The 121,896-nt window shown below is 38.1% G+C and overlaps 4 protein-coding genes and 2 long non-coding RNA genes across 12 annotated transcripts in view; 4 read left to right on the forward strand and 2 right to left on the reverse strand.

Annotated features, from left to right (window-relative positions):
• LOC117655010 (uncharacterized) overlaps window positions 1-937 on the forward strand; it is a 2,458-nt gene extending 1,521 nt beyond the window's left edge. The window contains exon 2 of the long non-coding RNA XR_004588487.3: window positions 693-937. This is a non-coding gene — a long non-coding RNA (uncharacterized LOC117655010). The remainder of the gene's footprint in view (window positions 1-692) is intronic.
• Window positions 938-1,079: 142 nt separating this feature from the next.
• LOC132709396 (uncharacterized) lies at window positions 1,080-7,430 on the forward strand. Its single transcript, XR_009620397.2, has 2 exons — window positions 1,080-1,754; window positions 5,803-7,430. It is a non-coding gene; the product is annotated as an uncharacterized LOC132709396 (long non-coding RNA).
• Window positions 7,431-13,669: 6,239 nt separating this feature from the next.
• HYCC1 (hyccin PI4KA lipid kinase complex subunit 1) lies at window positions 13,670-62,001 on the forward strand. Of its 5 annotated transcripts, none has more exons than XM_087892699.1 (12): window positions 13,670-13,962; window positions 28,737-28,813; window positions 29,109-29,210; window positions 29,750-29,929; window positions 31,378-31,458; window positions 33,225-33,340; window positions 33,552-33,647; window positions 37,498-37,614; window positions 40,270-40,357; window positions 46,849-47,008; window positions 57,134-57,427; window positions 58,221-62,001. In XM_087892699.1, exons 2-11 carry the CDS (start codon window positions 28,763-28,765, stop codon window positions 57,397-57,399), a joined length of 1,257 nt encoding a protein of 418 aa, XP_087748825.1. In that variant the 5' UTR covers window positions 13,670-13,962; window positions 28,737-28,762; the 3' UTR covers window positions 57,400-57,427; window positions 58,221-62,001. The 5 variants fall into 5 exon arrangements, with proteins under 5 accessions (XP_087748825.1, XP_087748822.1, XP_087748824.1 ...); XM_087892700.1 differs by lacking the exon at window positions 13,670-13,962 and adding an exon at window positions 15,966-16,032; XM_087892696.1 differs by lacking the exon at window positions 57,134-57,427 and having other exon boundaries at window positions 13,672-13,962.
• Window positions 60,032-95,943, reverse strand: LOC117654971 (uncharacterized). 3 transcript variants are annotated; one of them, XM_087892701.1, is made up of 8 exons: window positions 95,781-95,943; window positions 90,804-90,857; window positions 85,643-86,909; window positions 85,334-85,549; window positions 73,185-74,776; window positions 63,523-63,697; window positions 62,923-62,973; window positions 60,032-62,523 (listed from the first exon to the last, which is right to left on the reverse strand). In XM_087892701.1, the coding sequence occupies exons 5-8, from the start codon at window positions 73,922-73,924 to the stop codon at window positions 62,467-62,469; spliced, it is 1,023 nt and encodes a 340-aa protein (XP_087748827.1). In that variant the 5' UTR covers window positions 73,925-74,776; window positions 85,334-85,549; window positions 85,643-86,909; window positions 90,804-90,857; window positions 95,781-95,943; the 3' UTR covers window positions 60,032-62,466. The 3 variants fall into 3 exon arrangements, 1 of the variants encoding a protein (XP_087748827.1); XR_009620919.2 differs by lacking the exon at window positions 73,185-74,776; XR_004588467.3 differs by lacking the exons at window positions 73,185-74,776; window positions 85,643-86,909 and having other exon boundaries at window positions 95,781-95,929.
• Window positions 95,944-95,998: 55 nt separating this feature from the next.
• On the forward strand, window positions 95,999-103,284 carry TOMM7 (translocase of outer mitochondrial membrane 7). The gene is made up of 3 exons (XM_034401975.3): window positions 95,999-96,139; window positions 101,143-101,191; window positions 103,079-103,284. Exons 1-3 carry the CDS (start codon window positions 96,037-96,039, stop codon window positions 103,092-103,094), a joined length of 168 nt encoding a protein of 55 aa, XP_034257866.1. The 5' UTR covers window positions 95,999-96,036; the 3' UTR covers window positions 103,095-103,284.
• Window positions 103,285-105,202: 1,918 nt separating this feature from the next.
• Window positions 105,203-109,282, reverse strand: IL6 (interleukin 6). The gene is made up of 5 exons (XM_087894538.1): window positions 109,264-109,282; window positions 108,980-109,170; window positions 107,078-107,191; window positions 106,506-106,640; window positions 105,203-105,370 (listed from the first exon to the last, which is right to left on the reverse strand). Exons 1-5 carry the CDS (start codon window positions 109,280-109,282, stop codon window positions 105,203-105,205), a joined length of 627 nt encoding a protein of 208 aa, XP_087750664.1.
• Between the last annotated feature and the right edge of the window lie 12,614 nt (window positions 109,283-121,896).

The following is a 121,896-nucleotide window of genomic DNA, read 5'->3' on the forward strand; positions in this document are numbered from 1 at the left end:
AAGGAAATCACCTCAGACATTGTGGGATGGCATTAATTAATTGGGAGGCATCCCTTTACTGTTGTGCATTGCTAAAAGTGTTTTAGCCCAGAGTTTCATATATCTGGTGAACTTAATTGGGTGTTGTCTCAAGGCAACTGACCATGGTCCAATCACTTGTGTTTACAGATATGAAAAGTTACATATTGTTTTGGGAGAAATTTCATATTTGACATTTGAATATCCATTCAGTGAGAATTATTTAGTTCTGGTCACTTGTTCAATTCAATTAGTAAACATCTAGCATTTATTTAGATCATAGTATGTCAACATTCAGTTCTCTGTTCCAGAAAGGTCAGCAGACATTGTGGAAATATAAATAGCAGCCTGGCAAAAGATGGTCCCAAATAGACAACAGTAGTAGCATACCAGTCAGTGTCACTGGGAGCTGAACAGCATACAGATTTGATAAATAAAGAGCAGATGACCGGAAAGTGGCTAGAGAATGCTCTATTTTCACTTTCACATCAGAATTGAAGATCAATTTATTGCAGGACATAATAATGCAAAGGAGAAAAAATTATAATTCTTGTTTGGATATTCATACTTTTCAGAATGTATAAATAATCCTTCCTAGTTTAATTATATTAAATATAACTTTGCACTCCTTGGTCTTGACTGTTTCTAAAGTTACTTTCTCTCTCTTTATTTAGAGACGCTCTGAAATTGGAATTTTGAGTCATGGATTAAAAGGACCCGTCTTTCATAGTTGGAAGAGCTTAAATAAATGATTTATAATTATATAATGATGCATACCAAAAGAAGAAACAACAGCTAAGATGAATATTATGAGTGGAAGTCAAAATGCTCAGAGGAGAGTAAATTATCTAGCCTGAATTTATTTACTGATTTGTATTAAAAAAATTATTGCCATATTAAAGGTTTAGTTACAAAAATATTCTTTGAGCAATATTTTATTAGGGCAACATGTTTTAAAATAATGAGATTTTGAATTCTCAAAATGTATGAATATATTATATTTCTTTAGAGATTAAAAATCCATGAAAAACATTTTAAAATTATAACTTTCAGAATAGGAAAATCTTTAAAAAGCTACAAACATAATTAATCTGTAATAATTAATTGCGATTAAATGTAGCTGTTTGACATTTTTGAGCAGAGATTAAACAGCTGTTTCTGATCTGCTGGATAGGCATGCTACACATCAAGAGTGTGAATGGTTTCATTTCTGATTGAAGGGAAGTATCAGGTTGATTGCCAACCTTTTGAACCCCTGAGCGCTTCAACATTTTTTTATCAAAGACTTGGTTGATGAAGGTGAGGGACAGTTATAAAGTTTGTAGGTAACACAAAACTGGGAAGGGTGGTTATAGTTGAAAAAAGATTTTTAAAAATGTTAGATAGGTCTAAGCACTGGGCAGAAAGGAATGCGATGAAATTTAACTGGGAAAAATATAAAGTTCTGCAGCCAGGTCGGAAAGCTAAAGCACAAATATAGGATGAGGGCAACCTGTCTTGACAATGGAACATGTGAATAGTTATGGGTGTCATTGTTGATCACATCTTTAACATGACCCAATAGGGCAGATGCTACTAAATGGATCAAAAACTTAAAAGAGTTATCAAAATGATGAAAAGTCTGGTGTATATTCTACCAAAAGGAATGTAAATGAACTATCCCCCGTTTTAACGAGTGAGAGAGAGAAGAATGAACTGCAGTTCAGATCAGTCCTAATCAGGATTCAGAATACTAGGTATGGACATTTATTTCTTCATTTCTTCATTAAATTTACAGGTCTCACTGTTGAAATGACTCTGGTTGGACATGCTGAATTGTTCCACTTTTGTACCATGTATTAAAATGCACAAATGATTCATCCTATCATTATAATCCTCAAAAATCAGTTAGGGAATATTGAAAAAAGTTAATGCACAAGCTTTTAAAACTCTTTGTAATATTTATTGTAAATGTAATGTATGTAACTATAACAATGTACATTTATGAAAATATTACATTTTAGAAATATAAATGAAAATAAAAGAAATCAGTTCTCAATCTGTTTTTATGCAAAACTACATTATTATTATTATTATTATTTATTGGTTAATCTTTAGTGAGATTCACAGCCTCCGAGGCTGGTCAATAGCTCAGCAGCTCGAGTCCCAACCAAGGACCTAGGAACTGTTAAGGTATCGTCGGAGGATGTAAGCTGTTCCGAGTAAGGTGGTTTTTTGTAGAGTCAAAATGTTCAAGTCCGGCAAATTTAGAATTTCTAAATAGCGGGGTAGCCCTTTGGGTATTGCTCCGAGGGCTCCAATTACAATCGGGACAACACACGATTTCTTTTTCCACAGTCGCTCAACTTCAATTTGCAAGTCCCGGTACTTTGTGATTTTTTCTTGCTGCTTATCTTCAATTCGTGCATCACCAGGTATTGCAATGTCAATGAACCATACTTTTTTCTTTTCAACTATTGTTATGTCAGGTGTGTTATGGACCAAGTGCCTGTCAGTCTGAATCCTAAAGTCCCACAAGATCTTGAGTTTCTCATTCTCTAAAACTTTCTCAACCTGATGTTCCCAGTGGTTTTTGCTGTACTCAAATCCAAACTTCTGGCACAATTTCCAGCGAATGATTTTAGCAACACGGTCATGGCGTTGTAGGTAGTCAGTTTGTGAAATTTTGCTGCACCCACTGATCAGGTGGTCGACTGTCTCATCTTTCTCATTGCAGAGGCGGCATTTGCTGTTGGTGGTAACATGTTGAATTTTTGCCTTCACACAGTTTGTGGCTAGGGCTTGTTCTTGAGCTGTCAAAATAAAGCTTTCAGTTTCTTTTTTCAGTACTCCTGATCTTAACCAGTTCCAAGTTAGTTTCTGGTCAGCTTTGCCTTCAATACTTTTCAAGTATTGGCCATGCAGAGCTTTGTGTTTCCAATTTTCAGCTCGCTGCTCAATTACTTCTTTCTTATATTCTGCTTTTGTTTTAGTTGTCTTTAAAAGGCCTCCTTTATTTACTTCCTTAATCATTGGTTCTTCACTTTTCTGGATGTAATCATTCAAGCTGCATTTTTCTTCTTCCACAGTCTGCTTTACTTGTAGGAGTCCTCGACCACCCTCTGCTCTTGGTAAATATAATCGGTCAACATCACTTTTAGGGTGCAAGGCATGATTCATTGTCATAAGCTTCCTTGTTTTTCTGTCCAAATTGTCTAACTCCATCTGGGTCCAGTCAATTATTCCTGCAGAGTATCTAATCACAGGTATAGCCCAGGTATTTATGGCTTTTATGATGTTTCCTCCACTCAATTTGGACATTAATATCTTACAAATTCGCCGAATGTACTTGGCTGAAGTTAATTCCTTGACTTTATTATGCATTAAGTCAGAGGCTTCTAAAATCCCCAAGTACTTGTAGCCTTCTTCTGATTTTACTGCCTTTATCATTTCTTCATTCTCTAGTTCTATTCCATCCTCTTTTATGATCTTGCCTGCTTTGGTTGCTATTGTTGCACATTTGTCAATTCCAAACTGCATACCAATGTCTTGGCTGAATTCTTTTGTGTTTTCAATTAATAAATTCAGTTCAGCTTTTGTTTTACCAAACAGCTTCAAATCATCCATGTACATCAAGTGCGAGATTTTCAGTCCTTTCTTTGCAAGTTCGCATCCACAGTTCATCTTCTTCAAAATGATTGTCAGTGGTAGCATTGAGAGTATAAAAAGTAGGGGTGAAAGGGAATCGCCCTGGAAAATGCCTCGTTTAATTTCAACTTCACCCAGTTCTTCTTCATTAGCCATAAGTTTTGTTTTCCAGAGGTTCATTGAAGATTCCATGAATTTTTGTATGTTGCTGCTGATGCCTAATATTTCCAGGCATTTCTTGATCCAGCTATGGGGAACTGAATCAAATGCTTTCTTATAGTCTATCCAAGCCATGAACAGGTTGGTTCGTCTTTTCTTTGAGTTCTTTAGGATTAGCTTGTCGATCAGCAATTGATCTTTTGTTCCTCTTGAGTTTTTGCAGCATCCTTTCTGTTCTACAGGAAGCAAGTTATTTCTTTCCAGGTATCCATAGATTTGGTTTGCAATGATACCAGTAAGAAGCTTGTATGTTGTTGGCAAGCAGGTGATTGGCCTATAGTTTCCAGGGTCCTTTCTTTTTTCTTTATCTTTTTGGATCAAAAATGTCCTTCCAGTTGTCATCCATCCATCATTTTCAGGTGTTTTTAGGATCTGGTTCATCTGGGTTGCCAATCTTTTGTGCAGACTTGTAAGTGCCTTTAACCAGAAGCCATGCAGCTCATCCGGTCCAGGTGCACTCCAGTTCTTCACTTTTCTTGACTGTCTTTGCACCATTGCTTTTGTTATTTTCACGTCTTCCATTTTATGCACTTTAATAGAGTCCTCAACCTGTTTGATCCATTTTGCATTTCTGTTGTGCTTCTTGTTGTTTTCCCACAAATTCTTCCAGAATTTCAGAGCTTTCTCTTTATCAGGCTTTTCATTTGTTGTTACTCCGTTTCCATTTTCTAAATTCTTATAAAACTGGTGCTGATTTGCTCTGAACTGTGAGTTTTCCTTGAACTGAGTTACTCGGTTTTCATACCTTTTAATCTTTTCAGCGATGGCAGCAACCCTTTGCTTCAGCTCTTCAATTACTACTGCAATCTCCTTATTCCTTAGATCGTATCTTGCTTCCAGGCTGCTTTTGACCTGCTTGTTCTTTAGCTGACCTTGCCTTAGGTTCTTCAAGTTGCTCAAATCTCCACGTACTTTTTTGATCTTCAATTCTAACCGAATTTTCCACTTAGGCTTCCCTTTCTTGCCTCTTTGGTTCTTTTGTATTTTCAACCCCAGTTCTTTGGTGGTTATGACAGCTGCTGCATACATCAGTTGGTTAGTTTCGGCTAATGTAGTGGTTCGAATAGTTTGCACAGCCTCATTGACCTTTTTTAGTACATTTCTCAATTCTTTCCGGTTGACTTGGTTCAGCTTTGGCAAACGTGTTCTTTCATCATCTTCCATTTGGTGCTTTATTTTTCCAGCTAATTGAGCACTATCTGTTGGTGTTTGTTCTTTAGTGCTTCCTTGTTCTTTATCTTCTTTATTATTATTATTATTATTATTATTATTATTATTATTATTATTATTATATATTATATATTATATTATATCTTACTTGAGAACTCAAGTAAGTCCATAGTGGGAGATACAGATGTTTTTTCTTAGTAAACTTAACAATTCTTTTTAAAGAAGTAATTGTATACTGCCAATTGTTAGTAGTTGTGATGTAGAGGATAATTGTTTTTTTTTTTTTTTGTAGAAATCAAGTTCTGTATTCATAATTCTAGAAGTAAATATAATATTATTAACCTGTCAACCTTGATAGAAAAAAATAATATCTGTCAAAATTAAGACTATTAACAATTTGATAAAATTGTTTCAGGTAGTGATTGCATAACAATGTTTTGTCCTTCATGGGTTTTGATTAATTTTAAGTTATTTACTTTAAATTTTGACTTAATTACTAAGCAGATACTGTGGTTATAATTCCCAAAATGAAAGAATGGTTTTTGTAGGAAATGTACCAGTTAGTGATTCCTTTCAGATTTCTATCAGTTTATATGTATTTATATGTACTTAATACAGGTGAAGCTTTACACAGAAGATATGACCTGTTACTTATTTTAAATGATGCCTTGGTACCATGGAAAAACAATTTTGTATTCTGATATGATCATTTTTCAAGGTCTTATTATGAAGCCAAGTAATCCTTCTATTTATTTCCTGTTTCCAAAGCTGGAAGGAGAATTCCATCTCTCTACTTATCTTCTCAACAAGCTGTGTATTCAGACTAACACGTCGATGGAGAGGTCACCTGTTAAACTGAAAATGGATTTTTAAAAAATACTAATTTATAATAATTTTGGTCGTCATGTACATTGATACATCCAAACTAGACTGTGTTGTTTCTCCGTGTCATATAATATATCTGGGTATATGCATATTTATTATTTATTTGTTTGTTTGTTTATTTTTATTTTTATCATGTTTATATAATGTATATTGGAGGTGGTGGTTCTTTGAGAGCTATATGCAACGAAATTTCATTTTCATATATCCCAATCAGTGTATATTTAAAGTGACAATAAATTTGTTCTATTTTAAGTCTAAATCAGGGGTGTCAAACTCAATTTCATTGAGGGCTGCATCAGGATTTTGTTTGACCTTGGGGGGTCAGGGGCGCCTGTGGTGGCCTGAGCGTTCTGCCAGCAAAAACAGGCTCCTAAGTTCCATTTTTGCCTGCGACAGCTTCCTGCAACCCTCTGATCACCAAAACGGAGCTTAGGTGGCCCACCCTCCCGAGCTCCATTTTCGAGTTCTGTTCTAGCTGGCTATAGCACTGCGGGCTGGTCCTTTGCTGTTTTCCAGGGTGGCCCTGCAAGCCAGATCTAAACAGCCTACGGGCCGCATCCGGCCCGCGCGCCTTGACTTTGATACCTGTGGTCTAAGTCATTTTGCTAATACAATAGTCTACCCAATTAGCTGACTTCACATGTCATATGTATTATTTAACCATGGTTTATTGACAGAGCCAATTTGATGTAATAGTTAAGGCATCAGGCTAGAAGCAGGGAGATCATGACTTCGAGTTGGCCTTGGGTACAAACGGAGCTTAGTAATCTTGGGCCAGTCATTTTCTTTCAGTCCTAGAAAGGAGACAATGGCAAACCATTCTGAAAAATCTTGTCAAGAGAATTGCAGAAATTGTCCAGGCAGTCTCCAAGTATTTCCAAGAATGAAAGGAAAAAAACATTGATTAAATAAAAATTATGTTTACTTGTACAACATATAAGCTATAAGGCACGAGCAATAAGCTATAATGTCTGGATTTAGGTGTATGCTAAGTCAAATCAAAGAAACCTCATGGTGTGGCATGATGTAAGAACTTAGCCCTAAACTCATGTGTCAGACTACATTATAGATGTATTTATGTTACATTCCAACACAAAAGTAGAGTAATAGCAATTTAGCAAGCTAGACAAGGCTTAGTAAAAAGGCCTGAGTAATTTTCTATAAATTTAGGATACTTATAAACATAATATGTTATGTGAGTCTAACAAAACCGAAGAAGTGAACCAAGCCAGTGCGTACTGTGACTTAGCATTACACATGAATGCAGACACTTATGATTTATTTACCAAACAGTGGGTTAATGTAATATGTGAGCCTGGTCAATTTCCTTAGGGAGGGGAAATAGTGAAGGATATTGTATTAGTTAAAAATTAGGGGACAACCACAGTGATGATCCAGCAATATATAAGACAAGGCTAGTTAGTATAAAAGATGCATGTGAATTGTAAGTATTACTGAATTGAATCACAATGCGGAGGTATAACAATAAAGAAATGTACTTGGAAAAATCACATAGTGTCATTCTTGGTTTCTTGCCCCCCCACCTCAAAATTATGACCACTGCACTATACCTGCTGTCATATGATTTGCAATTTATGCACTTGGCATTTGAGCTCATATTTATGACCTATTGCAGTGTCCTGCAGTTATGTGATTATGATTTGCGAACTTCCCAGCTGGTTTCTAACAAGAAATCTTAATTAGGAAAGTCAGATTTGCTTAACAACTACATGATTCACTTAACATCCACATGATTCACTTAACAATAATAATAAAATCAAGTCTGGAAAAATTGCATCACTTAGTGACCGAAACTCAGATTCTAACTGTGGTTATAATTTGAGGACTGCTTGTATAACAAGCCTACTTAGAAAGAGCTACAATGATAAAATAAAAATCCTTGCATATCCTTATTGTATATAAAGTACCATATAATTAATTTTATATTAAATATAGAACAGCATACAAAAAAATCAGTTACCATTCTAGAGGAAGAGTACAGTCCAAACTGTATAGTACAGTATAAGTATTTGGAAATCCATTTCAGATAGTTTGACAAAACTTTCTAGGTCGAACAATTCTAATCCTGTACTTTATTTTAATGATATTGGCAGCAATGAATATTATGTTTCTGTTATATGCAGATCTTCTCTAAGATGATCTATCCCCACCAAGGCCTTTTATATATTCCAATGGTGGACACATTGCCACTGTAATTGAGTCTTTCCATGTTGCTGCTAGTGTCCTTTTTGTCCACCTTTCCCAGTTTTACAACATTATGGTCTTCCCATGTGTCCAAAATATGGGGAGAATTCTGGATTGATTTGTTCTATGATTCATTTTATTCTTGTCTATCCATAGTATTGTCAAGAGTCTTCTCCAACAACAATTTTTATATAAATTGTACACACACACACACACACCCAAACACACACACACAAATGTATGTATGTTTGTACTGATATATACTGTGTGTATCTCAATGTACTAGCTACCTAATTAGGTAATACATACCCAATTCCCCTGCTTTCTTCCCCCCCCCCCCCACAACAATTCTGTGAGGGGATGGTTGGGTTAAGGGAGAATGATTGGCTGAAAGTCACCTAACCAACTTTCATGCCTAAGAGGGATGGTGGTGTGTAGAACTCACAATCTTCTAATATCTTGGCTGGGTACCTTAACCATTACACCAAACTGTCTCTTTCTTCTCTTTGAAATCTTGCCTAAATGCTCTTAACTTTTTTTTTATCTTACTTTTGCTAAGACAATAGGGCAAGCTGCATGGGTTGGTTTTTCATAGTGAATGCTTGTAAACATTTTGTGGAGAGTGGGAGAAAAGAAGTGAAGTAGATGAACTCAAGAATGACTTCACCTGACAGCCTCCAAAACAACTGAAAACTACCAATTATTTAGAATGCAAGTATAACCTATTAGTAAATAAATAATAATAATAGTAATAGATTTTTTTTTGCATGAAGTGACATTGGAATAAGATTTGAAAACAAAGACTGAGGTCTGTTCTTTGATCTCAAAAGATTACAAAATAATTTTACAATATAGTCCTCTCCCAAGGCTGCTGCTATCCCTCCAGCAACTTTTGCTTTCCTTGGAAGGGACAAGAATCTCAGAATGAGAGTGCCTTGGGCTTCTTATCTAGGCAATTTAACAATACCGATAGTAATCTCTATTTTTGACCACTTGCCAACTATAAACGACAATATGGATTCTTTAAAAAGTCTCTTGAGGCTTTTACACAACTAACTGCACTTATAGAAGCACAAACTAATGTTTAGAGAGCAACCTGCATTTTAAACACCAGCTCAAACACCATAGAAGAAAGAACTCCCTATTACAATGCAATGAAAAGAGAAGGAGATTAACTATAACTGGATTCTTCCAACAAACCAGATTGTCCTACATATTTACTGTAATAGAGATAATAAAGGTTTCTTTGTCTAATAAAGAGCTATTGCTTTGTCTTTAAGCCAAGTTTTCTACTGTCAACTCCACCTGATACACTTACAGGCAGTCAAATGGCTACCCAGTAAAAGAGGATGTAAAGAGTTTTGCTGACATTCAAATACGGTCAATCTGTGGCATGCTGCTCAAAACGAGGCCTTATCTGGCTACATTTCAAATATTTCAATTATATGTGGGTGATAAAATATATTCACTTTTCACTCCTCCATACAAACCAAAGGTCTCTGTAAGCACTGAGAATAATAGCCTGCCAACTATAAACAACTTCGAGAATTTAGCCTTGACCAAGAGCAATTCAAATAAACTCCTAGAGATAATTAATAACAAAGATTACAGATAAAGCTCTAGAAGTACAGATGATTCATTCTCTTGGGGCACTGCCAAATCATTATCCAGATAAAATATTGAGAAAATTAAGGAAGCAACAGCAGTTATTGTTAACAACATGTATAGCAGCAGAACCTCTGATTTACTTAATGGCAGTTTCTCCTAATATACTTCTCTGGTTGTATTTTGACCTGAGGATTCTCAACAGTAAATTAAACAGAAGAAAGATGATATCTAGCTCTAATAGATGAATTACAGAAGACTATTTTTGATATTTTGGATGAATCAACCACCATGAATAGGTCAGCAACTTCTTTGTTCTGGCCAAATATTAGGGCTTCTGTATCCCTAAGTACCCAGAGCCTAAGATGGATGATCCAAGTCTGTGGAATGAATTGTCAGGTGAAAACTTATATGGATGTTAACAACACAATATTAAACAAAAGGAGGTCAATTTAGTGATATGTTGCATAACCCTGGAAAGCTCCCAAAACCTGTAATGACATCAAGAAGAATCCAAGTGGCTGATCAGGGTGTGTACCTGAATACCTCAAGTTCTTCTTACCTTTCAGAGGTGTCAAACTGGCGGCCCGCAGGCTGGATGCGTCACGCCCAGGCCACGCCCACACCAGCTCTACGAATTGGGAAAAACGTCACGAAACATCACATAACGACAATGTGACACCATGAGTTTGACACCTGTGCCTTACATAAACGAATGACTCAATAAGGTACCTTAGAAGCCATACCTCTTGTTCCACTCCTTCTGGTCTACAGGTTTGCTAAACAATACAACTATTCAAATATTAACTTGGAATCTAGGAAGTAACTAATTATGTCTTATAGGATTTCTGTCCAATTTTATTCTGAATGCAATACAAAAGACCAACAGCTGAAGATGGACAGAGTCAAGGGTGGGCTGCTGGGGGTTCGCAGGGGTTTGGGACAACCTCTAGCTAAGATTCTGTGCAGTTCGGAAAACCCCCAAATCCCACTCCTGGCTGGCCCCACCCACCCCACCCCTCCCAGGAGTCCCCACGCAGCCCATTGTGGATGCAGGTAAGTGCAGGGCGTGCGCAGAGGCTAGGGAAGGGCAATAAATGGCGCTATCGGAGCCTGGGGAGGCCGTTTTCACCCTCCTGGAGGCTCAAGAAAAGTCTCCGGAGCCCGGAGAGGGCAAAAACACCCCCCCATGGTTCAGGAGGCCGACTAGGCCATGCCCACCCAGCAACCGGGCTAGAATTTTTGAAGCCCACCCCTGGACATAATTAAAAGCTTGGATTTAAGTGCTGGCATGGCAATTAGAAGAGAAAGTTTAGGCGAAAGAAGATTGACCCTGTTGATCAGTGAAGTTACCCAGAGAGTACAAAATTGATGCTGGAGGTTTACAGACCTCTTCAAACATCTCACAAAATAACAGAATTGGAAGGGACTTTGGAGGTCTTCTAGTCCAACCCCATGCTCAAAAAGAAAACCCAATACCATCTAATTAATCTTCTAATATAGGGATAAACACAGAACAAATCTTGATAATCACAAAAATTCAATGTGATGCTGAGTCCATTTACATAAGATCATATAAATAACAGCAATATTATTGAAGAATTCCATTCCATACACTCTTCATGGTCATTTAGGGATCATAAAAGAAAGGCTGCTGGTACACAGTTGTTAAACCAGGTATGCAAAGTGTAATCTGCAAATTGTAGGGGGCCATAAAGTGTCCCTTTTTCTTTCTGTTTAAGACAAAATGTTCTACAATTCTAATTTATACTAAGGATATTCCCCGGCTTATCTCAAAGCACAGACTGCTGAAAAGGAAAACAAAAAGCAAAACAAGAATATTGAAGAGAACTGCAACTGTAAAATTTTAAAAGCATGTAAATCAGACTTCCTTGACCTAATATTGTTCAGATGTGCTGGATTACAGTTTACACACCTCCTGAGTAGTACTTTTAATAGCCATATTGAATGGAATTAGTCCATTGGTCAATGATTTTCTAACAGCAATTTAACTCCACCTGAAGAATTAGAAGTTATCAGTTCCTGGACTTTCGGTGGTGACATCAGCGTGTTTGGAGCTAGAGAACGGGGCTCCGTTCTTGAAACTCCAGGATTCCCATCTAGGAAGCCGTTCTCTCTATTGAGAGATCAATAGACTAAGGAGGAATCTCCAAGGACCTTGGGGGGAAGGCAACCATCCTGAAGGTTCAGGGGAAACCCCCTAATTCGGGAGGGGAAAAAAACAGCCATTTTGGCTGGCCTGAAGATCTACCCAAACGCTATGGACAATACCAAAATGAAAACATACAAAGACTTGTTAAACAACCAGGGAGAACTAAGAACGAGATAAGAATTGATGGACATGGGTACAGACATCGACTGGTGGCCATACTTGCAAATAAAATCGAGGTACAAAAAAGATTTGACACAATTCGGATTCCAAAGAGGCCAATACGAATTAGATAAAATTCTACAAGGACCACAAGATAAATTGATTTAAAAAGTTTATAATTTTTTACGAGGATACAAATTAGAAGAAGAAGTGGTTAAAGAAAATATGATAATTTGGGCAAAGAATTTCGGCTACAACATTGAATTAAACAATTGGGAAAAATTATGGACAATAAATTATAAATTAACAATGTCTGTACCCTATAAAGAAAATTTATATAAAATGTTTTATAGGTGGCACCTCCCACCTGCTAGATTGGCAAGAATGTTCCCCAACACTCCCTTAACATGCTGGAAATGTAAACACCACAAAGGGACGTATTGTCACGTGTGGTGGACCTGCCCAATGGCAAAACAATATTGGCTAATAATCAGAAAACAAATAGAAGAAATAACCCAGCAAAGAATAGAGATGAGGCCAGAAACCTTTCTATTAGGTATAATAAATGGACAGTATGAAAAGGAAATCAAATACTTAATTATTCACATAACAACAGCAGCGCGAATAGTTTTTGCACAACAATGGAAAAGCAGCGACATACCAATTGAAGGAAAAGTAATCAATAAAATCATGGAATGTGCAGAAATGGACAGACTCACAAAGGAACTACAAAATAGAGAAGAACACGATTACTATTTAGTATGGGAAAAGTGGTTGGAAGGCAGAGAAAGGAAAAATAGGACAAATCCAAAATAGACATAAGAGATAGATTATTAAATATTAAAGAATCAAAAGTACAAATATGAACATACAGTACAGTTATGATAAATTTGATATATATTTGAATTTCTGTTTATATGTTTACGTTTTGTATGTTTTGTCGTGATTTGTTTTGTTTAGTTTGTATTTTCAAATAAAAAAATTTATATATAAAAAAAGAAGTTATCAGTTCCTGTCTCAAAAACAGTATCTTTCGAGGATTAAAACTCATTTCTAATACGTCTAATTATTGTTTTAGTTAGTAAAGTTTTACACATAGTTAAGAATCTGGAACAGTTATATCTTGGAATATTTCCCATTAAACCCAAAGTAGCATTTATTTCAAAGAGCACACTGCACTGTTTCAAATATTTCGGTATACAATTGATATTTTTGTTTTCAAGAAGACAAAGCGACTTTGGAATTAAAGCTATAGTAATTAATGGAATGTAGTACAGTAATAGGGAACCAGGCCAATAATTGCAAAACTTGAGGCCACGGAGAGGCGACGATGAGTTTCGCCCCAGCATGCCCTGATTCGCAGCGGCAGGACGAGGGGAATGAAACTTTCACCTCTTTTAACCTCCGAACCCAATTGTAGTCTTCTATTGTCAATCAGACGCTGACAGAACAAATAAAATCCCTCCTCTCGAGCATTATTTCCAACGACGCGTCACAATTCATCTCTCTTCATGAAGCGGCGGGATCTACCCACTTTAGGAAACCAAACAAAAAAAGAGAAAGAAAAAGAAAAAGGCGGGCCTCCCTGGAGTTCCCACCTCTCTAACGAATTTCTATTAGTGTCGTAACTCGTTGCGGTATTACTATTGGCTCTCTTTGATGGCCACTCAAATAGCGGCTTTGCTGGGCGGGGCAGGCATTTGTCGTGCCCCGAGTCTCTCCGTCCATCAGCTCTTCTGTCTTCCTCACACTTTTATCGGGAGCTCTAGAGCGAGTCACGCCGAGGTCGGCGACGCCAAAGGGAGAAGCAGCGGGCCTGGAGGGGCGCCGTCTTGACCCAGAGTGAGACAGAGGAACAGGCGTGCGCTCTGAAGGAACTTTTTTTTTTTCCTGAGAAAAGGGTAAAAAAAAAAAAAGGGGAACCTCTTTCTTTGTGTGAACGCTCGTGTGTGTGTACGTGTGTGTGTTGGGATTTGGGATGTTGGCTGGAACAGGCTCTGGAATAGCGGTTCTGTCAGCGGCGGGAGCGGGGATGGAACAGCGGGTTTCTTTTCTCCTCACGGCGAGGTCGCAGCTTTGAACCCTCGTCCCCACCCGGGGAATTGGCTCTTTTCGCCGCGGCCCCTCTCCTTCCCTGCCTTTGTGTTTCCTTCCCCCACTGAGGAGAGAGGCGGGAGGCGGCGAGGAGCCAAGAAGCGGGGTTCAGGGCGTGCCGGTTACTGTCCTCCGGTCCCGATCTGGAGAGGCGACAAGTTATGGTGACGGCCAGCGAGGTGGCCAAGCGAGTGACTGGCGTGGCTTGAGCCCCACGCGCCGAAGTGGGACTCGATGGTGGGCTTGTGAGGGAAGGCGGCGAGGAAAGAGAGTTGCTGCCGGCGGAGGAGGAAAAGGGTCCTGGTGCGAGGCTCGACTCTAGGCTCGTCCACGTCTAAAGGGTCAGGTCGGGATACTTGAAGCTTTTTAGAGCCTCCCGCTCAGGCCTCAGAATCTGAGACGGTCCCATTCCGCTTGAGTCGCTGGTGAGGGAACTCCGGGAATTTAAGTTGGGCCAAGTTCTGAGCCAAACGGGCGGCGTCGAGAGGTGTCAGGTCACCGTGCAAGCCTATGGTCGCTGCTGCTTTTACCTTTGCTCTGCGAGTTGCTCTCCGGCTTAGCCAATTGCAGCAAGAATTAAAAGGGGGTCAGAGGGAAGGAGAGTATTCTCTGGCCCTTCATTATGGAGCATTTTAAAACTTCCACCATAACTCAAACAACACACCTCCCCTTGCTAATTTTGAAGAGTGGGTCGACAAAGCGACCAAAGGAACGTGAAACCAAACAGTTTTCTAGATTTCATATTATATACGTGGGCATAATGCAATGCATGATTTGCAGTCCATCTCTGGGCACTTAACCCTAGTTACTGTTTTTATTTTAGACATTGCTCTATCCTTTGCTATATATAAATGATTAAGGAGCAGTCTTAACATTTGTATAATTTTTATATGGGACCTACATTGAACACTCACAGAAATCACAGACTAAATGCATGATCCATCAGCCTGCAATGAGCTATCTCAAATGAGTCAAAGATTTTTGTGCAAGTGGATTGGATATATAGATAGTCCTTAACTTACGACCACAATCGAGCCCAAGATTTCTGTTAAGTGAGACATTTGTTAAAGGAGTTTTGTCCCATTTTATGACCTTTGTTGCCACAGATGTTAAGTGAATCATTGCAGTTGATGATTAAGCACCATAGTTGTTAAGTTAATCCGTCTTCCCCATTGATTTTGCTTGTGAAAGGTTGCAAAAGGTGATCACATGACCTTGGAACACAGTAATGGTCATAAGTATGAACCAATTGCCAAGCATCTGAATTTTGATCACTTGCTCATAAGGATGCGACAAAGATTGTAAGTGTGAAAAATGGTTATATGTCACTTTTTTTAGTGCTACTGTACCTTTGAACAGCCACTAAATGAACTGTTGTAAATTGAGGAATACCTGTACCAAATCTCATTAACCGACATGATTTTTTCATGGGATCCTTATAGACCAATGAGGCTAATTATACATCACATCACTATTGATGTGTTGCACTGTCATTTTCCAGACCAGTCAACCATTCTAGGATCATTCCCTTGAGGTCTTCCTTTCCAATATTAAGCAGATCTGTATGTATCTACTTCTCTCCTGAGCCAAAGTTAAAGAGGTGTTACCTCCTGCTGAAAGATATAAACAGCCTATAGAGTTTTAAACATCAAAACACTAAATGGAAATAGACTATGTTAGCTTTGGAGATACAATTTTATATTTAAGATAAGTTCCATCTTTTTAAAAATAATTATTTTAAAAGAGTAACTATTCTGTCATCATGCAAGACCTAATGAATAAGAATAGGAGCACTTCTAACTATTATTGTGTTGACAGATGATTGCATTGGAAGCAGCTAAGGGAAAACTGGGAAGAATGAACACAACAGTGAGATGGTATGGGAGAAAAATTGATCTCTGTGTTATGTAACTATATGTTGCTGATAACCTTGAGTTACGCCCTTGCTTGTTTGCTACAGCCTTTTCTCTGGTCCTTTTTCCTATTGCTCTGATATTGGTTCCATGTGGAAATATGAAATTTTGAGGCGTAGTTACTCTTGATTTTACATGATGTTAGAAGAAAGCCATATAAAACTAAATCACGAATCACATCCATCTGCACAAAACTATCATGATTTTGGCATGATGCTGCTAAAATTGGTAGGTCTGTGATTGTAATGATTTATTTCTTCCAGATCGATACGTTTTGTGATTTAATGTTGGTTCCACTTGGGATCTAAGGAAAAATCATCTGACACCATAAATTCTGTAGAACCAAATTTTTGAGCAAGCAATACCAAAAAATGGTCCAATTTGCAATTGTGTTGACTCATTGAATGCAGATAGGAGTGAGAGTTATTTCATATGCAACCTATGTAAAATTTGTGTAGAGACTTGCTTTATGTTCCAATCTGGATCAATAATTGAGACCAGAGGTTTAGTCTTCTAAGCTTTCAGAGTTGTGCTGGAGCCCATCTTCAGGGAAATTCTCTCTAATAGAACATTAGATTTCATTAGTCTGAACACTTGGAAGACTAAACTTCTCGTCCAAGTGACTGACCCAGATTGGATCCTGCAACATTATCCTGTGATGTGTAGAAATGCGCTCCTGCTTTAGATCACAATTTTATACCATGATGATCTGTAGAAATAGGTGGTTGGTGAATTAATTATTTTCTTAATTATTTTCTCATATGTATGGATCCTATGAAAGAGTTATGTAAAAACTGGATTTTAGCCAGATCTTGGGACTAGTTCTAGACCAGTGGTTCTCAACCTTCCTAATGCTGCGACCCTTTAATACAGTTCCTCATGTTGTGGTGACCCCCAACCAGGGGTGGGTACTAAATTTTTTTACTACCGGTTCTGTGAGCGTGGCTTATTTTGTGAGCGTGGCTTGGAGGTCATGTGACTGGGTAGGCGTGGCTAGCTGGTCATGTGACCGGGTGGCCATGGCTATATGTATAGGGACTACTCAGAGGGCTGAAAAAAGTCATTTCTGACAGGTCCTCGCACTTTTGACCAGTCTTCGCACTTATGACTGGTCATTATTTATGCCCATTGTAGCATTCTTAACAACCGTGTCACTCATTTCACAACTGCTTCTCTTCACCATGGTGACAAGATAGGGCAAAAACGTAAAATGTGAGGACAGTCGTAAGTTCAAGGATTGTCAAAAGTGCGAGGACCACTCAAAAATAACTTTTTCAGCCTTCTGAGCAGTCCATATGCACAAAAGGACTACCCAGAGGGCTGAAAAAAGTGATTTCTGACAGGTCCTCGCACTTTTGACCGGTCTTCGCACTTATGAGTGGTCATCATTTATGTCCATTGTAGCATTCTTAACAACCATGTCACTCATTTCACAACTGCTTCTCTTCACCATGGTGACAAGATAGGGCAAAAACGTAAAATGTGAGGACAGTCGTAAGTTCGAGGACTGGTCAAAAGTGTGAGGACCAGTCAGAAATAACTTTTTCAGCCCTCTGAGTAGTCCATATGCATAAAAGGATACAGCAATAGAGAGAGAGATGAAGGAAGGGAAGGGAAATTAGAGTAGGAGTAAGGGTAAGAGAGGGGGAAGAGAGGAAGAGAAGGAGAAAGGAAGAGGAAGTAGGGAGGAGAAGAAGAGGGGGAGGAAGAGAAAGTAAGAAGGAAAAAAAAGAGAGAGGTGGTAGGTTTGAGGAGAAAGATTGTTGTACAATAAAAAAGATGAAAGGGAAGAAAGCCAACCCCAAACAAATATAAAGATATTAAGATAAAAAATGAATCGTTAAACTTTAAAGAATAAAAGAGAATAAATATGAATAAATAACAATAATTAGAAACACACATACAAACATACAATGTATTTTTTTTGAACAGAGTATTTGGCTGGTTCACAAATTTAAACTGTGTTTAGTCATTTCAATTAAATTTACAATTTCTATATGTCCTTTTTGCCATATTTATTCCTCATCTATTTTTGTAAAAAACCAATATTACCCTTCATCCTCATCTCTAATCTTAATCAAATTCAATTTTTCCCTTCTGTTCTATATTATACCCCTTCCCATTGTCATCTATTTTTATATCCATCCTCACATTGGTTAATTATGTAATATTACAGTTGTTTAATATAAATTCAACATTTTAATATAAATCAATTAGTTATATAACTACCTTTTTTGCATATTAATCAATATGAACATGAATATTCCAATTATTTCCATGCAATCTAATTTCTTACAAATCAGTTAATTATATTTACCAATAATAATAAACCAAATAATTTCCCCCATATATTCCTCCAAACCACAACTTAACCATTTCTGCTTCCAACATAATATACAATTAATAGTATCTCAATTACTACAATTCCCTAGTTAAACAGAGCTTTTTTTCTTTTGTGTTTTAAAATCTTGAACTCTCCACTTTTCCCCTAAATTTCCCATTGTTTGCACCTACCTTTTTTGGTGAGGAAAAAGAAAAGAAATCTACCTGCCTAATTTTCCAACGTTGTAGCAACAGCAAAGCCAACAGCCTGCTTTACTTTCAGTTTCGTTTTTCAGCATCGCTAGGGGGAAAAAAAGTTGCTCCAGCACTCTTTGCAAACAAGCAGCAGAGCCCTGAGCAAAACAGCTGAGAGCAAATCAGCTGAAAGTCGGGAGCCGATCTAATCAAGGGCTAATTAGCCTATGCTGAAGCTCCGTGGGCCAATAAAATTACAAAAAAACACCGAACCATTTGTTAAATTGCTGGCTCGCCCGCCCCTCGCCCACCACTATTTATTGGCCCTTTGAAGCCCCGCGGCAAGAATTTAAACAGTTTTTTTTCCTCTAGCCATCAGCTGGGACTCAGGAGGCAGCAATAGATTGGAGTGGGCGGGGTAAGCGAATGGCCAGCGATCCAACAGAGCAGAGAGTGAGGGTGAGTGAAGGCATGGGGGGGGGGCGAGAGAGGGCTTTGGTGACCCCTGTGAAATGGCCGTTCGACCCCCAAAGGGATCGCGACCCCCAGGTTGAGAACCACTGTTCTAGACAGATGTAAAGTAGTTACAGCCCAAAGAATTACCAGAGACATGCATGAATCTTAATTCAAACAGATATTATAGCAGGTGCCTCTGTGGAATAGACTCTACTTCATAAAATGCACAAAGAAGGAAAAATATGGATTTGAATAACTAGTTGGTTTGCATCAGCACATTCAGAACATGATGTTGGATGAAGGTTTTGTCAAAGGCGCTTAGATTCCTATATAGATATTTTTATAGGCAAAGAAAATTAATTTTCTTCAAGGGAATCTGTGTTCACAAATTAATTTATGTGCAACTTGATCTGCCAGAAGAAATACACTGGAAATGTCAATAAAGGTTTATCTTTTAGACTCTTAATTATTAATAAAGTGAGTAATTGTAAACGTATGTTATGAAAATAGTTTCTACAGTGATAATGCTAGTATTTAGTTTCTGAAAGATACAAATTAGTCAGTTACTCTATTCTCATTCTTGTCATTAATAAGTATTTTGGCATGACTGTTCTTGCTGCTTTTATTTGATCATAATAATGCAATTATGAGTTTTGATCTTTTTGATCTATTTTTCCATGAATCACTACCATAAATTTAAAAAATCTATATCAAGAAGATAATTCTAAAATAATTTTTCCATTATTAAATGCAAAATGAAAATTGCCTTTGCTGCTTTTCAGTTTATTTCTTTATATGTATAGCAAAGGCTGTCATTTGAAATTTTTAGATTTGATAGGTAAGCTACATTATATTCCACACACATTTTTATGATTTAAAGATAGTTAGCAAATTTCTTAAAGGAATTTACAATATGCGTAATAGGCAAATATATATTCTGAATTATAGTCTTTAATTTTTAACTTTTTTGTGCTACAAGGTTTTTTTTCTAAATCAAAAGGATGTGGAGTAAAATTAATATGAATCAACCAGATAGACTCATTTTATGACTCATTAAAAAACTGAGTGAAATATAACACAGTTAGTTTAATAGATGCTTATCTTGGCATCAGAGTATGCGTTCATTTGACATGTATACATAAAGAAATAGCATTTATAATTGAGAGTTCACTATAATGTTGATTTTCTGCCTAGTTATTATGTGCCATGGTGATTTCTTTTGTAAAAGGATTCTGACAATATTTTTAAGTCAGTAACAAAGTTATTATATTGTATTAATTTCAACTGTATAACTAGTCCAGCTGATTTGGAGATATTCTGCAAAAATTCCAGAATATGGAGTTTCTCTTCTGCTTTTTAAAAATGTTTGAAAATTTATCCAAAATGCAAAATTAGAAATTTGTTAATACAGGCAGTTGGAATTGTATTACACTAATCCAACCAAGTGACTTTGCTATTGGTTTATTTCTAGGCCCATATATTGTAATTAATTATGTTTATATACCAACTTCTTTCCCAAAGCTACTGGTGGTATACACATTCTTTCTTTCACATCCTTCCCCCTCATCCCCGGTTTTGAGCTGGTTATTCCAAATGTATTCCATGAACTTTGTGACTAAATCTGGATTTGAATGCTTTCCTTCTAAATACTAATCTTGTACTTCAGTGGTTGAGGTTTTATCATCATGCTGTTTTTACTATACTAATATCAGAATCAATCAATAATCCTTGAGAATCTATAAGGTGGATCATATCAATCATCATAGGAAATAGCAGTTTCCAAATTGACTTAATTTCAGTGTTAAATATAGAAATGAAATCATAGGGCTGGAAAGGACCTTGAGGCAGGAGTCTTTATACTATCCTGGACAAATGGTTGTCCAATTTCTTCTTAAAAACCTCCAGGAATGGAGCACCCACAACTTTGGGAGGCACGTTGTTGTATTGACATATTGTTCTCACTATTAAGAAATTTCTCCTTAGTTTCAGGTTGGATCTCTCCAGTGGTGGGATTCAAGTAATTTAACAACCAGTTCTCTGCCCTAATGATTTCTTCCAACAACTAGTTTGCCAAACTGCTCAGAAAGTTAACAACCGGTTCTCCCGAAGTCGTGCGAACTGGCTGAATCCCACCACTGGATCTCTCTCTGGATGAGCTTCCACCCATTGCTTCTTGTCCTGACCTCAGGTGCTTTAGAGAATAAATCAACCTCTTCTATGTGACATCCTTTCAGTTTTGGAGTAAGACTATGATATCACACTAAACTTTCTTTTCTTTAGGCTAAACATATCTAGTTCCCTTAGCTGTTCCTTATATAAAAATCTTTTAATTTTTAGGAGGTGAGGAACTAATTATCATTTAATTCTGGGATTCTTTTTGTCAGCAGCTAGTACACCAGATATGCCAGTATAAAACTACCATCAGAAAATTCAAAGCACAGAAATAACTAAAGAAACATGAGACAACTGAGCAACAGCTACAGATGTACTCACAGCATTCTTAGAAAGCTTGCAGCCACCCACCAATCACATACCTATGTGACAGAGCTGTGATATATCTTAATATGAGATAAATAATACAAATCTCAGAATACTATTAATCTAACCAGTATATCATATTTTGGTTTTCTATTAGCCTCAAGTTTAGGCTACAGAACAATACAATTGAATTTTAGGAAGAACTTCCTAATAATAAGAGCAGTTTGACAAAGTTCTGCTAATGTTGCCTTATCATGATAGGGTAATCTTGTTAGAGAATGAGAGAAAGATGCCAGCAATGTATGCCAAGAATATGTACTCACATCATGGTCATTCACAGTGTGAAGCTTATCCCAGCTGTTCAGTTAAAGCAGTAGTTCCCAACCTTTTTTTGGCCATGCCCCACCTAAGCATCTCTAAAATCCTGATGCCCCCCCCCATGACATATAATTCTTACTTTACTCAAAAAGTGAACTCTACTCACATGGAGGAAGCCTAAAAGGCCATTAACTTGGTTTAAACAAGGTTCAAATTGCCCCCATTAAAAATCAAATTACCCCCCCTGTGGGCATGGGCCCCCCCAGATTGGGAACCACTGAAGTGATTGATAATATTTTGAATGACACTCACCAAGCTATTGAAAAAGAGCTGAGGATCTTTTGGAGTATTAACTGGTGTTTTCCACAAGGAAGAACTCAGAAGACCTCTAATGATAAATATCTCAATGAATTACACTTCAACCAGGATTTTACAGCTTCCAAATGGAATCAAGAACAGAACAAAAGGAAGAATAACACAGTCTACAATTGTTTTCCCAATGAAAAAGTTCATAGCAACTCATAATAAGAAGTGCAACAAAACAAGAATTGGTAACAACTGAAGTAGTGTGTAAACTAGTAAAAAAAATAAACACATAATTCAATCAGTAACTGGAAGAAAGTTTAAACATCGTGTCAGGTCTACTTGAGGTTACTTAACTTTCTAAAGTTTCAACTCTTTCTTCTGGGTGGTGGCAAAGTGACAACATTTTTGAATGGCCATTCCAAATAGCCTTGGAACCCAGGCTGCTCTTGGCATACAGATGCTCTTCATTAATTTGTACAGAACACAAGCAGAAAAGAAGCAAGCAGGCACCTACTCTTGGTTATTGTATCACAGATTTTTATTTTTTGTTTTCAGAAAGATTTTTCAATCCTTTAGGAAATGATAGTATCCCAGCCACCTTTGTTGTGAGAAATTGTGAAACATTAGTTTTGTCTGACTTATGTACTACCAATACACAAAAATACTTGTTTGCCCCAGAAAAGCAATTGTTTTGATCAGGGGTGGGTTCCACTTACCTTTGCTATCAGTTCGCAATGGGAGCGTGCGCGTGTGCGCATGCTCGCTTTGCTCATGCGTAGCACTTCTGTGCATGCACAGAACATCCATGATGATATCCAGGTGGGTGGGCGGAGCCTCCCACCGCCACTACTACCAGTTTGAAAGATCCGGACCAAACTGGTAACAACCCACCACTTGTTTTGATTATTTTTGCTGGACAAATAGCATATAATTGCTGCCATTCCTTACTTTTCCTTCATACTAAGTATGTAAATCAAAACTTGAATTGGAAAGAGCATAGCTAGCTTTTCTCAGAGCATGCAGCAGAGATGGAGAGTGCACATTTCTCAGAACTGATCAATTTAACAAATCATCTGATAATGTTAATCTCTGTCTGTTACTTTCTTGGTTATGCTGGTCTCATTTGCCATGGCTGAACCATTGAGCATAACATGGGACAACACTAGTTAGGATGGGCTGGGGGGTTCAGAGAATTAGATTTGTTTTTAACATATGGCATTATCTGGAGGAAACTAGAAACTATAGGTTCAAGGCTGAAAAAAACCTGGGCTAATTGAATTCTGTAACCATGTAGTTATCAGGAGTTTTGTAATCCAGACTTGATGGCTTTTCGGTAAAAAAGATGGAGAAAATGATTGGCCCTTTCTGGATTTAAAAGATTTTTTTGAATTGGTTTGGTGATATCCAGAATAAAACAGGGCAGCAAAGAAAAACAATCCATCTGTCTTATGAAAGCGAATATATATCACACCAAAACCCAGGACATCATTACTCAACATTAAAAAAGAACAGTGGCAGAAGACATAGATATCAGCAAAAGAGACTGCAGTTTTTTCTGCTATAAATTCTAAAATGCATAAAGTGACACAAAATTACAATTTTTTTCTTACTAAATCAGTTGTTTAAGGAAGTTTCATAAAAAAATACTTTGTTCTCTTCTGAAATGTATAAATTAGAATTTGTGAGATTAGTTTATGATTTTATGAAAGAACTGATTTATTTATCTTGACCAGGTATAGAATAGTATGAAGTAATGTCCACTGGTGTGAAATATGAAATTGCATACTTTGCAACTGGAACAGATTTTCTGAATTAGTTGCATGTTTACTATAATTAAAGAAATCTTAAAAATAAATCAAATTGACATCCTAGGATCATTGTCCTATGTGAAAGCATTGTCAATCAATCAATCAATCAATCTATCAATCAGAATAGAGCTGGAAGGAACCTTGGAGGTCTTCTAGTCCAACCCCTTGCTCAAGCAGGAGACCCTATACCATTTCAGATAGGTGGCTGTCCAGCTCTTCTAAAAAACCTTCAGTGATGAAGTACCTACAACTTCTGAAGGCAAGCTGGTTAATTGTCCTCACTTTTATGAAGTTTCTCCTTAATTCCAAGTTGCTTCTCTCTCCTTCTTTAGTTTCCATCCATTGTTTCTTTTCTTGCCTTCTGGTGCTTTGAAAAATAAGTTGACCCTCTCATCTTTGTGGCAGCCCCTCAAATACAGGAATACTGCTATCATGTCACCCATAGTCCTTCTTTTCTCTAGACTAGCCATACCCAATTCCTACAACTGTTCTTCATATGTTTTTGTCTCCAGGCCTTTAATCATCTTAATTGTTCTTCTTTGCACTTTTTCCAAGGTCTCAATATCTTTTTTGTAATGTGGTGATCAAAACTGATGGAGTATTGCAGGTGTGGTCTTACTAAGGATTTATAAAGCGATATTAATGTTTAAGTGGTAGTAATACTTCATGTGATTTTGATTCTATGCCTCTTTTTATACAATCAAGGATTACATTAGTTTTTTTGACTGCTGCCATACACTGGGGCTCATGTTTAAGTGATCATCCATTAGGACTCAACCTTATAGTTACTGTTTTTGAGCCAGGTTTCACCTAATCTGTACTTGTACCTTTGGTTTTCCCTGCTTAGATGTAAAACCTTGCTTTTCTTCATATTAAATTTTCTGTTGTTGGATAGGGCCCATTGTTTAGATCTGTCAAGATCTTTTAGATTCTGAGCTTGTCTTCTGGGATGTTGGCTTTTCCTGCCAGCTTAGTGTCATCTGCAAATTTGATGAATTCCCCTTCTATTCCCTCATCTAAGTAATTTATGAAGATATTGAAGAGTACTGGGCTTAAGATGGAACCTTTTGGTACCACACTGCTTACTTCTCTCCATGTAGCTGTTGTACCATTAAGGATTACTCATTGAGTATGGTTTGTCAGCCAATTACAAATCCATCTAGTGATGATGCTGTCTATCCCACATTTTTCTAGTTTACTAAGAAGTAGGTTGTGGTTTACTTTGTCAAATGCCTTGTTGCAGTCTAAGTGTACTATGTCGCTGGTCTACTAATTTAGTTACTTAGATTGGCTTGGCATGATCTGTTTTTAACAGGCTGGCTACTAGATATAACTTTATTTGTTTCTAGATGTTGATAGATCTGTGTTTTATTATTGTTGTCGTTGTTATTATTATTATCTAACATGTTCCCAGGTATTGATGTTAGGCTGATTGGTCTGTTTCTTCATCTTTTTTGAAGATGGGAACCACATAAGCTCTTTTTCAAACCTCTGGTAGTTCCCCAGTGCTCCAGGATTTTTTAAAGATATGGTAGAATAGTTCTGAGATAACATCTGCCAGCTTCTTCAGAACTCTGGGATATAATCTATCAGGTCCCAGTGATTTGTATTCATCAAGATCAGACAGATGTTCTGTTACATTTAACTTAAAATTTAAACCTTAAAACTTAAGCTTTGCTTTTAGTTCTTATTTGGGTAATTCATAAAACAAATGTATATGATCTTTTGATAATATATTTTTTCATGCCTGTTTCTCTTGATAGAGAAAAAAATGCACTATGGTTTTCAGAATTACTTTGTACTTTTTAACTTGTGCCTTTGCCTCAAGAAAGAGACACTAGTGAATACTCAATAACATTATAAAGAAATACTCAGGAAGTTTAAATTGTTTCAATTTCCATCAAATAGTTACTTAATAGAAAAGGCATTCTAAAGACTACACTATTAAATGTTCTTAAATGAGTCACTTGTTCTCTGTAGTTATAAATACACTCCAGGGGAAAAAAACTCTTCGTTTCTGTACGATCTTGTCAGCTCAAGATAATGTACCCTGGATTTGTGGAAATAACATGTTATTCTTCCTCGTGATTAACTGGCGTCCTATTGATAGAAATACAGAAAAGAGACCTACAAACCTCTTAAGCTTTATGACTACATCTATCAACACACAGCAGATGCATTTTAGCATTCATAAAACTTGACCTTCATTTATGAACTTATTAAAAATGTTTTTTACAAATTTCTGAAACCTAACTGCAGAAATCTCCCATGATTTGGTAATTTTGATGATGTTTAATGAAATTTTGATATTTTAATGTTATTTAGAAGTGGATTTTTCAGTAACTTATTTTATATATGGACTATTGCACAAGACCTCATGTTTGCTCTTTAAAGCATTCTCTGCAATCATGGATTACAGTGATTATATGTGATGACCTGATTACTTCAAATTCAGTGTTTGAGTGTAGAGACAAGCTAATATGTTTTGGTCAGACAACATCTGTTCTCACTAAACAAGAACTTGTATATATATATTTTCAGAATGCTCATCTCACCTGCATTCTGAAAATAATTCTATCAGTGGTATGAATTGTCTAACAGCAGACAATTGTGGAAAATTATAACAGGTGGTCCTTGACTTAGCCCATTCATTTCCACTATTGTCTGAAACTGTGATGGTCCTGAAAAAAGGATTCACAATCTGTGCCTGAGGTTATGGTCACTGCAGTGCCCCCATAGTTACCTGAACAAAATTTGGATGCTTAGCAATCTGCCTGCCCTTACAACTGACCACACGGAAGCCACAGCTGTTCTCACCTGCCTATCTTCCCCATCCTGTCCTCTGGGTCCCTTGGGCTATTTCACACCAGGCTGTGTCCCACACCCTTGAGTCTCTCCTGCCTCATCACATCTTGCTCCACTTACTTCTTCCAAAGATTGTGTTTCCCAAGAAGTAGCTGATACACTATACAACCTTCCTATACAGAAGCCACATGGTGTAATCCCAAATGCCATTTAAGAAGCATTTAGAATTCTCATTCTGAGAATTATGGCCAATCCCAAAAATGTGCCTGCTCTGGAATGCCATTAAGAGGCTTCTGTATGGGAATGCCATGTGGCAAATTGATTGCTGCTCCTTGGGAAAGATAATTTTTGGAAAAGGTAAACAGAACAAGACTTATTGGAGAAGAAGAAAGCCCAAAAGTGTAGGATCCAGCAAGGTAAGAAATAGTGCCTCAGAAGATCATGGAGGCCCTGAGAGGCCTTAGCTATGGAAGTGCTATAGTGCAGGTCTTCCTGCAGCTGGGAAAGCAGGACTGTGGCCATTAAACAAGGTGATCCTGTAGTTGCTTTGCTTAATGATCATAATTTTCATAAATTGAGGACTACATGTATGATCGCTCATTGAGTATACCGCTTTCTTCATGTGTCTCTTCTGAATATGAGTGGGTTTACTCTGCTGTTGTCAATTTATTCTTTCCTCCTCATATTTATCCAGTATGATAACACTTTATCAGATTAACAAATTTTATTAAAAGGTATGAGGCATTATAAACTGTAAACATATACTTTAATAAAATTTGTTAGTCTGACAAGGGGCGGCCAGATTTATCCTGATTCTTGGCTATTATAGATTAACCCAGCATTCCTCGTTTTATTTAATTTAATACTTTATAAATGTGGATAAAATAATGCTAGTTGTAGATGCATTTGAATGCAGCCTACGATCATTTCAACATACTGACTTGTGCATAGAAAAAAATATACAGTATTGTTAGCAGAAGTTCTTATTTTCTTTTTTTAAGTAATGAACACTTGAAATGTAATTATATAATACATTGCTTAACATTTAGATTATTAATATAGTGTTAGTAAAATTCACATTTGTAATTACTAATTAACATTAATAATATTTTGCTATTTTAATATAAGGAGATACTGTGTTTGTGAATATATATTGTTATCTTTCTGTGCATATAACTGTTAGAAAATTGGCTCAGACTTAGGAAAGACTTGTCATTAGTTGTGTGTCCAGTTGGCTATATGATACTGTAGCATCTAAGATGAGAAAGAAGTTGCATTCACAAACAAGTATATAGTATGGGAGCAGAATGAATGCTTTTATTGTAATACTATATAGTTACAGTTCAGTTCCATTGGCTACAATGTCTAAATCTTGGATGTGGCCTTTAGAGCCCCTCTCTTATTTGCTATTGAGTTGAAAGGGAAAATTATCAGTTCAGTTTCTGTTCTGGTTCTGATTTCTTTTCTACATCCATGCAGAGGGCAAGTGCAATTCTGTATAAAAAATAATTTTGAAATCTTGCAGGGGTGGTCCCAGTTTGTAGGAAAAACATATTAGAAAATTGACACTTACTTCTTATGCCTATAATTTAAGGTTGAAGATTAAGAATACATTAAAATATGTTGGATGCAAGTGGAGAATAAGATATATAAATGATAAATGATTTCTACTAATAGATATGAATGAGGAAGAATGGATTCATAACATTGTATTCTCTGACATTTTCATTTGCAGTATTATATTGTATAAATTCAGTAGATTTCATTTTCAAAATGGTAGGAGACAGAGCCTCTTTGCTGGTAATTAATTTTATCTCTGTACTTTGTTAGCAAGTTGTGTTGATAAATGAAAAGTAATTATACCACTACTAATGATAATATTGTATTAAAAAAAGTGTGAAATCTTGCTGGGGTAGTCCCAGTTTGTAGGAAAAACATATTAGAAAATTAACACTTATTTCTTATGCCCCACAATTTAAGGTTGAAAATTAAGAATACACCGAAATATGTTGGATGCAGATACAGGGATCGTAGAAGAATGGTTATCAGAATTCAAGGTAATCCACGATTCTTGAATTATAAGAAAATTTGAAACTAAAGAACTGAATTATAAAATATTATTTTTCTTAGAGATTACACTATAAAATTTTAGAATTAATACTAATCTATTGTCCAAGAGCGATAATAGAAGAGGGCCATTGCCATCTTGCCAATGCTTGTAAGATTTTTGAATGTACCTGCTTGATCAGTGTTTGATATAGAGGTGTATTTAATTTAACAGATTTTTTAAAAATTAGAATTGTATGTATTAGATAATCTCTCAAACTATATATCTTAAATGGTTTTTGTTAGACAGTACCAGAAACATCTATAGCAAGTTATGCTAAAAATTTGAAAGACAAGATTTCCTTGGTTTCATCTCTATATAAAGTTATTCAAGATCTACAAAATGAGGTATGTAGATATTAATTAATTTATTGGAATTGGGATGAACATTGAATAAATTGCATAGTAACATGATGACAAAAAGTAAAAAATAGAATATAAAATTCTGTTTTGCTCCTCAAAATACTCTTTTTAGATCTTAAATATTTTGTTGGTATTGTTCTATACAGACATGAAAATTAGAAACAATTTCTAAATGATGTCCTTTTTTCTTGAGCTGTTGTGAAGTTGAATATAACTATAATGCGCATTGTTTCAAAAAAAGTAAAATCTTCAGGAAGGATGATACTTATTACAATTTTAAGAAACAAGGATTCAGTTCCATCTCTTCATTCAGTTCCTAGTGAAATGCACACATTAAAAAGGGTTCCCGCCATCTTCTATGCAAAGTTTACGTTTGTTAAATAAGATAAACAAATGAGGCTTACTAAATACTGGGAACCAATGTAATACTTAACAAATGGAATTTTTTTAAATAGTGAGAAAATGCATCTTACAGTAACATATTTAAACATTGCCAAATGTTTAATGCATGTTTTTCCCTTCAGTTGCTGGAACCAGTCTGTCACCAGTTATTTGAATTTTATCGCAGTGGTGAGGAACTACTTCTGCAGTTCACACTTCAGTTTCTTCCAGAATTGATATGGTGCTATCTTGCTGTTTCTGCTAGTAAAGACCTACAAAGCAGTGGCTGTATAGAAGCACTTTTACTAGGAGTTTACAATTTGGTTTGTATCTAGACTTAGAATTCATTCATTCAACAATTTATATGTTACTAAATCTCCCAAAAAGGCTCTAGATGTCATTACATTTCGTTGCTTGATACATTAGGTTCCTTTAACATTGATATTGATATAAGTGACTACTTTTTATGACGAATATTAAACATCTGGAAGAGGAAGATGTTCTGAATAGTGTTCTCTATGGTGATAATTGCTTTTTTCAATTCTAGTATAGTTGGATGAAGGAACTAACTTGAAATGGATGGTATCAAAAATTTGATTATTAATCATTCTTTCTTTATATGATTATCCATAAAATTTTCTGACGATGGTGGGACGGTTCACATGTGAGGTTGTTGAATATGTTTATGAGATGTAAACTTAGTCCGAAGTCCATGAGAATGTTTATATAAAAAAATGTGGTACGTTCTGGAATGAATGAGTCCGGACATAGGTTTTTGCCTTTTTTTAATTTTACACACTTTCTTTCCCAATCATCAATGTTTTGGTTGTGTGAAAAAAAGACATCAAAGGAAAACTGGATATTTATGGGCACAGTACTATAATAGGATGCATATACATTTTTTTTGCTTGCTTCAGAAATAGAGGAGGACTCTCAAGTATATAGAATACGTCTTCTTCTTCAATGTGACAAAGTGGGTATGAATTCAGATGGGTATATATAAATGATAAATGATTTCTACTAATAGATATAAATGAGGAAGAATGGATTCATACCATTGTATCTTCTGACATTTTCATTCGCTGCAATATATGGTATAAATTCATTTCATTTCATTTTCAAAGTGGTAGAGCCTCTTTGCTGGTAATTAATTTTATCTGTACTTTGTTAGTAAGCTTATGTTGATAAACAAAAAGTCATTATACTACTACTAATGATAACAATATAATATTACACACAAACACACACATAATAGCAGTGAATGGCCTCTGCAATGATCTTAGAGAACTAGATATACTGCTTTCAAAAACATCTTAAAGTAATAATCCCTAATTTTAAGTGATATACCTTGTAGCATTTTAATATTTTTTTTCATAAATAAAGAAGTGAAAACATATATTGCAGCTACTCTCACTTTCATGTTATTTCACACAAGATTGCCGTGATGATTTTTAACAATTACTTTCAAAGTAATAAAATACTATGACTCAAAGGGTGCATGGTAGTTAAATGCCCTGAAAGTAAAGAATTAAGATTTCACAATTACTCTGTGAACAAGATGGACATTACATAATTGTGATTAAATAAGTAAGACATGTTTAGATTTTGCTACATATAAATTATATATGTAATTATACCTCATGTATAAATTTCCATCTTTGCTTATAATAATAAATATTATGGCATGATTTGGGAGCTTATGTTCTGCTTTACGTTTGTTGATGTGCATTTTATGAAATGCATATGAATAACTTGATTATTTTCCTCACAGGAAATAGTTGACAAACAGGGGAACAGTAAGATCCTAAGCTTTACAATTCCATCTTTATCAAAACCTTCAGTATATCATGAAGTAAGTTTTAAAAGTATTCTTGTTTTATGTGATGTTTGTAGCTTTGTTCTAGTCTCCCTTAAAAGGATATAATCTGACCTTTTGACATCTAAATTAGTAGTGGGCATTCTTTGGCTGCATTTACATTTTCAGAAAAGAACCAAAACTAGGTTGGCCATATGACATAGGTCATTTTAAAATGTGGGGATCTACACTATAATTTCAATTACTAGTTGGGTAGGGAGGCAAATTCTTTCTGGGGCTAGGTTCTGGAACTTCTGCTGCTAAACAATTCAGTTGTTCAGTGAGTCATCATGTGACTGCACCTGATTTTATGACCTTTTGCTATAGTTCCTAAGTGAATCCAGCTTCCCCCATTGACTTTCTTGTTTGAAGCCCCCTGAGAAAGTCAGAAATGGCAATCGTGATCTCAGGACGCTACAACCATTGTAAATACACGCCAGTTGCCAAGCACCTGAATGATGATCATGTGACTGTGGGGATACTGCAAGTTGTAGGGTTTTTTTGTTATTTTCCCCTCTAAAAGATTTCAGTTTGCTTTTCAATTGAATTCTACTGCTTGCATGTTATAATGCATTCAGAAAGTATTCAGACCCACTTCACTTTTGTCAATTTTGTTATTCTGAAGCCTGATTCTACAGTTGTTGAAATTTATTTTTTCTCATTAATCTACACTCAGTAGCCCATGATGACAAAGTGAAAACAGAATTGTAGAAATGTCTGTAAATTTATTAAAAATAAAAAACTGAAATATCACTTTGGCATTAGACCCTTTATGGTATTCAGGTTCTTCACTCAGTACTTTGTTGAAGCACCTTTGACAGCAATTACAGCCACAAATCTTTTGGTTATGACGCAACAAGCTTTGGACACCTTTAGGATATTCAGGTTCTTCACTCAGTACTTTGTTGAAGCACCTTTGGCAGCAATTATAGCCACAAATCTTTTTGGGTATGACGCAACAAGCTTTGCACACCTGGATTGGGGAATTTTCTGCCATTCTTCCTTGCAAATCCTCTCAAGCTCAGTGAGGTTGGATGGTGACTGTTGGTGGACAGCCACTTTCAGGTCCCTCTAGAGATGTTCAATAGGATTCAAGTCAGGGTTCTGGCTGGGCCACTCTAGGACATTCAGAGTTGTCCCTATGCCATTCCTGTATTATCTTGCCTATGTGCTTAGGATGGTTGTCATTGGGGTGGGTTCTACTTACCTTTACTACCAGTTCACAACGGGATCATGCGTGCGTGCCTTGATTCTGCAGATCACTGATGACGACATCCGGGGCAGTGGGCAGGGCCTCCCACCGGTTTTACTACTGGTTCTTGCAAACCGGTCCAAACCGGGGCAACCCACCACTGGTTGTCATGTTGGAAAGTGAACCTTTGGTCCAGTCTGAGGTGCTGAGCTCTGTGGAACAGGTTTCATTGAGGATATTGCTGTACTTTGCTCCATTCAGCTTTCCCTCAACCCTGACCAATCTCCCAGGCCCTGTTGCTGAAAAACACCCCCACAGCCACCACAATTAAATTTCTTGAGCTAAAGAGATGAACTGAACTAAATTTCAAGTTTTGTTGCAGAGGGTCTGAATACTTATGCCAATGTGATATTTCAGTTTTTTTGTTTTTAATAAATTTACAGACATTTTTAAAATTCATTTTTAAAATTGATGATAAACTGCTTTCTGCTTTCTTTTTATTTTTGATTTTTTTAAAAAAAATTAGTAATGCCATGTTAAGTGATATATTGAAAAAAACTATTTTGTTTAGCCTTCCAGTATTGGTTCAATGGCTCTTACTGAGGGTGCTTTATCTCAACACGGCTTATCCAGGGTTGTATATAGTGGACCTCATATGCAAAGAGAAATGTTGACAGCACAAAACAGGTAAATGCATGATGTTGCTTTCAATTATAGAGATTAAAGAAGTAATCTGGGCATTTCCAAATTATCCTTTTCTCATAAATTAATATTTAACAAATACAGTTTTTTAAAAAACATAGCTTATATGTATTGTTGATATGACCAATGAAGAGGAAATGTTTTGTTTGCATGATTAATGATACTCTTTGAATTAACCATAATTCTTGTTTTATAGATTTGAAGTATTGACATTCCTTTTGCTACGATACAATGCTGCCTTAAGCTATATGCCTGCGGTTTCTCTTCAGTCTTTATGTCAAATTTGTTCAAGGTAATTTTTTCTGAAAAGATTGATAATAATAAACTATGGCTGTAACTATATAAGAATACATTTTACTAAAAAACAAAAGCTTATATAGGAGAGAAAAAAAAGGTAATTTTGACATAACTGCAGTTTACCAATCCCTGTTAAATACAACATGTCAAAATTCAGATCTTCCCAGAGGCATAAACTCTTTATAGCCATAGTGTGATTCAGTTTCATTTACCTATCATTCTGTTCTATTGTATTAATAAAATTTACTAATTATGTTTTATTGCTTCATGAAAATGATTAATATTCAGTGATCCAGGAGTTGTAGTAATTTCTGTAACACATTAGAAGAGCTTTGCTTTGGTTTCAGTACTGTTGTTTTTGACAAGTGAAATAGGGCACTGTTTCTCGTCTTTTCTCCTCCCTCTCTTTCATGTTGGTTTGGATCAAAAGGTCAATATACATGGAGAAACTTATAAATGTGTCACTTTTCCCCCCACAAAATAGCTCATTGAATAAGTAAAGTACAACACAGAATGAGTAAACTTCACTGGACTATATAACAATTATGCAAAATATAATATAAGAAATGGAAGAATTTTTATATATTTTGAAAGCTCATAGACGTTAATTACACTCAGACCTGAAAGCAAAAAAGAATGAAATGTATTTACTGAACTTCCTAAATACACTAATTATATTATTAATTAAATCAAATTTCCAATGTCAATGTTTAGAGGCTGCATTGTATATTATTCTTAGTAGTTCATACCTAGGACTTCTATGTAAGAACCTCCCCTAAAAAAGAAGAAAAAAATCTATAGAGAGTCTTTGATAATTGATCTCTCCATGTCTGAAAGAATGAAACTACTTGAGGTGCATGATTAATTAAAGTCGCAATATTATTGTGATGGGACCATATTCCAAGATATCATAAGATCTCTTTCTCTGTCTCTGTTTATTTTTCTGTCTCTCTCTGTCTCTCTCTTTATCTATCTATCTATCTATCTATCCATCCATCCATCCATCCATCCATCCATCCATCCATCTATCTATCTATCTATCTATCTATCTATCTATCTATCTATCTATCTTGTTCATCTTGCCAGAAGCAACCGTACATGGTTTATAGATACTGAACAAAATGCAGAACAAAACATTAAAATGATAAATATCTCACATTTAATAATTCAATTAAAACTAAGCAGGGTGGAGAGGGAGTGCACAAAGTGTGCACGGAGAGGAGATGGGGTGTTCTTCATTAGCTGTCTGTGCCACACCTTCATGAGGATCCCAAGCTAGTTGACATATGCTTCAAGGCTTTTTGGAAAGCCAAAAGGATGACAGTGAATTTGACCTTTATTATACTGTTTTTCCTCCCGGCCTTCTACCATATACACTGTGATTGTGGTTGCTCTATGCTTCTCAGAGCAATTATAGTGTTGGGTGCCTTATAAATTTCTAAAACAAACAAATAAAATACTTAGATCTTCTAAACTTCACTGTGTGTCACCCCTATGGAAGACATAGCTGAAATTGGATTAGAGCGATTTACTTATTGTAGAGCAAAAGGTTGAAGATATTTTATTATTGCAATATAAATCTTTGAAAAGAAGGCTTTCTAAAAAAAAATTCAACTAGAATTTTTTATGTACTTGCTGAAGTAATTTATTCAGAATGGAAACTTATGAGGTTATAATAATTGGTGTACAAAGTTTGATGTCATGTAATTTAGCAAGGACAATCCTGGAGTTCCTGTTACCATTTTAACCCCAGGACTGTGTAGGTCATTAAGTAGGAAGATGTGGGAGTCCCAGGCAAGCAGGCTGACTGGTAGAGCTATGAGTAAGAGTTAAGCTAAAAGTTAAAATTATAGTTGAAGTAATTGTATTAATATTTAGTCAGTCAGCCAGTGCTAGCTATTTTTAGTATAAAACAATATATACTAGTATATGAAATTATAGTAGTTTTAGTATAAAAACCATTTATACAATATATACTTATACAGTTTACAAAGGAACCACATTAATAATAATTTTTAAATGTACATGCTGCCTAACTCCCACTAATTCTGGGAAGTTTATTTAAAACAAAACAAATAAAAACCAGAAAAGGGAAAAATTGGCTGAAACAACAAATATAGATGGGAACAAAGAAAAAGAAGAAAAGGGAGTTTCAATCATGCTCACCAAAGGCCTGGAGAAAGAGCTAGTTCTTTAGGGCCCTTTGGAAAAGAAATAGGATAGGGGCCATTTGAATCCAGAATCCAGCGTCCAGAGAGCAAGTGATACTACAGAGAAGGCATGCTTCCTGCGTCTGGCATTGTTTAATTAAAGGAACTCTTAGTTCACTAACCCTGTCAGATCAGATAGATCAGGTAAAATATTAATGGGAGACAATACTATTACAGTCCCTCAAGTATGGAGGCACTATACCATGTAGGGCTCTATGGGTAGTGACCAGCACCTTGAATTGTACTTGGAAACAAACTGGTGATCAGTTTGCAAACCAGAAATCTTACATGGGCATACTAATGGATGCTCATTCCTGCTGGTATTATGGCATTCTGAACTGGTTGAAGCTTCTGGGAGATCTTCAAGAGTATTCCCTTGAAGAGTGTGTTGTAGTAATAAGACATGAGGTGACCATGACATGAGGGACAATCAACAATGATGAAACTAGTCTTTGAGAAATGAAAAGAATCACTGTAAAATGGTACCTCAATCCCCAAACTATGCAAGTAACTGTCAAGGATATGTGGTTGACAATATTGAAAACCACAGAGAGAGATAAAGAAGCACAAGCATAATACAACACAATTCCTGTTCCACAATAAGTCATTAACCAGAAACCTAACTCAAAGAGTGTTCCTCCAGAGTTCATAGAAAGGGAAGGCTGGAGATTGGTCAAAAGTTATTGAAAACCATTGGGTGCACTACATCCTTTTATCAAAGAGGTTGCAGCAACAATCTAGTTGTGGGTCACCAGTCACCTCCCTTTCACAACTTGGAGGAACTCAAAAGGAGTAAACAGATAGCTAAATTAACAGCACAAAGAGCCCTGTCTACTTCCTCAAGTCACCAGGTAAACACATACCAGACCACATGCCCCAGGCACTCAGATCATGCCCAGGCACTCAGCCTGCCTGCTCAGTCAGAGTCCAAGGTTCAGGAAAAGGAGAGAGGAAGATATTTCAAAAGAGTACTGTAAACTGTTTGTGTAGCATACCTGGAGCTCCAAGTCCCAGGCTCCTTGCACCATTATATTGTTTTAGTGTGTGGAAGAACAGATAGCTTACTCTCTTGCAATCCTTTTCTCTCCAATCTCCTTGCTCTGAGAGAAGATCATAAATTGGCAATAGTTATTTTCTCAGCACTTTTGTAACTTTGAAAGGTTGCAGAACAGGAAGCAAGGACAGCCTGTTGTGACCCAAAAAAAAGTTTACTTAATGGTTTGGATCATTTTGAGGGATAATGAGATCATCAGAGATTACCTACTCTAATATTTTGGAAGTGCAGTATTGGGCTATCTACTAATTTTATTTTGCGGGTATGGCATATACTACTATATGTAAAGCATCTTTTCACTTTAGAAGATTTTTTTCCCCAAAAATATCGTGATAGTGATATAAAATATGTTTTTAAACTTCATCACCAATATGTAAAAGATCTTATGTTACACTCTTAAAGAATATGTGCACTTTGCTGACCCACTGATTTGGCCTACAGAAGAATTACTTGTTTCTTGATTGTTTTGGGAATAATTCTTTTTCACTTTGAAATCCATAATATTTTAAAGCTGTATTGGACAGTACAATATAGCAATTTTAAAATAGTAATGATAATTTTAATATTTGTATTTCTTTTAGAATCTGTGTTTGTGGATACCCTCGCCAACAAGTAAGAAAATACAGGGGCATAAACAGCAGAATTCCAGTCTCCTCTGAATTCATGGTGCAAATGTTAACAGGGATTTATTATGCTTTGTAAGTTCAGTAAATGTATGTCTTGTATATATGTGTAATAGTGAATTTTGGAGCATATTATATATAAAATACAAAATGGAATGCTTATTTACATAATAGCAGAGGCAGAATTCAGAACTCTCACAGTTGACATTGTAAAAGTCAGAATTTTTCAATTTTCTTGCTATTGTTTTTATAAACTGTCCAAAGTGATTTCCTGAATGACAATTGGTAGTTGATTTTGGTGGTACAAAAAAAATCTGCTTATCAGTTCTGTTGGGTAAAACCAAAACAGACTTGTAGTTTCATGAGGGAAAAACTGCAAAATCTATAGTAATCTTGATTTGGACCAATCAGATGTTTAAAAAAATATTCTTTAGAATCTGAAAGACTACCTTCCTCTCCCTAAAATGCTGGTTTCACATGGGGCAGTGGTGGCAATGGAACTGGCAGAGCCAATTGTTAAACATTTATTAGCAAATCACAATATATACATGACAATGATTAAATATCTTATGACCATAGGCTGGTAATTCTGAAATTATTACAGATAATTCTTATTTAACAACCATCGACTATTTGAATTATGATGGTGCTAAAAGAATGGTTCTTTTGTCTGGTCCCTAAAATAATGGCCCTCATGGTCACGTAACCAAAATTTGAGTGATTGGCAGCTTGCTCATACTTAGGACCACAGCAATGCTCAACTTCACCCACCTGCCCTCAATTCTTAGCCATCATAACTCGACTACCTGTATTGAAATCAACACTGGGTAAAAGGAAAAGTGTACATGTTAAAGGAGCCTTGGTAGTACAGTGGTTTAAAGCACCCTGTTATTAACACAGCTGCCTGCAATTACAGCAGGTTCGAATCTTACCAGGCTCAAGGTTGACTTAGCCTTCCATCCTTTCTAAGGTAGGTTAAATGAGGACCCAGTTTGTGGGGGCAATAAGCTGACTTTGTATAAATATACAAAAGTATGAAGGCTATTGCTTAACGCATTGTAAGCCACCCTGAGTCTCTGGAGAAGGGCGGCATATAAATCAAATAAAAAAAAAATGATAGAAACATATATGCTAAATATGCAAAATCTTGAATTTATAGTTTGTGATGCTTTTAAATGTTCAATTTTTTTTATAGATAGCATTCTGTTTGAAAATTATCTAATCTAAGTTTTTAATTAGCAATTTTAGCAAATTCCTGATAGTTAAGATGTTGCTATTTTCCTGGTTAAGAAACCATATTGAGAAGGCAAGTTTGCATGTTGGTACAATAATAGTAATGGCAGAAACATTGTGATTGAGATACAGCGTATGTTTGTATTTTAAAAGTAGCAGACCCTTATAACTGCTTTGAAGTTGTGATGTAGAGGCGATATTAATTTTTTCTGATCACTAATGCTTCCATGGAGAATCTATCTATCTATCTATCTATCTATCTATCTATCTATCTATCTATCTACTGTGTTTCCCCAAAAATAAGACCCTATCTTATATTTTTTTGAACCCTGAAATAAGTGCTTGGCCTTATTGCCATGCACTCAAAAGCCTGATTGGGCTTATTATCAGAGGATGTCTTATTTTGGGGGAAACAGGATATCTATCTATCTATCTATCTATCTATCTATCTATCTATCTATCTATCTATCTCTGGCTGTCTCTCTCTGTCTCTATCTATCTATCCCCAATGTGTGTGTGTGCGCACGCATGAATATTCATATACAAGCCATTTAATTCCATATGTGTGTGTGTGTGTGTATAATTAAATTACATTTAATAGTTTCATAATAACAAATTCAAAATGCTAGAGATTTGAATTACATCAGTGCTTTATCCCATCTCATTTGATACTTGGTACTATGGGTTTATAAGAAGGATTAATATTTCTTATAGGCATTAGGATTTACATTGTTTGGCATGTGGTTTAAAAAAGAGTAATTTATAAATCCATTCAGTGAGTTGAATTCATGGCCATCTTGAAATACAGAACAGGAGTGGATGTCAAATGGGTAGAATTTCATCATGCATGTTGCAAGAAGTTTTCAGGCTTTCTTCTGGTTTCAATAGAGTTGGAACATTTTTTCCTTTTTTGTTTTTTTCTGTATTATTATACTTAAGGTATGCACTACTGCTCTTTACTGATAACCACAGGAAAAAAAGCTACTGAATTGCAATAGTATGATTAGGGAGGTTCTTGGGCATAAAAAAAGGGTATGGAGCAACAAATCATCGAGATATAATTTGTTTATAAAATGCTACCTTTAAGTACAATGAAACATCATATCCTTGTTCTATCATAATGACTGATCCATTTTGAATTCATTGTGGATATGAATATTATAACAAAAGATATAAAGAATCAATTGCCAATCTGATTTTCCAAAAATACTATAGCAGTTGCAATATATATATTTCTTACCTAACATTACAGAAGGGAACAAAATAAAATGACCCAGACATAGTTAAATGGCTAGAAATAAAATATATTGTATAATCATTGAAATATTTCCCAATATTACTAATTTTTCCTGAATGTATAACTTTTGTATTTATAATATTATAAACCATTTACTAAATATCTGTTCATGATTAATATGCATGGCTATGATAATGAAAGAATAATCATACTATATTATAGCATGCGGTCAGTTTTCATTTTTTGGCTTAACATTCTAGTTATAATGGAGAATGGGATCTGGCTCGTAAAGCAATGGATGATGTTTTATACAGAGCACAATTGGAGTTATATCCAGAACCACTATTGGTAGGTGTTATGTGTCAAATTTATTCTTCTTCAGGTTTTAAAATTTATTTTGAATATTTTTGTATATTTAACTTACATAATTAAAGTATCTTACAGAAACATAAAATGTTTCAGTCATCATCATCATCATCATCATCATCTCATCATCATCAAATTTTTATTCAGTCACAGACCAGCTAAAATGCTTAAAATAATTTAAAACAAAGCAGTCTCTGAAAATCATATTCTCATAGACTGTGCAGCAGTTATAGCATTCTATAACAAGAAACAAAAACTAACAAAAACAGTTTTGAAGGTTGAATAATTTTTGTAATAAAGTATTTATGTAGTGAAAAATACAAGAACTAAATTGATGTCCTAAGATTGTGGAGTTTTATAATAGACTACCAGATTATCTGTTTCTTGGTTTGCATTATCACTATCAGAAAATCTAATGCACCACAATGTGTAAAGTACTTTTCCTAAAGATTTCAGTGGACAGGCTCTTTGTGTAGGAGCTTCCACTAATTTAGTAATCCTGATTGTGTGCTGTACGGCAAGGGTCCCCAACCCCCAGGCAATGAACTGGTATCAATCCATGGCCTGTTAGAAACCAAGCTGCACAATTGGAGTTGAGCAGTGGACAAATGAGCAAAGCTTCATCTGTATTTTCAATTGTTCCCCAGTGCTAGCATCACCACCTCACCTCTACCTCAGATCATCAGGCATTAGATTCTCATACGAATGCTAACCCTACTGTAAACTACGCATGTGAATGATCTAGGTTGCGTGTGCTTCCTCTTCACCCCCCCCCCCCCGGTCCATGGAAAAATTGTCTTCCATGAAACTAGTCCTTGGTGCCAAAAAGGTTGGGGACTGCTGCTGTAGGACACCTTAAGGCAATACTCTCCATTTTAAAATTGGTCTTGAATTGACTGGAAGGTAACATTGAAAGTTTAGTATCCTGATTCTGTGCTGTACAGGTAGTCTTTTACTTAAGAGCAGTCACTTAGTGATTGTTCATAATTACAACAGACTTCCTCAGGGCCACTTACAACCTGGTTTTGAAATTCTGATGGCTGCCCCTCTCCCATGGTCACATGATTATATTTTCATTAATAAAATTGTTTCTATGGTTTGAAAATTTACTTCATTGCATTGAAAATTGATTAGATCATTCTGTTGACAAGTTAAATAGCAAAGGAAGTTTCTAAATGCCAGGGCACTGTTGGTAGGAATTGTTTTCATATAATTTCTCCAAAGAATGAAATAAAAATTTGTTAGATTACAAAACTAGTAAACTCTTTCAGTTTTTTAAGGATCAGATATCCTATTCATAAAACCCCCTTCTCCGATATTCAATCATGCCTTAGTACAGAGGTGGCAAAACATCCACATAGATCCTGCTGAGCATTTTTTGAAGATTCACTTCTGACTGTCCAGTCTTAGTTTCTAAGATATAAAAGTTAACATTTATTTTATTTAGATTTAAAAATTCTATCTTTATTATTTTTATTAAAAACTCAAGATGGCAATACTCTTTCCTTCTACTATTTTGTCCATAACACCCTTGTGAGGTGGATTGGGCTGAAAGAGTGTCACCTACCTTTTCATTTTCAAATTGGGACTAGAATTCATAGTCTCTTGGTTTCTAGTGTAGTGTGCCTTAACAATTAGACCAAACTGGCTCTCAATTAGAGCAATAGAATTCTCAATATAGCACCTTAGGCCTGGTAAGATGCCAGGAAGTAACTATCAGAGTTATTTAAGAAAAATATGAGATGTAAGTTCCATTTTTGGCTTCTGTCTTCATAGACATTGGTAAGATGTTGTAATACCCAATGATTGGGGTTTGAGTGTTATAATTCCTCTTTATGACAAAGGTACAAGAAGTAAGATTGACAGTTATAGTCCAATCAATATGTTGAGCAATACTTGCAAACTCTATGCCAGGCACTCTGATTGGAACTTTCAGAGTGAATAAAAATGAGTCAGTTTTAGGTGAAGAGCAAATTGTGTATAGAGTGTTCCACAATACATTATCAAGATTGTGAAAAAACCTAAAAAACGAATAGGAACTTAGTGTTGGCAGCATCTTCCCTTTGTGATGCATTCTTGGATTTTAGAAATGCTGTTGACTCTATAGCTACCGTATTTTTCGGAGTATAAAACGCATCTACCTTTTTTGGTGAGGAAAAGAAGAAAAAGAAATCTCTCTCTGCCTCGGCCTCTGAGCAATTTTGCCTCGTTGGAGCAAACAGCAAACAGCCTGCTTTACTTTCATTTTCATTTTCAGCATAGCTTGATTAGCACAAGGGGAAAAAAATCTGCTCCAGCAATTTACCTCTTTGCAGCAAGCAGCAGAGCCCTGCGCAAACCAGCTGACAGCAAATCAGTTGAGAGTTGGGAGGCCAATCTAATCAACTTGTGCTAATTAGACTGTGCTGAAGCTGAAAGGAGCTGTTTTTTCTTGCTGTTTGCTTGCAAAGAGGTAACTGCTGCAAGGCAGAGGCCAAAGGGTGGGGCCAGTGGGTGGGCAGGGCTACATTAAGTGTATAAGAGGCACCTAAATTTTCACCCCCTTTTAGGGGGGAAAAGGTGCGTCTTATACTCTGAAAGATACAGTAATTCTCAATTCAGAGCTACAATTGAGCCCAACATTTCTGTTACTAAACAAGGCAGTGTTTAAATATTTTCCCCTCCATTTTATGACCTTTTTTGCCACAATTGTTAAGCAAATCATTGTAGTTATTAAGTGAATCATGCAATCTTAAAGCGAACTTGGCATCCCCCATCGACTTCGCTTTCTAGAAGTTGGTTGAAAAAGTTACAAATGGTGTTCACATAATCCCAGGACAATGCAACTGTCATAAATATTTGCCAGTTTCCAAATTGTAAGTGTGAGAAGTAGTCATAAGTAATTTTTTTCAGTGCTGTTGTAACTTTGAACAGTTACTAAATTAATAGTTCTAAGGTTGAAGACTACTGGTATCTCCAGAGACAAATTTGGGGCAAACAGGTATTCTAACATTGATAAATGGTTTTCTCATTTATCAATACATTCCACAGTAGCACCTATGTAAGATTTAGATGTAATCTGAATGGGACAGATTACAATGCCTATGCAAAAGTTTGTAAAACAAGGTTATATTTTAGCATTTTACTTTTCAGTCTTGCTTTTCAATCTTAACTCAAACTCTACCACTTAAAGTAACTGATTTAAATACTCCAGTATTATTGCATGCAATTGTAGTGTTGCTCTCAATAATATTTTTTCACCTTAGGAAGGATTTTAGGGCATAAGCCCATCATCTTAGTGAATAACACTTAGAGGTAAATTATCAAAGGCTTGATCATAAATCAAAATTAGCTTTTATATGATACAGCACTGGGCCCTTATTTAATTACAGAGTGCTGAAATCTAGATTTCTCAGAGCAATTTGAAATTTCTGAAATATGTGCATCAAAAAAACCTTCATGATTAGAATCTTGAAAGCTGAAAGCAAGCCTGGCTTACATTTAGCAAGTATTGGCCAAAAATGATTTTGTCTGGGTTAATCTAATTTTCTAACCAAAGTTCTGCATTTTGTGGCCTTTCCTGATGCTACAAGTAAGCATCAATCAATATCTGTCAGGCAATAATGTGAGGATAATGGTTTTCAGCAAGATGTTGCATTCTTATGTGATGGATTCTGAGATTAAGTCATTTGCATAGAAGAAACCTATTTTGTATCTTCTGTTTGACATTATATAAACAAAGGACAGTATGTATGAAAGCACATTTTGATATATTATAGTTCTTCAGGCAGATACAGGCATATTCAACACAGTGCTTTGGCTCACGAAAATGGTTTCCATGTATTTTTATATTGCAATTTTTATATAGTTTAAGTGCATCATTCCAATTCTATAAAAATTCTTAGGCTATATTTTTATCTGATAGTTGGAGTGTGTTTTCCTCTTTTCATTTTTTTAATTTTCAAGTCCGTTCTAACTCTGCAATTGTCTGGACAAATCCATGCAGTTTTCTTGACAACATTTTCAGAAACAGTTTGCCATTGCCTTCTTCCTAAGACTGAAAGAGCATAACTGATTTAAAGCCACCTGGTGGCTTCACTATGCCTAAGGAAGGACTGGATTCATGCTTTGGAGTGCAATGACTATAAACACAGCAGGTGTCTGCAACTTAAGCCATTTTTCCCAATCTCTTAAAGACAGTTTAGATATTGTTGTCATATCATTGTTTTGCATAGTCCAGACCACATTTTTGTCTTCAAATTAGATACTTTGCACAGTCCTACTATATATACATTTGCAAGAAAAAGTATGTGAACCTCTTGGGATTACGTGGAGTTTTACATGAATTGGTCATAAAATGTGCTCTGCACTTCATCTAGGTCACAACAATAGAAAAACACAGTCTGCTTAAAATAATACTACACAAACATTAGATGTTGCCATGGTTTAATTGAACATAACATGTAAACATTCACAGTGCAGGGAGGGAAAATGTATGTGAACCTTTGGACTTAATAACTGGTTGACCCTCCTTTGGCTGCAATAACCTCAACCAAACGTTTCCTGTAGTTGCAGATCAGACCTGCACAACGATCTGGAGTAATTTTGGACCACTCCTCTTCACAAAACTGTTTCAGTGTAGCAATATTCTTGGGATGTCCGGTGTGAATCGCTCTCTTAAGATCATGCCACAGCATTTCAATCGGGTTGAGGTCAGGACTGTGACTGGGCCACTCCAGAAGGCATATTCTGTGCTGTTGAAGCCATTTTTTTGTTAAATTTCTTGTATGCTTTGGGTCATTGTCCTGTTGCATCACCCATCCTCTGCAGAGCTTCAGTTGGCAGACAGATGGTCGTACGTTTTCCTGCAAAATGTCTTGATAAACTCTGGAATTATTTTCCCATCAATGACAACAATCCGTCCAGGCCCTGAGGCAGCAAAGCAGCCCCAAACCATGATGCTCCCTCCGCCATGTTTTACAGTGGGGATGAGGTTTTGATGTTGGTGGGCTGTGCCTTTTTTCTCCACACATAGTATTGTGTGTTCTTTCCAAACAATTCAATTTTGGTTTCATCTGTCCATAGTATATTTTGCCAGTAGTGCTGTGGAACATCCAGGTGCTCTTTTGCAAACTTCAAACGTGCTGCAATATTTTTTTTGGACAGGAATGGCTTCCTCCGTGGTGTCCTCCCATGTACTCCATTCTTGTTTAATGTTTTCCTTATTGTAGATGTGTCAACAAAAATGTTAGCATGTGCCAGAGATTTCTGTAGATCTTTAGCTGACACTCTAGGATTCTTCTTTACCTCATGAAGCATTCTGCGCTGTGCTCTTGCAGTCATTTTTACAGGACGACCACGCCTAGGGAGAGTAGCAACAGTGCTAAACTTTCTCCATTTATAGACAGTCTGTCTTACCATGGACACATGAACATCAAGGCTTTTGGAGATACTTTTGTAACCCTTTCCAGCTTCATGCAAGTCAACAATTCTTGATCGTAGGTCTTCTAAGAGCTCTTTTCTGCGAGGTATGGTTCACATCAGACAGTGCTTCTTGAAACCAGTAAACCCAAAACAGGTGTGTGTTTTTAAAGGGCAGGACAGCTGTCAGCAACACATCCAATATCATCACACTGATTGGAGTCAAGGTTGGCTCACTCCTGGCTCCAATTAGCTCTTGGAGAAATCATTAGGCGAGGGGCTCACATACTTTTTCCTCTGTGCACTGTGAATGTTTACATGTTATGTTCAATTAAACCATGGCAACATCTAATGTTTGTGTAGTATTATTTTAAGTAGACAGTGTTTTTCTATTGTTGTGACTTAGATGAAGTTCAGAGCACATTTTATGACCAATTCATGCAAAACTCCACGTAATCCCAAGGGTTCACATACTTTTTCTTGCAACTGTATCTGCAACATTATATTAATCAGAAGTCATAAATATTCCATGCTACAGAGCACAGCAATTTTTAGCAGGATCATTGAGGACTAAGTGGAAGTGTCACTAGTGAGAAAGCAACAATCTGTTTCTACTAGATTGTTCATCAAGTAACTGGCAGAAAAATGTTTTCCTGGAGTGCATGCAGACACATATTTCCATCCTATAGTCCAAAGCACTGCTTTATTATTTTTCTTAATCTGAAAGATTTCAGCTACTGAAAGAATGATTGCACAGAGGAAATAAATTGTCATGAGGGAAAAAATCTATACACTGTTTAGTGGATGGCTTAAAAAAAAAACAAGATGAGGAAATGTAATCATTAATGGGATTTGGCAATAGCTTTTAAAGCAAATGTTTTCTGATTGAAGTCTTTAATCATCTGAATTAAAGTGGTAATTGTGAACAGATGGAAGTCAAATTACTACCTCTTTTGATTTTTGTCATATCTGATGCAATTTTTGATGTATAGTAAATATTGTTTCAATTCAAAATCTGATGTTAATGTGACAATCTCACCCACATTTTATTTAATTACTGTTATTTTCTTTAGGTAGCTAATGCAATAAAAGCTTCATTGCCTCAAGGTGCCATAAAATCTAACAAAGAAGGTACTAAATGTATTCAGGTTGAAATTACTCCTACAGCATCGAGGATATCAAGAAATGCTGTGACCAGCATGTCTATTCGGGGCCATAGATGGAAAAGGCATGGTAAGAACTTTGATTCTGAAAATATTAGTTATACCATAACAAAAAAATTAATATTCCAAAACTGACCTACCATGATTATCTAAAAATTGATATTCTTATTTATACTAATAAGAGACCCCATACATAGTATAAAAGGCCAATTAATTTTTATGTTATTTTATTTCTCTAATATAAAGAGGTTTTATGTCATTCTTTTTTGTTTGCATTAGCATAAGAAACCAGTTCATTATTATTTTACAGTTCATCATACTTTATTTATTGTCAATTAATGTTATACATTATATTAAAATTCTGGTTTAACATATACAGCGCACTTTTGATTTCAAGTATATCATTGTTTCAAAGTAATTATTGACATGATGGATTAATCATGTTATACTTCTTAATTTAACATAAATTCCCTCAATTTTTTTTTTATTGAAAAAGTTTTACAATTACATTTTCTCCCCAATTCCCCCCCCCTAACCCTCCCTAACCCCCCAACCCTCCCTAACCCCCCCTAGCCCTCCCTAACCCCTCCTCCCCCCCGGACTTCCACAGAATATAATCCAAATCAAAAACATATTTTATAAAACTTGAACCCCTCCACCCCCTGTATATTTTTCACATCTTCACAAAATTCAATTATTCTATCTCTATATAATACTTTCAGTTAAAAGCTATCTGATATTTCCTAGTTTGATATTTATTCTGCACATAATCTATCCACTTTTTCCACTCCCATACTTTTAAGTATGCTGAAATCTTCGCCATCTCTGCAAAGCTGGCCATCTTCAAAGTCCATTCATCAATAGTAGGCATAGCTTCATTTTTCCAATATTGACCTATCAGTAATCTCGCTGCTGTTATCATATACAGTATCAACTTTGTTTCACCCAATGTAAAACCCTTAACTATACCCAATAAAAACAATTGTGGAGAAAACTGAATTTTTTTCTTCAAAACATTCTGCATAACCCACCAAATTTTTATCTAAAAAGCCTTCACTTTCTTACAAGTCCACCACACATGATAATATGTGGCATCTAGGCAATCACATCTCCAGCATTTTGGTTGAACATTAGGGTACATGCACTACAATTTCTTAGGATCTAAATGCCATGTATAAAACATTTTATAAAAATTTTCCTTCAAATTCTGCGACTGTGTAAATTTAACATTCTGAACCCATATTTTTTCCCATGTTTCCAACATCACTGGTTCTGCAAAATTTTGTGCCCACTTTATCATGCAATCTTTAACCAATTCAGTTTCTGAATCCCTTTCTAACAAAACATTATAAACCCTTTTAATATGCATTGGACCTTTCTCTTTTATATGTCTAACCAATTCTTCCTCATGCATCATTATACCAGTTTTTTGGTCCTCTTTCCATCTCAATTGAAGTTGATTATACTGTAACCAAGTTAAATTAATCCCTTCCTCCAACAGCGTTTCTAAAGTCTTCAGTTGCCCTCTGCCCGCATCTGCAAAAAGAACTTCTTTATATAAAAACCCCCCGAGTGACATATTTGTATTCCACATGATATGACCAAGATCCAGCCATAACGGTATTTTGTAATCCCATTTGAGTCGGTGCTTCTTCCAAACTCTCATCAAAGAGTCTCTAAGTATGTGGCTTTTGAATACTTTATCCACTTTATTCTCATAAAATATGTAAGCATGCCAACCAAATTCAAGATCAAAACTTTCTATATTCAATATTCCAGTCTTTTTCCTTCCAAACCAATCACTTGCTTGTGTCAAAGCTGCTGCTTCATAATATAATTGTAGGTTTGGAAGTTTAAGGCCTCCCCTTTCTGGAACATCTTGCATAATTTTCAGTTTAACTCTTGGCTTTTTCTCATTCCAGACAAATTTATTCAATCCTCTTTGCCATTCTCTCAGTTGTTTATCACTTTTAAGCACCGGAATCATTTGAAACAAAAAAAGAAAACTTGGCAAAATGTTCATCTTAATTGCTGCTATTCTTCCAAGTAAAGACAGCTGCAGTTTTTTCCAAGTCTCCATATCTTTCTGTACGTCTCGCCACAACACCTCATAATTATTTTGAAACAATTTCATATTTGATTCTGCAACTTGAACTCCTAGATATTTGACCTTTGATACTATCTCAAAACCTGCCTTGCTTTCAAGTTCCTGTTTTCGATCTTGTGTCATATTTTTAACTATCATCTTAGTTTTTTTCTGGTTCAATCTAAATCCTGATACTGTACCATATTGTTCTATAATGTCTTTCATCTGGATTATTGATTCCATCGGCTGTGTTAGGGTAACTACCAGATCATCTGCGAATGCCCTTGTTCTGTAATCCTCTTGCCTTATCACTATTCCTTTCAAAGTGCTCGAGTCCCGTATTATATTCAACAAGACTTCTAATGTTAAAATAAATAACAATGGGGATAACAGACAACCCCGTCTTGTTCCTTTTTCAATATTAAAGTCTGTTGTCAAACTTCCATTAATAATAATCTGTGCCTTTTGTTCTTGATAAATTGCTGAAACCGCCTTTATAAATTGATCCCCAAAGTCCATCTTTTTTAAAGTCTTTAGTAGAAAATTCCAATCCACTCTATCAAAGGCCTTCTCCACATCCAAAAAAACCAGCACTGCAGGGATCTGTTTATTCTTGTCAAGATAATTCTATAACTTGCCTTACATTGTCCTTCATGTATCTGCCTTCTATAAATCCCGCTTGGTCACAATGAATCACCTCTTGAATAACTGGCATCAACCTGTTGGCTAATACTTTTGCAAATATTTTATAGTCATTATTCAGAAGAGATATTGGTCTAAAGTTTTCAGATTTTTTAGGACCTATTTGCTCTTTCGGTATCAATGAAATATAAGCTGTTTTCCATGATGGGGGTATTTTACCCCCTTGTTGTATGCTACAAAATAAGTCTTTAAGATGTTCAATCATTTCTGCTTGTAAGGTTTTATAATACACTGCAGTTAAACCATCCATCCCAGGAGCTTTAGCTGTTTTCAATTGTTTAATTGCAGCAATAATCTCCTCAGCTGTTATAGGATAATTCATTCTCTCCTTTTGTTGACTAGTAATTTTTGTAACTCTTTTATTTTCTAGATATTTCTCTATAAATCCATTCTGTGTATCACCTTTGGCATATAGTTTGGTATAATAATCTACAAAAACTTCCTTAATTAATTTTTGTTGGGAAATTTCCTTCCCTCCAGTATCAATACTATCAATGATCCGTGTACTCTGCTTCTTCCTTAGTGTATAAGCCAACCATCTGCCCGGTTTATTAGCGTTGCAAAATGTATTGTGTTTCGCAAATTGTAAATTTGTTGCTGTTTGTTCCGCTATAAGCATTTGAAATTGATCTTTCAGAAGTTTTATAGCTCCTCGTATTCTTTCATCTGTTGGTTTTTTTATAAGTAACTGTTCTTTATTCTTTATTTCTGCTTCCATTTCAGATCTTTTCTTTTGTCGATTCAATTTGTGTTTAGAGTTCATATGAATGAGTATCCCTCTCATATACGTTTTACTCGCATCCCACACGATTTCAATAGGGGTACCCTTATTCAGATTCATTTCAAAAAATTCCTTCATCTGCTTTTTAAGTTCTATTATATTTTTTTCATATCTAAATAGATTTTCATTTAATCTCCATGATCTTCTCTCACTCTTTCCCATCTCAATTTCTATCCATACCGGGCTATGGTCGGTTAAAGTCCTTGGAAAAATCTTTGTTCTTTTTGTTTTTACAAGTAAATCAGCTGATAGTAAAATAAAATCAATCCTAGAAAAGGATCTATGTCTATCTGGGCTGCTGTTCAGGTTTACGTGTGGGGGATACCCTCCCTGCCGCCTTCCCTTCCTATTTGGCCTGCTTAGAAGCCATCCTGCCACGTAGGCTAGCTTTTCCAAAAAAGGAGATCCTTTTTCCCTTTCCACCACCACAAAGTCCTCTAAAAAATTCCCCCAGGTTTAGTCAGATTAGGGGTGAAATTGAAATTGAAATTGAAGCAAGATCAGGCTTGTTTTTAAAAAAGGATTTTTCCTTTCTTTTCCTCCACTTGTTACAGACAGCGCAACTTTGTAACTAGTTGAAATAACTTTGCTAATCCACTCTCACTTTCAGCTCGTTAACGCTGAAGTCGGGCGCCATTTTCAAGCGACTTTCACACACTCACTCTTCTGCTTTAAACTTAATCACAGGGCTAGTAATACTTGCAGTTTCGAGGTTTCGAGGTTCAAGTTGTTATTCCACCCTGGTTGTTTAAGTTTACTTTGTTTTGAGTAAAAAGGTTGCTCCTGCCACCTTGCTCTGCACTGGGCAGACTCGTCCCACGCTGTCCGGAGTCTCGGCGAGCTGAAAGGGAGCCGCGCCTGTTTCCTCCCCAGAAACAGCTGTCTGGGGGCTCACAGGGGCTCAACCTGCTTCTTGCCCACTCTCTTCCACTAATCCTTTGGATTTGGGAACTTCCGAGCTGCTTCTCTGGATCGAAGCGGCTCTAACAGGCAGCAGGGCTGACGGTCCAAAAACGGGACCGTCTTTCGGCGACAGGAAGCAAACCGGAAGTCCAATTCCCTCAATTTTTTATTACAGGAGTGTTTATAAGTATCCTGTCATTAATGAAAGTTTTATACTGATTATTTCACAGTACTTTTGTTCTTCATGTACTATGTCTTATACATTACAGATATAGCAAACATAGTTGGAACTGCTAAGGTATTTCTATCTTTTGATATACATTCAGCACTAGAGAATGGATTCATAGACCCAATAATGATTTTGTGGCTTTAAGGTTGGATGCAGAATAGTAATAATAAATAAAATTATTAGTTTATTTGAACCACAAAGAAGATATAATTTTCTAAATAAACTACAGAGTGTTCTTTTCCTATATTTTTGATTAGTGATAGGATTAGTTGCTGTTTCTCTTTGCTACCCTGTTAAGAGCTTATAATGGAAATACTGATCTATTGCTTAAACTCAATAACTAACCTGTAGTTTTGTTTTTGTATAACTAATGTAGTTTCCAATATTTTATATAAGTATAAATATATTGGTAGTCCAGAAAGGATACATATCTTGCACTTTTCAGACACTACTTTTACTACTGTTACCTTTCTGCAGGAGTCATGCTTGATGATACAGGTGCTGAAGTTCAAGAGGCAATGGTTAGGACAAGTGTTTGCTGCAGCAGATAACAAACAATAAGGCAAGAAGCTTGATAGTATTAGTAAAGCAACTGACTGCAATAAAGATGAACAGTTATTCTATTAAGACGAAGGATAATTTGCAAGGTATGCAAGCATTGCTGCAGACCCTTAAGTATCCAAATATATTGGATGCTCTTCCCTTCAGAAAAAGAATTTCATAATGTAACAAAATGAAGAGGAAATAAAGTACCATTTTGGCTCAGTGTGGAGAATTTGGGGGCTATTTTGTAGATCAATTTCCTATAAAATTACCTTGATTTATTACAAATACATTTAAGAGCTTCTACATACTTCTAATTACTTCTGCTGGAAAGGAGCCTGCATCCAACAGTTAGAACTTGGCTTGTTAGGAGAACAAGTCTAGAATGTTAGTTTAAACAAATATTGACTTGTTCAATGTTCTGCTGGCAGAACAATAGTGGGAACAATAGAAAAATGTGTGCCAAGATATTTGTTTGATTATTGTATGACAAAATTTTGAATACCGTTAATTATGTGTAATATGTGAACCACAATATGAATGGAAATGTGGAGACATTTTTTAAAAATGTTGATTGATAATTCAGAAAAAAAAAATTGCTTCAAGATAAACTATAATTCAAAAAATTAGTACTTTCACTTTTAGATTTGCTTTCTATATTTAGTATAATCATTTATTAGTTTGAAAAGGTGTGGCATCTTCTTGGTTTTTCAATATTGCTATCTCAATTTTTGAAGTTGATTAGAACTTGGGTGCTTTGGATTACATATCCATTAAGATCTGGACTAAAAAGACCTGATCACCTATTGCAGCTTAATATGCTATGCAGTTGTGAGATGGAATTATTCATTGAAATGTATCCTTGAGGTCCAGACAAAATACCAAGAAGCATCTTTAAGAAAATCATGTGGCGAAATTACGTTTTGAGAACATGATAGGTTTTTTTTGCTGTTTTCAGAAACATATTTTATGCTCTGTCTTATTCAAAAGTACTGATTTCTACTGATGATTCTTCAGTCAATAGATACATATCTATTTCAGAATTAGAAAGAATACTTGATTTGGTGTTTATTTTTCCTTCTGGATTATAATAGAATAATAGAATCTTTTTCTATTTATAGTACAGCGCCTGAACTTTCACTTTATATTATAAGATAAATTAATGCACATGTTGGTAAGGACAAAATTGAACAGAACTCTTCAATTATCTAAAATTGATGCTTTGCCCTTAAATTGTGGTACTGTAACACAAAGTAAAGTTTGCAAGATGTGAAAATCAGACAAACTGTACTTAGATCTTAAAAGTATAGATTAATGAGAATTTTGTGGTAAACAATGGTAATACGGATTGGAATCATTAATCCCTCTTAAAAATGGTAGGTAATTTATTCTGTATTAATGTTAAAGCAAAGAAACCAAAGAAAATTAAAAGAAAAATTGGAATTTCTTTCTTATTATTTAATTCCAGTGGAATCAGAGAATGAGTGAATGAATGTGTGTATATATGCATCATAGGGAGAAAAACAAGTTAAGTATAAGTATTATCTGTAAATTAGATGCTATAATTAAAAAAAACCAGGTAGATAATATTTTCCTTCTGCTATTTGGCATTCATATGGGTTTTTTAAAATTTTATTTCCATATGCAGCTTCAGCTATCCTGTAAACTATGGCTTATGCAGAATGCATGGATTAGTATATGAACTGTATGTGACCTCACCATTGTTTTAAAGCAATTTTCAATTGTGTGACATAGTTCAGTTATAGAAGAAGAAAAACATCTTTCCTGTATATTTCATAACATTCTGCAAAAAAGAATGGAGTTGAGAATTTGCAACAGAAAACCACAACCCGTTACAGTTAGACTTCAGAGATAGACCAGGCTTTAATAGTGGTTGGAGAGTGCAGGGAGGAAAGAGTGCATAAAAAGGAGAAAGGCACTCTGTCTCAGGAAGATTGGAAAGATGTTTTTACTTTGTTCCTTAAAATATCAGGCATTTGGATTGCCATGGAAGTAATGGAAATTCCATGTAGCCATATTTGACCTATAAGATAAAAACAGTGTTGCTGCGCTTTAGGTTCTATCATTATTACATAGTGCTATCAGGTTCTATCATTATTACATAGTGCTATCTTGTGGAGGATAAGGTCTAGATAGTAACAGCTTTGTTGTTTCTCAAAAGAGCCTTGAAGACCTGACTTTTTCTTCAGATTTTGGGCTAGGCCGCTAGGATAACGTATACTTGCTATATTTATATAAATAAATGAATGATAAGTAACTGGCAGACAAGCAGCCTGATGTGCTATGCACTATAAACTTTATTAAAAATAACATCATTGCTCCCATTTGTGGGCATGGGAGTTCTAGTCAAAATCGCTTAGAAACCTGGTGCAATACAGTATGTTCAAAGCACTTTTTATTTTCCAGTGGGCAGTCTTATTGAAAGGCAACCAGTTACCAAAAGGGGATGTTTATAGAGATATCTGTTCTTATTTAATCAGTTAATTCTAGATTTGTAAACATCTTCTGAAAAGATCTTTTATTCTTTTAATTGAATTCTGTAATATGTTAAATCATTATTTTTCCATTTGATAGTCAGGTGCTTATTTTGTAAAAATGCTTATGATGACTCAATACTTTTCACTTTCCTTTTCCTTTTTCTTTAAAAAGTGGTTTTGACTGTGTTTATATAGCATCTACACACTTTTTAGTTTGGCAGAGCGTTTCATTTTTAAGATTTATGTTCTTGCTACAACTTTCATTTTATTAGAGCTTGCTTTGTCCCAAACTTTGCTTAAACTCACTGCCCCATTTATTCCTCAGCTATTTCACTGAAACCATATTCAACTATCTTTTATACTCTTGGATTGTTTTTACTTTTTTTCCTCTTCCCATATCCTTTTATTGTACATAAGGACTTAGAAATCAATAAATGAAAAGTACATTTAAGTGTTCATACATTTGTTAAGGAGGCACATTTCATTTTGACTGTTCATATACAGAAACAAGACCCTTCTAAAGTAATCTGAATTGAGTTGGAAGTGTGATGCTTTGTGGTCTGAAGCAATGTACAGAGGGCATTTGCGCAAAAAAGAAAGAAAAGCAATGACTCTGTGCCTACTACATTTAATTTTTATTTCATGTAAAACCTTTGAGAAGCAGGAAGGAAAGAGTAATAGAGATGGTTGTATTCTAAGAAAATCTCTTTAGTAGCTCCCTGATCACCCTAGATGTTTCAGTTTTGAATCCCCCCATAGTCCATTGGAGTTGGGTGGCTACTAAATTCAAAGAAAGGAAAGGGAGAGAGGTGTGAACTTGAATCAAATTCTTTTTGTAGTCATCCATTTTGTCTCAAAACAAATTATAGGCTTCATTCTAAATCTCTTTAAAGTAGTGAAAGAGTGCCATTATCCCAAATTCTGTCACTAAAATTAGATAGATTTCATTCCCTCAGTAGTGTCTATAGCTGTATATTTTTCTGTGAAAAAGCTGTAGCTATTTTCCAGGATTTTCCAGGTAGTTAACAGGAAGTATGGAGATTTGATGAACTGGTCTATTTCCTGAATTGCCAAATCAGACCAAATCCAAATATGGTCAGTGCCCATCACTTATTCTGAATATTTCAATTTAGTACATAAATATACAACTGTGAGGTCATTGTAACTAGTCAAATGGGTGCTGAAAGTATCAATCATCAAATACTGCAGAGTAAATGATATGTGAGTTTTAGATCATATATCCAAAATGCAGTCTTAATGAATTAGGGCAATCGTGATAAAGGAATCTTGCTATTTATATTTCTTTTTCAATAGTATAATCTTTCTATAAATCAAACTCAATACTTAGAGATTCATAAAGAAAAATATTTTTAATATGTAATAGGCGTCCAAATGACACATTTACAATATTTTATACATTTTTATTGATATTTGCATTGAAAAGTGTGCTATCATTAATTAAGGTACTATGCAGGTTTTAAAATTCAAGGGTATTAGAAATAACTTTAGAATTCATTGAACAAAAACATAGTATTTTGGAAACTATTGTAACATATTGATTTCATTAAAGCATTCGTTTAATCTGCATTTTATCTTATTTAATTTTATGCATTTATTTGCTATAGAAATAGAAAGGTAGAACAGATGTGTGATATAAAGTATGCAGCATTCACACTTTAGTCTTAATAAAGCCATATTTGTCTTCCTTACTTCCCAGTGTATATACAGGCAATCCACAAAGAAAGTCTGGAAAATAGGAAGATTGACTGCATTGTCTCCTCTCTGCTGTTTGCTACTAGTGATAACAAGATAAATGATATGGACATTGGTCTTTGTGAGGAAGCACCACATTGTGTAATAGAACATAGATGGCAAGAAAGAGCTTTATCATCTGTTGGAATTCAGAAAGATAGAAATCTTTGAATTTTCAAAAAGAATATTTTTTTTTACAATTTGAATCTGAACATTTTAGAAAACTGTCCTAGTGTAATAGTGTAAAAATAATTTGAATATGACAAAATCAGTGGTTTGGTTCTGAGATACTAATATATAGTTAACCAAGTAAAATATCCCTTATACTCTTAGTGGATATATTTAAAAAGTAACTGTAAAGTAAATGTTAGTGTATTTATATATTGTATTTATTTAGTATGTAGCAGGTACTTTTTTTCAGTTGAGCTTGGCTCCAAAGAGTTCATTTTTAATTTTATGATACTGCAATCTATATTCCATCCCATTTTCAGAAACATTATATGGCTTAGTATCTCTAAGACATTATATAAGAACTCCCTTTACTAATGACAGGCCAGAAAATTAAATCTCTGACTTTGAAACCTTCAGACTATTAGGTTTTCTCTCCAATTCATGTCTTTTTGTTTGTCTCCATGGTTTTTGTTTCAGCCATCTTTTTTCTTTCTTTCTTTCTTTTTTGTCTTATTCATTTTTAATTCTAGAGCAACCAGATAATACTAATGACACTACTGAATCGGGCAACTTTATTATACCCGAGATTAGTGTCACAAATGTGGCTGGAGAGAGAACCAGGAATGGGGAAAAAAACAGAATGCCAGGAGAGAGTGATCAACATATTCAGGGTGTACAGGAAATTCCTACAGAGCCTAGAGTTGACAGCAAAAGCTTGCCAGAGATCAGGAGGCAAAAATCTGTAAGAAAAATTATGGAGGATGGAATAAGCTCACCTGGCAGAATGCAATTTTAGCAGAGCACTTTGTAGCTACATTCAAAAGGTATCAATTGAAAGGGTCATGGCTGCATGTTCTGAAGATTTTAGTAATCAACGGTAGACATTTGCATGTATTTTTAGTCAAACACAACTGCATGCTTTACACATAGAGCTGATCTCTGTGCTCCACATATTGATAGCATGCTGACAACAAATAGATTTATCTTAGATTGGGAAACCACACTGGGAGATTTCAAATTTCATTAATGTTCAACTTGGATTTGTCAGTTCTGAGTCATTCAGCATTTTTATTTTACACATTTGAAATAACTCTTTTTTCAAGTGTACATAAACAATAATTTATTTTAATGTTTTCCCATTTGTTACATTGTATGCTCCAGTGTGTTAGGTTTCCAGAATCATCACCAAATTTAACTCTTTAGTACAGAATGTGGCCATTCAGCCCTTTAAATATGAAATACAACTGGATTTGCTAAAAATGTGAGCACCTGCAGTTGATGCCCTATTAGCTAGTCTGCTGTTCTGATTATCTATTTCCATGATTATTTTGCTGTCTGTAGTACGTAGATACCTTGCTCATACATGGGCTTATTCCTTTCTAGCTGTTATAGATCTAACCTATTCTAAATCTTGCATGAATAACAGGTGCTTTAAAAATAATCACACAATGAGATTGTTAAGCATGCTTTCTGTTTATTTATTTTATTGTAATATATTATATTATATTGATATAATAGATGAGCTTCTTGTCTGCTCTTAAATCTTTTGCTTTGTGCTTGAATAGAAAGATCTATCAAGAACCAATGAAATATATACAGTGTTCTGTCTCCATGCAGGTAACGAATTAGGAATTCCAGAAGAAGAATTAATAGAAGTATCTGAAGTTGATGAAGGTTTTTACTCTAGAGCTACTTCTACTACAAGTCACTCTATTTCATCAAAAAGTAGCAGCAACACCAGTAATAAAACAATAATGAGCAAGAGTCAACGAAGGTCTGGAGGAAACAAAACTGGAGGAAAAGAAAAAGATATGAGTGCTGAATCCTACAAAGAAAATTTATCTCACAAACAAAGTCAGAGGGCATTGAGTGAAAATCTAGAGCTTCTCTCTTTAAAAAGGCTGACCCTAACTAGCAGCCAATCCTTGCCAAAATCAGGGAGCCATAGCTTGGCTAGAACTAGCACTACTCTTTTTAGTAAATCCTTTGAGCAGGTCTGTGGTGGTGTGATCCCAAGTAGTCATAACGGCACAGAAACAAATAGGCTTTCAGTGTGCAGTTTGCAAGAAGGGAATCTGATATTTGAAACTGAAAGAATAGACCTTACGGTTCCAAACAAACAATCTAATCAGCAGCGACTACCTACTATCAGCATTACTGTCTCAACAGACCAATAACCTCCTAACTAATGTTGCTGTGTAGAAGAGGGGCCATTCAATGATGGTACCACATGTTAGGATCCCTCAAGCTCTTTTTTTAGTCAACTAAACTGCTTCAAGTTACTTTTGTTTTCCAATAGTAAAACCTAAATTCTTTCAATGATTAAATGTTAAAATGGAACAGCATGGATCATTCAAGTAAATACTTTATAATATTGATGTGGGAAAATTTAGGAATTAATTTGCTCAGCAGGTAAGTTGATTGGAGAATGATTGTGTGATAGGCCTATCAGATGAAATCTTTAGTATTACTGTGCTATTTCTGGGTGCTGAACTTTATTTCAGTCATTATTAGATGTGGCTGAGAATTGGTATGCCAGTTCCATACTTAAAAGCAAGAACCTTCTTTCTTAGGCACCCTGATACAGGTCAGTTTAAGTAGCAGCTGATAATTGAAAAACAATATTCAGATCTGTGTACACAATCTGTTATTAAAAAAAAAAATAACGTCATTATTGTGCCAATACTGAACAATGTGTGTTCAAGCCACTATTTTCAAATCTAACTATGAAAATAGCTACAGTATAGCTATCCAGTATATGCAATATATCATTTTTGCCCTAAGCAATGAATATTTTACAGCATGTACTGTACATATATTATTATTTTCTAATATTATTAACAGATTTTTTTTTTACCTTTCCCATCATCCCAGATCTATACAATTAATATTTTGTGCTGGTCTATCTTGATATGATTGATCCAGCTGCCAAAAGTATATTGGCTGTCACATTTAAACTATGACTAAAATGGATGCAATTCATTGTATTACTTTATATGTACAGGCAGTAGTGGTGTAAAACTGTTTTTGGCTTAGAAGATGGGTGTCAAACTTGTGATGTCATGTTGTCATCACATGATTTGCCTCCCCTTCGCTAAACCGGAGGTGGGTGTGCTAGTGTAGTCACATCTGGCCCATGGGCCGCAAATTTGACACCCCTGGCTTAGAATATACAGTAGGTCTTGGCATAGTGCACAAAGAGATCAATTGAAAGAGGAGAAAGTTATTCATCTTCATCTGGAACGGGCTACAGTTCTACTTTTATAATGCCAGTGAATTCAAAATGATTAGGGTGACACTTACTTTTTGGCGTTAAGAGTCTGTAAACCAACACAAGAAACAATAGTACAATATTTTCTTCTGAAATTGAACAGAGATATTAATCTAAAATATTTTAGCATTTTTAAATGGAAAAGTAGTGTGAATTATTTTTGATTTTACTCCTTACTTTCATCAAACTGGTTTTAAAATTGCATCACATTTAAATCAGTGGTGAAATCCCCCTGGTTCTATCCGGCTTGCCAAACTGGTAGTGCCAGTGGTGGGAGGCTCCACCCACCTGCTGGGATGTCATTACTCCTCCTTTTTTACCATCTACACATGCGCAGAAGGTTCTGCACATACGCAGAAGAGGTATGCGCGTGCTCCTGCCCGTTCCCAAACCAGTAGCAAAGGTAAGTGGATTTCACCGCTTATTTAAATCATAAGCTTTACACTATATGAGAAATAGGTCATGACGATTAACAGATGATACAATATTTTGGAAGGAAAAGACTTTGTTTTAACTTCTTAAAATACAACCTGGCATTTTTATTTTTGCATAGCCATATTGATAATTTCACCAAATTTGAACCCTCCTTCCCCTCTGGTTTCAGCTAATTAATTAGTTTATAACAACTTCTGGGGGATTAAAAAGTGTATATGAACATTGGCATCACATTCTAGTGCTTTCTACATGTTCATGAATCTTTGAATCCTTCTGCAAGAGTAACACTGGTTATTTTTATTCCTTCCACCCACTGCTTTTTGCAGTGTTGCTTTTCAACCAAAACACTTTCTAACAAAATATTTTATACTTCTGTTTTTAAGCAAGAAGCAGCTTGATAGACTGTTTTTATATTAACTGTACCATGTAGTTAGAAATTCTATTTGTATTCAAAGAGAGACTTCAAATTTCCAGAGACCCAATTTTTTAATAAGTAGTAGCTTTTTTTTCCCAATTGTTTGTATTTGACATTTTTGGAAACTCCATTTTCTGAAATATCTGAAATTTAAAATGGACAAAACCTAACTAATTTTATGAAATCTCTGGGATGTTTATTATAACAGTATTAATTCATCCTTACACAATTTTCTACATATTTTATGGTTTACTAGCATTGTATTAAATATTGATTTTGAATAATTAGTTTCTGTGCAGGATTATACAGCCATTGTAAATGAAAGCTATTTGAATTTATAGTTCATTATTTAAAATTCCAAAAGATGGAAGTAAAATATTTATAGTACTAAAGTTTTAGGACTCTAGAAAACATTTTTGTTTGAGTAAAAACAACTTTTTTTATACATTCAAATAATTTAGAATTTCCCCAAGATGATGGAATAAAAAATGTATGAAGTTAAGTTGCTCAAATGTTTTTGAACAAGCATATGTGCAGCTATCTATTCTACATGGTAATGATTCATATATAAATGTATTGTGCATATGCATAGTTATTTACATTTATGCATAATCAAAATTGAAAGAGTGAAAACCCAGAAAATATGAAATTCATATGCACAGTAGATTGATAGTAATAAAATGTTTCTCATAACTTTGGAAAAGCACAATGTATTAAAATATTTTAGCAGAATATTAATGAGGTATTCATATTTTGATTGAGTGCAATATATGAATAATTTTTTGTGATTGACATTCTTGGTTTTCATGTTAAACTGAAAATGAAGTAGACTTTTCTGTGGTACAGTAACTGTAGACTTTTGTAAAGATCCCTTTCTATTTATTGAATATATAAATTAGTTCTGTGAATTTTTCAACAATTTGCCATTTACAAGGATGAATACCACTTAATAAACTATTAACAGTATAAAACAACAAAATGTGCTATCCACTTTTACAGTATACACTTGACTATATCCTGTTTTAATAACACTTAATGTTTTCTGTATTTTAATAAATGAACTGTTTAGTTGAAGTTTGTATTTCCATGATAAAGCTATCATCTTTAACATTGATTTACTTAGTTTGTAAATATTGTTTTTAGTTACTGAGTTTACATTGATGATGAAATGATGATGATGAAGTACCTGTAACATTGGATTTGAGCAGTATTGGAATTGCAAATGGTGAGAAACTAACCCACTTACTCATGATCCCAATAAAAACCAGTCCTCTGTTTTTGATTGCTTATTTTATCCATGGTTTATAGTTTATTGTTTATTTTATTCCTATCCCTCTTCAGGTGCCAGAACAAAGTAATAACTAAAAAGTAAAAACTAAACTATAATCAACAATAAACTAACCCTATTTTTAAATATTAGATACAAAAAATCAAAAGCTCATTAAAGAAACAGAAACAAGAAATAGGCAAATTGAAATAGTTATTCCATAAATCCTTGGTTAGGAGACAGCATCAAAAGCTCAATATCAATAATCTATTTAATTATGTATGTGTGTGTGTTTAAGAATAGGTGGTGGAATGATACTTAAATATAAACTTAATGTAAGAACTGTCCCAGAATTCAGAAGACGGTATTATATCTGGGATGGAATGAAAGACAACATAGGTAAAACTTTTAGAAGAGTTAGGCTAGAATGGATTGTTTTTCAGTTTACAATCTCAACTCATGAGAAACAAGAATACTATCTGTGTGTATAATCTGAATGCCTCAGGATCATGAATTGCTGCCACATGTTGTCCTGAAAGAGAAACGATCACTGGAGTTGCTGAAAGATCTCATAAAAACAAAGTATATTTTTCCAAACAAACAAATCCATTATTGAGTGATTTTGAGAGAATGCTCAGGAAACCCTCATGCCCGCTTTTCATAGAGTATTGGACAATCCACTGGGTAGAAACGGCTGTTTAGTTTATATTTTAAAAACCCCATTCTCATCTAAATACTTTTGCTTGACTCATTTGAAACTATTCTCCTCAAGGGTATCTATAGTAAATTTGCAATTCTGTGTTGGATGGAAGGCTCAACCTTGTGAGACAAATTGGACCTAATGATTTGGGGATAATGTTTCAACTCCATCTTTGTCCCTACTTATGTTTCATTCACAGATGAAAGAAAACCGAACAGCCACATTGCTTACCTGACTGCCAATAGCTTTATGTAACAGCCTCTTCCCATGACTGGCCAGGGTCTGCAAAATAGTTTTTGGAGTACAACAAAATGGTTATCTATAGCAGTGATGGATAAATTAGGCTTTGCTGATCTTTGCACTGGGCCTACATTCATTGGTTTTTTTTTTTATGCTTGCCAAGTTTTATTCTGTAATTTGTTCATTTCTTTCCCGCTATCTCATTGAGTAAATCTTTTTTTCCCAAATTAGCGTAAGCTCTGAATTGAAGATGTAGAGTGTGCATATTTATGCAAGTTTTAAAGAGCACTGGAGAATATTCTTTGGTAAATATAAAGATTATATGAAAACATATTTGGAATGTTCAAATTTCAAATTTTGAAGTTAATCAGGGTTATCGAACAATAAAGAAAAGTTGTGCTACTTGGCTGATATTTATCTAGAAGTTCTCATAAGGAATGCAAAGCTCACTAGCACCACACAAAAAAACAAATTTAAGAACTAGGGATCAAACCAGCAGGTTAATTTTGAAAACATGCCAAAATCTTGTTCTTCCTTTTAAAAATACGTATAAAAAAAGAGTAAGCATTTTTTCCAGACCAAAGTTCTTACCACATCAACTGGTTCAAGCAAGGGGCATCCCTGACCCTCTGCGAGTCTTGAAAAAGATTTACTTCCAACATCTTTCAGCAGAGTAATTATTTCCTTCTTTAGCTTTCTTTTTTGTCTAGCTTTGCAGCTACTGGATGTAACACAACTCACTTCTTTACTGAGAAAACTCAATAACCTATGGTAGATAGAAACAAAAAAGCAGAAATCAGGCGTAATTGCCATTTAGTTTAATAGGATGAGATGGAAATGAATGGAACAGTTAATAGGAAGAACCATATCTTTAATAAGTTAAGATAACTTATAACTTATTAAGTGATTAATAAAGTTGTTTCAGCTCACTCACACATAGTGCAATTGCGTGCCATGCATTTTATATAAAATAGAATCATGAAAGATAATCTAATCCAACACACTCCAATGACCAGGGGTGTCCTTGAGAGGTTACTGTCTTACCCCTTAAAAACCTTCAGGCAGGCAAACCACAATTACTGTAGGTAGATTGTTCCACAATTGTCAGAAAGCTGTTCATTATATTTAAGAAAATAGTTGTACAACTAAAATAGTTGTACTTTGTGCCCTTGTGAAATTGTCTCTCATTCTGCTTCTGAAGCCACAATAGCTCGAGGAACAAAAACCCAGCTCCTCTTGTGTTTCTTATAAAAAGCCCTATTGATCTGCAAAGAGACTATGCAGGAATGAACCAATGTGTTTCAACCAGAAAATGAAATATGCCAGCCTTTGGGTACCATGTTATTGGAACTACATTTGAGAGAGAGAGACAGAGAGGGACAGAGGAAAAAACCCTCTCAAAATGCCCTCATGTAATATACTTTCTTTCCTAGAAGTCCCATCTCTTCACCTTCAGTTGTATATATGCAAGCTATTTATTCAACAAAGGATAGACTTCAGCTCCGCATTCAATACCATCATTCCAAATATTCTTCTAGCTAAACTAAATCAGTTAGATGTGCCTGACCACACTTGTAAGTGGATCATAAACTTCCAACAGACAGGAAGCAGCAGGTGAAGTTAGGCAAAATCACATCAGATACTTGTACAATTAGCACACACACACACACACACACACTGTGTGTTCTCTCCAATTCTCTCTCTCTATACCAATGACTGCATCTCAAAAGATCCCTCTGTTAAAGTACTGAAGTTTGTAGATGATGCAACAGTGATTGGTCTCATTTGAGACAACAACGAATCTGCATACAGACAGGAGGTTGAACAACTAGCCTTGTGGTGCGACTGGAACAATCTTGAACACACACAAAACCATAGAAATGATGGTAGACTTTAGGAGAAACCCTCCTATACCTCTTACAATACTAGACAACACAGTATCATCAGTAAAGACCTTCAAGTTTCTAGATTCTCTAATATCTCAAGACTTAAAATGGACACCTAACATCCAAAACGTCATCACAAAATCATTTAAAAAACCCATCATTTCTGGTCTTCCACATACATTTGATAAACACCAGTTTGCATACAGAAGAAATAGATCTACAGGGGATGCTATAGACAACACTCTTCCCACTGCTCTGACTCATTTGGAATATCAGGGATGTGTGTGTATATGTGAGGATGCTTTTTGTAGATTTTAGCTCTGCGTTTAACACAATACTTCCACGTAGACTAGTGTCTAAACTTATGGATATTGGACTTTCTTATTCAATCTGCCTTTGGATTATGGATTTCCTGCCTGGCCGCTCTCAGAGGCCAGCTCTTCAGCCCTTATTCTTAACACTGGTACACCACAGGGTTGCGTGTTGAGTCCTTTACTCTATACTCTATACTCTTTATGTGTATGACTGCATTCCCACTCATGCTAGTAATACTAAATTTGCAGATGATCTGAGTGGGATGAGTCTGCCTATCGAGACGAGGTGTTTTTGTGGTGTGGAGACAATAACTTGGTCCTTTACACCAATAAGACCAAGGAGCTTATAGCAGACTATAGAAGGAATAGATCAGACATCCAGCCCTTGTTTATCAATGGAGACCGAGTGGAGCAAGTGGCCAGTTTTAAGTTTCTGGGTGTTGTCATAAAAGAGGACCTGACTTGGGGCGCTCACATTGCAGCACTGGTCAAAAGGGCCCAGCAGAGATTATACTACCTGAGACTTCTCAGGAAACAACTGAATTAAAAACTGCTGGTGACCTTCTACCGCTGCATCATAAGAGACTATTTTAATTTAATTGCATCTGTGTATGGTTTGCTAATTGCACAGTGGCAGATAGGAGAGCATTCCAGAAGGGTAAAATCCTTGCCCAGAGAATCATTGGTTACCCTCTCACCTCTTTGGAAGAGCTTTATAATTCCCACTGCCTTAAGAAAGTTCAAAACATTCTTAAAGATCCATCTCATCCTAGGCACTCTTTTTTTGAACTATTACCATCTGGCAGACGGTACAGGATAATAAAAACAAGGACAAATACGCTGAAAAACAGCTTCTATCCCAGAGCAGTAACTATATTGAATTCTACTGTATAGTGCAATATTAATGCCATACTGGGTTTTCAATTCAATTGTATAGAATGTGAAGGGTGTGTGTTTGTGTTTTATTTTTATAGTTATGTACATCTCCACCACGGACCACCCCAACGATTCCCTTGAAGTGATGTCCTGGTGTCTGGAGGCCTTGCAGATCTGGATGGGGAGGAACAGGCTCAGGTTCAACCCATCCAAGACCAAGTGGCTGTGGTTTCTGACATCCCGATATAGTCAGTTGACGCCATCGCTGACTATTGGGGGCGAATCGCTGGCCCCCACGGAGAGGGCTCGCAACTTGGGCGTCCTCCTGGATTCACGGCTGTCTTTAGAAGAGCACTTGACGGCCGTGACCGGGAAGATTTTTCATCAGGTTCGCCTGATTCGCTAGTTGCATCCCTTTCTGGATCAGGACTCCCTACACACATTCACTCAGGCCCTCGCCACCTCCCGCCTGGACTATTGTAATGCTCTCTACATGGGGCTCCCCTTGAGGAGCACCCGGAGGCTCCAACTGGTGCAGAGTGCGGCCGCACAGGTGGTTATGGGAGCAACATGGCGCTCCCGTGTGACACCTCTCCTGCGCGAGCTGCACTGGCTCCCGGTGGTCTTCCGGGTGCGCTTCAAGGTTTTAGTTACCACCTTTAGAGTGCTCCATGGCTTAGGACCTGGTTATTTACAGGACCGCCTACTACCACAAACAGCCTCCCATTGGCCGGTACGCTCTCACAGAGAGGGGCTCCTCCGGGTGCCGTCAGCCAAGCAGTGTCGACTGGCGTCCCCCAGGGGGAGGGCCTTCTCTGTGGGGGCACCCACTATCTGGAACGAGCTCCCCCCCGGAAATACAGAGGATCCCGGATCTGCGCACTTTCCGCCATGCTCTTAAGACCCTCCTATTTCAGCAAGCCGGCCTGGCCTAATTTTCTCCCCTTTCTTTTAATTTTTTAAACTGAAATTTTAATTTGTTTTAAATTATTGGGATTTTTAATTGTCTTGGGCTAAATTATTTAATTTGGTTTTAAATTGTTTCTAACTTTTGTATTTATGTATTTTATTCTGTGCCTGTTCACCATCCTGAGTTCTTCGGGAGTAGGGCGGTATATAAATTTAATAAAACATAAACATAAATATAAAACATATAGTTATAATGTACACTGAAGATGGCATTTAATTTCATTGAATGAGGATGACAATTTATTTTATTTTATTTTATTATTTTATTATTTTATTTTATTTATTTTATTTTATTTTATTTTATTTTATTTTATTTTATTTTATTTTATTTTATTTTATTTTATTTTATTTTATTTTATTTTATTTTATTTTATTTTATTTTATTTTATTTTATTTTATTTTATTTTATTTTATTTTATTTTATTTTATTTTATTTTATTTTATTTTATTATTTTATTATTTTATTTTATTTTATTTTATTTTATTTTATTTTATTTATTTTATTTTATTTTATTTTATTTTATTTTATTAAATTAAATTAAATTAAATTAAATTAAATTAAATTAAATTAAATTAAATTAAATAATTAAATTAAATTAAATTTCTATACCGCCCTTCTCCCGAAGGACTCAGGGCGGTGAACAGCCACGAGATAAAACACATAAATACAAAAAATTTAAAATGAATTAAAACAAATTAAATAATTTGGCTGAATTTAAAATACCCCATAATTTAAAACAAATTAAAATTTACATTTAAAATTTTTTAAAAATTTACATTTAAAAAGGGGAGAAGATTTAGGCCAGGCCAGCTTGATGGAATAGGAAAGTCTTAAGCGCATGACGGAAGGTGCGCAGATCCGGGATCCTCCGTATCTCCGGGGGGAGATCGTTCCAGATCGTAGGTGCCCCCACAGAGAAGGTTCTCCCCCTAGGGGCCGCCAGTCGACATTGTTTGGCCGATGGCACCTGGAGGAGCCCCCCTCTATGGGAGCGTACTGGCCAGTGGGAGGCTATTGGTGGTAGCAGGCGGTCCCGTAGATAACCAGGTCCTAAGCCATGGAGCGCTTTAAAGGTGATAACCAGAACCTTGAAGCGCACTCGGAAGACCACCGGGAGCCAGTGCAGCTCGCGCAGGAGAGGTGTTACATGGGAACTCCACGTTGCTCCCATAATCACCCGTGCGGCCGCACTCTGCGCCAGTTGGAGCCTCCGAGTGCACCTCAAGGGGAGCCCCATGTAGAGAGCGTTACAATAGTCCAGACGAGAGGTGACGAGGGCGTGAGTGACTGTGTGTAGAGAGTCCCGATCTAGAAAGGGACGCAACTGGCGGATCAGGCGAACCTGATAAAAAATCCTCCTGGCCACAGGAGGACACCCAAGTTGTGAGCCCTTTCCGTGGGGGCCAATGATTCGCCCCCAATAGTCAGCGATGGCACCAGCTGACTATATCGGAACGTCGGAAACCACAGCCACTCGGTCTTGGATGGGTTGAGTCTGAGCCTGTTTCTCCCCATCCAGATCCGTACGGCCTCCAGGCACCGGGACATCACTTCAAGGGCATCGTTGGGGTGATCCGGGGTGGAAATGTACAGTTGGGTGTCGTCAGCGTACTGATGGTACTTCACCCCGAAACCACGGATGATCTCGCCCAGCGACTTTACATAAATGTTGAACAAAAGGGGCAAGAGGGCCGACCCCTGCGGCACCCCACAAACTTAAATAGGCATGTTATCAACTACCTTCTGTAAGTAATTGCATGAGGTGGACTAAATGTTTCTAAGAAAAAAAAGTTTTGTAACTGGGACTCTGCTATTGACAAGATCTCATTCTTAGCTATCTGTACCAGCAAGACATAAATAGGGCTACTTTTGCTTAACTTAATCACATGTTCAGATAGTCCTTCATGTATGACCACAATTGAGCCCCAAATTTCTGTTGCTAAGCAAGACAGCTAAGTGTGTTTTGCCCCATTTTATGACCTTGTAACAGTTGTTAAGTGAATTACTATAGTTGTTAAGTTAGTAACATGGTTGATAAATGAATCTGGCTTCCCCTTTAACTTTGCTTGTCAGAAGGTCGCAAAAGGTGATTACATGACTCCTGCAATTGTTATAAATACATGCCTGGTTGCCAAGTATCCAAATTCTGATCACATGACAATGGGCATTCTGCGGCACTCATAAGTATTTTTTTTCAGTGCCACTGTAATTGAATTAAATAAATTATTATATATTGAGGATTACCTGTATTAGGAAGATGATATTTTAAATAGCAGGGTTTAAATATTCTTTTACCTGTTAAAATGACAGGCATTTGTGATGTAAAAAACCAGACCAAGATAAATCACTTCAGACTTTTTTCCATCTTTCATATAATACATAAGCTATACAATTCAATTGAAAAACTAACTGAAATCTTCCAGGGGAAAAAAATAAAAATAAGAAACTTACAATAGCATGATTCCATAAGATGCACATCTACTTAGATATGGCTGTGTTCAGAATTTAACCAATCATATTCAAACGGATGTTTAGTAGTAGTACACCTCTGCTGTGAATTAGTAACTAAATAAAACCATGTAAAGTTCAGCTGTTCTACTAGGATTTTTCTGACATTTACTCAGTTGCCTCTTAGAGCAAAAGCCATGGTCTGCAAAGAGCTTACAAAGCATCAAAGGAATCTCACTGTTTGAAGGTATCCATTAGGAAAAAGGTACAAAACAGTTTTGAGGCATTGGATATACCATGGAACACAGTGAAGACAGTTATAAACAAGTGCAGAAAATATGACATAACTGACATTACCAAGAACTGAATATCCCTCCAAAATTCATGAAAACTCTTCCCAAGAAAACTGGCTGAGGGCTGGCAAAAAGCTTACAGTAATATTAAAGGAGTTGCAGGAATTTGTAGCAAGTATTGGTTGTGCACTACATGTGACAACAACCTCTTGTGTTCTTCATATATTCAAGCCTGGCTACATTTAAAAAAACCTACATCAAGTCTGACAGAAGCATGTGGGAAAACGTGTTGTGGTCTGATAAGACCAACTTGAACTTTTTGGCCATAACTCCAAAAAGTATGTTTGATGTAAAAACAATACTGTGTATCATCAAAAATACACCATACCCACAGTGAAGCATGGTGGTGGCAGCTTTATGCTTTGGGGGTGCTTTTTTTCAGCTGGAACTGGACTTTAATCAAGATGGAGGGAATTAGGAACAGTTCCAAATTTTAGTCAATTTTGGCACAAAACCTCCAGGCCTTTGCTAAAATGTTGAAGATGAAGAGAAATTTCATCAACATGTCCCAAAGCACATCTCCACATCAACAAAAAAATGACTTTAGCCTGAGATCAAAGTTTTGGAATGGCCCAGCCAGAACAAGGACTGAATCCAATTGTAAACCTGGAGGGTGACTTGAAGAGGGCTGTGAATAGAAGATGTCCTTGCAATCTGACAGATCTGGAGCGCTTTTGCAAGGAAGAGTGGGCAAAAGTCTCCAACACAAGATGTGCCATGTTGATAGGCTTCCAACAGACCTGTCTCCAATCTTCCCTTTTTGGGAAAGGTGGGGGGTTTTTTTGAAAAGTTTTTTTTTAATTTTTTAAAACATAAAACATAAAATACATCTTTTTAGAGCAAGGATTTGATCTGGTATAAAGTAAACACAATTACTCACATTCCCTCAACCAATTTTGTTCCAAATTTTATCCATTTACCTCTTTAAATAAAAGAAAAAAAAAGAAAAAAAAATCTTATTCTAAACATTTAGATTTTAAACATTCTACTATGTCACCCTAAATTCTAAACAATTATTTCCGAATAGACATCATTCCAAATCTTTGTCATTTTAACAATCAATATTTCATATATATTCCTCATTTCTAAGACCCATTACATCGAATCTATATTGTACCTCTTTTAAATGGCAACTAGTATCCATTATCTTGATAAAGAATATTTCCCTCCTCTCTTAATTGTTTCTAAATCAATCAACATTTCCATCTAAAATTTATCACTCCCAAAATACTTTATTTTAAAGTCTAATATTTAACTGATTCATAATTTAAATAGCTATTTCCCAACAGTGTTTTCCGCCACTTCTATCTCTATTTATTTAACCGGTTCAGTTTGGCTTAACTATTCTCCAGTATTGTCTCCTCCACTTCCTCCTAAGTTTATTTTTTGGCTGGTTTGCATCTTAATCAGTTGCTTTCCAGCGGTGCTTTCCTCCACTCCTAACCTTACTTATTTGAGCTGGTTCACAGTATAATTTTAACTGCATACCAACGTTATCTCCTTCAATCCTCCTAAATCTATTATGAAACTGGTTCGCAACTCAAATAGTTGCTTCCCAGCAATGCTTTCCTCCGCTCCAACCTCTATTTTTAACTGGTTCACAACTGTATTTCAGTTGCTCTCCAGGTATATTTTCCTCCATTCCTAACTTTATTTTTTGGCTAGTTCAGTTTTGCTTTAACTGTTACCTAGCGTATGCTTTCCTCCACTCCTAACTCTAATGGCTGGTTCACAGCTTTACTTTGACTGTTTTCCAGCCCGTGCTTTCCTCTACTCCTAACTCGTATTTTTATTTTTAACTGGTTCCCAGTTTTGCCTTAACTGTTCTCCAGTATGATGCTTTCCTCCACTCCTACCTTATTTGTAAGACTAGATCACAGCTTTACTTTCACTGTTCTCCAGAATCATGCTTTCCTCCACTCCTAACTTCATTTGTTTAACTAATTCATAAAATTTTATTTTAATTATTGTCCAGCTTTATGTTTTCCTCCATTTCTACATCTCTTATTCAATTATTTAATTTTAAATTAATTCACAATATATTACTCATATTCATTTTTAAATCCATTCTCCTCCATATCTTTGACTGATTTAAAATAAAAAATTATATCGACAAATATCTTAGCTCCTATTCTCTCCTCCGTGCCATATTTATTTCCAGTGAATATCAACATTTAAAATCACTTTAAAATCAATTTTCTATAATTATTAAATCTGTAATTAATTCTTCTTAATATCCAGCACCTTAGAGAACATTTTCTTCTAAATTATTAGGTCTGTAAATAGAACTTAAAAATTCCAAGTTTAAAAAGGTATTAAAACATCCAAAAATCATAATTTTCAATCATTTATACTCATTTTTTCCTAGTCAAATTGTTGTATATTCATAAAATCAACTTAGATAAAAATAATAGTGAAAAAAGAGAGAGAATAGTTACAATATTAATAATAGTTAAAATAAAAACAAAAGAAAAAAAACAAGAATAAAAATAGGAAAGAGAATAGAAATATAACAAAAAAAATTGAAAAGAGAATTAGAAAAAATAGAGAGGGGAAAAGGGACAAAAGAAAAAAAGAAAGAAGAAAGAAAAAAATAAAATAAAATTGAGAGAGAGCCCAGAGAAGGAAGGAAGATATCTCCTAAAATTATTCAAAGATCAAACTCCCAGACACCATTACATCCATTTAATTCAAAGTATGGTATTTTGTTATCTTGTTACTTTATATTCCATTTTTTTTCCTTCTCCAATCTATCTGAGTATATTTATTTTCCATTTCAATGTCATCAAAGTTATAAGTTCTATAAAGTTAATTCTGAATTGACTATTCCATATATGGTATCATCATGTTCTTCTTTTGTTGCCACTCCCTTTTTCTCTTGTTGTCATGCTTAATAAATCAGTTTTCATTATTCCTTTGGTTTCTTCTTTCTGGTCTTCAATATCCTCCAATACACACATTATATGTCCAAAGTCAAGCCTCTTGAAATTTTTCTCAAAATAATCCACTTTAAATAACAGGCAACAAAGTTTCTCTTTCAAGTAACAAGCAGTCTGGAATTTAACTTTTACTTTCCAGCTGGCAGCCATCTTTTCCATCTTCGTTTGTCTTTTATCTTTACTTTTAAAAGCATATTTATTTCCTCTTCTCCTTCTTCTCTCTCAAACACAATCCAATCTCGTTTAACCAAAAAAAATAGCCACTAAAAATAAAAAAAGAAGACCAAATCTGTAGTAAAATCATTTCCAAAAAGTCTATAATTAACGCTATCTATCAACAGGTCTTTTCTCCACCATTCATTTGAGTCTTTTTGCCCCAGTGTTTCTCAGCTGCTGTTAAGGCTGGGCCACACTTTTTGTAATCCAGCATTTACTGGCAGTTCCCACCTGGGCAGAAGTCGACTCACCCGGCTTTCAAACTCCTGCTCCGCTCTCCGCTTCTCTCTTCTCCTCCTCTCCTCCAGCACGATCTTTGTTCCCAGTTGCTGTGGTTTCGGGACAGCCGCCATGGCTGTCGTTCCACTGCCGCTGGCATGAAGGGAAAGCCTCCGGCCCCGAGGAACCTGCCCGTTCCTCTCGGCTGCCCAAGGGGTCTCTTCTTGTCCCCCTGTCCCTTCAAGACAGGGGAGGTCCGAAGACCTGTCTGGCAGCTTGGCAGACGGGGTTTGGCAGAGCTCCGTGGAGCTCGCCATTTCCCCGTCCTTTTTGGGAAAGGTGGTTGAGAAGGTGGTTGCGTGGCAGCTCCAGAGGTTTCTGGATGAAATGTATTATCTAAACCACTACCAGCAGGGGTGAAATTATCCCGGTTCGGACCGGATCGGGTGATCCGGTAGCGATCATCGTTGTTGGTTCGGCGATCCGGTAACGATGATGGAGCAAAGTGCCCACCTGACCGGGTTTCATTACTTTCTGGTTTTAACCAGAGACCGCATGCCGTCAGCCTTACCAACGCGCTGGCTCTGTTGGATGATGTGCATGCTGAATACGCCAGCGGAGGATCTAGAAGGTAAGGCTGACGCTGACATAGGGGGGAGGGTAGAAGGAGACCCGCGATGCTCGGCTCCTCTAAGGGAAATGGCGAGACTCGCTCGCCTTTTGGGTCTAGTGCGTTCAGCTTCCTTGTGGCTTTTGGGCAACTGCTGCCCATTTGCCTTCCCCGCTGCCTGCATCCAGCCCATGACAGGGGAGACGCCACTTCCAGGCCAGGCTGCCCGCCCTCCCAGAGCACTTTCTTCCTTCTTCCGCAGTAGCCGCTGAAGCCGAGACTGCTGCTTTGCTGAGATGCGCATGGGTAGTCTTGGGAGAGCGGGCAGATGTAAGGCCGACACTGACGGTCAGGAAGGGGAACCTGCTGCGCTTGGCTGAAGAAGAGCCACTTTGGGGGAACATGGCAAGGCTTGCTCGCCTTTTGGACCTGGCGCGCTTGGTTTCCACGGGGCCTTTGGGTGACTGCTGCCCACTTGCCTTCGCCTCCACCTCGGGTCCTGCCACCTGCATCCAGCCAATGACGGGGGATGCTTCTAGCACGCCCCACCCCGCTATTCTCCCCCTGACTCCACCCCCCAACTGGCACACAGCTCGAGCTGCACCTCGTCCAGGCTAGCAAGCCTTAATTAATCCTGTGCTGCCTGGTCTATCGAGTCCTGGTTACTCCTGGGCAAGCCCTGAGTAATCCTGGGTAGCCTGGGTGGTGATGTTGCTCCCAATCAGGCTTAGGGCCTCTGCGCAGGCATGGAAATGGCCGGTGCTGACCCGAGCACCTGCTGTTTCCTGTCCGCCTTTCAGCTGAGAGGCAGTTGCGGGCCAGCGGCGACTAGGAGATCTGAGGTCGCGGCAGCAGTCCTGGAAGCAGCGAGCAGGAGAGGGAGCCACCAGCGAGCAATAGGACGCAGGGCTAGCAAGTGGAGGCAGGGTGAGGCTTCCTGGGTGGCTGGAATGTGGGGCAGTTGGCTCCATCAGCTGCCGTCCCTGCTGGAATGACAGCCCCGGTGCAGCGGGGCTGACAAGAGAGAGAGAAGAACGAAAGAGAAAGAAAGGGAGAGAAAGAGAGAAGAAAGGAAGAGAAAGGAAGAAAGAGAGGGAGAAAGAGAAAGACAGAGAAGAAAGAAAGAGTGACGTGAGTGATGTCATGTTGGCCCGTCCACCCAGTCGCACAACCACCAAGCCAGACCCACCAAGCCACTCCCACAGAACCAGTGGCAAAAAATTTTAGATTTCACCCGTCTACCAGTCATGATTCAGGCCTGGATATGGGACTAAAATGGTATTGGTCATGCTTTTTGATGATCTCTGGCGGGAGAGGGAGCAGGTAGTGTATCCATCCTTGCTCTACTTGACCTCTCATTGGCTTTTAATACCATCGACCATGGTATCCTTCTGGAGGACCTTTGGGGGATAGGAATGGAGAGCCCTGTGCTATCCTGGTTCACTTCCTTCCTCTGTGGCGCCTTCAGTCAGTGTTGATAGGAGGGGATCCAGCCCTTGTCCACTGCTTTATGGGGACCCGCAAGGCTCGATTCTTCTGTGCATGCCCAAGATGGTGACTTCCCTTTGAGTTTGCAATCTTGGGGGTATGATTATGGCTCTGGGGGCCTTGGGGAGGGCAGAATTCGATCGTTGCAGCCCTGCCCCGGCTGGAGGAGTGTCTGAGTTTTGTTTTGAGGGGTCTCTGGCTTTGTGAAATGCCCCAGAGGTTTGCGGAGATCAGCAGGACGGCGAGAGCAGCCCGAGAGAAGGAAGGGTGGCGACTGGCTTCCTCGGTGGAGGCGGCTGGGCCAGGATGGTGGCAGTGGCAGCGGTGCAGCACCCTCGTCGGGATCCTCGCCGACCCAAACCACCCTGGATATGCATTATAGGGGCGGAGGGTGGGCGAGGTGAGGATGAGGAGGCTGGTGGCGGCAGCAGCGAAGCTGGCGGTTTGGAAATGGCGGCCGCTGGGATGAGGAAGGAGTCACCGGAGTTGGTGTGTGGGAGCGCTGGAGATGGTGGGCGGCAGCTGCTCGCTTGTTGGAACTCCTGGGTGATTGTGGGGTGCTGTTTGGCCCCTCGGTTGTCCCAGAGACCTCCATGAGGATTTATGGAGGTTGGGCGAGGTGAGTAGCAGGACCAGCAGAGAGATCTAGGAGGGGTTGGGGAGAGACGGATCATGACTGAGGGGGTTTCTCCCTCATGGCACTTTGTTGCCTCTGCTCTCCTTTTTTCTTACTTCCCACTTTCCTGAGACCAGTTCAAGGCCTTATTACGGACTAAGTTTACAGGCTGTGCCGGACTGCTCCTGCTTATTGGACAGTATCTCCTTGGTTAGACTCCATCCTGACCTCCCTGGATATGGCTGTTTATGGTCTCTGCAGACTGAACTTTGTTCTGGATCCTGAGGACTGACTTATTTCCACTTTCTCTCTTAAATTGAATGGGGAGTTACATCTGGGGATGCAAATACAGGTGGAGTTGGTCTACAGCTGCTGACTCATTTCCGGTTTTCTTTGGACGATCTTGGTTGGCCAGCCTCCGTGAGAGGGGGGTTAGGCCACCTATTACCGGATCGAAACAGCGTTTTTACTCCCGCCACTGCTGTGAGAGGGCAGTGAGGTCCCGTGAGTTTCAAGTAAGGCATTCCGCTCCTTTAGACTGCTATAACATCGAAATGGACCCTCTGGTTATTGGCCATGGGTCATCACCTCCCCCTGATGTCAGATGTATTCGGTGAATGAACCTCGTGCTCTGCAGAGATTCCCCCCTCTTGCAGGTTTGGCCCTCCACGTTATCGAGGGCCTATCTTGATGACGGGTTTTGGAACCCTGAGAGATGGCATGCGGCAAAGAAGTTTTTAAAGTGGGTTTTTAATCAAAATTTTAAGGGGTTCGGGGGGGGACCAGGGTGGGTTTGGGGGGAAATCCACCAGGGTCAAGACCAGGCCCTGCGAAGGGCTGTAGCATTAGGGACATAGGATTGGATGTCAGGGAAGGGGCTGGAGCTCGACCTAGGGAGGGCTGTTCTGTCAGTACTGTGGGTGGGAGGGGCAGATATGGTGGAAGCAGGGGGCCACATCATGTTCGGGGAGTGTGCACTCGCTATCTTCGAGCGATTGCGCACTCCGGTCCCCAATGCTTCTCTCGTTCCCCAGGTTGCTCAGATCCTCAGGGCCTGAGCCTCCGGCTGATGTAGTGCAATGCCAGGTCCATGGTAAATAAACCCCCCCTCATTTACGATCTTATTCAAGAGGGGGGAACGGACCTGGTGGGTATTACGGAGACCTGGCTGGGTCCGGAAGGGGGGGTGCCCCTTGTGGAAATGTGCCCACCGGGTTTCTGGGCATTCCATCAGCCGGGGGCTCAGGGAAGGGACAGTGGGGGTGGCGGTTATTATTAAAGAAAGCCTATGTCCGAGGGAGGCCACTGTTCCTCAGATAGCCAGATGTGAGTCCCTCCTTGTGAAGTGGGGTCAGGGGGTGCAGGTGGGTCTGCTGATTGCGTACCTGGCTCCCTGCGACGCAACAGCGGCCCTACCCGAGCTGCCTGACGTGATAGCTGGGGTGGTGGTTGATACTCCCAGGCTTATGGTTATGGGGGATTTCAACCTGCCATCGGTCGGCAAAACATCTATGGCGGCTCGGGAGTTCATGGCTTCCACGACGGCCATGGACCTGACCCAGTTAGTTCATGGCCCTACTCACATAGGGGGACACACTCTGGATCTGATTTTTGTCTCTGGTCAGTGGCAGAATGATCTAGAAATAGGGGATTTAGTCATCGAGCCCTTGTCATGGTCTGATCATTCACTCCTTCAACTGGACTTTCGAACTGCTAACCCTCGCCGCAGGGAGACGGAACTGGTTAGATGGTTCCGTCCCAGGCGCCTGATGGACCCGGATAGGTTCCTGATGGAGCTTGGGCCATTCCCTGAGGCTCTGGCTCACAGCTCAACTGAAGAACTGGTGGCGGCCTGGGAGAGGGCGACCGCTGGGGCTTTGGATCGCGTCGTGCCTTTGCGGCCTCTGACCAGGCGCCGATCTCAATTGGCTCCTTGGTTCTCCAAGGAGCTGAGAGAGATGAAGCGCCGGATAAAACACCTGGAGAGTGGTTGGAGGGCCAGCCATTCCGAATCTGACCGAACACTGGTGAGGTCTCATATTAAGACCTACCTAGTGGCGATCAGGGCGGCAAAGTCTAGCTACTTTTCTGCTGATTGCGTCTGCAGATAATCGCCCAGCTGCCCTGTTCAGGATGACCTGATCCCTTCTCCATCTGGGAGCGTGGGAAGACGCTTTGCAGGGCAGGACTGAGGATTTTGTACAATATCTGCAAAACAAAATCGCTCAGATTCGGGAGGGTTTGGACTCCGACTGGGTAGATCCAGATGGGGTGATGGAGGTGGGTCTTGAGAATGTTAGCTGGGAGAAGTTTGACCTTGTGACTCTCGAGGACGTGGACAGGGCTCTGGTAGGTTGAACGCGGCCACATGTTTATTGGACCCGTGTCCCTCCTGGTTGGTGCTGGCTTCCCAGGAGGTTACCCGAGGCTGGCTCCAGGGGATTGTCAACGCTTCTTTGAGTGAGGGTTTCTTTCCCGCGGACTTGAAGAGGCAGTGGTGAGGCCCCTCCTCAAGAAGCCTACTCTGGACCTGGCTGTTTTATCAAACTATCGTCCAGTCTCCAACCTTCGCTTTGTGGCGAAGGTTGTTGAGAGTGTGGTGGTGCGACAGCTTCCCCAGTACCTGGATGAAGCAGACTATCTGGATCCATACCAGTCGGGCTTCAGGCCTGGATACAGCACGGAAACGGTATTGGTCACGTTGGTTGATGATCTCTGGAGGGCTCGGGACCGGGGTTTTTTCTCTGTCCTGCTCCTGTTAGATCTCTCAGAGGCTTTTGATACCATCGACCATGGTATCATGCTGTGACGGTTGGAGGGGTTAGGGGTGGGGGGCACTGTGCTACGGTGGTTCTCCTCCTTCCTCCCTGACCGTACGCAGTCTGTGTTGGCAGGGGGGCAGAGGTCGACCCCGAGGTGCCTAGTTTGTGGGATGTCGCAGGCAGTGGTGTGATTCAATTTTTTTAACAACAGGTTCTGTGGGCGTGGCTTAGTTGGGGGTGTGGCTTGGCTAGCTGGTCATGTGACCAGGTGGGCATGGCTATGTGCATAGGGACTACTCAGAGGGCTGAAAAAAGTCATTTCTGACTGGTCCCCACACTTTTGACCGGTCCTCACACTTATGACCATCCTCACATTTATGCCCATGCAGCATTCTTAACAACCGTGTCAGTCATTTCACCACTACTTCTCTTCACTACGGTGACAAGATAGGGCGCAAAACGTAAAATGTGAGGAAAGTCGTAAATTCAAGGACTGGTCAAAAGTGCAAGGACCGGTCAAAAATAACTTTTTCAGCCCTCTGAATAGTCCATTTACTACCGGTTCTGTGGGTAATGTGACTGGGTGGGCATAGCCAATTTTTTTTTTAACTTTTACTTTTAAAAGCATTTTTTCTACAACCTTAAGAGGTTGCAGAAAACAATGCTTTTAGAAGCTTCTGACAATCAGGCAAATCTGCTGGGATCGCCAGAAGCTTTTAAAGCGATTTTTTTTTCCTACAACCTCCTCGGCTGAGGTTGCAGGAAAAAATGCTTTTAGAAGCTTCTGACAATCACACAAATCTGCTGGGATCGCCAGAAGCTTTTAAGGCGATTTTTTTTCCTACAACCTCTTCAAAAAATCCCTTTAAAAACCTCTGACAATCTAAGCTGAGTTGCCTGATCCTCAGAAGCTTCTAAGAGCATTTTTTTTCTGCAACCTCTTCAAGCTTCTGCCTTTTCAAGGCAAAAAAGGGCGAGGGGGGGGGACACACATGTGTGGCAGTGAGATATTCCACAGCTCAAACCTCCCCCCACCAGAAACTTTGGAAGGTTTCCTGTCTCTAAACTCTAATTTTGTGCTCAATTGTGGTCATAAGTCAAGGACTATCTCTGCCTTCCTCCGCATGGCAGCCTTGTCCTAGTAAACTCCTTTTCCTTTCTGGCAATTTTCCTCTCTGTTGGAGGCACCAAAACAATCTAGACGATATAAGGTTTCCTGCTGGAGCAGGGGATTGGACTAGATGGCCTCCAAGGTCCCTTCCAGCTCTAGATTGCTATCCTGTTTCAAAGCATCTTCTGAAACCATGTCTAGTGCCATGGTTTGTGGTCCTTCCTTCCTGCCTTTCTCTTCTTTCTATCTCTTTCTTTCTTTCTTTCTCTCTGTCTCCCTTCCTTCCGTTCTTCCCTCCTTCCTTCCTTTCTTTTTCTTTCTTTTTCTCTCTCTCTCTTCCTCCCTCCTTTCCTCCTTAAATGCCAGCAAAACCCACTACTTTGCTCCTAAAATGGTCTAGGGCAGAGGTCCCCAATCTTGGCAACTTTTAGACTTGTGGACTTCAACTCCCAGAAATCCTCAGCCAGCAAAGCAAAGCAAAGCAAAGCAAAGCAAAGCAAAGCAAAGCAAAGAAAAGCTGGCTGAGGAACTCTGGGAGTTGAAGTCCACAAATCTTAAAGTTGCCAAGGTTGGAAACTCCTGCCCTAGGAAAACAATCCACGTTGCTAAAACAAACAAACAACCCACATTGCATCTGTTTTAGGGGAGGAGGTTCAATTCATTGCCCAGTTGGAAGACTGAAATGAAATGCTCCAAACTGACAGCATTGCTTCTAATGACATTCAGCTCCAGATCAGATCGGGCTTTTTTTTTTTTTGCATGAAAGAGGGACACAGCGAAACAAAAAGCCTCCAGCCTCCGATGTGAAGCAAATTAAAGCCTCTTTCTCTCCTTCTCTCCCCCACTCCCCACTTCCCTTTTACCTTTGTTTAATGCTCTGGAAGTTCTTCTCTCCCAGGCAAGCAGCAAGCTGCTTTCTCTACCCTGCTCTCTTGCGTCTGGAGCCAGTGGGGAACCACGTGGCAGCCCACGTGGATCCCAGACAGCGGAACTCAGGCTAGGGAAGGGGTGGGCAATTGTGGCTCTTTTACAACCTGTGGACTTCAATTCCCAGAATTCCTGAGACAGCCAAGCTGTCTCAGGAATTCTGGAAGCTGAAGTCCACAGGTTGTAAAAGAGCCACAATTGCCTACCCCTGGCTACGGTAGGCTGGTGCCGCATGGGTGGGAGGCGGGGCGGGGCGGGGCGAAGGGCGGGTGAGCCAGCAATTTAATAAACGGTTCGGTTTGCTGCGGGGCCAATAAATTACAAAAAAACACCGAACCGTTTGTTAAATTGCTGGCTCGCTCGCCCCATTTATTGGGAATAAATAGTAGTGCGGAGGGGCGGGGCAAGGGGCGGGGTGAGCCAGCAATTTAACAAAGGGTTCGGCCGAACCCCCTAGAACCCCCAGAATCCCACCACTGGTCGCAGGGTCAGTCCTCTCGCCCCTCCTGTTCAACATTTATGTGAAGCCGCTGGATGAGATCATCTGTGGCTTCGGGGTGGATTTCCATCAGTATGCTGATGATACTCAGCTGTACATTTCCACCCTGGGCCACCCCAATGAGGCCCTTGAAGTGATGACCCGGTTCCTGGAGGCCGTACGGATCTGGATAGGGAGAAACAAGCTCAGACTCAACCCTTCCGAATGGCTGTGGTTTCCAGCATCCCGTCATAGCCAGTTGGTTCCATCACTGACTATAGGGGGTGTGATCTTGGCCCCCTCCTGGACTCACAGCTGTCTTTAGAGGACCATGTGACGGCTGTGGCCAGGGGGGCTTTTTATCAGGTTTGCCTGATCCGCCAGTTGCGTCCCTTTCTGGACTGGGACGCCTTGCACACGGTCACTCATGCCCTCATCACTTCCCGTCTGGACTACTGTAACGCTCTCTACATGGGGCTCCCCTTGAAGAGCACCCGGAAGCTCCAGCTGGTCCAGAATGCGGCCGTGCAGGTGATTATGCGGGCGACTCGATGCTCCCATGTAACACCGTTCCTGCGCGAGCTGCACTGGCTCCCGGTGGTCTTCCGGGTGTGATTCAAGGTGTTGGTCGCCACCTTTAAAGCGCTCCATGGCATAGGACCTGGGTACTTACGAGACCGCCTTCTGCCTCCAATAGCCTCCCACCGACCAGTACGCTCCCACAGAGAGGGTCTCCTCAGGGTGCCGTCGGTTAGACAGTGTCAACTGGCGACCCCCAAGGGGAGACCCTTCTCTGTGGGGGCACCTACCCACTGGAACGAGTTGCCCCCGGAGATTCATCGGATTCCCGACCTTCGTACCTTTCACCGCGCCCTTAAAACATTATTATTCCATCAAGCAGGGCTGGCCTAAAATATTATTTTTAATGGGTTATTTTATGTTATTTTAGATTGTGGGCCAAACTATTTAATAATTTTAAATTGTTTTTAACTTTTATATTATGGGTTTTTTATCCTGGCTGTACACCGCCCTGAGTCCTTCGGGAGAATGGCGGTATATAAATTTAATAAAACTGAAACTGAAACATGAAGCTGCTAGGTTAATCTGTCACCATGAACTGAAATATCATCAATATGCTGATGATTCTCAGCTGTATATCAGCCTGTGGTGAGTTAAGTGATGCCATGGCCTCCCTCTTGCAGTGCCTGGAGACTTGTTAGGGGCTGGATGGGGAGCAACGGGTTGAAACTGAACCCTGGCAAGACCGAGTGGCTCTGGGTTTGGGGTTCTTTGGCCCATGGAAAATTGTTACCTTTATCATGGATTGAGTAGCACTACTGCAAACATACCCTATGCGTAGTATGGGGGTTCTCTTGGACTCGCAACACCTGCTCAAAGAGCAGGTGGCAGCCATGGCCAGGAGAGCCTTTGTACAACTGCGGGTTGTGCACAAGTTATGCCCTTCTCATGGTCACTCATTCGGTAGTCACCTCCCGTTTCGACTATTGCAATGCACTCTACATGGGGCTCCCCCTGAAGAGCATCTGGAAGCTTCAGTTGGTTACAAAATGCAGCACCCCACATCTTTTTGTGCAGACTTCAATGTGTACATTTCACCTCTCCTGCGGGAACTGCATTGGTTGCCAATTTGTTTCCAGATGCAATTCAAGGTGCTGGTTGTCACCTTTAAAGCCTTTCATGGCTTAGGACCAGGTTATCTGGGGGACCGTCTCTTGCTGGTTACATCTACCCGACCCACTAGAGTGGGAAGGCAAGGAATGTTGCGAGTCCCATCCCCTAGGGAGATACATCAAGAAGGTCCAGAAGAAGGGCCTTCTCCTTGGTGGCTTGCTCTTTCTGGAACATCATTCCCCCAGAGATTAGATTGGTCCCATTCTAACACTCTCCCAGAAGGCACTGAAGACATGGTTCTGCCAGCGGGCTTGGGTAACCCAGAGCAGGATGGAGCCCACTAAATGGCTTGTATGAATATGTGTTGTTGCAGGGAGGGGGTGGGTAGATGGCTATTATTTTCTTATTTATTATTTTCTTATTGTCTTTTATTATGTTTATTTTTATAAGATATTTTTATATTCGTGTAAGCCGCCTTGAGTTGCCATAGGCAAGTAGAGAGGAATATAAATTTTCAAAAAAAAAAAAAAAGTCTGAATGCTGTCATAAAATCAAAAGATGCTTTAGCAAAGTATTATTTTAAGGGTGTGCACACTTATGCAACCATGTTATCATGTTTTTTTGTTATTTTGCTCCTTAAAAAATTTATTTGTTTTTCAATTGAATTGTGCGGTGCGCCCCACCGCGGCCCGTTTTTGGCCCAGAAGGCTGAAGGGAGGCCTGCTAGGCCCAAAACAGGGTATGGGAGAGCATGGGGGGTTGCTTGTGTATGGTGGGGCGCATGCACGGGGGGTTACGTGCACATCCGCGGGGCGGGGTGTGGAGGACATCACACACACATTGCATTATGGGTGCCATCACATGCGCATTAGCACTGTCGCACATGCACGCTTTTGGCACATGATGAGAAAAAGGTTAGCCATCACTGCCCTAGGTTATAAGAGGGATGGAAGAGAAAATAGTCAGGCTTTGAAGGTTCAGATAAATGCCTGATAAAATCCCACTGTCCCTTTCCTTTTTTATTTTTTATAAAAGTTTTTTTTATTTTATAGACAAACAAACATACAATACATAATCATTCAGTGTATCATCTGAGTACATCTTTTGTGTCTTCTTCCTACTCCTCTACTATTTATCGTATCTTAATATTATCATTTCATTTATTGTTTCTGTCCAGTGTCCCCATGCGCCTTTCCTACTCAATGGGTTGACAGACATGTTTCCATAGGGATCTCAGTTTAGTTGCGATTTTTCTTTTTTAGGGATTTTTTCCCTTTTACATTAGCTGTTTACTTATGGAATATGCAAATTCTCCTAAAAGGAAAACATTCTGAAAATGCCAACTGGAGGGCCTTCAACAGTCACTCTCTCTTAGCCCAACTTACTTTACCAAGTGGTGGCTGTAAGAAAAATATAAAGAACAGTACTGGGTGTGTTTGTTGCCTTAGTTATAAAAATAATGACGACAGGATGTAAACAAACCAAAATCCATGGCAAAATCAAAATTTGCTAAAGGAATAGTGATTTTAATAAAAGCACTTCTAATTTTACAGCTGAATAAGATTTTGGGTTCTAAAGAGGAATTTCCAAACTGTGAGGTGAACCTCCTTTGGAGAGGTGCAGATAGTCCAGGGAAGGGGTGAAGATATTTATTTTTTGTGTCTTTATTAAAATTAAAGTTTCAGTGTTTTGCTTTTGTTGTTCATTTGTGTTAATTTTGGTGTTTGCAGTTTTAGGGGAAGTGTAAATTTAAAATTTCGCTAAAGGAATATTTATGCATGTGGGATTTCCCCCCTCATTATGGTGCTGACATTGATGCCTGTTTGTAGGCTATTTTTTCTGAGAAGTCTGAGGATTTAGATGGTGTATGGAAATGTTCAGTGTCTCTGGTCAATTTGGTGGGTGGCCAGAAATGTTTGGCCTAATTACCTGGCCAGCAGGAGAAACAGAAAAGCTGCACAGTGTCAGAAGACCAAGCGGTGAAAAAGGCCATGTAGATTTCTATTGATGTCTTCCTGAGTGGCAAAAGAATGGGACTGCTTCAGGCAGTGGCTTCTCCATTGGAGAGGCACCTTGTTGAATGGGTGGCAGGCAACAGAGCTCAGAAGCGCTATGGATCAGCTGCTTTGCTCCAGCTGATGGGTGATATGGAACGACTCCAGAGAACATAGCGGGATGGCAGAATAAGTGGCAACAGACTAACGCTTAGCCGATATTCTCCATCTATTCTCTGCTATTTTACAGAGATTATAATGACAAGCTGGGTAGAACAGGACAAGGACATGACAGTGGCTACAAGGTCCTGGCTGTTGGAGACTCCAATGAGTGAAGGGCTCAGATGGCCAGGCAGCTTGTGGCAGTGGGAGCAGGAGCAGAGCAAGGCAGCAGACACAAGGGAGCTGCCTTGTGTCTTGCAACTGCCATTCGAATAGCCACATGGTAAAGCATCCATTTTGGAGGATTCCCTTACCTGTCTGAGAGGATTTGGGATTAAAGTTGCTGGCACATGGATTAAGGCCATTTATATGGAACAGGACATATAAAGTTTATTACATACCTGATGAAGTTATTGTGGTTTCTGAGGAAACTTGAGGTTTTTCACAAAGCTCTGACACAAATTTGGTTGATGCTCTCATTATTCCTTGGAATGAAAAGGCAATGGGATGGTGAACCAATTTTGTCTGTGTGGACTCTGTGCACGTGGATCTTGCAGAGTGCCATGGTTTATTGAACTACTCCGAGAGATGAAGTGGCACCAGAGATGCCTAGAGCGCTGATGAAGACAAAAAATGAAGTTGACTGAGCAAAAGGAAGAGCCTATATCAAGACTTAAGTAGTGGCCATAAGGGTGGCAAAGTGTACTTACTTCTCTATCTTTATTGCATCTGCAGATAGCTATCCAGTGGCTTTGTTTTTGCTTTTGGTAATCAGTCTCCACTTGGGTGAGGAGCTGTGGCAGCTCTTGCATGGCTGTAGTGAGGAATATTCTTAGTAACTGTCAGATAGTCAGAATTCACTCTAAGTTTGACTCTGGATGGACAGATTCTTGGAAGTGACAGACTTATATCTGAGCACTATTATTTGGGAACAGTTTGAGCCAGATGACCCAAAGGGTTCTCCTGTCCCAGACTGAAAAGAGTTGTTCCATCTTTCAGGAAGATTTAACTAAACATGTAGGGCATAGTTCCAAAACCCAAGTCACTCCGTTTGATTAAGGTCTTCTGGGAGATGGGACAGTTCTTTTCTGTCTGGATTCAGGCCAGGTATAATACTGAAATAGCATTGTTCATGCTTGCTGAACACTTTTGGAAGACTTGGGATGAGGCGATGCAATTGTGCTGGCTATCCTTGATCTTTTAGCAGCTTTTGATACCATCAATCTTAATATCCTTCTGAACTGACTCCAGAAGTTGTGAGTGGGAGGCACCATTTTGTGATGGTTCTCCTTTGTGACTGCTTCTAGTTGGTGTTGATGGGCAAGGAAAGATTGAACCCCTATGTCCCTGCAATGTTGGGTTCCTCAGGACTTTGATCTCTCCCCTTATATATGAAATCGCTGTTTAAGATCATCTAACAGTACAGGGTGTGGTATGATCAGTACCCTGATGATACCAAGTTAGACATCTCTATCCCTGGCTGGAAAAGCGATAATACTGCAGTTTATCTAAGCGCCTGGAAGTTATAAGGGTCTGGATAGGAATGACCCAACTTTGAATCAACTCTGGCAAGACAAAGTAGCTCTGGGGTTTTGGTCCTCAAGAGTCTGGTGATTTGTCATCTTCGACTCTGGACAGGGTTGCCCTCTCCAGGATAAAAGTGGAGTGCAATAAAAGTGGAAGTGGAATTCTTCTGGATTCTCAGCTTCTGCTTAATGAACAGTTAGCAGATTTAGTCACTTTAGTCATTTAGTCAACTTGAATTACTGCAATGCACTTTACAAAGGGTTGAAGACCACTTGGAAGTTACAAGTGAACCAGAATGCAGCAGCATGCACAGAAGTAGATCTTCACTGGTTTGCCCATGTTGCACTTGTTGTGTGAATTACAGTGACTCCCACTTTTCTTCTGGGTGAAGGCATGGAGGGGAGAGGAAATTCTTCTGTCTGGAATGCTGACAGGATCTATGTTCCAAACCTGAGAGAGAGAAGGGGACAGGAGAGGATCTATGGGGCCAGCCTGAGGGAGAGAAGGGAAGAGGAGAGGATCTATGGGGAAAGCCTGAGGGACAGAAGGGGCTAGAGAGGAGAGGCTTCTGTGGGACTAGCCTGACGGAGAGAACGGGAGAGAACAGGAGAGGAGAGACCGATCGTAACTACTCATTAATTTTCAAATTGTTGATTTATCAAGCCTCATCACATAGTTTTGTAGTGAAGCATGGGTATCCAGTTAGTTAAACCAATAAGGTTAAAGAAATTTGGATAACCACATGCAGGTTTTTGTAACTATTGTTTCTGTCTAGTTTTTTTGCAATCCAGATGCCTTAGTTTTAATCTAAGCATCTGTGGTTGAATCTATTTGCTGAAGCTTGTTCAGTTACATGAAATCTTCAGTTATGCTCTCATGGCATTAGTGTAAATTGCCTTACAAAAAAGAAAAGGTTTTATTTAGACATTCATACAATGCAATAGTGGCAAATATCTATAGCTTGGGTGTAGGAGAAAGGTGAAGGTTTATTCTCCGAGCTTGTGGGTTGGTTTCCAAACATTTTGTTACCAGGCTAGGTAACTTCTTCAAAAGAGTTTAGGGGGTGTCAGTGTTCTTATGTTTATAAGGGTGTGGGTGTATCAAATTAGGGTCTTGTGATGGGTCAGCTGTGAGTCATCAGTGAATCTTGTGATGGGTCTTCTGATAAGGAGTGTCAAGTTTCGAGGTCGTCTCGAATAAAATGCATTTCAAACAAAATCTTTGAAGGAAAAACTCCTATTTATTGAGCACGACATCCTAACCTGACTCCAAACGAAGCCAACACTGACTTCCAGCCCCCAAACCCTCCCTTTCTGTTCCCCACTCTCCTGCACTCATTGGCCATCTTATTTATTTATTTATTTATTTATTTATTAATTAATTAATTAATTAATTAATTAATTAATTATATTTCTATACCGCCTTTCTCCCGTAGGACTCAAGGCGGTGTACAGTCAAGAAAAATATAGACACACAAACATCATAAAATTGCTAATTAAAATTATTACTTAGTTTGGTCAATTAAATAAAACCCAGAATTAGATAACATTTAAAAAATCATTCACATGTTCGTATGTTTAGCCCTGCCTGTTGGAACATCAGGGTCTTGAGGGCACGGCGGAAAGCACGGAGATCAGGGATATTCCGTATCAGGGGGCAGTTCATTCCAAAGGGTTGGAGCCCCCACAGAGAAGGCCCTCCCCCTGGGAGTCGCCAGTCGACATAATTTGACTGACGGTACCCTGAGTAGTCCCTCCCTGTGAGAACGAACTGGTCGGTGGGAGGCTATTGGTGGCAAAAGACGGTCTCGTAGGTACCCAGGTCCTAAGCCATGGAGCGCTTTAAAGGTGATAACTAACACCTTGAATCGCACCCGGAAGACCACCGGGAGCCAGTGCAGCTCGCGTAGGAGAGGTGTTACATGGGCATAATGAGCGGCGCCCATAATCACCCGCGCGGCTACGTTCTGGACCAGTTGGAGCCTCCGGGTGCTTTTCAAGGGGAGCCCCATGTAGAGAGCATTACAGTAGTCCATACGGGAGGTAACTAAGGCATGAGTGACCGTGCGCAAGGCGTCCCGATCCAGAAAGGGACGCAACTGGGGGATCTTCCAAGTCATTCTACCCCTAATCTACTCCAGCTCAAAGGCATTCCCCCCTCCCATCTCATCTCCTCGGAGACATTATCTCCAGGGAAAATAAGTAGGTGAAAAGTCAGCCGTCCCTTTCCAGACGCCTTCGCTTCTCCTTCTTATGTCAGCACTACAGTAAATGCAGGTTGAAGTGCTGACAAGGAGATTATATCAGGTCAGGATCATTGGGAGGTGAATTGCTGATGGGGAAGGTTGCATGAGAGTTGGTGCTGTCTCTGGCTGGTTATGGGTTGATTTGGATTCTGAGTGGTTCGTAGGCTAGTTGTATAGATCAATGTGTCTGTTGACAGAATTGTTTGTGCAGTGCCAAGCTTCGATGAATTCATGAGCGTGGCAGGTGGTAGCATGGTTGATGATTTTTGTGTTGCTCCAATCGAACTGGTGCATTTGGTGTCAGTGTGGGTAGAGATTAAGGATTTGGGATCGTGGCATTTGATTGCCAGTCGGTGTTTGTGGATCCTATTACATTGTTACAGAAGGATGAAAGAAACAATGTACTCTACAAAATCCACTGCAATTCTATGTGGGACAAATATGTCAATTAAAAACCAGGATCCATGAACATCGGCTAGCAATCAAATGCCGCAAAACCTGAATCTCTATCTACATTGACACCAAAGAGCATCAGTTTGATTGGAGCAACACAAAAATTATCGGCCATGCTACCACTCGCCATGCTCATGAGTTCATCGAAACCTGGCACTCCACAAGCAATTCCATCAACAGACACATTGACCTACAACCAGCCTATGAACCCCTCAGAATCCAAATCAACAGCTAACCAGACAGCAACGACCCTCGACCAACCTACACAACACCAGAACCTCCCAATGACCCTGACCTGATGCAATCTTGTTATCACAAGTTCCATCACTGATGACTCACAGCTGAACCATCACAAGGCCCTCACTTCACACACCTACACCTAAAGCCCTTATACACCAAAGAATACTGACAATGACATCACCTAAACACCTCTGAAGTTTTACCTAGCCTGGTAATGAAGTGTTCGGAAACCAACCCACAAGCTCGGAGGATTAACCTTCACCCTCACATTCAGACAATATTCTAGAAACAAATATAAGATCATTCTACTGTGACATACTTTCATTTAGGAACAATATTCAAGCGGCCAGTTTTCTGAGCTTTATTTTATTTTATCACAAGTAATGAATGAATTTTTCACAAATGAAACATTCTAAATAAGCTTTGACATCCAGGATAATACTGTATATTAATTCTGAAACAAAGTAAAATTCTGAAAGAAATTAAATTTCTTTAAGAGTGATATCATACAAATCTACTAGTTATTTCCTTCTTTGCAAAATATAGCTTATTATAAATAATTTAATTTTTAATGGCATACAGTCAATAGTAAAGGTTTGCTCGTAGTTGTCCTATAAATTCTGAGCTAGGCAATTTGTTCTGAGTCAGGGACAACAACTCACTTTTCAACAAGCCAGCAAAAAGTGATCTTGTTAGCAATGTTCACTGAACAAGGCGACAATCTGTATAGCTTTTTTTAAAGGTAGAATTATATGTCAAGATTGGAAATTTGAAGAAGTAAATTACCACCTTTCCCATCTTTAACCTGCAATCTAATGGCTGAAGCAGGGCAGGTGTGAAATCATTGCCTAATGATGGTACAATTCTCATGTAACAACTGCAACCAGGACCACTTGAACTGCTGTTGCTAAGTGAAGCACCATCTGATGTTTTGCTTAATGACCAATTTGTTGGGTAGTAGACATTTTAGTCCCAATTAAAACTATTAAATGAGGACTATGTGTATTGATTTTAATAACTGCTAATAACACTGTTAATAACAGAATAACTGTTCTTAAAACATAGTATTTTTCAACTGTAGTACTAAATGAACTATGTAGCATATTTAGCATTTTTTTTTATTTTTACCAAAGCTATGCAACTAAAGTTTCTAGAATACAAATTGTTAGCAAATTAGTAAAATAACAATAAACATAGATATAAATATATATCTACTTCAGCTAACATTCTGGCCTCAGAAAATCCTTTAAGCCATCATATATGGTGCACACTATTCTACAGAAATAGTTCTTTCAGTTTACTAATTTCATCTTTGGCCAGATATTCCATTTATAGTATTTATAGTAATATAGAATACAAATACTTAATATACCAGTATTTCAAATATAAATATTTATGTAATATACCTTTGCCTGGAGTGAGAGATTATGGCATAAATCTTTTATTTTCTATTTCAGAATCTACAAGAAAATAAAACAAACAAAGTTGAAGGTCAACATTTTACAAGAAATCTTAATACATGATGGCAAGTTTATGATTCTTAAGAATTCAATTTCTTAAACTGATCTTTAACAAAATTTCAGATTTTTGTGCAAGAATTGATTTCAAGAAACAATTACTATTTTACTATTAAATAAAACTGTATCAGTGTTACTATGAATTATATTTTTTATTCATTTTTACACAAAATTACTTTCTCTCTAATTTCTAGGGTAAATGTTACAGGGCTTCTTTCAAATGAAAGTTATGCAAGTAGCCCAAAATAGTAAACCAATCATCCTGAAGCATACACTGCTTTTAGCAAATGCCAAAAATTAAGCTATGACTACCAGACAGTAAACAACTTGACACTTCTACATATACATTATAATGGAACAAGCCAGATTAATACCACTGTCTTTCCTTTCCTTTCTTTTTTCTTTTCTCTCTTCTGTCTTCAATGCAATTTATGCTGCTAACCATTGATGTCAGAATGTATTGAAACTGTGCACACCAGGACTATTGTGCTGTAAATAATACCTTTCTGAAGTAGTTAAATGTTATCCTTCCAGCATAGCAATCTTTTGGTAGCTTACTTGTTCTTTGTGGGTTAGACATTTTTCTTGGCTACAGCTGTCATGTGGGAGGCTGTTTGAAAAGCTTCCAAATTAACCGAGCTCTACAGCTGAATTATATAGCATGCATTAATAGAGAGGGAATAATATTGCATATGTGCATGTAGGTTTTAGATGTTTTATGGATCCTTCAATCTTTTAAGATATTTGTTAATTTAAACACAGTTGTTCAAATATGAATCACGCTTTCAATCTTGTGTTTAATCAGTATTAAATGGAATGGGCCACCAAGTTATTGTCACAAATGAATAGCAACTTACATAAGCCTCATACTGCAGTACCTGATTGTTATCCTATTTCCGAGGCTACATTATTTAAGTATGCTTTCAACATAGAAGATATTTAACTATTAATTTATAATTTGGTACTCAAATTAATTTGTGATTTTCTATTACTTGGAAGAAAGTGAAAACTTTATCAGGCCATCCTTGTTGGGAAAGAAATAGACAAGGAACTAAGGCTGCAATAGATTGCTCTACATCAGGGGTGTCAAACTCAAGGCCCGCAGGTCGGATCCGGGGCTGCCCTGGAAACAGCAAAGGACCAGCCTGCAGTGCCTCTGCCAGCGAAAATGGAGATGGGGGGGGCAGGGTGTGGTCCTCCTGACCTCGGTTTTCGCTGGTAGAGTGTTGCAGGAGGCCGTTGCGGCTGAAAATGTAGCTCATGAGGGCTGCGTGGGCCCTCTTGAGCTCCATTTTTGCTGGCAAAGGGTTGCAGTAGGCCATTTGAGTATCCAAGAAGGGACAGGAAAGGAGAAAGGGAAAGAGGAAAGAAAAAGAAAAAGAAAAAGGAAAGATGGGAGGAGAGCAAGGAAGGAAAAAGAAGGAAAGAGGGGAAGGAAGAAGAAAGGAGAAGAAGGAAGGAAAAAGAAGAGGGAAAAGGAAGGAAGGAAGGAAGGAAGGAAGGAAGGAAGGAAGGAAGGAAGGAAGGAAGGAGGATTATAATGAGAGGGAGGGTGGGTCAATAGATCCCCCCAGCCCCGCCCAGGCCACTACAAGTGCCGCTGACATGAGTGATATTGAGCTGGTCATGTCTTCCCCAAAGTCAAACACAACCCTGATGTGGCCCTCACCCCTGAGTTTGACACCCCTGCTCTACATCATCATCCTATGCTTCTCCTAGTATCATGATTGCGAACCTGTTGCATGAGTGCCAGAGGTGGCACACAGAGCTCTCTCTGTGGGCAGGGGCGCTGTCACCAGCTGGCCTTCACAGGTGCCAGAGCGCCAGAAAATGGCCTGAAAATGGCCCGAAAAACAGCCTGAAAATGGCCAAAAATCAGGCATGCACGCGCTGGGAAGGGAAATATTGCACAACAAAGGAGAAAGAAAGGAAAGAGGAGGAGAGGGAGAGAGGAGGAGAGGGAGAGAGAGGAATGGAAGAAAGGGAAAAGGAGAGGAAGAAAGGATAGGGGACAAGAGCAGGAGAGAAGGTGAGAAAGGGGGAAAAGAGGGGAAGAGTGGGGGAGAGGAAGGGGAAGTAGGGGAGGAGAGGAGGAGGAAGAAAGTAGAAAAGGAGAAGAGGGAGGGAGGGGAAAGAAAGAAGAAGAAGGTTTGTTGTGAAAAGAGGGAAAGAAGGATAGAAGAGCAACCCCAAATGTAATTAAAATGTCTTGTTTTTATGCTTTCGTTAGAAAAAAATATGTATATATGATCAATTATGGATAAGAGAATGTACATTTACAATATGTGTATAAGAAATAAAAATAAAAAACTTTTTTTAAAAAAAACACAATCAAGAACAATTACTGATGCAAGTTAAAAAGCAGATCTTACTGAATGTACAAGAAACAAAACATGAATTCTGAAATAATGTAATAAAATCATTAACAGAATCTTAGCAAGGAAATGTATATGATCAATTTATATAAAAGGTAGAAGGGAAAGTAGATAAAGATAAAACTTGGCAATGACGTTAAACTAAAAAAAGAAATTAGCTTGATTTTGGCTGCAGAAGAGCAAGCTACGTGAACTAATGCAATCAAGATCAGGTTGGAAAAATCATCAAATGGTTCAAAGTGCAGATTGTATAAAATAACACAAGAAACAGTAGATAATATACTTCACTTGTGCAAGAAGATTGCACAAGTAGATTATAAACAATATAATGCATCAAAGTGATTCCATGGACCATCTATAAAATTTACCATGTGCCAGAAATGGAAAACAGGTGGAAACATATATGGCAGTGATGGCTAACCTTTTCCGGATCGAGTGCCCAAATCACGCCTGAACCCCCAAAATGCAATGCGTGCACTTGCCGCACCCCTGTGCATGTGCACATGCTCTTCCCCTCACACATGCGTGTGCGGCCCCCACACATGCCCCGCCACCCCTCACATGCATGGCAGAGACCCGAAGACCAGCTGGCTAGTGGGAAGCATGCACCCATGCCTGGCAGAGTTGAACTGGGGCGACAGCTCATGTGCTATCAGAGAGGACGTTGTATGCCACTTCTGGCACGCGTGCCATAGGTTCACCATCACAGATATATGGTAATTAAGAAAACAATCAAAATGAGCAAGTTAAAATATTATGAGATTTCTGAATATGAGCTTATAGACATCTTGGCATAGGACAATAATTTAACTATGGTTGAAAAAAAATGTGGATAATTGATGTGGCAATCCCAGGAAATTGAAAACTAGAAGACAAATAATTGGAGAAGATCATACAGTATCAAGATCTGAAAATCGAACTTGAAATATTATGGCATAAGTTTTTTAAATGTAGAAAATCTGTGCATTGATAAAAATTTCACTTGTCAATTATAGAAGACCACACTGCTTGCATCTGTAGATATATTATTAGGATATCCAAGGTTCTTGGGAAGAGCTCTGTATGAGGTATTTGTATGAAGGCCAACATCATTTAAAAAACTGATAACTGAGATTTCACAATGTGTGTATATAATAGTAGTAGTTTCGGAGCATCTAACAAAATTGCAATAATTCCTTCCGTCTAATTCCTTTTTCTTAGGGAAAACTGGTGATAAGGTTGTTTTTTTTTAAGCCTGAGGATTTTGTTTTTTCCAATATTACTATTAAGTCAGGCATTGTTTTTCTAATACAACCTGAAGTCAGGCAAGCCAGCTGGGTAATTTTGGGTGAGTCTGTCTCAGCCCAACCCACCTCACAGGGTTGTTGTTGTAGGTTAACAAGGATGAAGGAGTATGTTCGCTGCCTTGAATCTATATATATATGAAAGGATCTATGTATATATATACGATCCAGCATAACTCTGGAACGCCTCAAGCAATTTCAACCAAACATGGTACACAGATGACTTATCCTCTGGAAAAGAATACTGTGGGAGTTAAGACACCCCTAACACCCCTTGGTGAGTGTGTGCATTTGTGTGTGTGTGTGTGTGTGTTCCAGCATAACTCTGGAACAGGTCACAAAATTTCAACCAAACATGGTACACAGATGACTTACTTTCTAGAAAAAAATACTGTGGGGGTAACACACCCCTAACACCCTTCGGGGTAACACACCCCTAACACCCTTCGGTGTGTGTGTGTGTGTGTGTGTGTGTGTGTGTGTGTGTGTGTGTGTTCTAGCTCTGGAACGTCTCAAGCAATTTCAACCAAACTTGGTACATAGATGACTTACCCTCTAGAGACAAACACTGTGGAGGTAAGACACCCCTAACACCCGTGTGTATATGTGTGTATGTGTTCCAGCATATCTCTGGAACACCTTGAGCAATTTCAGCCAAACTTGGTACACAGATGACTTACTCTCTGGAAAAAAATACACCAAGAGGGGTGGAGAGCACATGAGCAGAAGGGGGGGGGTTTAGGATGAAAAAATACAGGGGCAGTGCTGGGTCATAAGCTAGTTACTTATAAAGTAATAAAGGTGTGATAATTTTTTTAATAATAATAATACCCAAAAGTGGGATTTAAAAAAATCTGATAGTAATAACAAAACCCCAATTGGCCGGCTTAGAAATGTTCCGATCAACTTTCAAAAATGTGCTTAGGTTATCATAAACGTCAGCTGCACGTGTTAAATCACGCACAATCGAGGAAGGGGATCTATACACACCGAGCGTGACATCAGGAAATGCTTCGACGACACTTCCTGTAAAGAAAAAATGCGAAAACCCACTCAGGCCGTCACATGGATTGACAGTTGATACGCAGAGGGGGGGGGGAATTTCCATGGCAGCGCGCGGCTATTTATTGTCAGTTACCGTTAGAGGCGGTGTCACTAATCCCGTAAGAGTACAGAATGACCATATACCAGAAAAGGACTCTTTTTACCTATTGTAACATTCATTCCTGATTCATGACCTCAACCGGTATTACCGTCACCTTTCCTCTTCACCTTTATCAGCAAATTCTCCAGTTTTCTCCGCCTCAGGGACACTTCCTCCTCCCGACAGCCTTCAGGCCGCCTGAAAGCAAAACCCCGCCTCGAAGGCCGTCGCGCATGCGCTATAGGGCCAGCCGGGTTAAGGTTGAGCCTTTCTAACCGCCGCCATCGCGCTTCGCTTGTTTTTGAGTTGCCGCCGCCGACATGCCGAAGCTGAGCAAGGAAGCTAAGCAGCGACTGCAGCATCTCTTCAAAGGTGGTCAGCTGGCCATCCGCTGGGGCTTCATCCCTGTCGTGCTTTATTTAGGTCAGTGCGGAGGGGGAAAGTCGATCTTAAAGCGACGCCCTGCCAAAAATGACCCGCCTTCGTCTGAGCCACCTCTGTAGTCCGTGGCGGCTAAGGTGGGCCTCTGTAGTCGTTCTTGCGACACAAGGAATGGGGAGTTGAGGTCAAAAGGAACCTTTTCCCCCGATGATTGGCTGTTGTTGGTCCCTTCGAATTAAATTTGCAAGATAGGTAGTAGCCCAATCTGTTTCCTTCTAAGCAACACCCGTTGACAGAGATTTTTTAAAAGGAGAATGTCGACTTTGGGGTATGAAAGAATAGAAACTATTAAATGGTAGCAAGTCCAGTTTATTCTCTCTTTGAAATGTAATGGAAACAACCTTAAAGATCATCCAGATGATTAATAGAATTAGTCCCCAGCAAAAAAACAGTCCTGATGCTTACACTTTATAGAATGTCTCTCTGTAAAAAGAAAATAGATCAAACAATGGAAGGATTTACAGCATATCTCTGAAGTATTGATTTTCTGTTGCCATTAATTATAGTTTGAAGTAGTATCCTGCCTTAACCAAATGTGCCATCCCAAGATCCTGTTACTGTAGAATAGGTACTTGTGGAATAGATACCTTACTTGATATAGATGCAGAGAGGGTGGCCTCTTTTGTACATCTCTCCCAATTCTGCATATTTCTGGGTTGACTTGAATTATTTTATTTTTACCATATTTGTTTTACTATATATGGAATGTCTATTGATCAAAATTGAGGTGAAATATGCAACTGGTTTATTCATAAGATTTATGTCCATGTAACCATATATAAAGGGGACACGGTGGCTCAGTGGCTAAGATGCTGAACTTGTTGATCGAAAGGTTGGCAGTTCAGCGGTTCGAATCCCTAGTGTTGCATAATGGGATGAGCTCCTGTTACTTGTCCAGCTTCTGACAACCTAGCAGTTCGAAAGCACATAAAAAATACAAGTAGAAAAATAGGAACCACCTTTGGTGGGAAGGTAACAGAGTTCCATGTGCCTTTGGTGTTTAGTTATACCGGCCACATGACCACGGAGATGTCTTTGGACAGCACTGGCTCTTTGGCTTTGAAATGGAGATGAGCATTGCCCCCTAGGGTCAGGAACGACTAGTATATATGTGCGAGGGAAGCGTTTACCTACCTTTATCCATATATATGCCACATATACATAAAATAACATTTTCTACAAAGGTTTTCATCTTGTTTAAGATCAAGGCTGTTGAGAAAGATAGCACATGGAGATAATTCTTTTCATATACAGCTCTGCCCACAATCTTTCAAGGAATTGCTCATCAGTGAAATGGAATACAATTATGAAAAACAGCTAATGGATAAACTAAAGTATGTCTTGCAGATATTCTGCAAGAAAAAAAATCATACAAATGAACTTTTGCATATTTTGAAACTACACAGTAAATTCAGAGTTTGAGCTTATTTTCTGGAAAAATAACAGAGTGGCCTCTTGGATCTCAATAGAGGTCCTAATTTCTACGATTTGTTAGAATATTTTTTCACAAGCTGTGAGTGGGTTTACATAATATGCTAAGCTATATCCTGTTGTAGTTTTGTGAAACAATAGAGCATTCAATAAACTGTGGTCTAGTGTATGAATAAATCCAGCCAAACAAAATATCTGAATAAAAGCTTTGCAAAAATATGAGTGAGACAGGAGTGGAAGATGGATGACGAATGAATGATGATAAAACAATTAAGAGTTGATTTTTCTTGCTGTTGCCCATATATGAAACATAAGTGCGCATATGGAGTATACTATAATGGGAATTGTACTATCAGTTTGTATCCCCATTCACTGATTCACCTAGATTGTTGTTGTTAGTTGTGAAGTCGTGTCCAGCCCATCGCGACCCCATGGACAGCATTCCTCCAGGCCTTCCTGTCCTTTACCATCCTCTGGAGTCCATTTAAGCTCACGTCTACTACTTCAGTGACTCCATCCAGTCACCTCATTCTCTGTCATCCCCTTCCTCTTTTGCCCTCAATCTTACCCAGCATTAGGTGGCCAAAATATTTGAGTTTCATCTTCAGGATCTGGCCTTCTAAAGAGCAGTCAGGGTTGATCTCCTCTAGGACTGAATGGTTTGATCGCCTTGCAGTCTAAGGGACACAGGAGTCTTCTCCAGCACTATAGTTCAAAGGCCTCAATTCTTTGGCGCTCAGCCTTTCTTATGGTCCAATTTTCATAGCCATACATTGCAACTGGGAAAACCATAGCCTTGACTATATGCACTTTTGTTGGCAGGGTGATGTCTCTGCTTTTTAGTATAATGTCTAGATTTGTTATAGCTTTCCTCCCCAGGAGCAAGCATCTTTTAATTTCTTGGCTGCAGTCCCCATCTACGGTGATCTTGGAGCCCAGGAAAATAAAATCTGTCACTACCTCCATTTCTTTCCCATTTATTTGCCAGGAATTGAGAGGACCCGATGCCATGATCTTAGTTTTCTTAATGTTGAGTTTCAAGCCAACTTTTGCACTCTCCTTTTTGACTTGCATCAAGAGGCTTTTTAGTTCCTTTTCACTTTCTGCCTTTAGAGTGGTATCATCTGCATATCTGAGGTTGTTGAGTTACTAAAAAAATCAAAGTGTATTTGTGCAAGATGGTCTGCAAATGGTTATAGAACACTACCATTTGCTGTTCTAACTTAATATTCCTTTCAGTTCTAGCTACACTCCATTCTTGTTATGTGTGGTAGTTATGTTTTATGAAGTAAGAAATAGAGGATGAAAGTTGGAAGAAATAGAGGACTGAGAGCAGGGGTGAAATGAAAAAATGTTTGCTACCGGTTCTGTGGGTGTGGCTTGATAGGCGTGGCTTGGTGGTCATGTGATTGGGTGGGCGTGGTCAACTTGACGTCACTCACTGTTAGAGCCAGGAGCTGCACAATTTGAAGCACATTCTGCCCTTCTGAAGCCCCCAACGCTTTGAGTTTTCTTCTGCCATCCAAGCGAACATTGGAGCCTTCTCTTGCAGAAGCAGAATCCAGGCACAGAAATGGAAAAACGAGGGGGTGAATGGGGAGGAGAAGGTGTAATTAATAGAATCCAGATACAGAAATGGAAAAATGGGGGGGATGGGGAGGAGAAAATGTAATTAGCAGAATCCAGGTACAGAAATGGAAAATATTTTGGGGGGGGAATGGGGACGAGAAGGTGCAAGAAAACGTTTCCTTAGATCGTTGATGCTCCCAACAATGAGTTTGGTGGCAATCTAAGGAAACGTCTTCCAGCTCTTCAAGATCGACTTTAAGCTGACAGCAAAAGTAGGGGCGGTGGGGGGACAACAGGTGTGTGTGGGTGTGTTCTTCCCTCCGCAAGGACTTGGAGGCAGACACTGCCCCTCTGAGGAAAAGAGGAGGTGGCAAAGCCCTGGCTGTCACCTGGGAGAGGAGGACCACAGATGGACACAGACACGCCCGTCACCCACGCTGCCACTACTTTTGCTGTCGGCTTCTTGGCACTCTTAAAGTCGATCTTGAAGAGTTGGAAGACGTTTCCTGAGACGCTCCAAACAATGAGTTTGCAGCGTGGAAGGCAGGCAAGCATGGCAGGGCTGCGGAGAAGGGAGTAAGCTGCTAGCTCTCTTCCCCGCAGCCCTGCCATGCTTGCCTGCTTTCCATATGGCCTTCTGCTTGCCTGCCTTCACAAGCTGGCCACGGGAAGGCCACATGAAAGGCAGGAAAGCATGGCAGGGCTGCGGGCCATGGTCCGGTTCAGGGACGTGGCCAGCCAGCAATTTCTACTGGTACGGCAAACCAGTCACAATCTCCGCTACTGGTCTTCCCGAACTGGTCCGAACCGATAGCATTTCACCCCTGACTGAGAGTATGAATGCTGAAACAAGAAGACAGAGCATTTGCTAGTTTGACCTTAGCTGGGAACATGCACACTGGGTGAATCAGATTCTTTACCACTCTGAGCATGTCTGTAAATGACTGTGAAAGCACTGCAAATATTGCTTTGGGGGTTACAAATAATATGAGGATTGATTATGGTGTACTATTAGTAAGCAATTTTCTGAGATATCCTATAGTCTTTTTGCCCTAATAAATAAACGTTCCATTTTTAATAGGAAAACTGAAATCCTATCTATATTTAGTACTTTACATGTAAATTAAGTTTATATCTGCTTCTGTGAGATAAGTGGATAATAGTGGGAATCATTAGGGATAGAAGATTAAAGCAAAAAGCACAGTGAATGAGTATTTGATCCTAAATAATTGCATAGGTAATTGTACATTTGTATAATAAATTTATAATTCATATTTAAACAATTAGATATATTCTGAGTAGCGGTTTTACAATATACTTTAAAACTATTATGTTATTGAATTGATACAGAATTATATTTAGTTGAATTTTTATCTAAAATATTAGTTTCATTCTCATTTTCATATGAATTTTTGTTGTTAATTGTTCATGAAAAACTTTTAATACTGGCTTGAGAAAAAGATAATTTGTTTTAGCACATTGCTAGAATATTCAAAGTTTTCAAATGAGAGGATAAAGCAGACAAATTTAATATTTTAATTTTGTTGGCAGTACATGTTTTTTGCAGTCTCACTAAGCAGATAGCTTAACTTGTGAGTACTTAGGACAGCTCTTTTCTGCTTCTGCTCAACAACAAATAAAATTCTATTTATTAGCAAAAATAGAATCTGTTCATGGTAATAGATATAAGGCCAAGAAACTGACTAGATATCAGAGGTCTTTTAATATTCTTCCTTCCCATATAGATATGTATTGTTAAGCATATAATAGGAGGATTCATATAACAAGTAAGCCACAATATTTGAGTTTGGTCACTTGTTAAATGCAGTATGTGAACCTAATCTATGGAAGATGGGAAAGATACAAGATAGTAATGCATTCAATATAATATGTGGTTAATTAATTAACCAACAAATGTATTTTATATTATGTAAAGAAGGCCAATAATATTTTCATAAAGTTCACAATTTTTTTATTATAAATAGGTTTTAAGAGAGGCGCAGATCCTGGAATGCCTGAGCCAACTCTTTTGAGGTATGTGCTTATGTTTAAACTACCTCCAAAGTACTGTAGGCTGCAACATATATTACCCGTGGTTTATTTTATGAAGTTCTGTTATGTTCTGTTAGTGTAAAATTCTATAAAGTTTTATTAACTTCACATTATGTAAAATTCTGTCTTGGCACCTGCCCTTAGGAATGAGATGCCCCTGAAATCTCAGGGATTCCCATCCTAATGGCATTCTGGAGAGCATTAAAGATCTGATCTTCCTGCCAGGCTATTGTTAGGATAACTGAAGCCCCTTATCCATTATGTGATAAGTCTTTCTGTATTGTTGGCCAGATTAACCATCTTGATCATTTAGAGAATAATTTTATTTTGTCTTTTTAGTGGCTGTTCTTATATTAAAGCTACTCAGAGCCAATTTGGAATCAGTAACATCTACATTGGATAAATAAAATAAAAATAAATAAACTTAAAACTCTATACTCCTAGCAGACATAAAACAAATAATCTGCAAACTATTAGTTAACTTCACTGGTAAAAACTATGCTGATTAAAAATTACTGATTTTAAAGAAAATAATTTGTGATTATTAATCCTATGTTATGATTTATTTTAAATGCTAGATTATAGAATTTCAGAAAAAGTATTTGATAACACTACTTCTATACTTATGATAGAAAGCATTACATTGTAAAGCTACTAATGTGAGTTGCATTTTCACCAGTACATAAAAGAATATTCACCTTTGGAATTATAAAAGTTATCCAAAGTCATTAAAACTTTTTATCAATTTTTATTATTATAAAAACAATTTGCAATTTAGTATGGCTTATGGTCTAATTAATGTTTAAAGCTACTGTAATTAAGTCACATTTTATTTATTTATCTATTTAAAATAAATTTTCACATGCTAGTCTATTCGGTTTTATATTTCGTCATATGCCTATATTTTAAATATGCTGCATATAATCTGTTAAATTTGAAATGACTGTTTCTATAGAACATTAATCTTACCTCAAATTTAAATGATTTAACAGAAATGTAGTTTTTTTCTCTTTAAATTATCAATGACCAAATTGAGTCCTTAATTCAGAAAATGCTTCATTTAAATTAATACTAACATGCTCATAATTGATTTCTTTTTAGATCTTAGAATAATTTGTGTAAATTGAGTTATTTTTAAATTGTGTACAGAAGTATGACATCAGCATGTTTAAAGTATATTTGGCTTTCACTTTAAAAAATAATGGTTATCATAAATTTTTTCTTGTTTAATTATGTCCAATTATTCGAGACTGCCAAGACAAACCTCTGCAGTTTTCTTGTTGAAGTTCTTCAGAAGTGGTTCCTAGAGTTGAGAGAAAGTGACTTCCTTTCAGAAACTTATACAATAGGTCATCATTCATCCAGTCAATTAAAATGTAGATCAGTAAAAAAAAAAGTTTAAAAGGTGCAGTTAAAAACAAGGCATTTTTAAATAAACAAACAGCTGAGAGGAAAACATGGAAGACCCAACCCTCCAATCGCTTCTACCTTGAATTGTGATCTTCAAAATCTCTCTTCTTGAAGATCATCTAAGGGTTGTATTGGGTCATTCCTAATTGCTCCCATTCAAATCTGGGGTGTGAGCAGCCAAATAGCCAGCTTTGGCGGCATAATCAAGTGTTTGTCGGCAGAAAAAAAGAGATTGCCTGCTACTTAGTACACAATCTTGGGGAAGTCTATGCTCACTGTCAAGAGTAATAAAGGTTTGATAATGTATATTCCCACCATTTTGAAACAAAATCAATTCTGTGGAAGTTACTTAGAAATCATATTATGCTTCAGTAATTAAGTTGCTGGACGTGGTATTTACATATTGTAGCTGTTTCAATCTCAACTGACCAAATTTATTCTTTTTTTCCCTTCTCCTAGTCTACTTTGGGGTTGAAGGAATTAATCAATGTATTTTGAGAATATGCTTTTGAAGATGGATACATTCCGGAGACTAGAAGGACACTTATGCAATGTTACTGTCCAACTGTTTATCTGATAACATGTAAATGACATTTTTGTCAGTGTAATGTATTTATCACACTTTGTTATTTTTATTGGAATAAATATTTAGATTTTAAAAATTATATTGAGGCAATCTAGTGTTTTTTTTACAGAATATAGCATGCTGTGTCTCTTTTATCTGTGTTTCAAGATGGATAGGTTTATTTATTTAATCAACTATTACATTCGCTGATGAATTTGATTGAGTCTTGCCTTAATTAGAATCTGAAGTGTTAATTTTTTTCTTAACATGAATTGAGCAAGATCTTATTTTTAATACCTGAGGGAAAATAATGCAATATATTATACTTTACATCTGTGCTTCCAAAACTTTAGTAAATTACCCCAAATTGGATAAAAGTGTTTTTTCTTTAGGTAATACAGAAACCAATTACCTAATCATAACAGGGACATTTAAATTGACTTAAAGTATTTTACCTATATTAAAAAGAAATTTCTGATGAGCTTTACTGGGTAATAAAGTTTGGGAAGCGCTACTTTAAACTAATATATTTTGATTTTGGTAATGTTAACAAGTTCACTGAACTCATTTGAGAACTCTAACAGAATCCTTGGCAAAATTATTAACTGTTTAAAAGGTCAAAAGAAAAAATTGATTTTCTGGAATGTTGGAAGATATGGCATAAGTCTAAAAAATTAAATAGCAAGAAAAGCTATTTTTTTCTGATCTTTCTGTCTGTGTAGCATTAGTGCAGGCCAAGCCTGAACAATTTAATGGAGAGGGCCACCCTGATAAATTAAAAATAATGGCAGGTCACAAAGAAATATCTAGCGCGATGATCTCTACATTTGGTGCCTAGTGAGGATGCAGTAACCAGTATTGGAGTTGACAGCAGACAAGAAGCCCAAAGTCCAGAAACTTTCTACATGGCTAAAGTTTCTTACAGACTATACAAAATTGGATAGGATAGCTGTTATTCAAGAGATAGAAATATTTGTAGTGAATGTGAAGAGCTGGTAGAAATTGGCTAAAAATAACAAAATCTTAAGCCAGATAAGTGGATGGTAGTTGGTTTATGAGCCAGAAATGTGGCTGCAAGAAAGGGTAATTTTATTCTGCATTAATAGAAATATAATTATTGGTTGCAAGAAATAATTATTCCACTTTATTTTGTATTGGACAGAATAGTCTTATGTTCAGTACTGAGCACTACATCCTGAGGCAGATTTAGTCTTGGAACATGTTCCGTGAATGGTAATGGAGCAGGGGACTAGAAATTAAAATCTATGAAAAAAGATTATGAGAAAGGATGGTAGGATGACGGGATATAATAGCAGTCTTTAAATATTTGAAAGGATGTCATATAGGAAAAGATCAGGACTAGTTTTTTCCCTTCTAAAATACAGTATATGGGATAATGGATTTAAATTATAGGAAGGTAGATTCTGATAGAATGTTATAAGACAAAAAAATGCAATTTCAAAGTGGAAACAATTATCAAGACAGATAATTTGTTGCTATCAATCAATTCTGTTGTTCTATGAAAACTGAAATATCTATTTAAATAGTTCCAGGGTGGTTGAATGAAAACAGGAACGGCAAAAAACTATTTATCCTAGATTGTTGGTAACTACAAGGTTTCCCTTTGAATGTCATTTGTGGATGACAATGTTGAATAAAGGACTTAATATTTAGAATTTCAAGGTAGAAATGGTATAAATCTACAATGTACAGTAGTTGCAGTGCATGGATATGAAGTTTGCTTCCATTATAAACTCGCAGGATTTTTTTCTTTAAAAAAATACTTTAATATATTAAATTTTCATAACAATATAATTATACATTATTTAGTAAAGTTAAATTAAGTTGAAGTAAAATTATTAAAATATGTAATAAATATATTAAATACCATAAATATCAATATTATAAATAAGTATATATCTAAAAAATAAATTCTCTCAGGAGAACAAACATGACATCTGTTTCAGATGTGGATATTCGATATGCCGAATTGAAAGCATTCAGGCATTACAGTTAACTCATAGAAGGCGAATAACTCTTGAAGTGGTCTCCATAAATAAAGTAAAATCTTGAAGAATAAAGTGCTTGATCACTATCATATTCCAAGCTCTCTGTTCTCTTAACTTTGCAGCAAGAGTTTTCTGAGTGTCAGGAGATGGCATGCTCACAGTCTCAGGATTGTTCATCTGTTAAAGGGAGGGAAGAAACAAAAGATTTCTTTTTCAGCCTGACTAGGTGGCTCAGTGGTTAAGACACTGAGCTTGTCAAATCAGAAAGGTTGGCAGTTCGGCAGTTCGAGTTCCTAGTATAGGTCTCCTGTCTGAACAGGGGGCTGGACTAGATGACCTCCAAGGTCCCTTCCAACTCCATTACTGTTACTGTTTTTGTGTGGGCAAGAATGTTTTACACATTTAATCTATATATTACACTTGTTACAGGCAAGAAATTTCATTTTGGTTTTTGGTAATTGTATTTTATCTACATTTATGTTAATTGAGATATACTCACTATATTCTTTAGTAAAAAAAGAAAAAAAACCAATTAATGCCACAATGCCATTAGGACACCAAGCTAGAAAGGGGAGATTGTGAGTTCAAGTCCTGCTTTAGCTATGAAAACCAGCTGGATGACTTTGTGCCAGTCATTTTCAGCCCAACTCACGTCACAGGGTGTTATGGGGAAAATAGGAAGAGCAAGGTTGAGTATGTTCACTGGCTCGTCTTATTTGTAAAAATAATAAAGGTGGGATACAAATAAATAATAATAAATTAATCTGTATTGTAACCAATGTAGCAGTTATGCCCATTGTCATGATTAGGCCAGCATTCCTATGGCAGCCATTTTGAGAGTGGTAAAAATCTACAATCCAAATTTGCCCATTAGAGATTTAGTTAATTATTACAGCAACCATACAAAGCAGAAATTACCAATGGATTTAATAAATCATTAATTAAAAATATCCATAACTTTCTATAGTCTGATAACATGCATGTTGATCAAAGTGATATATATTTTTCCAGAATTTAATATTTGTATATTAGACAATAACATTTCCATTCCAGGCATTAAGAATGAACTGAAGAAATGTGGCCCTGCTGGTTGTGCCAGACATTTTTTAGTTTCAATATCCTAACATCACCAGTTGAGGTGAGACACAGATGCACCATTTATGATTGCTAAGGAGATCCTGTATACTTATTGATGCCATCAGAACGTTGAGGATTGAATTTCAATAAATCACTTTAATAAATCAATAAAAATACAGCTATTACTATTATATACCAGAACAAGTATGTAAGGTCAAATGTAAATATTGCTTACCATTGACTTCAAGGTTTCTGCCAGATTCTGTGCGCCTATTGATACAGAAACACTTCTTTGTGTAGTTTCTTCTATATATTCCAAGAATGTTCTGAATGCATAGAGGCCACTTGAAAGTTTTCTTAGACAACTTTCCTAAATGAATGAAAACAAAAGTTATTGTTTTCAAAAGATCATTAAATATTGTATAGTACATTCAATTATATCTAAATGTAATTAACTACATATTAAATGAATAAATAATAATATCTCCAAGCTGAGGAGAGGAAGAAATTAGGTCTTGGAGAAACAGATCCATAGGCATCCTCTTAAACTGTGAATAGATAAGGTTGCTGTGGATTCCCAGGATTCAAAGCCCTCTCTCTCCCACAAACATGGATCTGTAACAGTTGGTGTATCAACTTTCATATATAATTTATTTTTGTTACTTTCATGTCTCTGTTATTCTGGTTGCTGGATGAGACAGTTGTTTGAAGTATTTATGAGAGGTTTGCTCTGCTTCCGTACAAAATGTTTAAAAAGATATTACAAAAAGCATAAACTTTTCCAGTGTATATTGATATTCTACTTGCCTTTTGGAATCCAGGCTGGTAGCATCCATCTTCTTTAATTATCTTTGGAAGGTTGAGATTATTTTGTGCCATAATTTCCATTGTACCTTTACATGCATTTTGCTCCTTGCACAGCTGGTAAAACATAAAGATATAATTGATTGCAGGTGATCCACTATAGTTTTATATGACTTTCTGACTCTATCAGTCTATATTAATCTCAAATAAAACTGTTTTGGAACAATAATTCCTAGAATCCCCAGCCATGGTAACTAGGAAATGTAACAATGGTAAACCTTGCCCATCTGGAGGTCTGATGGTAGTGCATCTAGTAAAGTAACATGTAACATTACATTTCGCAATGTTTAGCAGCAGGCAGAAATCTGGAAATTCTACCTACCTTACTTTCCAGCAGTAAGGTTTAAAATTTGAAATGGTTTGCCATTTGCTAATGGTTGTGCTAAATTTTAAACCTCACATAACTGATTATTTAAAAGTTTACTTTCTCCATTTTTCTTGTAAGAAAAAAGATGGTCTTTAGACCATGCAAATATGTTCTGCAATGGGGGGGAAAAAACCCTTAGAGATTATGTGCTGTTGCAAATAAATAGCCAGCACTGATTGTGGGAAGAGATGAAAAACCCAATCACCACATCACCTATTTTGAATTTAAAATTGATTGCTCTATATCCTTATTGAAAATGCTTCTGTTATTTTGCCCATACTACAAATGTTAAGAGCTTGAAAAACTAATGGTATATTCAGAAAACATTAAGCTATTTCTTGTAGACCTGGAACAACTGTTTTGTGCTCAGAATGAGGCATTTCTGGCTGGAATAATTCCAGATTAGAGAAAAGAGTACAAATCCTCATCTACACAATGATAGTTTGCATCACAAATATGTGTATAGGCTATATTGTTCACAAATTGTAATTTGACATTCAGTAGGAATGTTATATCTATAGCAGTGTGATGGGTATCTTCCTTTTCACAAATATATGGAAATAATTTCAGCTGATTGGAACTATTCTAGTATACAGTCAACTGTTCAAAATATATTTTCTCTGAGCCACTGAAATCCTGACTGAAAAAGACTAAAGCAGTCTATAAGGAATTTGCTTAATTCACAAGCAAATACTACCCAAATAAAGAATGGGTAGTAATTTGGAAGTGCTATGAAAAACAATCATGCCTTTAAAAATGAAAGTGAAAACATACACACTTGACAAGTGAACAATGCAGAAGGTAACTTCCTCTTGAATTCCTCTCCCATAAAATTCCCAGAATTGTCTTTGCTTACTTGAATGTTAAAACTAATGTTTATTCAATTTTATTTTTAATTAGGAAAAAAAGGTTACAACCCTTTCTTTATATGGGCAAACTGGACAATCTTGTAATGACTGCACTGCTGTATATCTAACAATCCAGCAAATGAAAAAGTGCATAATTTTTGCTTTCAGAAAGGACTGTTTGTTTTGTGCAGCTAAAATAGCAAAGGATTTTGAATCACTTGAAAAACTAACCAAACTTGTTTATATTATTATCCACTGGCTCAGATTCATACATCTGAGGAAGTAATCCATGAAATCTGTCCTGAAATGCTGTCCTAGGTAATTCTTTGACAGCTTCTTTGACAAAGATCAGACTCTAATTGGCAAGCCACACGAGTACAAACCCCATCCCGCGCACCAGCAAGCTTCATACCTCAAGGCTCGAAGTCATCTAAGCACGGGAATCAAAACGACTCCCGGCCCTTCCAACAAAAGGTGTAACCAGACACCCGCTCCAAGAAACGGAGCATCCTCCTAAGTCGAGGCAGACCTTCCCTTGTTAAAAGTCACAAGAGCTCAGATCAGAAGAAGGGCCACGCTCCTTTTTCGAAGACCAACTTTTAGACTTCCTTACTGTGCCCTCGAACTCACCTCTTGATTCCACGTCGCCGCAGTACCTTGTAGCCAAAGAGCCAACTCTGTCGGAACGTTCAGCTGGACCCCGGCTGCCGAAGTTCTGGAGGAGGGATCCTCGCCAAATTCCTCTTCTCCGGAGGAATCTCCGATAGGGAAAGCGTGGGCTCCAAAGAGCAGCAGGAGAGCAGCAGCAGCCCAGGAACAGCCTGATGAAAGAGACAGAAAAGAGGAAATGCAGTGAGCAGGTCTTTTTCGGCCAAGTTATAGACGCTCCCTTGTCCAATTTGTTTTAAACTTACATCCCGATAGTGCAAGCATAGTCTTCTTTAAAATTTAGATCTTTTTTCTTTTTCTTTTTGAAATATGCAAGAAGTTTTGTAGTCTGCGTGGCTGAAGGGCTGAATGAGTGGTGCCACATTTCGAACCTACTGTATTTATTGAAAGGCTCTGGGAAAATCCATTATTAGTTAACGTAGAGAATTTTTTTTTTAGTTTTTTTTAAATACTAAATCGCAGAGGGAGTTTCTTTTAAAGAGACTTAAGAGTACTTCGTTGTTTAAAGTAGCTGATGATTTTACATGGGACAGATAAGAATAATGACAGGATTTCCCTCCTCCCCCCAGTAAAATATAATTAAAAACCAAGAAGATATTTCTATAATGAATACAGTTTGTTTAGTTTCATGAACCCAGACAATTGTGATTTATACTTGAATTAAAAAAAACCAACTTCATGAGTGAATAGAATCTTTCGCTAAGTCAGAGTTGGCTTTAAGATTGGTGTTAATGGGGCAGGGAAAAGGTTTAGCCTTGTGATTCAATGAATTGTACAGGAGTGTCTTGAATTTCTCTGTTCAGTGAGTGGCTGGCATTAATTACTTTAGTTTAAAAATTGTTTTGCAATTGAAAATATTAAATTATGAACAAAATCTCTCTAAATATTGAGCGCCCTGTCCCATTTAAGTCTGCACATCACACTAAATGATACTATAAAGTAACTTATTTGGTTTGGCTTAGCACAGAGATGTCAAACTCATATTGTCATGGCATTGGCAATAGATGTATCATGACTTTTCCCCACTTTGCTAAACCGGGTGTGGGCATGGCCAGTGCGTGATACATCCAGCCTGCGGGCTGTGAGTTTGACAACCCTGGCTTAGCATCTTATATGGATCCATCCAGATCATTTGTGGATTGCAAATTATAGTATATGAATTTGCATTATGTGTCAATCAGGCTTTTTTAATGAACTGTAGTCAGTTTATCATTCAGCCCAATCTACACTTGTAACAATAACAATAGTTCATGGATAAAGTGCTGTATTTTGTTTTTGATATTCATTTCAACCTATTTATTATTGTGGGGTTTTTTTCTTTTTTAATGTTGTATGCCACCTAGAATCTTTTGGGATTAGTGTAGGTTATAACTACAATAAAATAAAATAAAATTCATCATCCATTATTTTGAAATCATGACACTCATTATTATCATTCCAACTTTTGACTCTTTTCTATATTTAAAATTTGACTCCAGCTGAAATGGATTTAAGATGATTCAGCTGACTTGATTAATGAATTGATCATTTTGCCTATCTGTTCCATTCCAAAATACAAATCTTTGATGATACATTTTGGACCATAGTGGAACAGAGAATATATTCACATATTTTAGCACATTCTCAAGCATGAGTTAAGCTTTGCTTCCACTTTTTGAAAGAATCCTAATGTAAATTGTCCAGTGATTCAAATCTGCCAGCAGACAGAATCAGCCCTGGCTAGTATTTTTGGATGGGGGACTGCAAGAAACAAAACTATTTAGACTAGGAAGATCCCAGAAAAATACAATGATAAACCAGTATAAAAGTCCATTGAGTTCAGCTTCAATCTTGGTTTGAACCTATGTAGTTTTCTTGGCAATAGTATTTCAGTGGTTTCCCTTCTCCCTCCTCCCCCCAGGATCTTCCCAGTCTAACTGGATTTTTTTTGGCAGTCCCCCATCCAAAAACTAGCCAGATCTGATTCTGCTTAACTTTGAAAAATTATATAACATTGGCTAGTTACCCTCTCAGAATAGAAGTCTTGAAATTTTGATTACTTTTGAAATCTTTTAGATCAAATTCTTATATGCTTGGTGCAATAATCTACAAAATGTTAAAGTAATTGAACAGAAACCTGCACAAAGAGCCTCCTGAAGGGAAATATTATGCCAGGGTCAGATGCAAGTGGATGGCAAAAGCTTCCAGTCATAAATATTGCACTATTTTGGATTTCTATCTGTGTAAAAGGTCAGATTGACCTGTGTATTGGATGCTACCAGCCATGCAAGGAGGAGGGCGGATCAGGTTGGGAGTTAGCTTTGAGTGATGGCCCAGTTGCAAGAGGCCTATGACTGACTCCCACTTAAGTTCCATGGAACTTTATCTGTTCCCAAAGGAAGGCAAATAGTCTAGGGGGTTTCTTCTATTATAGAAAACAATAGAATAGGTAGAAAACAATAAAATGGTCAACTTGAATCTTTCATGTGTGGATCTGGTTACTTACGTCTGACTGTTTTTGTGTCCTTGAGTCATTGTGACTCCTGGTGACTGCCTGGACAAATCTCTGCAGATTTTTTGGGTAGGATTTCAGAAGTGGTTTTGCCATTACCTTCTTCCTAAGATTGAGGGAGAGAGACTGGCTCAAGGTCCCTAGTTGGTGGGGATTAGAACTTAGTTTTCTGATTTCTAGTCTGACGCCTTAACTGTTACACCAAATTTGCTCTTCAGATTGCCCTACTTTGTTCAAATGTAAAAAGCTACTCTTCCTCTAAAAAATCTTGCTGTGAGAGATAGAGAGACTCAAGCTTTCATAATCAATTACAACTTTTGCAGTGGCTGTGGTAGAATTACTGGTTGAAAAAGAGGGGGTCCCTCTAGGGGGAGTAAAGAGACATTTCAGCTTAGAGTTGGTTAAGGGGAGGAAACACCTGAAATCAAACCCTTAGGTCTATATCTGTCATTTCCCAAGGGAAGGCAAACAGTCTGGGATGATTCTTGTAATATAGGTGATCAGCAATAAAATATCTACTTGGACCTATTCTACAATGCTGTTATAAAGTAGTTGTTTGGCAGTCAACAATTGCCAGTCAGTCCTGTTCACACTTGCGTACTATCCAGAGTATATCACTGGGGGGCAGATTAGTTCCATAGTATGAGGGCATTCTGCATCATCATCTGGGGCTTTCCCCACCACCAATGACATGTCACATTTGGGCAGATTCAACACTAGTTGAATTTATACTGCCTTTCAAAGTGCTGTTTTCCCCCACTGAAGTGGTACCTATTTATCTATTTGCATGTAACATGCTTTCAAACTGCTAGGATGGCAGAAACTGAGGCAAATGACAGGAGCTCACTCCATCATGCAATGCTAGGATTTGAACCACTGGAGCAAAGACCATCTCCAGTTTCTTTAAGTCACTGAGCACCTAGCCTTGTGGAAGTGTTTGCTTATGCCTGACAATGGCTGTTCATAAAATATGCAAAGCCATGTCATTCTGGAAAGGATTAATGAGTATTTACATACTGTCATCTTATCATTATATCATGTAGAGCTCATTTACTTGAAAATTATCATATATAGAAGATGCTTTGCTGCAGCCTACATAATGGACTAAGATAGTTTTCCTCAACATGATCACATTCCAGTTGTGTGTATTCCAATTCCAGAGGCTCAACAAGGAATATGTTGGCTGGAAGTCCACACATCTCAGGGGCACCATATTTGAGGAAGTTGCCCTAGGGCATTATTTATTTTAACCATCACTTATTGAACAAGCCTTAAAACTTAGTTCATACATTCCAAATTACAGTAGAATCATAGTTCAGTACTGGAAAAAAAGTCATGACCACATGTTTTAATGTGATATAGCAATTTGTTAATCAAATTTCACTCACAATTGATTCTTTCTGTATGAATTTAGTATAAACTAACTGATATAAAAAAAACCTTTCAGTGTCTAACATACATAATATTAAACTATACCCAGATTTTTGGATATATTGCTTTTTAATTTAATAGAACTGATATCTTAATTGGCTTATGAAAACCTCCTGAAACACATCCTTTTAATCAGGTTTTAACTGTTGTTTTAACTGTTATTTATTGCTTATTTTAATAGAGTGATTTTAAATTTATTTATTGTGAACTACCAAGAAAGTTAGTAGGTGATGTTATGATGTGTTTAATATATTTAGTATAAAAAATAATATGATGGTCGGATGTCATAAAACTTTAAAAGGCATAATATATCTTATTTTGTTTTATTATTTTGTTTTATTTTTCCTTTGTAGTTAATATTTTTAACTTTTATTAACCACCCTGCATCATCTCCTTGGTGAATGATTATATAAATTGAATGAAGATACAAATAATGCAGTATATTTGACTTTGATTGAGTTGCTGTGGTTGGTTAACCATGATTTATAATTTTAGTGTGTTATATATATTCAACGATAGGAACCTCCAACATTGCAGAGAGACACTTTAGGTAGATTTGGTCTTGGAGAATCTCTGCCAATAAAAATCCATCATCAGAGACATTTTGTGGGGTTTCATGGAATTAGGATAACCTATTCTTCCTGGCCATAGTACAAATAGTCCTGACTTGGATCCTTAGAGTGGACACATATGGAGAGAGCTGGCATGTTATATTCAAATAGCCAGTGTTGCCCATTTTGCTTGTACCTACAATAATGCCTGAAAATATAATTGTTCAGTATATTTAATGTCTATTATACAAAATGGGCAACACTGGCTATTTGAATATGACATTCATATATTTTTAATGTGTTGTTTAAAGCAATCTGCCTTAATTTGGTATCCTTCAGATATCCTACATATCTGTAAAGGAGAAAATTAGAGAAAGCTGTTACAAAACCATTTTTATAGAAGGTACAATTGCAGGTGAAATAAGATTATATGAAATGAGATACTTCTACATTTTCAATGTTGTATTTCATTCCTAATCTCTCAAAAGCAGTTTTAAAATGACCTTCAACACCAAGCTAAAAATACTGAAAAATGAGTGGAAACCATTGTCGTGGACTCAGCCTCTGATTTACAATTTAAATCTCATCCTTTCTCCATGCAAAAACCCTCTTGACCTGAGTTCCTCAGGGAGGTATGTGAAATTGTCAAGCCTGTATTTTTTTATGGGAGTTGCTATAAGGCCCAAAGCTCAAGAATTGGGAGGAAGTAGACTTTTCTTCTAATGGTGGGAGGAATTCTTTAGAACTCCAACATTTCCAAATAAAGCCAGCCTTGGAATAGTTCTTCCTGCACTGCCCCTCAGCCAGAAATAAATTGGCTCTGCTGCCAGACACAGTAATAATAATATTTTGTTAATTGTAAGTCCATGACCCAAACTGATCATGCATATCAACTTTGTTGATTAAAGACAGGGTTGCAAGCCTAATTCCAATCTTTGGTGCATCTTCTGACCTTGGACTCATATAGCAGCTGAACTCTCTATCTTCATTTTAGTCTTTCTGATGTAACAAAATAGGAGTTTTGCTTTTATTGCATGAAACATACTTGGTTCCCCTCTCTAGTCCCTCAGTAGAAGAAGAATGGAAATTTGTAAAATGCCCTTTTTCTTCCCCTTTTACTTTCATTTGATTAGATATCTAGTAGATGCTTTACAGCAATATACTACCAGTATGCAAATAAATCACACATACAATGACTTAATGGGGAACTCTCTGGAGGAACTGCAAGGATTTGCTGCATATTGAATTAACTGAATTAGAGTTAATTTGTATTTTTATCCCCCAAGATGGCAAAACCCTTGAATAATAATACCAAAGCTCTTGAAAGAAAGCTCATGAAAGTTGGATTATAATCAGTGTTGGAATCTTTTTTGCCTCTGTCCTAAACAACACATTTAAAGAACCTGCCCATGCCTACCTTGAAGTTTCATAAAGGAAAGAAATCCACTGATCCAGGGTTGTGTGTAGGTATTAGTTGTGTGAATGCTGTTTTATCCAGAATTGGTTCAAGTCGTGTAATGGCAATTTAAAGAAAAAGAACAAAAGTTCCTCAATGATACCAGGTCTTTTATTATGCATGTCATTCTGGTTTTTTTTAAAAAGAACTTCTTTGCAGTCTTTATTTGGGTTTCTAATTAAATACTTCAGTGGTTTTAATCTATATTGGAGTATATTGTAATACTGAACTGCCAGGATAGGTGAGATCAACATGTGCTATGAGATCATAATTAGCCATCAATTTAATGATTAAAATCATATTTAAAACATTATTTTAATTTTAGTAAATTAAACAAATATTTTTGAATTTCTGTAGACATCTAAGGAGTCAGGCACTAGCCCCATCATAGACTTCCTTCTTTTGCTATTGTATTTATTTCTGATATTGCCATGTTTTCTTTAAGAAATATGCCTGAAATTTGTTGGTTGCATCAATGCTTAGCCTAAAATAGATTGTCAGCAATTTTTAGGAGGAAGTTTCCACAGGTTTTTTTCTTTGCGATAACATTCCAAAAAAGGTTTTCCCCAGCAGAACTAGTGACCTATTTTTTTCAAAAAAACTATTATTAACACATCTAATTTTTGCCAAGTTTGTATTAATTAAAAGGAACAACAACAAAACAAGTATCAATTTTAGTATACTTCAAATACTGTCATTCTATATGAACTCAATTAAAAACATCTGGAGTTTAAATGAAGTGAAAAAGACTTGTGTGAACTATACAACTGCAGTTAAAACAAAATTGATTAATTTACCTGAAATTCTTTTCCTTGTTTGAAATAAAATCAATTCAGTCTTTGAGGGAAGAAAAGCAATCATTTGCTTCAGATCTTTAAAAATGGCTTCAGAAGAAATATTTTGGGATGCCCAATTTATCTCCTTCAACACACCAAGGATTTATAAAGTTTTCATCAATTAGGATCATTCATAACATAAATATGTAAGAAATTCTAGAGATAATATTTACCAGGACTGGCCTTATGTGAAAGCACACAGAATCCCTACCATTTTTCATCATTGACACAAACAGAAAGAGATATTTAACAGTTCACTAGACTAAATTATATTAAAAGGTACATTCATAAAACATAAAGTTAGGTTGAAAATAGCAACACTGGGGGAAGAAAATCACACACATAGGTATAAGTCAGGAGATTCCGCTGTTTCACACCATGTGATAAGCTGCCCAGGACTCATAAATCTGACTACAAAAAAATGCTAAAACTTTCATAAATCACATTGTTTCCAAGTTGTGAAGGCTTTACTTATTGCACCTGGGGCACTAACCCCTAAGGAGAACATAGGTAGGGTCAGGGAAGGTCAACAAATCAGGACGTGAGAATAAAAACAGGTCTTATGGGGAAATACTGAAAATACTAGTAGGCTTAGCCTATAGACAAAAAGATGGCATTCTTTGCATATTTGAACAGCTATAACACAAAACACCACAAAGTCTTGATTGCTTCTGTTTTGACTTGTATGAATACCATATGTGTATGAGTATCCCTATATATGCTTTAGTTAGAGAAGATAGTTTTTGACTGAATATTGGAAAAAGTATCTTAATACAAGGAACCAGATCATTTGATGGAAACAATCATCTGGAGTAGAGCTGGTATTTCCCTCACTGGAAATCTTATAAAAAAGAGTAGCCAATTATCTACTGTTGGTGCTGTAGATCTGGGTTGATTGGGTAGATATCAGACCTGTAGGACCTATTTTATATTTTTTAAAATTTGAATACTAATATCTACTAATCGGAACAGGTATATAACCCCTCCCCCTTTGGTTCAACCATATCTAATTCTGGGACACTACCTGGACAAGTCCCAGCAGTTTTCTTGGCAAGGTTTTTCACACATTATTTGCCATTGCTTCCTTCATAGAGCTGAGTGACAGTAACTGGCCCAAGGTCACCCAGCTGCCTTTACCTTTAAGGCAAGACTAGAACTCACAGTCTCTGATTTCTAACCTGATTCCTTAACTCTTATTGACTGATTCTCAAAAGACATATACCTAAAATTAAATAATTTAACATCTCAGGATTTATTCTGACTACCAACTGTGCAGGAATGGGAAGCGCTGGCTATGTAGCACAATCTACTTATATGACTAAACTGAACTAGTTTATTTAATATTCCCAGTTGCAGGACACAATGAACCTAAAATAGCCAGTTGAGCTGGGTTTGCACCTAAAATGTAACAGCTTTCAAAGTGACAATGTGTGTTTTCAAACATAGTAATATTGTTGTCGTTATTACTAAAAACTTATGAGTTAAAATATTGTTGATTTACAAATCATATTATGCATCTAAATCTGTTTTCTTCTCAATAATTTACAAAGCCTCCTATAAGTCTTTTTGTGAGTAAAGAAATACAGTTTTTATCAGTAGCAAATTAACAATTCTATAATTTTCTATTGAGAAGAAGCCACCTTAAGGTGCCAGTTTTTCACCAGTTTGTTCTGCTTCCTTTTGCTGTTCTTCTGTTATATTATTTTCTGAATGTACATAGTTCTCCAATAAGGGTGCCCTGCAAATTGAGTACTATTAGACCAAGTGTCGAGACCTGCCACTGCTCAACACACAGGGGATAGGGATACAGTCTCACCGCAATGGATTTAGGGATTGAAGCCCGAGACGCAGTTGAACGCTATGGACAGATCGCGGGGTTTTTGTTGGGCTGAACAGGGTGGGGGGGTGCATGTTTTGGTGGTGGAGGTGATAGCAGTGGGTTAGGCGGCCGGACACTAGTGCAGACGTGATAGGTTTTTGCTGCTGCTTACTGTCGCCCGACATGCTTAGAAGGCTCACCCAAGTATCGTCATAGCTCGTGCAACGAACGTGGAGCTGCGAACCCAGAAATAGAGCCAATTGGTGGGATGGTTAGCGCAGCTATTTAAACAGCGTTGGGAGGCGGCAGCTCTCAACACCGACTTTGTGTTATTGCATATTGAACTCAGCATTGTCTGCGTCAAGCCTGGAGACCAAATAAACCTATTTCCTGCAAAAGACATTGCCTGACTGCAGCGTGGTTATACCAGGTTTGTTGAGCGGTCTGAAAGAAAGTCGGCATTTCCCCTTTTACTGTTTTGCTGGACAACCGTGAGCCGATAGGATGGCGGAGGGCATGACGGCTGCTTCGCCAACTCCAGAGGAGGCGGCTGAGGACACAATTCTGGAAACGCAGAGGTCCAGAGCACCAGTGAGCCTTTGGTGGTTCGGCTGAAGGAAAAGAAGCCTCAGCAGGGGGAGAGCACCGTCGAGGACCAGGAGGCATCTGTGCCGAGTGGAACAAAGGTTTCTTTGGGTGACTGGTGGCATAGTTCAGCTCTTCCAGGTCCTGGTGCCCATAAAACCCCGACCCCTTATCAGGGCAAAGCCACCTTCCAGGGCTGGAGGGAAAGGAAGTGGATAGAGGACGAAGAAGGAGAGTGGAGCTACTCCACCGGACCAGGGGCCTCTATGTTAGATGTGTTGAGGGAGAAGTTTGGGGAGGCTAGCTTTAGGAACGCACCTTCATGGCAACCCTGGCTATAGGAGTGGAAACAGCTACTACCTGGCAGGGAGGAGTGGGTGTGCCGGGTAGCACTGACACCCATTTCCATTTGGCAAGCCCCACATTGCTTATGGACAAAGGGTTTAGCAGGTCTAGAGTTACAGACCAGCAGTACCCAGGGCCTACAGCATCCTCTTTGGGTGAGGCTCTGCATGGGGTAGACCAGGATACACAATGGATGCAAGGAAGTCATGAACTGGGCCAAGCGGACCCATGGAAACTTGTCAACCATCGCAGGGTGGAAGGGAGGGATACCCAAGAAGCCCAACCTGCTGGCCAGACACCTGTGTGGGTGCCGGGGGTTTGGCCACAACAACAATTTTGGGGACCTCTGCCAATACAAGCCTCCTTCAATGGTAGTGTTGACAGAGTATCAATATTTTTAAGTCAGATACTTAGCCATATGAATTTATATGGATGTCTGTACCCATTGTAGTGGGCTATGGTGATTGCCATCACTGCGGTCCTACAAGGGGAGGCAGCTGACTGGGTCGCTGACCTCCATAGTGAACATGCAAAAGAGCTAGCAAACATTGGCTTGTTTTTGGAGGCTTTACAGGGACGTTTTGAGGACAGCTCGAGAGCTCAGGTGGCTGAAGGGGAGCTAATGGCCCTGAAACAGAGGGGACGGTCTACCAGAGACTATGTGAAAGAGTTCCGCACACCAGCCGAGTGGCTTCACACCTGGCCAGAGTGGCAACTGGTACACCAATTCAGATCGGGGTTGGACAGGGAAGTGAGGTAAGCTTGTGTTTATCGAGTTTTGCCACCTAGGTTAACAGAACGGTTTAAGGTAGTAGTAGAACTAGAAGTGGGATTGCGAGCGTTCCGGCCACGAGGAGTGGGCAGTGTGTGTCAACCACAACACTTCACAGCAACCAAACCAGTGGGACCGAAGGACCCTGGCGCAACTGGGCCTGTAATGATTAGGCCAGCGATGGCAGGAGGAAGAGGAACGTTTCGCTGCTTTCGCTGCAATCAATTGGGCCATCGGGCTGCCAAGTGTCCTATACCCTTGTTGCAACCTTCATCAGTGCGGGCTCCACCAACAGGGGGCAAGATCCATGAGCAGGTTCATTCTACATCGGGCTGGTCAAAGATGCTACACCGACTCCAACCAGCTGTTCCCGTTCAATGACGGTGGATGCCAACAGCCCCCTTGTGGGGGGGAAGTCTACCAGTGATATCAGATAACAGTGAGGATAGTGAACTGGATGATCCCATGGTAAGCGACCCGATACACCATTCGTTATACTGGTGACGTTACAAAATGTGCGCACATCTGCAATGGTTGATCAGGGAGCCCTAATAGATTCAGATGTACTCGTTGTCTCATCCGTAGGACAGTGGTCGATAGCCTAGGTCTCCATACAGTAAAACTCAAGATCCCTATAAGGTTTGAACAAATGGACGGGTCTCTGCTTCGGGGAACACCAGCTGAGCACGTTACCGAGCTTGTCCGTTTGGAGATAGGGGAGCATAAGGAACAGATTCACTTTATAGTGGTGGAATGGATGGTTGAGCCTGTTATACTGGGCCTAGTGTAGTTGGATAAATGGACCATATGGTGGGAAGGTGGTTTCCGGAAACTGCATCTTACTGTGGGAGCAGAACCGGATCCTGAGAACTAACAACAATAGAGGCATAGTAAAGATAGAGTGAGGTGCGTGCAGGGACCCCAGCAATCAGGGTTCCCAGACATATATAAGGATCTAGCGGCTGTTTTCAATGAAGACGAATGTGAGGTTTTACCCCCTCACAGAGCAACCGACTGTGCTATTGAGTTAATCCCTGGGGCCAAATTACCGAAACCACGCATGTATGCGATGACCCAAAAGGAGTTAGATGAACTTCGTAGATACATAGATAAGAATTTGGCCCGGGGTTTATTCAGCCCAGCCGGGAATGTATGGCTGCACCGGTGCTGTTTCGAGAGAAGAAGGATGGAGGTTTGCATCTATGTGTGGACTTTCGGGGTCTGAATGCTGTTTGTGTTGAACATCTATACCCCCTGCTGTTGATGAAAGACCTCTTAGCCATGTTGTCCACCGGGAAGATGTTCATCAAACTTGATCTGCAAGAGGCCTATTATAGAGTGTGGATACGGCCAGGTGATGAGTGGAAAACCACCTTCAACTGTCCTTTAGGTAGCTTTAAATTCCGAGTAATGCCGTTCGGGTTACAGGGCGCCCCGGCCATCTTCATGCAGGTTATCAATGAAATCCTGCACGAACACTTATACTGAGGCATCCTCGTCTACCTGGACGATATTTTAATATATTCCAAGACCATGGAGGAGCATACACAGTTGGTCCGACAAGTCTTAACCAAACTACTACAAGCAAAACTTTTTGTGAAGCTTTCAAAGTGCGAATTCCATTGCATGAAATTAGATTATCTCAGATATCGCATTTTGGGAGATAGGATGGAAATGGATCCAAAAAAGGTATCAGCGGTGTTGGAATGGCAAGCATCAAAGAAAAGGGAACAATTGCAAAGTTTCCTTGGCTTTGCAAATTTCTATAGACAATTTATCCCAGCCTTTGCCCAGGTAGCTCTCCCCTTAACTGATATACTACAGACCAAACATACTGGAGTCAAAGTAAAGCCGGAACAAGTGTTGATGTGGACACCTGAATGTCAAAACTCGTTTGAGCAATTGAAGAGTCTGTTCTCCTAGGAAGCCATACTCAGACACCCAGACCCCACTTTGCAATATATTGTGCAAGCAGACGCTAGCGACGTAGCTGTTGGTGCTGTGTTGTTACAAGGAGCCAAAGAGGGGAAACAGTATCTCTGTGCCTATACGTCACGCAAACTAATGCCTACAGAAAGGGGTTGGGCTATTTGGGAGAAGGAGGCGTTTGCGGTCAGGTGGGCAATACTCACTTGGCGAGATTTATTAGAAGGCATTGGCGATACTTTCGAGGTCTGGACAGACCATAAAAACTTAGAGGCCCTCCAAATCCCTAGAAAATTGTCGCCGAAACAGATACGCTGGGCACAGTACTTCCAGCGGTTCAATTTCGATTTGAAGTATGTCCCAGGGGGGCGGAATTTCCTGGCTGATGCCTTATCGCGAATGCCTCAATTTAATAGTAAAAGGGAGGATGTTGTACAGGCCATCATACCAAAAAGACAACAAGCAGGTTGGATGTACAACAAAGAACTGACCTCTTCGTGATATGGGGAGTTATGGCGCGAGGTGGGCTGCGATCCCTGGATTGCTGGACATAAAATGTTGGTAACCATCGTGAGGGTTTGGCATGAATAGGAGCCAAGCTATACATACCTCATCCTTTGCGAGCCACAGTATTGAAAAGGTGTCATGATGCAAAAGTTGCGGGCC

The sequence above is a fragment of the Pantherophis guttatus genome, chromosome 4, assembly GCF_059756535.1.
Source record: "Pantherophis guttatus breed Tessera chromosome 4, ASM5975653v1, whole genome shotgun sequence".
NCBI classification, from domain to species: Eukaryota; Metazoa; Chordata; class Lepidosauria; order Squamata; family Colubridae; genus Pantherophis; species Pantherophis guttatus.

Coding starts and splice junctions, on each gene's coding strand:
- HYCC1 (XM_087892696.1), top strand. CDS start 28,763: ATGTTGGATGCAGATACAGGGATCGTAGAAGAATGGTTATCAGAATTC. Junction 29,211..29,749: donor TTCAAGATCTACAAAATGAG/GTATGTAGATAT, acceptor TTTTCCCTTCAG/TTGCTGGAACCAGTCTGTCA. Junction 33,341..33,551: donor ATGTTGACAGCACAAAACAG/GTAAATGCATGA, acceptor CTTGTTTTATAG/ATTTGAAGTATTGACATTCC.
- LOC117654971 (XM_087892701.1), bottom strand. CDS start 73,924: ATGGGCAGCAGTTGCCCAAAAGCCACAAGGAAGCTGAACGCACTAGAC. Junction 62,974..63,522: donor TGCTTGAACCAGTTGATGTG/GTAAGAACTTTG, acceptor ACTATTTTGCAG/ACCCTGGCCAGTCATGGGAA. Junction 62,524..62,922: donor ATAAAGCTATTGGCAGTCAG/GTAAGCAATGTG, acceptor TTTCTCTTTCAG/GACAACATGTGGCAGCAATT.
- TOMM7 (XM_034401975.3), top strand. CDS start 96,037: ATGCCGAAGCTGAGCAAGGAAGCTAAGCAGCGACTGCAGCATCTCTTC. Junction 96,140..101,142: donor CCCTGTCGTGCTTTATTTAG/GTCAGTGCGGAG, acceptor TATTATAAATAG/GTTTTAAGAGAGGCGCAGAT.
- IL6 (XM_087894538.1), bottom strand. Junction 106,641..107,077: donor ACCAGCCTGGATTCCAAAAG/GCAAGTAGAATA, acceptor TCATTCATTTAG/GAAAGTTGTCTAAGAAAACT. Junction 105,371..106,505: donor CAGAAACCTTGAAGTCAATG/GTAAGCAATATT, acceptor TCCCTTTAACAG/ATGAACAATCCTGAGACTGT.